Source organism: Leptodactylus fuscus, chromosome 4 (assembly GCF_031893055.1).
Source record: "Leptodactylus fuscus isolate aLepFus1 chromosome 4, aLepFus1.hap2, whole genome shotgun sequence".
Taxonomy (NCBI): Eukaryota; Metazoa; Chordata; class Amphibia; order Anura; family Leptodactylidae; genus Leptodactylus; species Leptodactylus fuscus.
In genome coordinates, this window is record NC_134268.1 from 102,043,197 (window position 1) to 102,187,375 (window position 144,179).

General features: G+C 42.2%; 1 protein-coding gene across 2 annotated transcripts; it reads left to right on the top strand.

The window, feature by feature from the left end:
- The first annotated feature begins 12,381 nt into the window (after positions 1 to 12,381).
- SLC66A2 (solute carrier family 66 member 2) lies at positions 12,382 to 113,723 on the top strand. Of its 2 annotated transcripts, XM_075270964.1 has the most exons (6): positions 12,382 to 12,482; positions 20,407 to 20,745; positions 23,765 to 23,898; positions 40,749 to 40,802; positions 76,419 to 76,635; positions 113,435 to 113,723. In XM_075270964.1, the coding sequence occupies exons 2-6, from the start codon at positions 20,543 to 20,545 to the stop codon at positions 113,640 to 113,642; spliced, it is 816 nt and encodes a 271-aa protein (XP_075127065.1). In that variant the 5' UTR covers positions 12,382 to 12,482; positions 20,407 to 20,542; the 3' UTR covers positions 113,643 to 113,723. The 2 variants fall into 2 exon arrangements, with proteins under 2 accessions (XP_075127065.1, XP_075127066.1); XM_075270965.1 differs by lacking the exon at positions 40,749 to 40,802.
- The last annotated feature ends 30,456 nt before the right edge of the window (positions 113,724 to 144,179 follow it).

Sequence of the window (144,179 nt, forward strand, 5' to 3'; positions counted from 1 at the left end):
AGCAGCAGTTTATACCCACATATATAATTCTTTTGCCCCTCGGGAAGGCCCACTTAATAGTTTTAGGAGTGCAGGTCTCTGACAACACAAAGTGGGTGCAATGCATTGGATACCAAAATGGCATATTTCTTTAAAAATTTCAATTTTTGGGAAGCATTTTTAGTCTCAAAATCATAATACCATTTGATACATTCCTTGACGGGTGTAGTTTCTAAAATGGGGTCACTTTTGAGGGGTTTCTATTGTATTGATACTTTAGGGGCTCAGCAAATGCGACATGGCACCTCAAAACTATTCCAGCAATATATGCCCTCCAAAATCCAAATAGCCCTCTTTCCATTCTGAGCCCCGCCATGTACCCATACAGCAGATTATGATCCCATATGGGGTATTGCCGTGTTCAGGGGAAATTGTGTAACAAACTCTGGGGGGCTTTTAATTCTCTCACTACTTGCAAAAATTAAAAATATGGCGCTAAATGGACGATTTATTGGAAAAAAAGTAATTTTTCATTTTCACATCTCAATGGTAAAAAAATCTGTGAAACACCTGTAGGGTCCAAGTGCTCACTAAACCCCTTGATAAATTCCTTGAGGGGTCTAGTTTTCAAAATGGGGTCGTTTGGGGGGGGGGGGGGGGTGTTCCACTGTTCTAGCACTTCAGGGGCTCTCCAAATGCAACATGGTGCCTGAAACAGATTTCAGCTAAATTTGCCCTCCAAAATCCCAATAGCGATCCTTCAGCTCTGGACTTTACAGTGTGCCCATACATCACTTTACATCCACATAAGGGGCATTTCTGTAGTTGGGGCAAAGTGCTTGACAATTTGTGGGGTGCATTTTCTTTTTTAACCCCTTGTGGAAATGCATAATTTGGGGTTAAAGCTACATTTTATAGCAAAAAATGTCACTTTTCCTTTTGTTGGGCCAATTCTGTTACACTCCTGTAGGGTCAAAGGGCTCACTAAACCCCTTGGTAAATTCCTTGAGGGGTATAGTTTCCAAAATGGGGTGACATTTTGGGGGTTTCCACTGTTTTGGCACATTGGGGGCTCTGCAAAAGGGACATGGTGCCTGAAAAGTATTCTAGTAAAATCTGGCCTACAAAATCCAATTAGCGCTCCATCCGTTCTGAGAGCGACCGTGTGCCCGTACATTAGGGTACCAGCACATACGGGGTATTGTCGTGTTCAGGAGAAATTGTGTAACAAAATGTGGGGTGCAGTTTCTCCTTTAACCCTTTGTGAAGATGAAAAATTTGGGGCTACAGTGACATTTTATTATAAAAAAAAGTAATTTTTCATTTTCACATCTCAATGGTAAAAAAATCTGTGAAACACCTGTAGGGTCCAAGTGCTCACTATACCCCTTGATAAATTCCTTGAGGGGTCTAGTTTCCAAAATGGGGTGACATTTTGGGGTTTTCTACTGTTTTGGCACCTTGGGGGCTTTGCAATCGGGGCATGGCGCCTGAAAAATATTCTAGCAAAATCTGGCCTACAAAATCCAATTAGTGCTCCATCCGCTCTGAGAGCGACCGTGTGCCCGTACATTAGGGTACCAGCACATATGGGGTATTGTCGTGTTCGGGAGAAATTGTGTAACAAAATGTGGGGTGCAGTTTCTCCTTTAAACCTTAGTAAATGTGTAAATTCTAGGGCTAAATGAATATATTAGTGACAGAAATTGAAAAATGTAAATTTGACCTCCATTTTGTTTTAATTGTTGTGAAATGCTGAAAGGGTTAAGAAACTTTCTAACTGCTGTTTTAGATTCTTTCAGGAGTGCAGTTTTTAGAATGGGGTGACTTTTGGGGGGTTTTATTAGAGAGGCCTTTCAAGTTCCCTTCAGAACTGAACTGGTCCCTTGAAAAATGTGTTTTGGAAATTTTCTTGAAAATTTGGAAAATTACTGCTTGACTTGTAAGCCTTATAATATCTGAAAAAAATGAAAGGGTGCTTAAAATTTGATTGCTACATAAATCAGAGACATGGTTAATTATATTTATGAAAAAATTCGGGTAGTATGACTTTCTATTTGAAAGGGTTGCAATTTCAAAGTTTGAAAACTGCATTTTTTTCAAAATTTTCACCAAATTTCCTATTTTTTCATAATTAAAGACAAAACATATCAACGAAAATTTACTACTGACATGAAGTACAATGTGTTACGAAAAAACAATCTCAGAATCACTTGTGTAAGTTAAAGCGTCTCAAAGTTATCGCCATTTAAAGTGACACATGTCAGATTTGAAAAAAAGAGGCCTGGTCCTTAAGTTACTTTTGGGCTGTGTCTCTAAGGGGTTAATATATTAATAGTTCAGGCATTTTGGAGCACGGGGATACCTAATATGTTTATGTTTAATGTTCTTTATTTACTTTTATATCTGATCTAGGGAAAGGGGGGTGATTTGAACTTTTTTATATTTTTTAAACTTTTTTAATACTTTTAAAAACTTTTTTTTTCCCTTCTTTTACATTTATGATCAGACCCCTTAGGTACCTTGAAACCTAGGGGGTCTGATCGCTCATACTATTCACTGCAATACAGTTAACAGTGTATTGCAGTGAATAGCAAAATCGCAGCAGTTCTATTAGACCAGGGGTAGGGAACGTACGGCTCTCCAGCTGTTGCAAAACTACAACTCCCAGCATGCATACTTGCTCTGCTATTCTTGGAACTCCCATAGAAGTGAATGGAGCATGCTGGGAGTTGTAGTTTCACAGCAGCTGGAGAGCCAAAGGTTCCCTAACCCTGTATTAGACGATGCCTCTGGCATCGTCTAATAGAACTAATGCAAGGACTAACCTGGAAGCCTTCAATAGGCTTCTGGCTGTCATAGCAACCAAACACCGCCCTCCTATGACGTTCAGGAGGGCGGCGATCGGTGGAAAGTGGCGGTGCACCTGCACGGTTTATATGCTGCGGTCGCGTTTGACCGCAGTTTGTAAAGGGTTAACAGCAGCGATCGGCTCGGGCACCGACCGCTGCTGTTAGTGGCAGGTCCTGGCTGTATTATACAGCCGGCATCTGCCGTGTATGGAGAGAGCTCAGCTCGTGAGCTCTCTCCATACATCCCCAGTCGACCCATGCAGTAATAGTACTTCATGGGTCACTAAGGGGTTTTAAGGGCTAGTTCACATGGGGACATGGACGCTGATTTTGACAGCGGATTTCGCGGCCAAATCAGCGTCCATACAATGTATCCCTATGTGAACTGCTCGCTTTTTTTTTTCTGCTAGCTCGCTAGCAGAAAAAGAAGCGACATGACCTATCTTTCGGGCGGAAGCCGCTCGCGATGAGCCGCGGCTTCCGCCCAGCCGCAGCGCCCTCCATGTCGGCTCATTCATTTGAGCCGACAGCGGAGGTGAAAGCCGTGACCGCAATGGTCGCGGCGGGAGCAGTTCACATAGTGTAGACATTGTATGGACGCTGATTTGGCAGCGAAATCCGCTGTCAAAATCGGCGTCCATGTCCCCGTGTGAACTAGCCCTAATACTTCTTTTTCAGTTGGCATGGTTAACCCCTTCCCGCCGCAGGTATTTTTCAATTTTTGTTTTTGACTCCCCGCCTTCCCAATCCCATACCATCCCATGAGATGATGTATGAAAACAGGCTTTACCACTTCAGTACTGGGTCAATTTCTTGTCCAGACACATTTTCAGGTTTTTTTTTGGATGTGCAATTTTGAAGGTTGTAACATATTTATCATTTGGGTTATTCAACTAATTTCTGCGGTTTTTTTCAGTGACACATAGGTCTTTATTGTTTTGTTGTTTTTATTTTTGAATGTATTTTAATTTATCTTTATATCCTGGAAAATATAAACTAAAGAGGAGGGAAAATTTGTCTGTTTTTCACTTTTTTTTTTTTTTTAATGTAATAGCAGAAAGTGCTACTGAAAAACTTTTTAAGGTTAAGGCCCCACGGGACGTTCCGCAGCAATAAAGCGCTGCAGGCAAAACTGTGGCAGTAACGCATTGTGGTTCTTCCCACAGCGTTTTAAACAGAATGTTAGTGGAGTTTTCCTCCGCGGACTTTCTGTTACAATTATATCTATGGGGAAACTGACAGCGTTTCCGTAGGTATAATTGATAAACTGCGATTTCTAAAAATGTGCCGGTATTGGAAATTGCGGGGTATCCACACAGTGTGATCGCATGTTTCCGTCGCAGGCAAATCGCAACGTTTCTGGCCCATGTTTGTTTGTTTTTTTTTATGGGGGAGGCTGATTTCCCCTGTAATTGGGCCTGGTATATTTAGCGTCAGTCTCAGGAGGAATACAGCCACCTGCCCGTATAGCTTATCTGAGTCCTGTAGGACCCAGCAGCTCTTAACACATGCTGATCCTGACAGATCACTTGACTGCTGGGTCAGAGGGGAGACGCATCATGGTGGGCCCATAGCACTGTATGTAGCGTTCATTGAGCACTGTATATACAGCAGTCGGGAAGGCAGGGACTGTAATAAACTTTTCCTGCCTTCTTTCTTGGAGCTCCGGCTGTAGTTACAGCCAGCTCACCATTTCAGCAGGTGCACGATTTCGTTCAGCTGCTGAAATTTGCTTGGACATACCGGTATGTCCTGTCAGAATAAGACAATCACCTTCCGAATGTAATCCAATGGGCGGTGCAGAAGAGGTTAGTGTTTGAGAGACAAATTGTTCTTTATAATGGTACCATTTAAAATTGTGTACGATGTACTGGGAACTGAATTAGGGTGGAACTTGCGAAAAAGTGAGTTTGTGCGACTTTCTTACGGGCTTTGCTTTTATGGCGTTCACTGTGCAGCCAAAATGACATGTCACCCTTAAAAAAAAATATCCAAAACTTTGTAAAAAAGTAAAAATTCTTGGAGTCACCATATTCTGACATTCCTAACTTTATAATATGCATAAAGCGCCTTCTTTTGCAGGGCCAGATGTAGTTTTTAGTTATACAATGTGGGGGGAATTTCTGATGTTTTTATTGCTTTTTATTAAAAATTTTATTGGAGTCAAAACAATGAAAAAAATGGCGGTTTGATTTTTTTTCCTGCTGCGGTGTTTGCTGCATGGGAAAAAATAATTTGATATGTTTGTAGACTGGGATGTTTTCAGACATGGGGATGTTTAATATGTTTATTTACTTTTATTTCAAAACTAGGAAAAGGGCGTGATTTTAATTTTTCGTTTTTTTATATTTTAAAAAAACTTTTCGAACTATTTTACTAGACGTTTCACTTGCAATCTTTTTATTCCATGTTCCATAGACTGCAATACAACTGGAGTTTTTACTGTAGCACTGTTACCCCAGGAATTGGCCCAGGTGTCCCCCAGTTTCCAACCTTTATATTTGGAAGATTGAGAGCTGCAGGTTATTTTTGCTCCAGGTTTTATTTGTTTCATGTGGATAAGATTTAAAGGGATTGTTCAGGAATTACAGATTTTTTTTCCACGAGGCCGAGGAAGGTGAGGCTGAAGATAGCAGTCACATGCGGTAAGGACTTTCACCAGAACAAGCCCAAGGTGCTACTGAATGTGCCAGAGGACTGGGGACTCCATAGTGCTAACAAGTATGACCAAAGTGGCTCCAGCGTAAAGCATGCCATACACATTAGATTTTCAGTTGATAAAATGGCCATATTCAGCTGACAATTGGCTATGAAAATACTGCAAGCAATTGTTGTTGAATTTTACTTTACCAAATTTAATTTGGTTGTGCTGGATATTTTCAGCTGGCTAAAAATATCATTGTTTGGCATGATAGGCCAAAACTGCCCAATCATCACCCAATTTACGTAGACTCAATGCTTTTTTTTTAACAACTGCCCCCCTGATCAGGCAATTTAGTTGTTGATGTTCTTTTGTACTATCATCGGCTGGACAGCTGTACGATATCCATCCACAGACTATTGTACTGCTCGCTTTCAAACACAAAATGAAGGAAAGACTTGCAGGTACAGACTGGTCCACTGGGGTTACTTTATGGCTTGTATGCTAGTAGCAGTAAGGTGGGCCCTACAAATCCCAATTTGACACTGGGACTTGTACATGTCTCTTTTGAATCCACTTCTGTGTTTAGCCTTTACCGAGATAGCAACAATGAGAACAAATAAACAGCACGTGTTTCCATGTCAAAAATATGTAATGTATATCATTTAAGTAAAATAAATAATAATAAAACATTTATTTAGGTGGATGTAGGATAGGGAGAAGGAGAAACATTAGACTGCACACTTATTCACTTGACTAGGCTCAACCTACAATACCCCACACCAATGCTAAGTAGACGTGCAGGTCGGTGAACTGGTGTAAGCAGCTGATTAGTAGGGGTGCCGAGAGTAGGACCCCACCAATCTCATATTGATGGTCTATCCTTTGCCATCAAAACTATGATCCTCAAAAACTCCCTTAATATTAAAAGATAAACATATTTTTTTCTCCCTAGACACTAAACTAGTATTTACATAAAGATCTGTTATGTTGACGTTGGCTCCATTTTGTAGGATTTCCATGGTATCCACAGAGGTTTGTATGTGTTCCTGAGGCGCATCCATTTTCAGGAGCGTCAAGCTTTGTTTTTGGCACTCCTAGGTAAAGCAGGAAAAACCTGCTTGGTGAGAGTATAGGAGTTATCCAAATCACATTTTATTTTAATAGAGGAAGCAATTACAGCTTCCTATAAATAATTAGCATTAGTCATGTCATAAGAGCAGCTTGTCACAAATCTTCTACTGGGATGAGCAATATGTCACCCAGGAACTTCTGCTGACTGTGAGGAAGTTCACTAACTAAAACCTCAGACAGTGAAATTTCCTACAGAGTAAATATAGGTTTATTACAGGCCATACTAAGATATAAATATATTAGAAACACTTGCTGCAAACTATAAAATGATCGGAATTACAATAAAAATCACAATGCTTTTTTTATGACATAGTAACAATTGTTAGACACAGTAGCTTTCTGGATGTCCGGTAATGAAGGCAAACAAAAATACTGGTGAATGACAGCGGAGCAGACTGAGCTATTTTTTATTTAAATTGTCATTTTTATTTTTTATTATGTAGATTGTGAGCCCCATATAGGGATCACAATGTACAATATTTTTGTAGATTTGTATACCAGGCGTTTTAGTACGCAGGGATACCTAATTAGTATGTGTTTCACAGTATTAAAGGGATTCTACCATTAAACTACCTTTTTTTCTAATGAACACGTCGGAATAGCCTTAAGAAAGGCTTTTCGTCTCCTACCTTTAGACATGGTCTCCGCCGCGCCATTCCATAGAAATACTGGTTTTAACCGGTATGCAAATGAGCTCTCCGCAGCAATGAGGGCGGGCCCCAGTGCTGAAAGGCCGATAAGCGCATCCCCATTGCTGCCCGAGAGCTCTTTCCTGCGCCGCCTCCTTCTTCTGCAGCAACTCCGCCTCTTCTGGCTTCTCTTGCTCTTGTAGTTCTATACAGGAGCATAGAGAGGCCACCCCAAAATGGCCGCTGGCTCCTGTATTGAACTGCAAGAGCGGCTACCCAAAAATAGCCGACGGCCATTTTTGGGTAGCCACTCTTGCAGTTCAATACAGGAGCTGGTCGGCGGCCATTTTGGGGTGGGCTCTCTATGCTCCTGTATAGAACTACAAGAGCAAGAGAAGCCAGAAGAGGCGGAGTTGCTGCAGAAGAAGGAGGCAGCACAGGAAAGAGCTCTGGGCAGCAATGGGGATGCGCTCATCGGTGTTTCAGCGCTGGGGCCCGCCCTCATTGCTGCGGAGAGCTCATTTGCATACCGGTTAAAACCAGTATTTCTACGGAACGGCGCGGCGGAGATCACGTCTAAAGGTAGGAGACGAATAGCCTTTCTTCAGGCTATTCCGACGTGTTCATTAGAAAAAAAGGTAGTTTAATGGTAGAATCCCTTTAAGTACTTTTATATGTGTTGTACGGAAAGGGGGTGATTTGAATTTTTAATATTTTAATTTTTTTTTAGATTTTATTTTTTTTCATATTTTTTTTCCATTTATTAGACCCTCTAGGAGTCTTATACCCCAGGGGGTCTGATCGCGAATACAATACATTACAATGCTAATATATTGCAAAATAACAACACTTCTATTGCACACTGCATAGAGCAACCTGAAATAGAAAATAATGAGAGACAGGACTGGGAGCCTTCAAAAGGCTCCCAGCTGTCATAGTAATGGGACACCAGCCCTGGATTTAGCAAAATGCGCCTCAAGTGCTGGGGCAAGGGGGTGTTAATGCCTGTGATCAGTGCAGGCACTGATTGTCAGCATTAGCACTGGTTGTCTGCTGTATAATACTCTCCCAAGCAGCCACCATATTTAAATACATGGCATCCACCGTACTATTATGGAGGATGTCGGGAAGGGCTTAATGAATTTACATTTACTGAAAATCAATTAATGAAAATCAGACATTGCTTTTGAATTGTGATTCAAGGAAATCAATTAGAAAAGCAAACTATTGAAACTGGCATGGACATAAATGATGGTACCCTTTGTGGCTGTTCTCTGCACCAGTTTACTGGCTGTTGCTGTCATCCTATGATGTAAAACAGCATTGGACATTAGCAACGATAGTGTGAACCAAGCCTTAGAATAAATTTAAAATAACCTGATCATAGAGACATTTTAAACTAAGCTGTGTCCTGTATTTAGCATCGCAGGCATCCTCACGCCTGTAATCAGATGTAAAATGTATTTACAGGTTGAAAAGTAGTCATTGGTATCCCGGTGTGTACCACGGGCAACATGGACAAAAAAAAACAATGGATATGCTAAACCAGGGGTCGGCAACCCCTGGCACGCGTGCCAAGAATGGCACGCGAGGCATATTTTGCTGGCACGGCAGCCAGCCCGCAACTTTCATACACTAATTGAGAGAGAGAGAGAGAGAGAGAGCGTCCCTTCAGTGCTCTGGTAGAGCTGCGGTGTAGGACACGCCCCCTTCTCTCACTGCCCACCAATCAGAGGTGAGCCTCTCACTGCACAGGATAAGGGCTCCCTGGACCTGCTGCTACACATTAGGAGCTCCTGCCGTCTGCAGCCCTGAGGAGGAGAGAAGCAAAGTGAAAGTAAAAACACCAGGTAGGTATGTGTTACTAACTATTCTCATTAATGTCAGGCATTTGGGGTTATTACTTTAGTTTTAGTAACTCCATGTGCCTCACATTAATAGCAATTAACCCCATCATGTCCCTCACAGTAACCCTGTGTGGCTCACATAAGGGTTACTGATATGTGAGACATATGGGGATACTAATAAAGGATCTATATAATGAAGATATTCACTTATTACCTCCATATGTCTCACATATCAGTGTCCCTTATGTAAAGCACACAGGGGGTTAATGTGAGGGACATGATTTGGTTAACTGCTATTAATATGAGGCACATTGAGTTGTAACCTGCAATGCACATGACCAGACTCTTTATCTACAACTGTGGATAAAGTACAGACCTATATATTTCAATTGACCCATATATACAGCCATTCTTTTTGTGGCTGTGTATCTGGGCCAAATTGAAGAGCTGAAAACTATTGAGCAGGTCCTATATGTGTCCTATACATCCCCTATATCTGTCCTATACATCCCCTATATCTGTCTGCATTTGCAGCCCTGTCAATTCATTTTAACATATAGGTCAGTGAAAGCCACATCTGTGCCATTTGTATGCAGGAGGCGCAAGGTTGAGGCCACACATTGCAGAAACGCAGCGTTTTTTGTTGCAGATTTTGATGCGGTTTATTTCAACCAAAGCTAAAAATGGCTACAGAAGGAATGGGAAATATATAGGAAGCTTCTTATACGTCTCCCTTCTGCTCAATCCACTCCTGGCTTAGGCTCAGAAAAACACAGCAAAATATGTAACAAAAAAAGCTATGTTCCAACAACGTGAGGGCCTTAGGCTAAAGCCCCACGTTGCAGAAACAGCTTTTTTTCGTTGCAGATTTTGCTGTTTTTTTGAGCCGAAGCCAGAAGTAGATTGAGCAGGAGGGAGACATATAAGAAGCTTCCTATATATTTCCCGTTCTTTTTCTAGCCATTCTTGACTTTGACGGAAAAAAAACGCAGCTAAATCTGCAATAAAAAAAGCTGAATTTTTGTAATGTGGGGCCTCAGCCTTAGGGTGCATTCACACTGAGTAAACGCTAGCTTATTCTGAACGTAAAACACGTTCAGAATAAGCGGCGTCTAAAGCAGCTCCATTCATTTCTATGGGAGCGGGGATACGAGCGCTCCCCATAGAAATGAATGGGCTGCTTCTTTCACTCCGTGCAGTCCCATTGAAGTGAATGGGGAGTGCCGGCGTGTACGCTCCGGCATGAGCAGAGCTTGCCGTATACGCCGGCACTCCCCATTCACTTCAATGGGACTGCACGGAGTGAAAGAAGCAGCCCATTCATTTCTATGGGGAGCGCTCGTATCCCCGCTCCCATAGAAATGAATGGAGCTGCTTTAGACGCCGCTTATTCTGAACGTGTTTTACGTTCAGAATAAGCTAGCGTTTACTCAGTGTGAATTCACCCTTAGTGTGATTCTATTGGGTGGTGACATTGTAACTAGATGCAATTAAAGCCAAATCCAGTTCCTGGGCACCAGTGCATTCACTTTGTTGAAAGTATAACACCGATTAATTTCTGGCTGGGGTTTTGCTGTTACTGCACCACCAGGAACTAAAAGTGACTGAAATTAATCTGCGTTTCACTTAGGGAGCGTTCACACTACCATCGGTGTCCGACAGCTAGTGTCCACTGCCACAGGTATGACCTTACTCTGCTCCCAGTCACATACATTACCACTAATTGTGGGTTACGCATGTACTTACATTGCTTCTAAAGGAAAAGAACATGTGTATCGAGGCAAATAGTGGTAAGTGCATGTGGCTGGGAGCACAGAATGACAGCACCTCTATGTTGTGGTTTGTGCTATATGACTTTAGTGTAGGTGTCGTCAGCTTTACAATTATTGCCCGGCACTCCGAGGACCTCATCTTTGATTTTTTAATTTAAATCGGCACGCCGAACAAAAAAGGTTGCCTACCCCTGTGCTAAACGTTAAAGCTGTTCGACAATATTCAAATAGATTGATGTTTCGGTTAGTGCAGTTGCACATATTATTTAGAAGTTTAAGATCTACGGGGACTGAACCCAACCTCTATGGACGTGGCTGCAAGAGGAAAACTGCTAACAAATTGAAGAGATAATATGAGAGAATCTTCCAAAGAGATTAGAGGTGAACTCCAAGGTCAGGTTATATCAATGTCAGATCAAACCACGTGACGAGGAAACCACTCTTGAAAGCAAATCATGAAAAAAGTGAGACTGGAATTTGTCAAAATGAATACTGTCAAGCTACAAAGCTTCTGTAAGAAACTTGAAACCTGAAACAGCTGGAGCAGTATGCTCACGAGGAGTGGGCCACAATACCTGTGGGCAGGAGTCTCATTGAGATTAACAGAAATCGCTGGATTCCAGTGTTTGCCTTTAAAAGGTTGTGCAACCAAACCTTAAGATAAGGAGGACCTCTCATGTTCTCAGGCACATACGGTTTTATATACCGCTAAAAAGCTGACTGTGCTAAAATTCAGCGCACTGTCAGCTTTCCCGTTATGTGCCCCTGGGATGGAGATATCGGTGTCGTTAGTATCATACTGAGCAGCATGCTCAGTTCTTCAGTGAACTATACGAAAATGGTGCTCGGACATGTACAGTACCGCTCTGAACGAAGCGGCGCTGTGCATGCCCGAGATTTGAATTACAAGAGCGCGATCTGGGCGGTAGAATATGCAGGGAGATGCAGGGAGGAGGGGGGGAGACTAAGCACAAGCAGTGGAGGGTGTGGGATGAAAGGTGCTCTGAGACCCTGGGGAATGCCCAGGGTGCTCTGTGGGGTTTATTTGCATAAGCTATTATAGCGATTTATAAAGAAACAGCGGGGTCAATTGAAAATGTACAGGCAGCAGTATTCAGACATGTGTTTAGGTCAAATTGAGTTTTCCTAATGATAGACTCCCTTTAATAAGGTGGAGGTTACTGTAAAGCCTGCCTTGGTCAGACAGGGAGCTTGTCTTACTCTATGGAACTGTTTACCTAAAGCTGGAGATCCCCTTTAATTTAAAGCTAAACATTCTCTTACACTACTGCAAGGTTTTAAAGGACAAGAATTTGCTTAAAATAAAAACACCGACTGCTCCCCCGGGCATTTATACCAGGTAAATGGAGCCGCCAGCTCCGGGCACTGACTCCCGGCATGTAGCCACGTGTGACTACCACACAGCGCTCCTCCTCACACCTGCACTTCCCATTTCCTCTGTCTGCTGCCGGCCATTGTGCCGTCACATGACCTAAGCCACGCCCCTCCGGCCGGGGTTCCAATCAATGTGCTGTCTGGGAGGATGAGGCAGTAACAGACAGAGTGGCAGCGCTGTGACTAGAGGCGGCCGGGGAGTGCAGCGCCCGCACTGTGACAGCTACCACCGGGTAAGACCAGGGCATGTGTCCCGGCTGCCAGCTCCGCTCTCCGGAGCCATTTCGGGGCTGCTCTGTCACCAGGAGGAGGAGCCCCCAGCTGACTGAGTGTTGTAGTCTGTCTGACATGCGCAGGACAGGGGGAGGGGATGCTAGGGTCTTGTGTCTGTGATACTGGAGCTGTGGGTTTTGTGGTAACCCCGGTCATGGCTTATGTATGGCCCGATACACTGCACCCCCCTCAGTAGTAGTCAGTATGCTTCTTAGCTGAGTGCTGTAGTACTATTAGATGTATAGGATTCTGCTCTGGAATTGGTATTAGCCATATCTGTGGTGTTACTGATACAAATCTATTCAGACAAGTCACCAGACATACTAGGTGGCCCTATAGTTTTGTATTCCTGCAATGCTGGCAGTCCTTGTGGGGATCCCGCCTAGACTGTTGCCTACGCTGTCCCAATGCTTTGGTAACTTTACCAAGCAAGTTGTTGGTCGGGCATAAAGAATGAGAAGCTAGATATAAGAATAAGATAAGATATTCCTTTAATAGTCCCACAATGGGGAAATTTCAGTGATACAGTTTCATAGATGGTACAGTAGTATATAACAAGAGAGGAAAACACATACAAGCTCATGGCAGATAGAGAAATCCTAGGAATCATAGCAACTAAAAAAGAAAGAAACACAGACACACTGCAGGATCATTTAGTGCAGATTGATGTTAATAATTATAATAATAATAATACAGCCGACTTGGTTGTAGGACACGAGGAGAGGGGTCACAGCATGTGGATATAACAAGCAGAAATTTTGCAGAGGTGGGGGACATATCATGATAACGTGGTAGTTCCTTTGGTAGGTGGTGAGATCTCCTGCTCACAGCTGATAGTTCAGTATCTTGCATCAGCACTATTGTCCTATGATACACTCATTGAAAATAAATGCACCAAGAAGGAGTTGTTGGAATCAGATACACTTTATATGTGTGAATGTGATGATGGTATCAATAATGGAGTGAAAGGACACATTTATTGGAGAAGCCGTGCAGCGAAAAGGAGTCTGTAGTACCTTGATGGGCGACCTCTAGTTTGGATACAAGATGATATGTTTGGACATGAAGACTTACAAGTTCCTTATGTTATCCCGTGGCATGTTTTGTTCACAGATGTTGCAGCTGGGCCTTTAGATCCTGTACACTTATAGGTTGCCATAGGTGGCGTCCCACTTGGACCCATAAATGGTCAATTGGCGATAAATGTAAAGCACCATGGAATTACTGGTGCTATATAAATAAACAATAATAATGAATAAATCCGGCGACTGGGCAACTCAAGGAGTTATAGTCGGATGGAGACATTCCTAGGAATTGCTTATTGTGTGTGAATGAGCATTATTCTGCTGAAAAATGTCAGTTGGAAGCCACAAGAGGCAATGCATGTGACTGTAGGATGTCCTTCACATATCGCTGAGTAGTTAGTGTCCCTTGTATCACTATTAGGGCGGGTTCACACCTGCGCCCGGTCTCCGCTTTGCATGTTTCCAACTTCTGCCTGAGAAACTGGAGCGTCTTCTGCCTCTCTGCAGCGAAACAGTTTTTTTTTTTTCTTTAATCGGACACAAAGTGGGACATGCAGGACTTTGTGTCTGGTTAAAAGAACCCGATTTCGCGGCGCAGACCAGAAGATCCTCACGGGCGGACACTGACTGCCGGGTTTCTGTCTCCTGTCCAGTTTCTCAGGCAGAAGACGTAAACCCACAAAGTGGAGATCGGGCGCAGATGTGAAACTGTCCTTAGTGGTGACAAAATCATGTGATGTCGGGGAACACGGTGGCTCAGTGGTTAGCACTGCAGCCTTGCAGCGCTGGGGTCCTGGGTTCCAATCCCGCCAGGAACAACATCTTCAAGTAGTTTGTATGTTCTCCCCGTGTTTGAATGGATTTCCTCCCTTTCTACAAAAAGACATACTGATAGGAAAAAAAAAGTACATTGTGATCCCTATATGGGGGGGCTCACAATCTACATTAAAAAAAAAAATCATGTGATGTCTCCCCCAGACCATCACACCAGTAATTGGGGCAGTATATTGCTCCACAGTAAGGGACAGTTCACACGGAGTTAACGTGCTCACATTCTGACATATGTATACGTACCAGAATGAGAGCGCGTTAACTCCGTGTGAACTGGCCCTTAGAGATTGCCATACTTTAACTCAAGTGTCAACAGATCCCAAATAGAACCTGCTAAAGACAATGTAGTTGCAGTCTATACTAGTCCAGGTTTCAATGGTGGCCAGTTGTAAATGACAGAACATGTAATGGAACCATGACACTAAATTTCACGGGACTGTGTAATTTATATGCTGCTTATAATTGGATGGTGGTCTGTCTGGGTCGTTCAATGCTTGCCATATGTGCGTGCCCTCATGCAACCACCGCTTGCTCCTAATTGCTAGGTCACAATGGCCTAGATGGCAGATTTTAGTCTAAAGGATCACTTTACTTCTTTCAATCCAATAATATGCCTTCTCTTAAAGTGGGTGAAATGGGCAAAATGTCTTTAAGTGCGTCATAAAGGAATCATCTCTCACCAAGGGGTACACTACCCAAAAGCATCTTCTGAGAATCTTTATATAGAGGAGTAGGGCAGCACTTTCGTGCCCTCTTTTGACAAGACCCCTCTTAACTTTATTTCATTTACCATTAATGTCTATGTAAATGGCTCGATCTGTTTGTTGCATCCATTAAACGGATATTTTAAAAAAACGTGATCGGAATAGAGCCTTTCAGCGCTAAATGTCATATGACCGACACTATAGCGTTGAAATGGTCCATTGTTATAGATTAGAGATGAGCGAGTACTGTTCGGATCAGTCGCTCAGTCGCCCATAGAAATGAATGGCTGCACCTGGTACTTCCGCTTTGACGCCGGCCGCTTAACCCCCCACGTGCTGGCTACGTCCATTCATTTCTATGTGATCGTGCTGTTTGGATTGGCTGATCCGAACAGTACTCGCTCATCTCTATTATAGACTTAAACGAATGCGTGTGGGCCCCTAAAAGTGAACATGTGGCCTAATCTACAGGTAGCATGTTCTAGAGCAGTAGCTCAGCTGAGTTATATATAACTGCGGGAAATACTCAGTATAACTTGTTACTTCTATCTTTGCTTTTTCTGAAATGGAGTCTAGTGGGAAGGCCTACATAGTCGTTGACCGCATGTTTGACCCTGCGTTCAGTGATGGCTGTCAGCCGATAGGACTACCTCTCTTCATCGGATGAGTTTCCAAGGGCAGAACATTCTTATTGTAGCGGGTCTTCTATTGTAGCAGGTTATCTTTGTGCGTTTAGTGTTAACAGATGGAAGTTCTGATATTATCTACGTATTTGTTACGTCAGCAGAACATCATTGTCTGGTACCTCTTTGTACATTGCATTATTTATGACCCTATATGAGCTTCAGAGTTTATGACGCACGCACACCGCGTTATTACAAAACTGTGCTTTAGCAGAATCCTATCCAGAACCAAAGTTAGATCACCATGGAGGTTCAGATCCTGTAACTATAATGTGGAGAGTAAAATGTAGTTTTCTCCTTCCATTGAAATAAAGTTGTAAAGTTTTCCAGGCTGCTTTTATATTTAACTTTGTGGCTGCATGGTGTGGGCTGTCATATGGCTGTCCCTTAGTGCTAAACTGGAACAGGCACGGGTCACAGTGGTGGGACCCTCATCCTTTGGCGAGGGGGGGGGATCTGTGGAATATTCATCTTTAACAGAAACGCCTGCGTTTGTTAAAATGCAGTATGTTAATTTTGTGCTGCTTTTTTCCCTATAGGCTCTTCTGGGGGAAGGTAAAAATACAAAAAAGGAGAGAAAAACCAAAGCGTTTTATGCCGTGATATTTCTTTTGAAGCCTTTCCACAGCGTTTTATTTTTTTTCCCTACCATATGACCTGCTTAAAGTGGCTGTGCAGGATTAAAAATAATCATGGCTGCTTTATTCCAAAAAAAAAAAAAAGCTCCATAGCTACCTCAATTGCAGCGAATGGGGTTGAACTGCAATCTGATGCACAACTTGCAGTACATGTAGCACTGTTTTTGGTGGAAAGTAGTATCTGACTTTTTCTGATACTTTTCATCGTGAGTGCCTTGCCTTTTAATTTCATGACTACAGTGACTATATTCCTGGCTTGTGTCCAGTAACTCTTTATGACACCAGCTAAAACAAGTCATACAGTCAAGAAAATGTATGCAGTCACAAGGTTGTTACAGTGACAGCCTTATATTATTATACAGGATGAGGAACGTGGCTTACAGTGGAACCGCATCATGCGAATATCACAAGGAGTTTAAGTAAGAGACACCCCAGGCAAAAATCCTGTTGTAAAACTACCATGAATCCCCTTTACCCAAAAATATTTCATTTTTATTTTCTTTGTCTGACCATTAACCATTGGGATTACCTTACTCTAGTGTTTATAATATTATTATTATTTATTTATTATGCTAACTTGTATAGCACCAACATATTCCGCAGCGCTTTACAGACATTGACAGTCACTGTCCCATATAGGGCTCACAATCTACAGTCCCTCTCAGTATGTCTTTGGTGTGTGGGAGGAAACCGGAGTACCCGGGGGAAACCCACGCAAACACGGGGAGAATATACAAACTCCTTGCAGATGTTGTCCCTGGCAGGATTTGAACCAAGGACCCCAGCGCTGCAAGGCTGCAGTGCTAACACTGCACTGTGCTGCCCACTATCAATTTATTGGCATACGTCACTTTGTTTTTATATGATATATTTTTTAGGGGTATTTATTATTAAACGTTACGTTCTATATTCATCAGTGCTAACCTTTATTTGTGATTATCTGATGTTTTTTTTTTTTTTACATCGCCCTATTTCATTGGTAGGGTTTTGTCATATTGTGGACTCTTTGGCTTGTTGTGAAGGTACACCCCAGGCAAAAATCCTGTTGTAAAACTACCATCAACCCCTTTTACCAAAACATATTTCATTTTTATTTTGTGTGCTTCTTATAGCACCAACATATTCTGCAGCATTTTACAGATATTGTTACCACCGGAGGCAGAAGCTCCAGGCCCTATTGCTAAATCTGTAAATGTCGTGTGCCATTTATAATAGTGGCATATTTTATGCAGCAGAGGGACAGGGTTCTAGAGTCCAATAGTGACTACTATATCTGCACCCTTAGGGGGCATTCACACGGAGTAACGCCGGGCGTGTATTACAGCCGTACACGCCGGCGTTACGGCAGACTGCCGAACACTTCCCATTCACTTCAATGGGAGCGCTCGTAAACGCCGCTGTTACGAGCGCTCCCATTGAAGTGAATGGGAAGTGTTCGGCAGTCTGCCGTAACGCCGGCGTGTACGGCTGTAATACACGCCCGGCGTTACTCTGTGTGAATGCCCCCTTATAGTTATGCCCCAGTTACCACTTAAAGAGGACCTTTCATCAGATTGGGCACAGGCAGTTTTATATACTGCTGGAAAGCTGACAGTGCACTGAATTCAGCGCATTGTCGGCTTTACCGATCTGTGCCCCAGGTAAAGTGCTATCGGTCCCGGTACCGTAGCGCTTTACAGTCAGAAGGGCGTTTCTGACACTTAGCCAGGAACGTCCTTCTGCCCAGCAGCGCCTATCGCGCTGTACAGTGTGAGCGGGGAGGAACGCCCCCTCCCTCTGCTCACACAGCTCGTCCATAGACGAGTATTATCAGGAGAGGGAGGGGGTGTTCCTCCCCGCTCCACAGTACAGCGCGATAGGCGCCGCGAGGCAGAAGGGCGTCCCTGGCTAAGTGTCAGAAACGCCCTTCTGACTGTAAAGCGCTACGGTACCGGGACCGATAGCACTTTACCTGGGGCACAGATCGGTAAAGCCGATAGTGCACTGAATTCAGCTCACTGTCAGCTTTCCAGCAGTGTATAAAACTGCCTGTGCCCAATATGATGAAAGGTCCTCTTTAAGTATGACTCACAATCTAAATTCCCTATCAGTATGTCTTTGGAGTGTGTGGGGAACCAGAGTACCCAGAGAAAACCCATGCCATTACAAGGAGAACATCATTCAGGCTGAGAAATACAGTCTGTGAGCCGAGCATGTCGCAGTATAGTGATTTATGATGTTGTTCCTTCAGAACTACGGTGGCTCTATTGTCTTGTGCTCACCTAATGCCGTAAATTCATTTTCACAGGAGCCACAATCCAGTCCAGAAATACATCCAATACATGGGCCGTATTTCTCGCTATAATGTATTTGTGTGAAAGGATGCTCAGTGGAATATTACTATATGCAAGTTCAACCACCAAATATTCTATGCTAAAACTCAGACATAACAGGGCAGACTGTAAATTCAGTGGTTCAATTGCAACTATTTAGCTGTTATTTTATTCTTCTATTTTTATTTTTTAACTTGCATACAGCTTTAAGTAAACAATGAATAACGTATCCATGCTCACTAAAAAAAAAAAAAAAAAAAAGCTTTACTGCCATATTTTTCCGTGCTGAATGGTAATATGAAGCTAGACAAAGATATCATGAGTAAATGCATAACAGGTTATTACATATAAAATCACATCACTACCTGCAAGCTGAGAAATCAGGATTAGTAGCGGTTAAATGGGTTGTCCGGGAGGGTCTATCACAACTGTTGTCAGCAGCTGGTACAGAGAGAAATGGGAGCTGAGATTGGTGGTAACCTGGTTTGACCACTAGAGAGTAAGCGGAGCTGTCTGCTTCCTGCTCCATTCTCTACTCTCTGTGCTGCAAAGAACAACTGATTGACATATATGCCATGAGTCAGACCCCCTATGATCTGATAATGACTTTCATAGGGTAGGTTTTCAGTATTTTAGTATGGAAAACTAAATGAAGGGTATATTCACTCAAAACAAGAAATTCATAAAAAAAATGAATAAATAAAAAAAAAATGCACAAAGAAATGCTCAGTGGCAAATTTTCACCAAATTGTATGGATATTGGTGTAGAGTTGCTTATGAGCTGCTGCTGTGTATCTGTTAGAATAAATTAAAACTCTGTACTTGCCTTCCCTATGTTTGCTACTTATGGTAGTAAACCTAGGTAATAGTAGCCTGCTCCATTGCTGATCTCTGTATTTGGGTCTCGAATTATGGTGGTGTGTGAACGTGTGACTGCTGCTACCTGTCATAGGATACATATCTATGTGACATGTCATTGCCATTGTAAATTATTAGTATACAAAGCAAGCAACTGTTTATCAAAAAAGTGGCAGGAAGATTTGGAAGTTGTCTGCTGTTGCTGTTTTTTTTTTTTTTTTTTAATGTGTGAATCACATTTGTTCAGATGCCATACACTATGTCGGGAAATCTGCAGCCATTCCGATATGTGATGTACCCTGATGTACAAAAGTAGAAAAACATGGCTCCTAAAGAATGCACAGTTGAGAACATCAGATTGGTAAAAATTAGAGTTTAAAAAAAAAAAAAAAATTCTATAAGCAACCCCAGGTATTGTACACACTTACTATAATCACCCAGCAGATTCCTTTTATAGGGTTTCTCCTGCATATAACAAAATCGATGGCCTATATTTATTTATTTTTGTTGTTAGACTTGGCTCTTTTACAGAAACATACGTTCCTCATAGTGATACTGTTACTGCAACACTAGGAGTGGCAAATGACTGTATATGAGGTCAATTAAAGTAGGTCAATGGCCCCAGCTAGCTAATCTTTGCTGTACAGTCTGTAAGAGCAGATGGTGTTATCCCTCCTTCCTCCACCCGATTCCCCCATGACTGCAATCATATGAATATAAGGTATAATTGACCTAGCTATTGATTAATCCATTAGTTAGTCTTAAAGTCTTACATGTCATCTGTAACTGCCATACAGAAAGTCTATAATACTTATATTCTTATGTTTCTCTAGGTATCATCATGGGATGTAGCAATTGGTCACCGTCTTGGAGGCAGTTCGGCCATATCCAGTAATCTTGGCTTATAACCTCTGCTGGACAGAGAGAAAAGCCAAATAGTTGAAGGAGTGAAAAGTTGATCTCGGCACAATGGAGGAAAAAGGGACAGAATGGCTTGTATTCGCTGTACATAGGCTTGTTTCTTGGGGAGCATCAGCTGCCATGATATTTGGCGGAATCGTGCCATATATACCCCAGTACAGAGACATTAGAAGAACGCAGAATGCAGATGGATTCTCAGTTTACGTTTGTCTTATGCTGTTAGTAGCTAATATCTTAAGGATATTGTTCTGGTAAGTAACCAACGCCACTAATTTACCTGTCCGTATATGAACATGCTGTTTTGCCTTTGTCCAACCAAGGAGGGATAACATGAAAGAAAACCATATCTAATGAGGTATGTAGTAGTAGCGGATAGAATTGCAGTCCTGTGGTCAAACAATTGTACATCTTAGAGGACTGCAACGTTATGTTCAAAACTTATATATTATACAACTAGCACCAGGTCTCATTTATAGGGTGCTAGCAGGAGGACCCAGATTCACATTGGTATATTTCATTTTTTGTTTGTGTAGTGTTATGGATACCTGGAATAAAGCTGTGTGAATGTGACCTAGTGTAACAGTGTCATCTACAGGGCCCTTTCCCCTTTTAAAGCTGACATACAGCAGTGAAGAAAAATTGCTGAGTTGCTATGGAAACCTGGAGTAAAGCTCTGATATGTGATACTGTGTGCTGAGCTGTGTATCTAATCCTCCGTGTGGTACTGTGCGCTGAGGCACGTATCTAATCCTCCGGCGTGTGGTACTGTGTGCTGAACTGCGTATCTAATCCTCCGGCATGTGGGACTGTGTTCTGAGCCGTGTATTTAATCCTCCGGCGTGTGGTACTGTGTGCTGAGCCGCATATCTAATCCTCTGATGGATGGATATCAGTGGTTAGATATCAGTGTTGGATACACCTGAAGTAATGCTGTGTGCATGTGGAGTGACTGTGTGTATGGCAGTTGGAATATGAGTAAAAGACTTGCCGGTTTGTATTGGCTAATGCAGGCAATTGTTTTTGGAATACTGTATTTCAGGAACGGTACATACAAGAGAGTTGAGGCCTGGTCTAAAACCTTCCTGGACACCTAATATATCTGTGTGCCAAATTTGGTGAAGATCGGTCCAGTCGGTTGGTCACTCGGACCACCTCTTTATTAAAGGGAATGCATAATAAAGAATTGACCCATTATTTTAGGGGAACCTGACACATCCTTACTAGAGATGAGCGAACTCTACTCAAAACAGCCGTTTCCAATAGCACGCTCCCATAGAAATGAATGGACATAGCCGCTTCCATTCATTTCTATGGGAGCATGCTATTCGAATAGTGTTCGCTCATCTCTAATCCTTACCTTTTGAGTGCAGCAGCATAAGGAAGTAGTGACAAGCACAGATTTCAGTGTAGTGTGAGGTAGAAGTCGGTCATGATCATGAGCTGCAGGCTCCCACACGTACTCCCTGCTGATTCACAGCTTTCTGTACCTTAAGCAACATGGCAAAGTTGTATCTCATGAATTTATGGGACTCCTGTCTAACAATGCCAGTATTGAGTTGCAAGAAACAATCTGAATGAAAATGTATTCAGAGGAGTTTTACACTGCAGAGGTCAGTGTGCCTGTCGCTGCCTTATGCTTGAGAAACATGTCTGATTGGTCCGATGGCTGGGACCACAGCAATCACAGGAATGGGGGTCCTGTGTCTTCCTTTTAAATAGGGGTTGTCCATGCACACCTCTGCTCTATTAAAATCTATGGGACTGTGGGCATCTTTTTGACAATTCATAGAGCTGAGTAGAGTGACTGCATGGATGACTGCTGCTCCAATTGCATGCAGTCAATGATACACTTTTTCCATTTTTTTTCCCCACAGCGTTTTTTACTGCATTTTTCTATGTGGGGCCCTAGCTATTGCCTTGAAAACTTAGAATAATTTGTACCATTAACTCTGTTAATGTATGCGACCTCCTATGGAGAGGTGAAGGTCTGGCTTATAAATGTACAATTTTACCTAGACTAGGAGGACATGGTCGGTTGTTCTCTGCTTTGGCAGTTCATGGGCTGTTATGTCATTGCACTGAACAGGACGGGGTCATATTGACCTATTGAAAGGACCTGTTTGTTTAAGATGTTATTGTTAAAGTGCAGCAGGCTTTGTGTTCCTCTATAAAGACTGAACATTAGTACTAGGAAGAAACGTTTCCATTGTTATCTTTCACTACAACCAGATTGGTTGCTGTTGTCTGTTTTTTCTTTTCAATAAATCTTTCCTATCCCAAGTGTTTTTTTTTTTCTTTTTCTTTTTTCAGATTTCACCTATAACATAGAAGCATAGTTAGCTTCAGTGGTTGTCTTAGCATCACAAGTCTGCCAACCCCTATGTGAACAGTGTTTGCACAGATCTTACTCCAGCTATTTACATTCTGGGCACATTGTAAGGCGTGTAGTCTTAAAATGGATTTATACAAGGTTAGAAAACAGGGTTGTTTTTAAGAAGGCTGTAACACCTGTAAGTGTAAACGTGCCCTACAATATACTTCCTATGGACAAGTATGGTGCTCTTTATGAAAGAAAACAGCCATGTTTTACATCTGAACAACCCCTATAGACCCAATAGTGTACAGCTCTCTAATGTCAGGAAACGTAACTGTAGCAGCTAGACTACACTATTTAGGAAATATTCCAAGAGACACCACATGGAAATAGAATTTTCTGAACTAATATACTTTTGTGTATTTGTGAGTTCTGGGTTTCTAATGGGTCTATGATACAATCTATATTTCCAGTTAATTCTTTGATTTATTTTTTTAATAACAAGGCAAATATGGTTTACAACCTTAAAGGGTTTGTCCAGGATAAATTGACAATTTGGATAAATTCCCCATGCACCCCCCTTCAACTTTGTAATATATCTTTTTTTACCCATATGGTATAGGTTTTCAGTAATATATGTAGGTCATGTAACCTATATACTACATTTTTTACCATTCCGCTGATGTAACAGGTCATTGGTATAATCCATATCCTTTCCCGTTACGTCAGTGTAAAGGCCTTGCTCCCCCCCCAGCCCCATTGTACTTACCATCTTCTCTGGATCTGGGCCCGATGCGTCATCCAGAGAATGTCGCCTCCTCTTCTTCGGTGTGCCAGCTCCCCACACGCGCAATAGTGCCTGGGAAGATGACGCACAATACTTGCCGATCTTCTCTTTTTTTTGTCATAAAAACCCCTGTAAATGAAACCTTTTCTGTTTTGTTTATTTTCATCAGGTTTGGACGCCATTTTGAGTCTCCTCTCCTTTGGCAGAGTATCATTATGATTGTTACTATGCTGCTAATGCTGAAACTGTGTACAGAGGTCCGAGTGGCAAATGACCTGAACACGAAGCGCCGCTTATTTACAGGTTTGTGATTGACTCCATACATTTTATCCTGAGATGAAATTTTGTCTCAAATGAAAATGCATCCTGCTTACGGTTATTACTGTGAAATTGATGAAATGTACACATTTTGTGTCTAGATTTCTATGTATAAAGGTAATGAGGTTATGCCACTAATGAGACTGACTACCTATCCACAAGCTACAGGATAAGGGTCAGATCTCTGGAAGGCCGACCAATGGGACCCCCAGCAATCAGGAGAATTGAGGCCTGGAAATTCCTCTGAATGCTCCATGTGAATAGAAAGCATGCATGGCCGGTGCTCTGCTTAACTTCTTGGGGCCGCTGGGACATAATCCATTTACTTGGAGTATTCAGATAAGCTTTTGGTCCCCTGTTCTGCTGATTGTTGAAGATCTCAGTGGTTGGACTACCAGCTATCTGAAACCTACCTCTGTGGTTGTAGGTTAAGTAGAGATGTTTGGGTCTCCTGAATCAAATGCAGGAGAGGTAAGCGGCAATGCCCTCACTGCTCCAAAGAGCTCATTTGCCTATTGAAAAAAATGTCTCAGCAAATGGAGTCATACGGGGAAAACACAGTTTTGATTCAGGTGACCTAAACCTATCTATTTGTGGGAATGGGTTGATATGGTGGATTCTGGTGACAGACTCCCTTTAGCAGCTATGCATATAGGTCCAACCAAAGCAACCTGTATTAATGGAGTGGCAGGTTGAGCAATATGAGCTGCTGTTCTCTTGATTTCTATGGAACTGAATCCTATAGAAGTGAAGAGATTGGCAGCATGCATGTTCGAGCTGTTATACCGTTTATATGGAGCACACGTCTGCTGTTTTTGTGAACAGACCCCCACGAATCACACACTTATCGCCTATCCTGTGCATAGAGGATACATCGAAAACCCCTTTAAGGCTTGTTTTTAACCTTTTTGTTACCTTACCACAATACTGTATCTGAATATGCATCTTATTTGCACTGATAAAAATGCGCCATAAAAATGACTTACTATTTTCTTTTCATTTTCTGCCAGTAGGTGTAGCTGTTGCAGTCCTTTTTCATTTGTGCAGGATATTTTGATAGTTCTGTGTTGTGCTAACTTGGCTCTACCTAGTATTCAGATTTTTTTTTTTTCTACATTTTTATGTAAATTGAGTATCTAAGTTATCTCGGCCCCTAACTAATCATCAAATTCTGTAGATAATCTTTACTCTTTTAAAATAAGTGAGGTATGTCAGTAGCCAGGGAAAGATTTTCATCTATGTGTCACATCACTGACCCTAAAAAGGTTTTAACGAGAAAAAAAAAAAAAAATGATGATGGACTTGGTGGTTCCGGGAAAGTCACAACTCACGGGTTATTTGATTCAAGACAGTGTTCGGCTCTCCAGGTCACTCTGCCCCCTCCTCACCAAATCTCACAGGTAATTAATTACCTGTGGTAGGGGGCTGGCTTTGTTATAGTCGGCCTGACCCCATAGCACAAGAAATCAATTACCTGTGAAATTGAGAAAACGGGGGTCGAATCACATCATTTGGGAGCTTGACATCACCGGAACCCCTGAGTCCACCAGCATCCCTAGGACCAGGTAAGTTAATTAATACTTTGCAGGCCATGCCTTTAGGCTGGTCTTACATGACCGTAATGGTGTTTGCGGTCCGTAATTTGCTGATCAGTAACACTTTATTACACTCCAAAAAGTCATTTCACAGACGTCCATGTCCAGCTGCAAGCGCCCATAGAGTTCTATGTGACAGTCCGTGCCGTGCCGAGAATTCACGGCCTTTGTGGACCTGGGGTATTCAGTGTGGACCTCAGTCACAGCACACCACGGATAAAATATCCGGTGGTGTAAGAGGCTGCACTGAATACAATGTGCCTTCTAATTGTCCGCAATTGAGAACCCACAATTGCGGACCAGCCTTAGGCTTAGTTCACATGGGCGCGTAATAGCGTATTTTGGTCCTGATTTTGACGCGGGAAGACCAAAATATACCTGCCGCGACCATCAGTCGCGGCTTCCCGCTCTGGATTAGGCCCAAAATGAATGAGCCTAGTCCAGAGGTTGCTGCTGCGAGGCGGACACCGCGGCTCAATGAGAATCCGCCTGAAGGAAGCGCAGCTCACTTCCTTTTTTCCATGAGCAGGAACATGCCGCTCACAGAAAAAAGATCGCTAGTGGTCTCCATAGACCACCATTGGGAGGGGGCGGATTATGACGGGGATTCCACGCCAAATCCACCCCCTCTGTGCCCGTGTGAACGAGCCCTTAGGGTGAAGTTCACGTCTTCATCCCAGAATCCATTTAATATCGAGATGGAAAAAGTCCAACTTTTTGGGCTCCATTGGCATTCCTCGTTTTAAACATTCATTAGAACAGCTGGCACTGATGTCAGCATGCACTAAGATTACCGAAGGCCTGTGAGTAAAAGTCACAGGTTACAATCTTGGACAAAACTTAATTATATGTTTTTCCTAGTACCAACATATTCTGCAGCGTTGTACCATGATTGTCATCAGTCATATCAAGCCCTGTTCCCATTGGCGCTCACAATCTCAGTTCCAGATAAAATGGTATAATTTTTTAGAGCATGGAAGGAAACCCTCGCTAGCACATCCATGCAGATGCCGCCCTCTCTTGGTTAGATTGCAGTCCAGGACTCCAGCACTATATAATATTTGCTTAGTTTATTATTGCTGTCTTATCATGTTGCAGACAAGTAGTAAAGATAGGATGAAGAAGTATTTTACTTTAAATGTATGTAGGGGCCATATAGGAGAAAGACTACATTACAATGTGTGAATGCGTTTGAGATTTGCGTAGCCACACCTAAAGTAACCATTTTTAAACCAAGATTTATCTATTGAATATGCTTTGATATGAGGTGCTATTTGTTCACAGTAATTCTTGCCTTTAGTATATCCTGTATACTTATCCTGCAGTTAAGTGATTCATTAACGTTGCAAAGTGATATTCTGTCATCTATGTAGTTTATTCTGTGCCATAATAGAAATCAAAGGTGGAAATCTATGGTGTGCGGTTTGATTCTGGGTTATGTAATACCAACAGTGCATTCAGTGCCACACAGCAGTGTCAACTGTGGCCTTCTATGTGTAAGGGCTACTGATGCTTTCAGCACACATTGGTGCCTGTACGTTTTTAAAAGGGAGTCTATTTCCAAAATCCAGCAGACCATCCAAGCCCGACAGATTGGTCAGGATCACCTGAATCGAACAATGTTTGCCCCTTGTAAGTTGGTTACTTTGCCAAGATATCACTGTTTTTGAAGGATGCACAAAAGAACTCTTTGGAGCAATGACAGAATTATCACTTAACTTTTTAGGACAAAGACAATGACCTTGTTGTCCCAAAGAGCTTATTTGAATATTGCCAAAAATGGCAGGACTTCAGCAACAGAGGCACCAATTCACAAGGGGAAAAAACACTTGATTCAGGTGAACCTATTCTATCTTTTTAGCTGGGTTGATATGCTGGGTTCTGGTGACTTTCATTAAATGAGTGCAAATGCATCAAATCACACAATTTAATGTGCTGAAAAAACAAATTTTTGGGTGAATGGATTTATATGTCATATATAACAGGAGCTTTCCTTGCATGTACAATAAACTGACTTCTATATGGTGGTGTAGAGTAGCCTAACTTTGAGTCTTCTTTCTTTACTCTTATTTGAGAGAGAGGGTTTTTTTTTTTCTTTTTCTTTTTTAACTTGTTCTCTTTTCATTTTGTGACAGTGAATGGTGTTTTTTTTGTTTTTTTTTTTTGTTTCATTTTTTCTTTTGAGGCACAATATGCAGTTCTGTCAACTTCAAGTTCATTTTGTATATAAAATGCAATTTTCTATCTAAAACTTTAAATGTGGATCCACATTTGATGGCACTGTTTTGCATTTTGAGACTATTTTGTGCTACAAAAAAACTATTTTCCACAGAATAGCATATTGTGTCACAGAATTGCATTTTGCTACAGAAAGCACCTTTATGGTGGTCACACTAATGCATCAGCTATGATAAAGAAGCATATTATCTCTATAGATGACACAGTATGTTATAGGGCAAGTAAGGGAGCCTCAGGATCAGACTACACAAAGTTTTTTATCTTTTAGCATGGCGATGCATGTGTCTGCATAATAACGTTAGACACAAAATGACGACAGTATTCAAAAAAAAAAAATGTGTAGGGTCATACTGCACTTGTGACTTGTGGTCCATATTGTCAGGGCAAGCCCCCATTCACACAAACTTTGGAGGATGCGTACGAGAGGTGCCCTTCTCACAAATCCCTCATCAACTTGAGTCTAAAGAGGGATCCCTGAAAACTGGTAAAAATAGGACATGACCTATTGTTTGACAGTATGTTAAACTGGACCATCAAAAAGTGGTCATGTGAATAGCCCCATTCACATACATTGAATTTAATGCAACCGTATGAATGTAGGCAAACTCAGGCCTCTTTTCTTTTAAAATAAAAGTACCCCACCATAGGAGGAAAGTAACTGCCAAATGTCAGGAGATAGGAGCTCAGCCTATCTGTGGCTCTAAAAGAGAATTTCCCATGGAATAAGAACAATTTGGCTTATAGATTTGTCTGAGCTCTTGTCTTTTGTGAACAGGTTTGTTATTCTGTTTGGCCATTACCCATTAAACCTGCATATATACACACACATGCCACACCACATCCACCAATATACACAGGTTATGCTAGGTTTACAGCTGCGTTGGGGTTTTCCCTTTCTTCAGGTGAGCTTGGGGACATGAAAAGTGGAAACCCAATATGCTTGAAAATCATGGGGTCCGCTGGGTTTCCGCCCGAAAAATGCATAGAGAAAGGACCTGCTTGCAGAACTTTTCTCTTTGCGTTTTTTAAGCAGAATGAGAAACAGAACAGTCTTCGAACACAGATGTGACCGCAGCCTTATTACTAGGTAAGTGAGTAATATTAGTTCCTGACATACAGTAGAATATATCAGGCAGTAAATGAACAAGCAGTTCTTGATGTTGTTGTGTTGGAAGCAGGAAGAATGGACAAGAAAGGGTGTTGGCAATTTTGACAAGGACTAGAGATGAGCGAACACTAAAATGTTCGAGGTTCGAAATTCGATTCGAACAGCCGCTCAATGTTCGTGTGTTCGAACGGGTTTCGAACCCCATTATAGTCTATGGGGAACAGATACTCGTTAAGGGGGAAACCCAAATCCGTGTCTGGAGGGTCACCAAGTCCACTATGACACCCCAGGAAATGATGCCAACACCTCTGGAATGACACTGGGACAGCAGGGGAAGCATGTCTGGGGGCATCTAACACACCAAAGACCCTCTATTACCCCAACATCACAGCCTAACAACTACACACTTTACACACTCAATACCACCTCTCTGACAGTAGGAAAACACCTTGAAACATGTGTATTTGGCACTTGCAGTGAGGAGAGCTTGTCACCAGCAGTGAATTTGGCCCTTGTAGTAAGTTGAGGTTGGCACCAACATTTGTTTTGAAAATCAGGGTGGATTGAGCCTCTAACCAGCAGAGTTTGGGCAAATTCATGGTGGAGGGAGCCTCTAAAAACCCCAGTTTGGACCAATTCATGGTGGAGGGAGCCTCTAAAAAACCCAGTTTGGACCAATTCATGGTGGAGGGAGCCTCTAACCAGCCCAGTTTGGGCAAATTCATGGTGGAGGGAGCCTCTAAAAAAACCCAGTTTGGACCAATTCATGGTGGAGGGAGCCTCTAACCAGCCCAGTTTGGGCAAATTCATGGTGGAGGGAGCCTCTAAAAAACCCAGTTTGGACCAATTCATGGTGGAGGGAGCCTCTAACCAGCCCAGTTTGGGCAAATTCATGGTGGAGGGAGCCTCTAAACAGCCCAGTTTGGGCAAATTCATGGTGGAGGGAGCCTCTAACCAGCCCAGTTTGGACCAATTCATGGTGGAGGGAGCCTCTAACCAGCCCAGTTTGGGCAAATTCATGGTGGAGGGAGCCTCTAAACAGCCCAGTTTGGACCAATTCATGGTGGAGGGAGCCTCTAAAAAACCCAGTTTGGACCAATTCATGGTGGAGGGAGCCTCTAAACAGCCCAGTTTGGGCAAATTCATGGTGGAGGGAGCCTCTAACCAGCCCAGTTTGGACCAATTCATGGTGGAGGGAGCCTCTAACCAGCCCAGTTTGGGCAAATTCATGGTGGAGGGAGCCTCTAAACAGCCCAGTTTGGACCAATTCATGGTGGAGGGAGCCTCTAAAAAACCCAGTTTGGACCAATTCATGGTGGAGGGAGCCTCTAACCAGCCCAGTTTGGACCAATTCATGGTGGAGGGAGCCTCTAAAAAACCCAGTTTGGACCGATTCATGGTGGAGGGAGCCTCTAACCAGCCCAGTTTGGACCAATTAATGGTGGAGGGAGCCTCTAAACAGCCAAGTTTGGACCAATTCATGGTGGAGGGAGCCTCTAAAAACCCCAGTTTGGACCAATTCATGGTGGAGGGAGCCTCTAACCAGCCCAGTTTGGGCAAATTCATGGTGGAGGGAGCCTCTAAACAGCCCAGTTTGGACCAATTCATGGTGGAGGGAGCCTCTAACCAGCCCAGTTTGGGCAAATTCATGGTGGAGGGAGCCTCTAAACAGCCCAGTTTGGACCAATTCATGGTGGAGGGAGCCTCTAACCAGCCCAGTTTGGGCAAATTCATGGTGGAGGGAGCCTCTAAAAAACCCAGTTTGGACCAATTCATGGTGGAGGGAGCCTCTAAACAGCCCAGTTTGGGCAAATTCATGGTGGAGGGAGCCTCTAACCAGCCCAGTTTGGACCAATTCATGGTGGAGGGAGCCTCTAACCAGCCCAGTTTGGGCAAATTCATGGTGGAGGGAGCCTCTAACCAGCCCAGTTTGGGCAAATTCATGGTGGAGGGAGCCTCTAAACAGCCCAGTTTGGGCAAATTCATGGTGGAGGGAGCCTCTAACCAGCCCAGTTTGGACCAATTAATGGTGGAGGGAGCCTCTAACCAGCCCAGTTTGGACCAATTAATGGTGGAGGGAGCCTCTAACCAGCCCAGTTTGGACCAATTAATGGTGGAGGGAGCCTCTAAACAGCCAAGTTTGGACCAATTCATGGTGAAGGGAGCCTCTAAAAACCCGTTTGGACCAATTCATGGTGGAGGGAGCCTCTAACCAGCCCAGTTTGGGCAAATTCATGGTGGAGGGAGCCTCTAAACAGCCCAGTTTGGGCAAATTCATGGTGGAGGGAGCCTCTAACCAGCCCAGTTTGGACCAATTCATGGTGGAGGGAGCCTCTAAAAAACCCAGTTTGGACCAATTCATGGTGGAGGGAGCCTCTAAACAGCCCAGTTTGGGCAAATTCATGGTGGAGGGAGCCTCTAAACAGCCCAGTTTGGGCAAATTCATGGTGGAGGGAGCCTCTAACCAGCCCAGTTTGGACCAATTAATGGTGGAGGGAGCCTCTAACCAGCCCAGTTTGGACCAATTCATGGTGGAGGGAGCCTCTAAACAGCCCAGTTTGGGCAAATTCATGGTGGAAGGAGCCTCTAACCAGCAGAGTTGTGGGAAAGCAGGGTGGAGGGAGCCTCTAACCAGCAGAGTTGGTGGAAATCAGGGTGGAGGGAGCCTCTAACCAGCAGAGTTGGGGGAAATCATGTTGGAGGGAGCCTAGTATTAGCAGAATTGTGCAACGCTTATGGTGGATGAGTATGAAGATGCGGAGGAATTGGAGAGGTTGAGTACAGACATGGAGTTTCATGTTGGGGTGCTTTATACAGGTGGGCACAAAAATGAAGGCTCTATCCAGTGGTGGTTCATTTTTATCAAAGTGAGCCGGTCGGCACTCTCAGCTGACAGACGGGTGCGCTTGTCAGTGATGATGCCACCGGCTGCACTGAACACCCTCTCAGATAGGACGCTGGCGGCAGGACAGGACAGCACCTCCAAGGCATATAGGGCAAGTTCAAGCCACAGGTCCAACTTCGACACCCAATACGTGTAGGGCGCAGAGGGGTCGGAGAGGACAGGGCTGTGGTCGGAAAGGTATTCCCGCAACATGCGCCTATACTTCTCACGCCTGGTGACACTAGGACCCTCCGTGGCGGCACTTTGGCGAGGGGGTGCCATCAAGGTGTCCCAGACCTTAGACAGTGTGCCCCTCGTTTGTGTGGACCGGTGAGAACTTGGTTGCCTACTGGAGGAACTGCCCTCCCTGCCGCCAACGTCACATGCTGGAAACATCTCCATCATATTCTGCACCAATTGCCTGTGGCAAGCATTGATGCGATTGGCCCTCCCCTCTACCGGAATAAAAGACGAGATGTTGTTTTTATACCGGGGGTCAAGGATAGCAAAGATCCAGTACTGGTTGTCCTCCATGATTTTGACAATACGCTTGTCGGTTGTAAAGCACCCCAACATGAACTCAGCCATGTCTGCCACAGTGTTAGTTGGCATGACTCCTCTGGCCCCACCGGAAAGTTCAATCTCCATTTCCTCCTCATCCTCCATGTCTACCCATCCGCGCTGCAACAATGGGACGATTCGAAGTTGCCCGGAAGCCTCCTGTATCACCATCACATCATCGGACAACTCTTCTTCCTCCTCCTCCTCCTCCTCCTCCTCCTCCTCCTCCTCCTCCATTAAACGCAGTGAAGCGGACAGATGTGTGGACCTACTCTCTAGCTGTGACGGATCGGATGCTATCCCTAACTCCTCTGTGTGATCTGAGTTATCCCTGATGTCAATCAGGGATTCTCTCAGAACACACAAGAGCGGGATTGTAAGGCTCACCATCGCATCCTCAGAGCTCACCCTCCTTGTGGACTCCTCAAAGACCCGTAGGATGTCACAAAGGTCTCTCATCCATGGCCACTCATGGATGTGAAACTGAGGCAGCTGACTTTGTGGCACCCTAGGGTTTTGTAGCTGGTATTCCATCAAAGGTGCTCAACCACTCTATTCAACATCTGAAACGTTGAGTTCCAGCGTGTGGGGACGTCGCACAAAAGCCGGTGTTGTGGCACATGCAGGCGTTGCTGGAGAGATTTTAAGCTAGCAGCGGCTACTGTCGACTTGCGAAAGTGGGCGCACATGCGCCGCACTTTCACCAGTAGCTCTGGAACATTGGGGTAGCTCTTTAGGAAACGTTGCACCACTAGGTTGAAGACGTGGGCCAGGCATGGAACATGTTGGAGTCCGGCAAGCTCCAGAGCTGCTACCAGGTTCCGGCCGTTATCACAAACGACCATGCCTGGGCCCAGGTGCAGCGGCTCATACCATATTGCCGTCTCATCGAGGAGGGCATCCCTCACCTCGGAGGCAGTGTGCTGTCTGTCCCCCAAGCTGATCAGCTTCAGCACAGCCTGCTGACGTCTACCAACGCCAGTGCTGCAACGTTTCCAACTCGTAGCTGGGGTCAATCTAACAGCGGAGGAGGAGGCGGTGGCGGAGGAGGAGGCGGTGGCGGAGGAGGAGGCGGTAGAGGAGGAGGAGGAGGGGGGTGTTCTTCTCGTGTCCCTGCCAGGAATGTTAGGCGGGGAGACGAGGTACACCGGGCCAGTTTGGGAAGCAGTCCCAGCCTCAACTACATTCACCCAGTGTGCCGTCAGTGAAATGTAGCGTCCCTGTCCGCATGCACTTGTCCACGCGTCGGTGGTCAAGTGGACCTTTGTGCAAAGCGCGGAACTAAGGGCCCGCCTGATGTTGAGTGACACGTGCTGGTGCAAGGCGGGGACGGCACACCGGGAGAAGTAGTGACGGCTAGGGACGGCATAGCGAGGTGCCGCAGTTGCCATCAGGTCCAGGAAGGCGGGAGTTTCAACAAGCCGGAACGCCAACATCTCCTGGGCCAGCAGTTTAGCGATGTTGGCGTTCAAGGCTTGCGCGTGTGGGTGGTTAGCAGTGTATTTCTGCCGCCGCTCCAATGTCTGAGAGATGGTGGGTTGTTGTAAAGAAACGCCTGATGGTGCCTTTGATGGTGCAGGAGAAGGAGATAAGACAGGACCAGGGGAGGATGAGGTAGAAGTCAACAAAGTGGCGGAGGCAGATGAAGTGGTGTCCTGGCTCGTCCTCTGGAGTGCATCGCCAGCACAGTCAGCAGTGGCAGAGGCAGAGGCAGTGGCAGTGGCGTGAACGGCAGGCGGCCTTTGTCCTGCCGTTGCTGCCTGCCACTGATTCCAGTGCTTGGATTCCAAATGACGGCGCATTGAAGTGGTGGACAGGTTGCTCTTCTCAGAGCCCCTAATCAATTTCGAGAGGCAAATTGTGCAGACAACACTATATCTGTCCTCGGCGCATTCCTTGAAAAAACTCCACACCTTCGAGAAACGTGCCCTCGAGGTGGGAGTTTTTCGGGGCTGGGTACGAACTGGAACATCTTGGGAGATTCCGGGTGTGGCCTGGCTTCGCCTAAGCTGCTGACCTCTGCCTCTGCCTCTAGCTACCCTTTTTGGTGCTGCACCTGCCTCAACATCCACACTACTTTCCCCGCTTGACATCCCCCCTGTCCAGGTCGGGTCAGTGTCCTCATCATCCACCACTTCCTCTTCCAACTCCTGTCTCATCTCCTCCTCCCGCACAATGCGCCGGTCAACTGGATGCCCTGACGGCAACTGCGTCACATCATCGTCGATGAGGGTGGGTTGCTGGTCATCCACCACCAAATCGAACGGAGATGGAGGAGACTCTAGTGTTTGAGCATCTGGACACAGATGCTCCTCTGTTAGGTTCGTGGAATCGTGACGTGGAGAGGCAGGTTGAGGGACAATGAAAGGAGCGGAGAACAGCTCTGGGGAGCAGGGACAGTTTGGGTTATTGTTCTGTAAAGCTTCGGAATTTTGGGAGGAAGGAAGACAAGACTGTTGGGTAATAGGAGGAGAGGAGGCAGAGTCTGACTGGCTGCTGGACAATGTGCTGTAAGCGTTCTCTGACAGCCATTGCAAGACCTGTTCCTGGTTCTCGGGCCTACTAAGGTTTGTACCCTGCAGTTTAGTTAATGTGGCAAGCAACCCTGGCACTGTGGAGTGGCGCAATGCTTGCTGCCCCACAGGAGTAGGCACGGGACGCCCTGTGGCTTCACTGCTACCTTGCTCCCCAGAACCATTCCCCCGACCTCGCCCACGGCCTCGTCCACGTCCCTTTCCGGGAGCCTTGCGCATTTTGAATTCCTAGTTAGAAATTGGCACTGTATACCAGTAGTAAAAATTGTGGGTGCACGTAACCCCAATATATTCTTTGAATTCCCAGTCAGAAACTGGCACTATATGGCAGTAGCAAGAAATGAGGGTATTTGTATTCCCAATATATTCTTTGAATTCCCAGTCAGACAATGGCACTGTATACCAGTAGTAAAAATTGTGGGTGCACGTAACCCCAATATATTCTTTGAATTACCAGTCAGAAACTGGCACTATATGGCAGTAGCAAGAAATGAGGGTATTTGTATTCCCAATATATTCTTTGAATTCCCAGTCAGACAATGGCACTGTATACCAGTAGTAAAAATTGTGGGTGCACGTAACCACAATATATTCTTTGAATTACCAGTCAGAAACTGGCACTATATGGCAGTAGCAAGAAATGAGGGTATTTGTATTCCCAATATATTCTTTGAATTCCCAGTCAGACAATGGCACTGTATACCAGTAGTAAAAATTGTGGGTGCACGTAACCACAATATATTCTTTGAATTACCAGTCAGAAACTGGCACTATATGGCAGTAGCAAGAAATGAGGGTATTTGTATTCCCAATATATTCTTTGAATTCCCAGTCAGACAATGGCACTGTATACCAGTAGTAAAAATTGTGGGTGCACGTAACCCCAATATATTCTTTGAATTACCAGTCAGACACTGGCACTATATGGCAGTAGCAAGAAATGAGGGTATTTGTATTCCCAATATATTCTTTGAATTCCCAGTCAGACAATGGCACTGTATACCAGTAGTAAAAATTGTGGGTGCACGTAATCCCAATATATTCTTTGAATTCCCAGTCAGACACTGGCACTATATGGCAGTAGCAAGAAATGAGGGTATTTGTATTCCCAATATATTCTTTGAATTCCCAGTCAGACAATGGCACTGTATACCAGTAGTAAAAATTGTGGGTGCACGTAACCCCAATATATTCTTTGAATTACCAGTCAGAAACTGGCACTATATGGCAGTAGCAAGAAATGAGGGTATTTATAACCCCAATATATTCTTTGAATTCCCAGTCAGACAATGGCACTGTATACCAGTAGTAAAAATTGTGGGTGCACGTAACCCCAATATATTCTTTGAATTACCAGTCAGAAACTGGCACTATATGGCAGTAGCAAGAAATGAGGGTATTTGTATTCCCAATATATTCTTTGAATTCCCAGTCAGACAATGGCACTGTATACCAGTAGTAAAAATTGTGGGTGCACGTAACCACAATATATTCTTTGAATTACCAGTCAGAAACTGGCACTATATGGCAGTAGCAAGAAATGAGGGTATTTGTATTCCCAATATATTCTTTGAATTCCCAGTCAGACAATGGCACTGTATACCAGTAGTAAAAATTGTGGGTGCACGTAACCACAATATATTCTTTGAATTACCAGTCAGAAACTGGCACTATATGGCAGTAGCAAGAAATGAGGGTATTTGTATTCCCAATATATTCTTTGAATTCCCAGTCAGACAATGGCACTGTATACCAGTAGTAAAAATTGTGGGTGCACGTAATCCCAATATATTCTTTGAATTCCCAGTCAGACACTGGCACTATATGGCAGTAGCAAGAAATGAGGGTATTTGTATTCCCAATATATTCTTTGAATTCCCAGTCAGACAATGGCACTGTATACCAGTAGTAAAAATTGTGGGTGCACGTAACCCCAATATATTCTTTGAATTACCAGTCAGAAACTGGCACTATATGGCAGTAGCAAGAAATGAGGGTATTTGTATTCCCAATATATTCTTTGAATTCCCAGTCAGACAATGGCACTGTATACCAGTAGTAAAAATTGTGGGTGCACGTAACCCCAATATATTCTTTGAATTACCAGTCAGAAACTGGCACTATATGGCAGTCGCAAGAAATGAGGGTATTTATAACCCCAATATATTCTTTGAATTCCCAGTCAGACAATGGCACTGTATACCAGTAGTAAAAATTGTGGGTGTATATAGCCCCAATTCTATTGCTAGGGGACTTGCAGGGTATTTCTGGGGTGAAGGTGGGGGGGCACACCGTTGGAACGGGTATCGGGGTATATATCGGGTATACGGGAATACACTGACAGTGTATTCCATTCAGGATCCTGGGAAAGCTGGGTTGCGGCGATTGAGCCCGTCAGTGCCACGTTACACTGACAAGCTTCTCCCTGGAATTTAGCTCTTATAAGAGCTGTTGGTTGTCTTCTCCTTCCTATCCTAGCCTGTCCCTGCCTACCCAGAATCTAAGCCCTAGCTAGCTGGACGGAAACCTCCGTCCTCGGTGAATTGCAAGCTCAGAATGACGCGAACCTGGGCGTCGCTGTTCTTTTAAATTAGAGGTCACATGTTTTCGGCAGCCAATGGGTTTTGCCTACTTTTCTCAACGTCACCGGTGTCGTAGTTCCTGTCCCACCTACCCTGCGCTGTTATTGGAGCAAAAAAGGCGCCAGGGAAGGTGGGAGGGGAATCGAGTAATGGCGCACTTTACCACGCGGTGTTCGATTCGAACATGACGAACAGCCTAATATCCGATCGAACATGAGTTCGATAGAACACTGTTCGCTCATCTCTAACAAGGACCAAAATGTGAGGGGTAGATTACTTAAAGAAACACTCCAAAATGGCAGATCTTATGGTGTCTTCTCAGTATGCAGTGGTTTGTACCTCCCCAAAGTGGTTCCTGAAAACAAGATTGACAGGGTCATGAGCACCCGATGAATCACCGATAGGCTAGCCTTTGCTGTCCGCTCGTATATGTCCAGTTCCAAAGCAGAGTTAGGGAGCGTTCACACCAGCATCTGCTGTCCGTCCAGGGGTTTCCGTCCTAATCCCTGGAGAAACCGGATAGGGGACGGCTTGCCGGTGGTGAGTTTTAAAACCCACTCATAGGAATGGGGTTTTATGGCAAACCGCCAGTGTCTGTATGCAGACGGACACAAAGTTTCTCTGGGGATTAGGGCGAAAACCCCATGGGCAGACATGGGTGCAAGCGTGAACGCTGCTTTACTGTAGCACAAATTGCAGTAAAAGTTAATGCTAGCTGTTTGGAGAAGGTGTCAGAACATACAGCTTATTGCAGCCTGCTTAACGTGATGTGCTGATGCACCATATCAATAAGATTAGTTTAGTTGACCACACTTGCTTTGCTTGATAAGCTATAGTAAAACCCTTTGGTTCTTATTGCACTTATTTATGAAAAAGAAGCGATCAGTGTAGTATTTGTACAAATTGAGGGCATATTATTAACCCTTCAGGGCCAGTTTTCTGGTGTCAAATGTCGTAACTATTGTATTTCAAATTCTGCTGCGCGGCTTGGCTGAGATGTGCCATAGTTTAGAGATCTTCATCTCTTAGTAACTGTGCTGCAGATGCTTCCAAGATGGTTTAGATTAAGAAGGGTGTATTAAATGCCATTTGTAATAAATTCCTCTGGTTGTTTTTATCTTGCTCTAAATTAGGATTATCATATGTTGGTTATTACTCTAGCATTTTTTTTCTTTTTCTAAACACAATTTTTTTTAAACCAAATCCAGGTTTCATAATGAAGACCTGTCCACAAGATAGATCATCAGTATATAGTCTGTGGTGGTTCAACACTGGGACCTTTCACATATTAATTGTTTCAGCAGCCTCCAACTGCTACCGTAGTAGACCGCCAGTGTGTGCAGCAGTGCTGTAGTTCCCAGGAACCGCCATTATTCATTGGATGGGGTTGCCACGCTGCTCCTCTTACTTGAATAGGACAGGTATGCACACACTGCCTGCTCTGGCACCCAGAGACTAAGTAACAGAAATGCTGAAAAAATGCTGTACCTGAAACTTTAGGTTATAACTAAGCATTTCCCAGTCCATTTTTATCCCTATAGAACAAAGACCCAAACTGCACCCTATAGTCATAGTGAAGATTTGTAGAGGGCATGTATTATAATTGAATGATCTTTCTTATTATTAACTCTAAAACATTTGCTTTTGCAGCTGCTGCTTGGCATTGAGTACTGCTATTTAACTTACTGAGGGCTAGTTTAACCAAGCTCTGACCTTTTTCTGTTATCCCCAGCTGTATTTCATTTTAATATACACGTAAACATACTACTGCTACTTTTATCAAAGTAAAATTTTGCTTTAAGAATTGTTTGAATGAAGATGTTTTGTTATAACGTATAATTCTCGAAATATGGCTTAAGAGTTGACCAGTTAGGAAAAAGAATCTTGATTTAAGGTTTGGAATGGGTTACAAAGTATATTAAAAAAAAATCCTCATAGATTTTCTGCTGATCCTGTTCCGATGCTACCAAGGTGGCCTCTGTTTCTGGTCTGTTCACTCACTGACTGGTTGAGGCTGGTCAATGATTGGCTGAGCTGTCATGTCTGTCAGTGATGTAAGTATTGGTTCCTTATGTTTTACTCATTCTGTGCCTTTTGAATCCAATTTTTCCTCACTGCACATCCCCTTTAGAATTTGATATTCTTTACAAGTATTTATTTCCATTTTGTCCTTCTCTATGCTTCATCTAATGTTGTATGATTCTCGTTTTTAGCATGTGATGTGTCCTACAGTATACGTCAAACAACTTTTGATATTCTGGCAGCATTTATGGAGTTAATGCATACTATAATATACTGTATTAACATGTTTTGTAATGCAAATTATTAATGCCAAATTCTGACAAATTCCCAACTTGATTTTTCATGCTGATGACCTATTGTAAGGATAGGTCATCAGTATGTGATGTATCAGAAACCCGAACCCCACACAGTGCTGCTCTTGCCGCAGCCCCGATACTGGATGATAATAGTGGTGGTGTCAGTGGGCGGGGCTTCTGAGCCTATCCTATTACTTGAATAAAAGCAGGACTGAACGTCCTTTTGGCGGCTGCTGCAACATCTGATGTTGCGAGATCCAGGTGTTGGGCCTCCACAGATCACATACTGATAAACAAAAGGATGGGTCATCAGCACGAAAAAATCAATTTTGGGTCATAAAACCAGTTTACCAAAGATGTGCTGTATCTTCTTGCATTTTGATTTTTCATGAAGTTATTTAAATACATAGGAAGCAGGACTTGCATGATTTGTGAACTGGCTTCTTATCATGCTGACACATCGAAAAGTTTGAGAAGGAAAAACCAGCTGGAGCAAACAAATTAGATTATATCTTCAGTCAGATCCATGGGTGATCAGTCATGCGACCATGACAAGATGACCACAAGGAATTGCTGTAAGCTGCCACTTATGCTGCCTGCTGAGAGTCACAGCTTGGTAGTGACCCCCACAGTGTCAGTGTGCAGTCTGTGAAGGACACCATGTAAAGGTGATTACATTTCCCCTTGGCATGTGTGATTTATCCAATAGCTGTGCCCTTTGTCTTATAAACCATTAATGCACATTGGTGTATTTGCATATTTTAATTACCCAATTAACTGTGTTATTGGAGTAATAAATGTATTTGCGGATGGGGTGCCATAATGGGCACTACAGTTTTTTTGTTTTGTTTTTTTCTTTGCTCTACTCAGATAAATCTTTGCTTTTAGTCCTCTGCTTTTTCTATATAGATGTGCTGAATCATGAACAATGAAGACACCGCTAGTTGTTTCTGAACATTGTATCAATGCTCTGTTTTTCTTCTTCTTTCTTTTTCTCTTTCTTTTGATGTTTTAGCTTCAGATAGTAAGGATGAAGAACTCAAAACTCATCCCAAGAGATGCTTTCTGGGTATGTACTGTCAGCACCCACCTTGCATGAGGATGTACCTCCTTCTGTATTGCTGTTAACCTCCACATTTTTCTCTTTTCATCTATTGTTTTTTAGATCTCATTGCTCGCTAACAATTTCCACTCGTTTTTGCCTAATTCAGTATCTTAATATATGCAATTGTTTGTAACTTATAGTAACTATACTTGTATAGAGTATCGGTGAATAGGGTGTGTGGTTGCGGCATCACTTGTTATGACATTTGGACCTTCGCAGGTAGGGGCAAAATTTTGTAGGTGGATATTTTATAGTTCTATGGAGCGCCCACAAAAGGGCAGGCAGAAGGCCTTTTAGAGCTAGAACTTTGCAGCAGGTGTCATGGGAATCAATGGTTTGATAAGGGGGCCGGGTGGGATATTGGTCACCCAAGTGAGCCAACAACTATTGGAAATGTATGTCCAGCTTTATCCTCCGCTCCCTATTGTTTGGAGGCCGGATGGGGTTTGAAGAAATATGTATTGATAGAATTAATGTTTGGCTGACAATTATCAACATACTTTAACGCACACTTTATCCAAAAAATGGACAGAAACACAACGCATCAATACTTCGACAGTCCGTTGTATTTTTGCCCATATTCCTGGATCCATTCATGCACTCAATTATATGAGAAATACGTGAAAATGGCTACCCATTTGGTGCAAAATTGCTGTGAAAATCTTCTTTCATGGCTTTTTTGAACAGTTGTGTGCATGTAGCCCAAGGTTATGTGCAGAGAAGATCCTCAGCTTACATAATACAATGGCATTTTATCTTTATGTACACAACGATTTGTTGTAGCTTTTGATTCAACATATCACAGCAAACTCTTCTACATGTGCATGTAGCCTTAAGGTTGATATATTAAAACGCCTGGATTTCTCTGTATACAGTGGTGGTTCTCTTTTATTGGTAGTGTGATTCCACATATATCATTTATAATAGGCATATTAGAAAGCTGTTATACACAAACCCATTCCATGCATTACCTCCTATGTAGCTTTGTTACTTTTTAGTTTAGTTGTTGCTTTAGACCTTGATGTGGCTGCGTCTTTATTACCATACAACTGCTCCTCGTAGCCTCTTGATAGTTAGGGAGTGAGGGAGCGTGATATTCCTGGATATGGCATTTTATTTCATATCTATGTCACGGGTCATAATTAAAAATGTGACTCTGTTACGAGCTTTGTACGCTTCATAGAACTTTGCAATGCTGAGCGTTGTGTTAATGACTCGACATACTGCAGTTAGCAGATGGTTGGAGTCAGAGGGCTATATATTAACATGAGCTCTCCTGCCAGGATATGTACCAAGGGCACATGCTCAAGATTGACTTCTTACAGTTGTGATTTTTCTACTATGTTGTTCTTTCCTAACCATTGTGCCTAAAGGTTTCAGTAAACTCAAAGATGTTTTATTTGTGGAATCCGGTATAGTTCATCACTGCAGTAATCTTTGTATCCGCACTGCTTCTGCTGTTGCAGGGCTGTGATATTTTAAATATGTACAAGAAAAACATAATACATAATGCACGTTAACTCTGTATTATTATATATCACACTGTTAATTACGTAATGATCGGTGACATAATCATTGTCATGGGTACATTATTCTCTGCCTAATATATACTTTACTGGGCATTTAAGGTGCCTATATAGGCACCCGATTAGAAAATATTCTCATTGAAAAAAATTGAAAATATACCATTACCTCTTTATCATGCAATGTATGCTTCTTTAGCTGTCATTGAAGAGAGGGAGTTCATAGCAATAATCCTCACGATGCACTATGACTTAGTATCCCTTCCCAATTTTGTCCTGGAAAGTTGTACGGGACCAATGCAATATCTACAGGGACCATGTATGTTGGCATCTCTGCAGAAGGCAGTGTTTGCCTGCAGTGAGTACATAACATGCCACCTACTGCTGGGATGGTGTGGGATTTATCAGGTTAAATAGATTTTCTGTTTATCCCAGAAATCCCCTACGATAATAAGTATTGTAGCTAATATCTAGCATCATCTTATCTAAGCAAAAAAGAAGGGCTTTATACACTGTCTCATTAAATAATTTTAGTTTCTCCACTAGAGGGCAGCATTGTCCATCTCTAATATTGCAAGATTTTCTTTCTGGGTAAAGACTGTCCCAGCTCCATAGACTGTGCTTTTAATACAGGGTTTTAATGATGTCGTTTTTGATGTCACAATAAATAAGAAAATCCTTAGTATTTTGATGCCTGTTCAGTGTTTCAATGCCATAAAAATACATAATTGCTTCCCTTTTTCTTATACTAGTTGCATTGTATCTCAGTTTCGGCTGAAACATGCCCTTGTAGCTTTAATCTGGCTTTCTGCCTCCAGTGCAGCATTTCCGTAAAAAGTGGTGTATTAGCAGATTTACTTTGAGATATAATACAAGCCTCCAGGCAATTATGTACTGTAAGAAAGCGACTCTTGTAGAATATCCTAGGACTTGTCTCTTTCAGGGACTGTGTATGAGCACAGCAGAGCTCTCCATGTCTTTACACTCGCTGCTCTCAGAAGAAAATTGCCCAGTCTGCTTTTTCTGCATCACATAGCAGGACTTGTGATCTGACATCTATATTCAGCATGTGCACAGCTAGATATCTGCAGATCTCAAAGTCAGGAAAAGACTGGCTTTCTGGGAAGTAGCTTTAGTTAAATAATTGAACAGAGAAGAATCACAACTTTAGTTATTCGCACAACAAACCTCACCACGTAGTCCTACTTGGCACATTCGGTGTGTAGGGATTGTATTAAGTCTACTAAGCACTGTCAGTTTTGACCTTTTTAACATGTAGTTATAGGAATCTGAAGCCAAATCGCACCACGACAGGGAGAACATAAGCTGGTGGTGGTCTGTGAATGGAGATCGGCGAGACCTCCCTGAATGGATGTGAGTGTACACAGACATGACTGTACATATATATGGTAGATTGTCCATAGTCACTGGGGAAATTTATTAACCCATCAACACCAGTTTTCTGTCATAGATGGGTGTACATCTTTAATGCAAGGCCCCTTTTCTATGCCAGATATGCACCACATTGTTGGTTCTTTTCCTTGCTTACAGTTTTGGGGGTTTTTTTTCCTACAAAAAAAGTGGCCGAAACATTTCGACCCAACAAAATTTGTCATCCCTCACTAAATAAGTTATACCTGAAATCTACGCCCGTTCCTGACAGAAGTAGATTTCAGCTCTGGCGCACAGGAGTGCCCCTGCATTAGTTAGAGGCCCGAGCCTCTGAATAATTTAAGGCTCATCTCACGCTAGTAGGGGAATAGATTAAGACTGGTGTATGCGTTTGTGGAGTCCCACAAATACTATTATGAAGGTCACTGCTGAATCTTTGTTTTGATGTCTCATAGTATTGTGCTTCAGTGACTGCCATTGTACGCTGTATGGGAGCTTGTGGTGTCAGTTCTTGGTGATTCACAATTCAGTGTAATTGCTGCTTTTTTGCCACAGATTTTGCCCTATTAAAGGAGTAAAAAGCTGCCGCATCAATTAAGTACCATACCATTTGTCAATTTATGGTGCAGATTTTTCTGCAGAGTTTGGAAATGATTTTAGCATCGATCCACTGATTCTAGCACAGTTGGAATTTTTTTCTCTAGCCTCCATTGTTCCCAAGCAACAAGTGCTTTTAGTTTCGGTACCTGATGTCATATTTCAGCTCTTATGATGTCAGAAGAGCAGTTTCAGGCAGGGGGTGTGACTCAGAGCATGATTCAGAGGCAGCCATTGTCAGAGCTCAGAATCACAACTAGAGATGAGCGAACACTGTTCGGATCAGCCGATCCGAACAGCATGCACCCATAGAAATGAATGGAAGCACCTGTGACGCCGGCAAAGTCAGCTCATCTCTAATCACAACCCTTGTCTGCTCCTGCCTGACACCACCCTCCTGACAGTACAGAGCCTAAATAGCATATCAGATACAAAACCAACAGCATTGATTGCTCAGGAACATTGGGGGCTAGAGAAAAAAAAATCCAACTGTATGGAATCAGTGGAGCAGCAGCTAATAAATGATATAAAGAACTGAACTTGTTGGAAGTGGTGAGAGGTTATCTTTAAATCTCATCTACTTTGCTGAATTCCTTAGTGTATCTGCTATAACAGATTTTGCTGCATGACTTGTTTTATGTAAAAACATTTGTTTAAAATGGGAGAGACTTATCATGATGGATATTTGTCGGTTTTGAGGAGGTCTGCATTTGTATAAATTTGGTGAAAGTTACACCATGTTTGATTAATTTGGTGCACACATAAATTTATCGCACAACTTTCTGGGATTGGGACGACTTTTAAGACTTTCTAATAAGTTGCATTTGATAAATCTAGACTTGGAGTAGCTAGACAGCCTAACCACACCAATTTTTTCACCAACTTTTCAGAGAAGGCACTGTAAAAATCTAAGATGCCACAAATTTTGGCGCAAATAGCTAAAAAAAAATTGCAAATTCTGTGTTTTGCTTTTTTTTTAATGCCAAATTTCTGGTTTAATAAGGGCTCAATAAGTCTGATGATCCATTAAAAAGAGTAATGTCAGGCATGACTAGATTCAATGAAATCTGCTTAAATATACAGTAGTATTACTCATTTTAGCTCTAATAGTTTTAGCATTTCTTGTCTGCACCTAGAGGATAAGGCCTCATTCACACAACTGTATTTTGTCTGTATGCAATTTGGTATTTTTTTTTAAGACACATGTGGGCTGTGAGCCCAGGCTACAAAACTCACAGCAAGTCCTAATACTGTCCGTATTGCGTTCTGGCTCATTCACTCTAATGTATGGGTCTGTGGGAGACAAAGACATCACACAGAGAGCATTCATATGTGGACCATTCTGTTTTTCATGGACTCCTACATGATACACAGCCATAAAGTATAATTAACAGTAAAAACTTATAATGTGGGGAACTGAACATCACTAAAGCATTTCCTGTGATTATCTGTTAGAGCCACTAGATGGTGCTCTAAATATCCGTATAGTACTTTGGGCAGAAAGGCATAGTGAAATTGGTGCAAACCATAAAAATATTCCAGAACTGACTTATCAACCAAATGAAAGACTTTCCTATAGAATCATTTACTTTTTTAATTTAAACTATCGTTATTTGAACGAATGTAGTGAAAACATTTGGAGCATGTTCTCACAGTCTATTTATTTATTTATTTTTAAAATCACTTGCCACTTTTGAGAAAGTGAGTGCAGCAGGGATTAACATTAATGGGGACACCTCGACCCAACAGATCTACAGTAACTGTGTACCTGAAGTTTAGACTAGCTCCTGACTAGTCTAAATCTCAGTTTTCTCTTTCCCTTGTATCTGTATTGAGAACTGTTCCTTCCTCTCACTGAATGTTACCGTGTACGTGAGTACTGATAGAGAAAATGTGACACTAAGGCTGCAGTGCTATCTAAATTATTTCCAGAAACATCACTGATTGAAAACAGAATTGAGATTTGCATTTTTATATCATATATATTATATTATACATATAAATATCCTAATCCTGACTGTTTTCTACTAGGGATATCTCTGGATATAATAGCATTAGATAGATAGCACTGCAGCCTCAGTGTCACATGGGAGAAGAGAATCTCCTCTTTCATATGACGCAAAAGGCAAGTTTCTGCGTCTTTTAGTGTCTGAGCTAGAACTGACATCACCCTCCCCCCTCATGCTCTCTACTACACAGCCCATACTCCTGTACATTAGAGATGAGCGAACACTAAAATGTTCGAGGTTCGAAATTCGATTCGAACAGCCGCTCAATGTTCGTGTGTTCGAACGGGTTTCGAACCCCATTATAGTCTATGGGGAACAGATACTCGTTAAGGGGGAAACCCAAATCCGTGTCTGGAGGGTCACCAAGTCCACTATGACACCCCAGGAAATGATGCCAACACCTCTGGAATGACACTGGGACAGCAGGGGAAGCATGTCTGGGGGCATCTAACACACCAAAGACCCTCTATTACCCCAACATCACAGCCTAACAACTACACACTTTACACACTCAATACCACCTCTCTGACAGTAGGAAAACACCTTGAAACATGTGTATTTGGCACTTGCAGTGAGGAGAGCTTGTCACCAGCAGTGAATTTGGCCCTTGTAGTAAGTTGAGGTTGGCACCAACATTTGTTTTGAAAATCAGGGTGGATTGAGCCTCTAACCAGCAGAGTTTGGGCAAATTCATGGTGGAGGGAGCCTCTAAACACCCCAGTTTGGGCAAATTCATGGTGGAGGGAGCCTCTAAAAACCCCAGTTTGGACCAATTCATGGTGGAGGGAGCCTCTAACCAGCCCAGTTTGGACCAATTAATGGTGGAGGGAGCCTCTAACCAGCCCAGTTTGGACCAATTAATGGTGGAGGGAGCCTCTAACCACCCCAGTTTGGACCAATTCATGGTGGAGGGAGCCTCTAAACAGCCCAGTTTGGGCAAATTCATGGTGGAGGGAGCCTCTAAAAAACCCAGTTTGGACCAATTCATGGTGGAGGGAGCCTCTAACCAGCCCAGTTTGGACCAATTAATGGTGGAGGGAGCCTCTAAACAGCCAAGTTTGGACCAATTCATGGTGGAGGGAGCCTCTAACCAGCCCAGTTTGGGCAAATTCATGGTGGAGGGAGCCTCTAAACAGCCCAGTTTGGGCAAATTCATGGTGGAGGGAGCCTCTAACCAGCCCAGTTTGGACCAATTAATGGTGGAGGGAGCCTCTAACCAGCCCAGTTTGGACCAATTCATGGTGGAGGGAGCCTCTAACCAGCCCAGTTTGGGCAAATTCATGGTGGAGGGAGCCTCTAAAAAACCCAGTTTGGACCAATTCATGGTGGAGGGAGCCTCTAACCAGCCCAGTTTGGACCAATTAATGGTGGAGGGAGCCTCTAACCAGCCCAGTTTGGACCAATTCATGGTGGAGGGAGCCTCTAAAAAACCCAGTTTGGACCAATTCATGGTGGAGGGAGCCTCTAACCAGCCCAGTTTGGACCAATTAATGGTGGAGGGAGCCTCTAAACAGCCAAGTTTGGACCAATTCATGGTGGAGGGAGCCTCTAAAAACCCCAGTTTGGACCAATTCATGGTGGAGGGAGCCTCTAACCAGCCCAGTTTGGACCAATTAATGGTGGAGGGAGCCTCTAACCAGCCCAGTTTGGACCAATTAATGGTGGAGGGAGCCTCTAACCACCCCAGTTTGGACCAATTCATGGTGGAGGGAGCCTCTAAACAGCCAAGTTTGGACCAATTCATGGTGAAGGGAGCCTCTAAAAACCCGTTTGGACCAATTCATGGTGGAGGGAGCCTCTAACCAGCCCAGTTTGGGCAAATTCATGGTGGAGGGAGCCTCAAAACAGCCCAGTTTGGGCAAATTCATGGTGGAGGGAGCCTCTAACCAGCCCAGTTTGGACCAATTAATGGTGGAGGGAGCCTCTAACCAGCCCAGTTTGGACCAATTAATGGTGGAGGGAGCCTCTAACCACCCCAGTTTGGACCAATTCATGGTGGAGGGAGCCTCTAAACAGCCAAGTTTGGACCAATTCATGGTGGAGGGAGCCTCTAAAAACCCCAGTTTGGACCAATTCATGGTGGAGGGAGCCTCTAACCAGCCCAGTTTGGACCAATTAATGGTGGAGGGAGCCTCTAAACAGCCAAGTTTTGGGAAATTCATGGTGGAGGGAGCCTCTAACCAGCCCAGTTTGGACCAATTCATGGTGGAGGGAGCCTCTAAACAGCCCAGTTTGGGCAAATTCATGGTGGAGGGAGCCTCTAAAAAACCCAGTTTGGACCAATTCATGGTGGAGGGAGCCTCTAACCAGCCCAGTTTGGACCAATTAATGGTGGAGGGAGCCTCTAACCAGCCCAGTTTGGACCAATTAATGGTGGAGGGAGCCTCTAACCACCCCAGTTTGGACCAATTCATGGTGGAGGGAGCCTCTAAACAGCCAAGTTTGGACCAATTCATGGTGGAGGGAGCCTCTAAAAACCCCAGTTTGGACCAATTCATGGTGGAGGGAGCCTCTAACCAGCCCAGTTTGGGCAAATTCATGGTGGAGGGAGCCTCTAAACAGCCCAGTTTGGGCAAATTCATGGTGGAGGGAGCCTCTAAAAAACCCAGTTTGGACCAATTCATGGTGGAGGGAGCCTCTAAACAGCCAAGTTTGGACCAATTCATGGTGAAGGGAGCCTCTAAAAACCCGTTTGGACCAATTCATGGTGGAGGGAGCCTCTAACCAGCCCAGTTTGGGCAAATTCATGGTGGAGGGAGCCTCTAAACAGCCCAGTTTGGGCAAATTCATGGTGGAGGGAGCCTCTAACCAGCCCAGTTTGGACCAATTAATGGTGGAGGGAGCCTCTAACCAGCCCAGTTTGGACCAATTAATGGTGGAGGGAGCCTCTAACCACCCCAGTTTGGACCAATTCATGGTGGAGGGAGCCTCTAAACAGCCAAGTTTGGACCAATTAATGGTGGAGGGAGCCTCTAACCAGCCCAGTTTGGACCAATTAATGGTGGAGGGAGCCTCTAACCACCCCAGTTTGGACCAATTCATGGTGGAGGGAGCCTCTAAACAGCCAAGTTTGGACCAATTCATGGTGGAGGGAGCCTCTAAAAACCCCAGTTTGGACCAATTCATGGTGGAGGGAGCCTCTAACCAGCCCAGTTTGGACCAATTAATGGTGGAGGGAGCCTCTAAACAGCCAAGTTTTGGGAAATTCATGGTGGAGGGAGCCTCTAACCAGCCCAGTTTGGACCAATTCATGGTGGAGGGAGCCTCTAAACAGCCCAGTTTGGGCAAATTCATGGTGGAGGGAGCCTCTAAAAAACCCAGTTTGGACCAATTCATGGTGGAGGGAGCCTCTAACCAGCCCAGTTTGGACCAATTAATGGTGGAGGGAGCCTCTAACCAGCCCAGTTTGGACCAATTAATGGTGGAGGGAGCCTCTAACCACCCCAGTTTGGACCAATTCATGGTGGAGGGAGCCTCTAAACAGCCAAGTTTGGACCAATTCATGGTGGAGGGAGCCTCTAAAAACCCCAGTTTGGACCAATTCATGGTGGAGGGAGCCTCTAACCAGCCCAGTTTGGGCAAATTCATGGTGGAGGGAGCCTCTAAACAGCCCAGTTTGGGCAAATTCATGGTGGAGGGAGCCTCTAAAAAACCCAGTTTGGACCAATTCATGGTGGAGGGAGCCTCTAAACAGCCAAGTTTGGACCAATTCATGGTGAAGGGAGCCTCTAAAAACCCGTTTGGACCAATTCATGGTGGAGGGAGCCTCTAACCAGCCCAGTTTGGGCAAATTCATGGTGGAGGGAGCCTCTAAACAGCCCAGTTTGGGCAAATTCATGGTGGAGGGAGCCTCTAACCAGCCCAGTTTGGACCAATTAATGGTGGAGGGAGCCTCTAACCAGCCCAGTTTGGACCAATTAATGGTGGAGGGAGCCTCTAACCACCCCAGTTTGGACCAATTCATGGTGGAGGGAGCCTCTAAACAGCCAAGTTTGGACCAATTCATGGTGGAGGGAGCCTCTAAAAACCCCAGTTTGGACCAATTCATGGTGGAGGGAGCCTCTAACCAGCCCAGTTTGGACCAATTAATGGTGGAGGGAGCCTCTAAACAGCCAAGTTTTGGGAAATTCATGGTGGAGGGAGCCTCTAACCAGCCCAGTTTGGACCAATTCATGGTGGAGGGAGCCTCTAAACAGCCCAGTTTGGGCAAATTCATGGTGGAGGGAGCCTCTAAAAAACCCAGTTTGGACCAATTCATGGTGGAGGGAGCCTCTAACCAGCCCAGTTTGGACCAATTAATGGTGGAGGGAGCCTCTAACCAGCCCAGTTTGGACCAATTAATGGTGGAGGGAGCCTCTAACCACCCCAGTTTGGACCAATTCATGGTGGAGGGAGCCTCTAAACAGCCAAGTTTGGACCAATTCATGGTGGAGGGAGCCTCTAAAAACCCCAGTTTGGACCAATTCATGGTGGAGGGAGCCTCTAACCAGCCCAGTTTGGGCAAATTCATGGTGGAGGGAGCCTCTAAAAAACCCAGTTTGGACCAATTCATGGTGGAGGGAGCCTCTAACCAGCCCAGTTTGGACCAATTAATGGTGGAGGGAGCCTCTAACCAGCCCAGTTTGGACCAATTAATGGTGGAGGGAGCCTCTAACCACCCCAGTTTGGACCAATTCATGGTGGAGGGAGCCTCTAAAAACCCCAGTTTGGACCAATTCATGGTGGAGGGAGCCTCTAACCAGCCCAGTTTGGGCAAATTCATGGTGGAGGGAGCCTCTAAACAGCCCAGTTTGGGCAAATTCATGGTGGAGGGAGCCTCTAACCAGCCCAGTTTGGACCAATTAATGGTGGAGGGAGCCTCTAACCAGCCCAGTTTGGACCAATTAATGGTGGAGGGAGCCTCTAACCAGCCCAGTTTGGACCAATTAATGGTGGAGGGAGCCTCTAAACAGCCAAGTTTGGACCAATTCATGGTGAAGGGAGCCTCTAAAAACCCGTTTGGACCAATTCATGGTGGAGGGAGCCTCTAACCAGCCCAGTTTGGGCAAATTCATGGTGGAGGGAGCCTCTAAACAGCCCAGTTTGGGCAAATTCATGGTGGAGGGAGCCTCTAACCAGCCCAGTTTGGACCAATTCATGGTGGAGGGAGCCTCTAAAAAACCCAGTTTGGACCAATTCATGGTGGAGGGAGCCTCTAAACAGCCCAGTTTGGGCAAATTCATGGTGGAGGGAGCCTCTAAACAGCCCAGTTTGGGCAAATTCATGGTGGAGGGAGCCTCTAACCAGCCCAGTTTGGACCAATTAATGGTGGAGGGAGCCTCTAACCAGCCCAGTTTGGACCAATTCATGGTGGAGGGAGCCTCTAAACAGCCCAGTTTGGGCAAATTCATGGTGGAAGGAGCCTCTAACCAGCAGAGTTGTGGGAAAGCAGGGTGGAGGGAGCCTCTAACCAGCAGAGTTGGTGGAAATCAGGGTGGAGGGAGCCTCTAACCAGCAGAGTTGGGGGAAATCATGTTGGAGGGAGCCTAGTATTAGCAGAATTGTGCAACGCTTATGGTGGATGAGTATGAGGATGCGGAGGAATTGGAGAGGTTGAGTACAGACATGGAGTTTCATGTTGGGGTGCTTTACACAGGTGGGCACAAAAATGAAGGCTCTATCCAGTGGTGGTTCATTTTTATCAAAGTGAGCCGGTCGGCACTCTCAGCTGACAGACGGGTGCGCTTGTCAGTGATGATGCCACCGGCTGCACTGAACACCCTCTCAGATAGGACGCTGGCGGCAGGACAGGACAGCACCTCCAAGGCATATAGGGCAAGTTCAAGCCACAGGTCCAACTTCGACACCCAATACGTGTAGGGCGCAGAGGGGTCGGAGAGGACAGGGCTGTGGTCGGAAAGGTATTCCCGCAACATGCGCCTATACTTCTCACGCCTGGTGACACTAGGACCCTCCGTGGCGGCACTTTGGCGAGGGGGTGCCATCAAGGTGTCCCAGACCTTAGACAGTGTGCCCCTCGTTTGTGTGGACCGGTGAGAACTTGGTTGCCTACTGGAGGAACTGCCCTCCCTGCCGCCAACGTCACATGCTGGAAACATCTCCATCATATTCTGCACCAATTGCCTGTGGCAAGCATTGATGCGATTGGCCCTCCCCTCTACCGGAATAAAAGACGAGATGTTGTTTTTATACCGGGGGTCAAGGATAGCAAAGATCCAGTACTGGTTGTCCTCCATGATTTTGACAATACGCTTGTCGGTTGTAAAGCACCCCAACATGAACTCAGCCATGTCTGCCACAGTGTTAGTTGGCATGACTCCTCTGGCCCCACCGGAAAGTTCAATCTCCATTTCCTCCTCATCCTCCATGTCTACCCATCCGCGCTGCAACAATGGGACGATTCGAAGTTGCCCGGAAGCCTCCTGTATCACCATCACATCATCGGACAACTCTTCTTCCTCCTCCTCCTCCTCCTCCTCCATTAAACGCAGTGAAGCGGACAGATGTGTGGACCTACTCTCCAGCTGTGACGGATCGGATGCTATCCCTAACTCCTCTGTGTGATCTGAGTTATCCCTGATGTCAATCAGGGATTCTCTCAGAACACACAAGAGCGGGATTGTAAGGCTCACCATCGCATCCTCAGAGCTCACCCTCCTTGTGGACTCCTCAAAGACCCGTAGGATGTCACAAAGGTCTCTCATCCATGGCCACTCATGGATGTGAAACTGAGGCAGCTGACTTTGTGGCACCCTAGGGTTTTGTAGCTGGTATTCCATCAAAGGTCTCTGCTGCTCAACCACTCTATTCAACATCTGAAACGTTGAGTTCCAGCGTGTGGGGACGTCGCACAAAAGCCGGTGTTGTGGCACATGCAGGCGTTGCTGGAGAGATTTTAAGCTAGCAGCGGCTACTGTCGACTTGCGAAAGTGGGCGCACATGCGCCGCACTTTCACCAGTAGCTCTGGAACATTGGGGTAGCTCTTTAGGAAACGTTGCACCACTAGGTTGAAGACGTGGGCCAGGCATGGAACATGTTGGAGTCCGGCAAGCTCCAGAGCTGCTACCAGGTTCCGGCCGTTATCACAAACGACCATGCCTGGGCCCAGGTGCAGCGGCTCAAACCATATTGCCGTCTCATCGAGGAGGGCATCCCTCACCTCGGAGGCAGTGTGCTGTCTGTCCCCCAAGCTGATCAGCTTCAGCACAGCCTGCTGACGTCTACCAACGCCAGTGCTGCAACGTTTCCAACTCGTAGCTGGGGTCAATCTAACAGCGGAGGAGGAGGCGGTGGCGGAGGAGGAGGCGGTGGCGGAGGAGGAGGCGGTAGAGGAGGAGGAGGAGGGGGGTGTTCTTCTCGTGTCCCTGCCAGGAATGTTAGGCGGGGAGACGAGGTACACCGGGCCAGTTTGGGAAGCAGTCCCAGCCTCAACTACATTCACCCAGTGTGCCGTCAGTGAAATGTAGCGTCCCTGTCCGCATGCACTTGTCCACGCGTCGGTGGTCAAGTGGACCTTTGTGCAAAGCGCGGAACTAAGGGCCCGCCTGATGTTGAGTGACATGTGCTGGTGCAAGGCGGGGACGGCACACCGGGAGAAGTAGTGACGGCTAGGGACGGCATAGCGAGGTGCCGCAGTTGCCATCAGGTCCAGGAAGGCGGGAGTTTCAACAAGCCGGAACGCCAACATCTCCTGGGCCAGCAGTTTAGCGATGTTGGCGTTCAAGGCTTGCGCGTGTGGGTGGTTAGCAGTGTATTTCTGCCGCCGCTCCAATGTCTGAGAGATGGTGGGTTGTTGTAAAGAAACGCCTGATGGTGCCTTTGATGGTGCAGGAGAAGGAGATAACACAGGACCAGGGGAGGATGAGGTAGAAGTCAACAAAGTGGCGGAGGCAGATGAAGTGGTGTCCTGGCTCGTCCTCTGGAGTGCATCGCCAGCACAGTCAGCAGTGGCAGTGGCAGAGGCAGAGGCAGTGGCAGAGGCAGTGGCAGTGGCGTGAACGGCAGGCGGCCTTTGTCCTGCCGTTGCTGCCTGCCACTGATTCCAGTGCTTGGATTCCAAATGACGGCGCATTGAAGTGGTGGACAGGTTGCTCTTCTCAGAGCCCCTAATCAATTTCGAGAGGCAAATTGTGCAGACAACACTATATCTGTCCTCGGCGCATTCCTTGAAAAAACTCCACACCTTCGAGAAACGTGCCCTCGAGGTGGGAGTTTTTCGGGGCTGGGTACGAACTGGAACATCTTGGGAGATTCCGGGTGTGGCCTGGCTTCGCCTAAGCTGCTGACCTCTGCCTCTGCCTCTAGCTACCCTTTTTGGTGCTGCACCTGCCTCAACATCCACACTACTTTCCCCGCTTGACATCCCCCCTGTCCAGGTCGGGTCAGTGTCCTCATCATCCACCACTTCCTCTTCCAACTCCTGTCTCATCTCCTCCTCCCGCACAATGCGCCGGTCAACTGGATGCCCTGACGGCAACTGCGTCACATCATCGTCGATGAGGGTGGGTTGCTGGTCATCCACCACCAAATCGAACGGAGATGGAGGAGACTCTAGTGTTTGAGCATCTGGACACAGATGCTCCTCTGTTAGGTTCGTGGAATCGTGACGTGGAGAGGCAGGTTGAGGGACAATGAAAGGAGCGGAGAACAGCTCTGGGGAGCAGGGACAGTTTGGGTTATTGTTCTGTAAAGCTTCGGAATTTTGGGAGGAAGGAAGACAAGACTGTTGGGTAATAGGAGGAGAGGAGGCAGAGTCTGACTGGCTGCTGGACAATGTGCTGTAAGCGTTCTCTGACAGCCATTGCAAGACCTGTTCCTGGTTCTCGGGCCTACTAAGGTTTGTACCCTGCAGTTTAGTTAATGTGGCAAGCAACCCTGGCACTGTGGAGTGGCGCAATGCTTGCTGCCCCACAGGAGTAGGCACGGGACGCCCTGTGGCTTCACTGCTACCTTGCTCCCCAGAACCATTCCCCCGACCTCGCCCACGGCCTCGTCCACGTCCCTTTCCGGGAGCCTTGCGCATTTTGAATTCCTAGTTAGAAATTGGCACTGTATACCAGTAGTAAAAATTGTGGGTGCACGTAACCCCAATATATTCTTTGAATTCCCAGTCAGAAACTGGCACTATATGGCAGTAGCAAGAAATGAGGGTATTTGTATTCCCAATATACTCTTTGAATTCCCAGTCAGACAATGGCACTGTATACCAGTAGTAAAAATTGTGGGTGCACGTAACCCCAATATATTCTTTGAATTACCAGTCAGAAACTGGCACTATATGGCAGTAGCAAGAAATGAGGGTATTTATAACCCCAATATATTCTTTGAATTCCCAGTCAGACAATGGCACTGTATACCAGTAGTAAAAATTGTGGGTGCACGTAACCCCAATATATTCTTTGAATTACCAGTCAGAAACTGGCACTATATGGCAGTAGCAAGAAATGAGGGTATTTGTATTCCCAATATACTCTTTGAATTCCCAGTCAGACAATGGCACTGTATACCAGTAGTAAAAATTGTGGGTGCACGTAACCCCAATATATTCTTTGAATTACCAGTCAGAAACTGGCACTATATGGCAGTAGCAAGAAATGAGGGTATTTATAACCCCAATATATTCTTTGAATTCCCAGTCAGACAATGGCACTGTATACCAGTAGTAAAAATTGTGGGTGCACGTAACCCCAATATATTCTTTGAATTCCCAGTCAGAAACTGGCACTATATGGCAGTAGCAAGAAATGAGGGTATTTGTATTCCCAATATACTCTTTGAATTCCCAGTCAGACAATGGCACTGTATACCAGTAGTAAAAATTGTGGGTGCACGTAACCCCAATATATTCTTTGAATTACCAGTCAGAAACTGGCACTATATGGCAGTAGCAAGAAATGAGGGTATTTATAACCCCAATATATTCTTTGAATTCCCAGTCAGACAATGGCACTGTATACCAGTAGTAAAAATTGTGGGTGCACGTAACCCCAATATATTCTTTGAATTCCCAGTCAGAAACTGGCACTATATGGCAGTAGCAAGAAATGAGGGTATTTGTATTCCCAATATACTCTTTGAATTCCCAGTCAAACAATGGCACTGTATACCAGTAGTAAAAATTGTGGGTGCACGTAACCCCAATATATTCTTTGAATTACCAGTCAGAAACTGGCACTATATGGCAGTAGCAAGAAATGAGGGTATTTATAACCCCAATATATTCTTTGAATTCCCAGTCAGACAATGGCACTGTATACCAGTAGTAAAAATTGTGGGTGCACGTAACCCCAATATATTCTTTGAATTACCAGTCAGAAACTGGCACTATATGGCAGTAGCAAGAAATGAGGGTATTTGTATTCCCAATATACTCTTTGAATTCCCAGTCAGACAATGGCACTGTATACCAGTAGTAAAAATTGTGGGTGCACGTAACCCCAATATATTCTTTGAATTACCAGTCAGAAACTGGCACTATATGGCAGTAGCAAGAAATGAGGGTATTTATAACCCCAATATATTCTTTGAATTCCCAGTCAGACAATGGCACTGTATACCAGTAGTAAAAATTGTGGGTGCACGTAACCCCAATATATTCTTTGAATTCCCAGTCAGACACTGGCACTATATGGCAGTAGCAAGAAATGAGGGTATTTGTATTCCCAATATATTCTTTGAATTCCCAGTCAGACAATGGCACTGTATACCAGTAGTAAAAATTGTGGGTGCACGTAACCCCAATATATTCTTTGAATTCCCAGTCAGACACTGGCACTATATGGCAGTAGCAAGAAATGAGGGTATTTGTATTCCCAATATATTCTTTGAATTCCCAGTCAGACAATGGCACTGTATACCAGTAGTAAAAATTGTGGGTGCACGTAACCCCAATATATTCTTTGAATTCCCAGTCAGACACTGGCACTATATGGCAGTAGCAAGAAATGAGGGTATTTGTATTCCCAATATATTCTTTGAATTCCCAGTCAGACAATGGCACTGTATACCAGTAGTAAAAATTGTGGGTGCACGTAACCCCAATATATTCTTTGAATTCCCAGTCAGACACTGGCACTATATGGCAGTAGCAAGAAATGAGGGTATTTGTATTCCCAATATATTCTTTGAATTCCCAGTCAGACAATGGCACTGTATACCAGTAGTAAAAATTGTGGGTGTATATAGCCCCAATTCTATTGCTAGGGGACTTGCAGGGTATTTCTGGGGTGAAGGTGGGGGGGCACACCGTTGGAACGGGTATCGGGGTATATATCGGGTATACGGGAATACACTGACAGTGTATTCCATTCAGGATCCTGGGAAAGCTGGGTTGCGGCGATTGAGCCCGTCAGTGCCACGTTACACTGACAAGCTTCTCCCTGGAATTTAGCTCTTACAAGAGCTGTTGGTTGTCTTCTCCTTCCTATCCTAGCCTGTCCCTGCCTACCCAGAATCTAAGCCCTAGCTAGCTGGACGGAAACCTCCGTCCTCGGTGAATTGCAAGCTCAGAATGACGCGAAGCTGGGCGTCGCTGTTCTTTTAAATTAGAGGTCACATGTTTTCGGCAGCCAATGGGTTTTGCCTACTTTTTTCAACGTCACCGGTGTCGTAGTTCCTGTCCCACCTACCCTGCGCTGTTATTGGAGCAAAAAAGGCGCCAGGGAAGGTGGGAGGGGAATCGAGTAATGGCGCACTTTACCACGCGGTGTTCGATTCGATTCGAACATGCCGAACAGCCTAATATCCGATCGAACATGAGTTCGATAGAACACTGTTCGCTCATCTCTACTGTACATAGTAACATTCAGTGAGAGGCAAGGACAGCTCTCAGTACAGAAGCGAGGGAAAGTGGGAAAAAAATGCAGGATTTCACAGAAACGATCCAAAGTTTAATTAAGTTTATTACAAAAATGTATCAATGACACAAATACTACCATAAAATCAAAAGTTGTCCCAAAGTTTAGCTATACTTTAAATTAATTGCTCTACTTGTGTGAGAGATACATTGGAATAGGAGTAGGAAAAGGCAATCTTAATAAATTCTTTTTTTTTTTTTCTATTTAAAGAGGACCTTTCACCATCTCTGGGCACAGGCAGTGTTATATACTGCCAGAAAGCTGACAGTGCGCTGAATTCAGCGCACTGTCGGCTTTCCCGATCCGTGCCCGGTGTAAAGCGCTATCGGTCCCGGTACCGTAGCGCTTTACAGTCAGAAGGGCGTTTCTGACCATTAGCCAGAGACGTCCTTCTGCCTCGCGGCGCCAATCGCGCTGTGCTGTGGAGCCGGGAGGAACGCCCCCTCCCTCTCCTGATAATACTCGTCTATGGACGAGCTGTGTGAGCAGAGGGAGGGGGCGTTCCTCCCCGCTCCACAGCACAGCGCGATTGGCGCCGCGAGGCAGAAGGACGTCTCTGGCTAATGGTTAGAAACGCCCTTCTGACCATAGAAGAGCTACGGTACCGGGCCGTAAGCTCTTCACACCGGGCACAGATCGGGAAAGCCGACAGTGCGCTGAATTCAGCGCACTGTCAGCTTTCTGGCAGTATATAGAACTGCCTGTGCCCGGATATGGTGAAAGGTCCTCTTTAAATTTCAGGGCAACATTTTTGACTTTAGTGGGGAAAAACTAGGTCCACAGGGATAGGCTATTAGTGTTAGCTCTACAGACACCCAGGACCCCCACAAATCACTGGTACCAAGACAGCGGCAGCGTAGGATCCCTGTAGAACTAATAATGGTGGCCTAGTCAAAGGTTAGGCCATAAATGTTAAAAACTGGATAACCTCTTTAAAGCATAACCTGTGGACATGCCAGAAATGTCCCATATGAAAATATTCTGTTTAAGGCTGGTGACACACAAAGTAATTACAGTAGGTTAGCCTCCGTGAACATGCCGGTGGGCAACTCACCGCAGTGTACAGTGGTAACATTATATATGGGGTTTCTACAAATTTACAAACCAGCAGGGCAGTGATCTGTGCTGGGGGTGTCAGACTTATAGCATGCCAGTGATTGCTGTGGGTTTCACATGTGGCTTTGGATCTTTACAATATATAGGTTGAAAGTTGTGGGAAACTTGCAGATCGTAGCTTTTAGGGAAACCCACTGCTGAATTTCCCTGATGCAAATTCAGCAGTGTGTCCATCCCATGTAGCACCAGCCTAGGGGTAGTTTCATACATAGGATTTGTCATTTAAAAAAGTTGCAGTATATGTGGCAGTTTTTGATTGGTTTTGGTTCAAAAACTTAAACATGGATTTACATTTAGCTTAGTAGATAAGGTTAAATGAAGACACAGCACCATCATTCCACCAAGTCTACCATATACCCTACAGTGTTGATCCAGAGGAAGACAAAAATTCCTTCCCGACTATATACACTCACCGGCCACTTTATTAGGTACACTATGCTAGTAACGGTTTGGACCCCCTTTTGCCTTCAGAACTGCCTCAATTCTTCGTGGCATAGATTCAATAAGGTGCTGGAAGCATTCCTCAGAGATTTTGGTCCATATTGACATGATGGCATCACACAGTTGCCGCAGATTTGTCGGCTGCACATCCATGATGCGAATCTCCCGTTCCACCACATCCCAAAGATGCTCTATTGGATTGAGATCTGGTGACTGTGGAGGCCATTGGAGTACAGTGAACTCATTGTCATGTTCAAGAAACCAGTCTGAGATGATTCCAGCTTTATGACATGGCGCATTATCCTGCTGAAAGTAGCCATCAGATGTTGGGTACATTGTGGTCATAAAGGGATGGACATGGTCAGCAACAATACTCAGGTAGGCTTTGGCGTTGCAATGATGCTCAATTGGTACCAAGGGGCCCAAAGAGTGCCAAGAAAATATTCCCCACACCATGACACCACCACCACCAGCCTGAACCGTTGATACAAGGCAGGATGGATCCATGCTTTCATGTTGTTGACGCCAAATTCTGACCCTACCATCCGAATGTCGCAGCAGAAATCGAGACTCATCAGACCAGGCAACGTTTTTCCAATCTTCAATTGTCCAAATTGTAGCCTCAGTTTCCTGTTCTTAGCTGAAAGGAGTGGCACCCGGTGTGGTCTTCTGCTGCTGTAGCCCATCTGCCTCAAAGTTCGACGTACTGTGCGTTCAGAGATGCTCTTCTGGCTACCTTGGTTGTAACGGGTGGCTATTTGAGTCACTGTTGCCTTTCTATCAGCTCAAACCAGTCTGGCCATTCTGCTCTGACCTCTGGCATCAACAACGCATTTCCGCCCACAGAACTGCCGCTCACTGGATGTTTTTTTTTTTCGGTCCATTATCTGTAAACCCTAGAGATGGTTGTGCGTGAAAATCCCAGTAGATCAGCAGTTTCTGAAATACTCAGACCAGCCCTTCTGGCACCAACAACCATGCCACGTTCAAAGGCACTCAAATCACCTTTCTTCCCCATACTGATGCTCGGTTTGAACTGCAGGAGATTGTCTTGACCATGTCTACATGCCTAAATGCACTGAGTTGCCGTCATGTGATTGGCTGATTAGAAATTAAGTGTTAACGAGCAGTTGGACAGGTGTACCTAATAAAGTGGCCGGTGAGTGTAGATTATAGAGCCCTTGATCAACTTGTCTTCACCAAAAGCCCCAAACCCATAACTTGTAATATTTTTCCTTTCAAGAAAGGCATCCAGGCTGTTCTTGAATGTGTACAATGAATTCACCTTCAGGACATCTTGTGGCAGTGAGAGCCATAGCTTCACTACTCTTACAGTAAAGAATCCCTGTGTAGGATTCTGGTGAAAGGACTTTTTCCTCTAGGTGTAGAGGATGTCCCCTTGTCAATGTCACAGACCTAGAATTAAAAAGATCATTAGAAAGTTTTTTGTTTTTTTTTGTACTGTCCCTTCATAAAGGAATGGAAAATGTATAGAAATGACTTCTATAGTTTTTCTTGTTTGATCAACTGTTCGATCAACTTCTTGGAGTGGGTTAAAAAGGACCTTTCACCATCTCTAACAATTCAAGTTTTTAGCATGTGTTAATTTGTGCCGCTCCACAGTTGGAATTTTCTATCTAGTCTCACTGTAGCGCAGGCAATTTTGGCACCTGATCTGCTATTTAAAGAGACCCTTTCATGTCCTCAGAGATGCATACCAATACAAAGCTAAGAGTGCCTGCAACTCCCAACCCCCCCTCCACCTACAACAGAACAATGCTATGGAAGAATACTGTGTGTGTGTGTGTGTGTGTGTGTGTGTGTGTGTGTGTGTGTGTGTGTGTGTGTGTGTGGTGGGGGGGGGAGGGGGTGCGTTCCTTTCTGACAGTGGGGAGATATTGGTGCTGAAACTAACTGCACCGATAACTCGAGCACCAGGGCACATACCAAGAAAGCTCACAGTGCACTGAATTCAGCTTTGGATTCACTCTCTGCTGTCTAGCGGTATATAATACTGCACATCTATGAGGCTGTGAAAGGTCTGTAATGTGAAAAGGGTGGTGTCAGGCAGGGGGCGATATTCAGAACTCCAATCAGACAGCCAGTGTCTGTGCTCAGAATCGTAGCCCTTGCCTGTTCCTGCTTCACACCGCCAAACTGACAGTACAGAGAATAAGTAGCATATCAGTCACCAAATGTAACTGCATGGATTGCTCAGAAATGGTTGGGGGTAAAAAAAAAAAAAAAAAAAAAATCCAACTAACCTAGAATCAATCATTGGAGCACCAGTTATTAAAGAGGACCTTTCATCAGATCAGGCACATGCAGTTCTATATACTGCTGGAAAGCTGACAGTGCGCTGAATTCATCGGCTTTCCCGATCTGTGCCCGGTGTAAAGTGCTATCGGTCCCGGTACCGTAGCGCTTTAGTTTCAGAAGGGCGTTTCTGACAGTTAGCAAGGGACGCCCTTCTGCCCAGCAGCGCCTATCGCGCTGTACTGTGGAGCGGGGAGGAACGCCCCCTCCCTCTGCTCACATAGCTCGCCCATAGATGAGTGTTATCAGGAGTGGGAGGGGGGAGTTCCTCCCCGCTCACTCTGTACAGTGCGATAGGCGCTGCTGGGCAGAAGTGCGTCCCTGGCTAAGTGTCAGAAACGCCCTTCTGACTGTAAAGCCCTACGGTTCCCGGGACTGATAGCGCTTTACACCGGGCACAGATCGGGAAAGCCGATAGTGCGCTGAATTCAGCGCACGGTCAGCTTTCCAGCAGTATATAGAACTTCATGTGCCCGATCCGATGAAAGGTCCTCTTTAAATGAAGCAAAGAACTAGACTTTGGTGGAGGTGGTGAAAGTCCCTCTTTAAACACTGCCGCAAATACTTGTTTTCCCCCTTCCCCAAAAAAGCTGTACACCTGTACCCTATGGGTAAATGTTGGGTTTTCTCAGCTGTTAAACTGTGTATGTGTCTGAGAGGTTCTGTAAATTCTAGCAAGGTTTTTATAAAGCATACAAACAATGATATAAGGAGATAATAATAATTGGAATTCAATGTTACAACAAATATGGGGAAACCTTTCTTGTGTAAAGGTCACCAATTCCCAATATGTTGTCCTTCACAGCTGGATGTTTCCCATCTTATTGTTTGTTTTTCCATAATTAGGCCTTACACTTGAATGGCTAGGTTTTTCCAAGTGAATGGAAACAATATTATTTTTGTGACATATTATAACATACATGCATGCGCATATATATATATATATTTATATATATATATATATATATATATATATATATATATATATATATATATATTTATATATATATATGTAATATATTATGTGTGTGTCTGTATGTGTGTTTATTTGTTTTTCCCCTTCAGTAAAATGTATGCTGATATACACTATGTGATCAAAAGTATCACATAGTGGCTGAGAATGACTTACAAGTTCGTGGCACCCTCCATCGGTAATGCTGGAATTCAATATGGTGTTGGCCCACCCTTAGCCTTGATGACAGCTTCCACTCTCGCAGGCATACGTTCAGTCAGGTGCTGGAAGGTTTCTTGGGGAATGGCAGCCCATTCTTCATGGAGTGCTGCACTGAGGAGAGGTATCGATGTAGGTCTATGAGGCGTGGCACGAAGTCGGCGTTCCAAAACATCCCAAAGGTGTTCTAAGTCAGGACTCTGTGCAGGCCAGTCCATTACAGAGATGTTATTGTCGTGTAACCACTCCGCCATAGGCCGTGCAGTATGAACAGGTACTCGATCGTGTTGAAAGATAAATCGCAATCCCCGAATTGCTCTTCAACAGTGGGAAGCAGGAAGGTGTTTAAAACATCAATGTAGACCTGTGCTGTGATAGTGCCACGCTTAAAAACAAGGGGTGCAATCCCCCTCTATTACCAATGGAGGGCACCACGAACTTGTAAGTCATTTTCAGCCAGGTGTCTGGATACTTTTGATCATATAGTGTATCTACCCAATACTTAAAGTAGTAAATATCCGGGTATATCCTTTTAAAGGCATTCTGCAGGATTAGGCCATTTTCTTCTTCTCAGGAAATTACATCATGTCCGTTGATCACTTGACAATGCTATAACCCAGTCCCATTAAAACGAATGGGACTGAGCTGCAGCTTTGCCATGTGACTAATGGACGTGATGTCACTTCCTGAGAAAAGAAAATGTTTTCTAATCCTGCACAACCTCTTTAATTTTGTCATCAATATCAGATTGGTAAGGGTCTAACACCCATCACCTCAATCCATAAGATGTTTGATGGGGCTGTGGCTTCTTAATAATTTACTGGGCACAGCTCCATCCATTTTGTTGTGGTTGTACTTGGTACTGCTGCATTCATTGTGTAATATAATTATAATATTGCCAAAATACAATAATGCCCAGTAACTCACAATGATGTGATTTCTTCACCACAGCAGTAATACCAGGTATTTACTTTACAGCATTTTAATATCCCTGCCTGTTTTATGCTCCATAGTATTCCCTCAGGTTATCGGAATATATCTCAATTACCTTTTAGCTATTAAATGGGTGAAAATCTAGATTCTAGAACAAATCTATAAGACATTGACCTCATTATTGTGTTGACTACCTTTGGGATTCTTCTGCTGAACGGTAGTGCAAGCTGCTTTTTTATACACAAATTTGTTTCACTTGACTGATACTCTGAAATACGACGACTCTTGTATATTGGGTTTTGTATATGTGTTGTCAGCACTGTTCTACCTAACAGCTATTCATATGGGTATACTATTACTATTCCTGATGTTGGCCTTCACTAAATTAAGAATTGTTTTCATATATTCTTTTTAACCTTTAACCCAAGTTTTTATGTGAAAAATATTTAAGTATTGTTTGATTTTAAGTTTTCATGTCATGATCTGAATTTTCTTTTTTTAGTCCTTTATTGTGCAATTTTCACTATGGCTGCTAAGCCCAATAATAGACTGACATTTTCTATTTTTATTTAGATTTTTGTTGCAGCAGTTACATTGTTTTTGTCCAAAAACATAACACCACTGCAGGTGATGCCCACAGTGACCCATCATTGCATCCACTACTGATAATAGATAATGTCACAGGGTATCTACTCCCATCTCTGCACAGAGCATGCCTAAAAAACCCTGCCATAGGCCTCAGCTAGTCCGCTATAGACTATTACTGCCCATCACTGTGACTGTGCTGTAAAGCAGATCACTAAATGTTGTTAACAGAGCTGAGAAGAAGCTCAGAAAAGATGGCAGCCCCCCTAATCATGTACAGAAAATAGAATAAAATCTACATTCTGAGAATAAAAAACAGATTACCAAAAAAAAAGATGGTTATATAGTTATCTGGTTTTAATAAATTTTAAAAAATGTAGAAAGCTTCCTCTTAAAGCTTCACTATGGGGATTTATTTTATTTGTTAGTTTGGGGTATACTAATGTATGGTTCCTTCACTATCTATGATGGCCTGATCTCTCTTGCATAGAAACCAGATGCTTAGATGTGATTCAGCAGCTCAGGCCAGGAAACCCATTCAGCAGTGGAATAAAATGAAGGATGGCAATTGTGCCTTCCATGTACCCCATATACTTCAGGGCTAAAGAATAAAAGTAATCTCTGGGATGGGGCTTTAAATGTAGCTAAATGAATGCTACTACACACTAAATACACTCACCGGCCACTTTATTAGGTACACCTGTCCAACTGCTCGTTAACACTTAATTTCTAATCGGCCAATCACATGGTGGCAACTCAGTACATTTAGGCATGGTCAAGACAATCTCCTGCAGTTCAAACCGAGCATCAGTATGGGGAAGAAAGGTGATTTGAGTGCCTTTGAACGTGACATGGTTGTTGGTGCCAGAAGGGCTGGTCTGAGTATTTCAGAAACTGCTGATCTACTGGGATTTTCACGCACAACCATCTCTAGGGTTTACAGAGAATGGTCCGAAAAAGAAAAAACATCCAGTGAGCGGCAGTTCTGTGGGCAGAAATGCGTTGTTGATGCCAGAGGTCAGAGGAGAATGGCCAGACTGGTTCGAGCTGATAGAAAGGCAACAGTGACTCAAATAGCCACCCGTTACAACCAAGGTAGCCAGAAGAGCATCTCTGAACGCACAGTACGTCGAACTTTGAGGCAGATGGGCTACAGCAGCAGAAGACCACACCGGGTGCCACTCCTTTCAGCTAAGAACAGGAAACTGAGGCTACAATTTGGACAATTGAAGATTGGAAAAACGTTGCCTGGTCTGATGAGTCTCGATTTCTGCTGCGACATTCGGATGGTAGGGTCAGAATTTGGCGTCAACAACATGAAAGCATGGATCCATCCTGCCTTGTATCAACGGTTCAGGCTGGTGGTGGTGGTGTCATGGTGTGGGGAATATTTTCTTGGCACTCTTTGGGCCCCTTGGTACCAATTGAGCATCGTTGCAACGCCAAAGCCTACCTGAGTATTGTTGCTGACCATGTCCATCCCTTTATTACCACAATGTACCCAACATCTGATGGCTACTTTCAGCAGGATAATGCGCCATGTCATAAAGCTGGAATCATCTCAGACTGGTTTCTTGAACATGACAATGAGTTCACTGTACTCCAATGGCCTCCACAGTCACCAGATCTCAATCCAATAGAGCATCTTTGGGATGTGGTGGAACGGGAGATTCGCATCATGGATGTGCAGCCGACAAATCTGCGGCAACTGTGTGATGCCATCATGTCAATATGGACCAAAATCTCTGAGGAATGCTTCCAGCACCTTGTTGAATCTATGCCACGAAGAATTGAGGCAGTTCTGAAGGCAAAAGGTGGTCCAAACCGTTACTAGCATGGTGTACCTAATAAAGTGGCCGGTGAGTGTATGTACCTTTGGAATTGCACATACAGTTTTTGTGTCATTTTTTTGAGCCAGGAGAGGATTTGCTTACGTTTGGCCCTTGCTTCTCTAGAGTAATGGCAACGCCTTCATTGCTCCAGAGCTTATTTGTATATTACCAAAATCAGCAATATTTTGGCAACTCAGGCGCCGATTCACAAGGGGAAAGCACTGGGTTTTTTTTTTTTTTTTTTTTTTTTTTTTTCTGGTAACCCTAACCCTTGGGCTGGGCTGACTCTCTAAGAAGAAATGTCTAATTGGCACCATGCAAAATTTGTATATAAATGTATATAAGTATATAAATGACCTGACCGAAAGCATGAAAATCTGTTTCCTGTAAAATTCCCTCGGAATACAAGAAGGCACTTACTGTCTTTAGATGTTTAGAAATGGTTTAGTTTCCATTGTTTCTCAACAAATTGTGTGAATCCTCCTTAGGAGCTGGTCACAGCACTTTGTGGTATTTAGAAGTATGGAATAGCTGTTTGGATGTTCAGCGCCACTTGGTGGCAGAAAATAATTTTTACAGGTAGTTGTCTTACGTTTTAAAAGCTTTTTAGGCTGCTCTGAATCTGCAGATCCAATTAAAGGGAGAGTATCATGAAAACAAGCCCTTTAAAAATGTTTCCAGCCTTCTCTCCCCCTTGTTGGAAGCCACAGTCTGCTACACACTTCTGTTGAAGAGACTGCTGTAAGAATATGCCATGTATTCTAGAGTGGGAGACACTTTTAGGTATTTACGCAGCCATGTTTAATGGCTGCAGCCCCCGGATATTAAAGGGGTTGGCCACTTTCAGACCAATATTGAAAGACAAATGTTATGGTTTATATAATAAAAAGTTGTACAATTTTCCAATATACTTTCTGTATCTATTCCTCGCAGTTTTCTAGATCTCTGCTTTCTGTCATTCAGTCTGCTTACCTTTAATCTAGAGGATAAAACTCTGACCATGGTCATGTGATTTACGGTCCATGGTCATGTGATGAGTACACAGGTGTGCCGCTCGTTATAGTCACAGCACAATAACCAGACATCTGCCTGGTAATCAGCTGTGCACCTGTGTACATCACATGACCATGGACCGTAAATCACATGACCACGGTCAGAGTTTTATCCACTAGAAGTAACAGAATGAATGACAACAGGCAGAGATCTAGAAAACCATGAGGAATTAATACAGAAAGTATATTGGAAATTTGTACAACTTTTTATTATACGAATAATGACATCTGTCTCTCAATATTGGTCTGAAGGTAGCCAAGTCCTTTAATATTATACCTGATGCATTGCAATATATACAAGTATTTTGATCTGACAAAACCCCTTTACAAATTGAAGGCTGCTCTATGGTTAGCTATTCCTGGGGTTTCGGACTTCAGAAACCCCTAGAGATCATCTGTTCTTGCTAGAGAAACTGTACATGACAGGAAGTGGTTTTACATGTAACAATTCATGAGCCCCCTCTAGACAAGAAGTTCATATACCCTAATGTTAGGGCTACATGATCATTTTAGTTGGACAACAGTTTGCAACCTATAATAAGTGTGATTTGGCTGCGTCTTGCTGGACTAGTGTGATCTTCTGGTAAAAGGAAAATGTATAAAAAGTTGACAAATATTATTAGGGTTGCATTCTGTATTATAGTTGCATGAATAATTTTGCTGTCTAAAACCACTTACCGCCAGACATGTCTCTAGCAGCTTAGCTCAGCTCCTATAATGAAGTGGGTGCGTAATGTTTCCTGTATCAGATTTAATGTAGTGTCTGACAAAAATTCAGCACTTCGTAGAATGCACATCTCTAGTAAAAGAACTGTATAGACATTAAGCCAGCAAAGAAGTCTGGGAGATTTCTGGTCTGAGCTCTGCAAAATAGAAAATGCCTTTTTGGACAATAATATAGGCGTTTTGTATGCCAGTCTTAATAAAGGCCCCAACAGGTTCATGGTGTAACCGATTTATCAAAGCTCCGGCCTCTCAATTAGTCTGGTGCCTGAACAGAGATCTATGCCGGTTACAGATTTCGACTTGCAGGAGTCATAATAAATATTGGGCCGAAGTGTCCATGTCCCAGCCTAAGCACTCTACCAACATTCGCAGAAAGTGTCAAGCAAGGTGCAGAGGGGGGTTTGTGAAAAAGTGCACTGCAATATTGCCCATCTACGTGTACTAAATCCCTCCCCTATAGAGTCAGAGCTAAGGCAAGCATTGCAATGTATTTACAAAGTTTTTCCTTTTTGTCCACTATGTATATATTTGTCTGGCTACAATTAGCTTGGGGCATTGTCTATGCATAGTACAGTCTGCAGCAGACTGGTATCTTTAGTCTATGATGGGGCTTGCAGCTTGGACCACAATATTTTAAAGGGATTTTCCCACTAAATACTTGTAACCCCAAACTTTAGGACTTGGAATAAGCATCTGTTTGTTGGGTGTCTATATGTTGGAACTGTAAATGATGGCAAGAATGGTGGTCCTAGTGCACCCATGTCAGTGGAGTGGAGTGGCCATCGTGCTGTTTGCCTCTATTTCAATAATATGCCAGTTGCATAGATGTGGATGGAGAAACCTTCACTGGGCACTAGGGGATCCGGCTTCGTATGATCACTGGAAGTCTGCCAGCTGGGATCAGGCACTTATTAGCTATCCCATGGGAAGGGGAGAAGTGTTAGTAGGAAAACCCCCTTAAAGTATCAGGTGACTTAACAATTTTTATAGTATCTTCTTTTTTTTTGGATACTGCCTGACATTGCTGTACACTGTAATGCTGGATTCATTTTCGTTTTTTGTTTTTCAATATCTTACAGAATTTTGTGTCAAGGTTATGTCATTTTTAGATGACATGTTCCTGTCTCGCAAAACTGAACACCCACACATCAGATGTATACACCAAACAAAGCGATCCCAGCTGAAATTGGATTCAAATATTGTGTATCCCACGGGAACAGAAATGTCAGATTGGACAGAGTATATTACTAACTTGACTGAGAACCTTAATTACAGGTGGTAATACAGTGACCCCTCCCCTCCTAATATTAGAGCTGAATCCCATCCCCACTTTGCAGAAAAGATCGCAGTGCGAACTCGCTGCGATTTGCAAACCCGTTGCAGCTTTGTAAAACGTAGAATGTCAATTATATCTTTGGAAACGCCGACGGCTTTCCCGTAGATATAATGTTAAGAGAAAGTCCGCAGAGGAAAACGCTGAACTTTCTCTTAAAAGCGCTGCGGAAAGAACCGCAATGCGTTCACGTAGTGGTTCTTCCCGCAATGCTTTAGTGCTACGAATACTCTCCGTGGGGCCTTAGCCTTATATCGGAGCTGGTGTACATATCCGATTCATGCGAATCCCTCCTAGTATTGGAGCTGGAGTACATATCAGATTAATGTGAGCCCCTCTAGTATGTGAGCTGGTGTATATGGCAGATTAATGTAGACTATACCTCATGATTTTGGAACTCCTCAACAATCTTACTTGTATGACTAGTTTAAGACCAAACCAATACCCCATGTCACCAGCAAATATATATCTGTTAGTTAGATACAATAGAAGGGCATGTTGAAATTCAATATATGCCAATATTTTTTTCACAGGGTAGAAAAAGCTTGTGTGTCACATATACTACATATACTTCTATCTTGAACAACATATTTTGCACATGACTTGACTCATTTTATATTCTTGACCTGCTGAGTCATAATAAGACTTTATTCACACTTGCTTATAGTTTGAAGCCAATCAGAGCATACAGATCTGCAGTGTAACACATGGTCAGGTCATAGTCAAGCCTATTGTAAAGCTTGGCTTTTACATGTGGTATAGAATTAAAAGGCATCCACACAGTTAAAACAAAAATTTAAGTTTTATTGAACAACAAAACTTTGCGAAACTAATGACATATTTGTACTTTTGTTAAGATATTATGTGATAGAATGTGCTAAACTACCGCATATTGTTTATAATCGGGGTAGAAGATCTGAAAGCTCCGTCTGTGGGAGGTAAGTTGATGGTTGAATGGGTGTAATTTCACATTCAATTACAGTCATTATAACATTTCCATTATGTAGAATACCAAATTTTCCTCTAGAAAATGACGATAATTCAGACGTTTACATGAGGGTCAGAAGCTATTGCATTTGTGCAGATATATAGACTTTCTCTCATTCTCTAAATAAAAGCGTTCTGTATTTTTGCATCGGTTGCATTTTCCATTAGCTTTTGTGAGTTAAATATCACAATGATGGTTATACATTTTCTCTAGTCTTTGACCGACTTTGTAAGCAGTCTGGAAAAGAAAAGAACCTCAAGTCCTGGTATTTTGGGTCATTCTATTTCAGGGCAGTTAAATTGCTTTGATATCAGTTATATGTTTTACCTTGATCCATGGCTATAGACCACGGGACAAGTTTATTGACTGGCGTTTTTTACGTAGCCTGACAGGAGCAGGTACTGATTATACATCCAAGGGTTAAAACGGCCTGAGAGATGACATGTACTATTTAATGGATTGAAAAAAAGAAAAAAAATACAAAAGACAAAACTGAAAACCTAGTACGCGGGCGTGAAAGCCTGTCATGTGAATAAGCTCTAAGTTCTAGGATAAATTTCAGAATTGTTATCATCAATTCTTTCTGTGAAACTGATAAGAACGTTGTCAGTGGAGTCTCTATACAAACCTCTCTTCCATAACCTGCATGACTTACCAGGAGACAAATAATTGACATGACATTATTTGCGGAAATGTCACAAGTTATATACTAAATTGGGATCATATTCTCTTTTTTAGTTTTAATTAAAAATGGTGTCATTTAGCAAATGGATTTTCATTGGTTTTCTGGATCGGAATAAATACCACTCCTCACGTCTTGTGTGTTTTGGTCAATTATGAGAGCTGACCTCGTCCTTTGTCATTTTCCAGGATATTGCCTTCTGAGACACAATCTCTGGTTATCAAATAACAGCTTATACAACTTATAATGCCAAGCGATGAAGATAAATAGAGAATAGTGACATGAAGTGCAGGCTTTGATATTTGTTCTGAGGGTTGACTATTAGCAATCGCAGTCATGAAGCAGACAAAACATGTATGTCTAGTCACAACTGGCAGCAGACTTGATATGTTACATGCTCTTTCCTGAGTTCTTTTGCTTATCAAAAGCAAGTGACTTTGCTACTGTTTGTCCATTACCAATAATTTATACAGCATTGCATGTATTGCAATATAGAATGACTGTTGCTATTTTTTCTGTTTTTGATGAATAGTCCTCTAGGTGTAGATGGAATAAAACACTTCAGAGTCTCAAACATTTGATAAATGGTATAAAATACTTCAGTCTCAAACTCATGAGCTAATATTTAATACACTATGGAAGCTATACTTTCTACCACCACTTCACATGCTTTCTACATATCATTTTTGGCATGTATTACCATCTCTTCCTATTCACATTGAGCAGCAAGTTCTCAGCTAATGAAAAGAAATTTGGATTGGCAAATCATCACTGACAGGTGTCCATGCTAATCATTGCTTTCTGGTTAGGAAAACGTGAGCTGTTTTCCTCTGGTCTGGGCTGTATTGACACTTTTTTTTTTTTCTAGCACTACTGATAGATTTTTACTATGAAGTATCAACTGCAGTCCACAAGATTGTAGTTAAAATCTATTTGTTGCGCTACAAAAAAATCTCCATGTAACCCAGGGTTATTAATCAGCGTCTCATCTGGTTATTACTAATATATACATTTACACACACCGACACACACACACCCCCTATACCCTTACCCTGCTAATATTATAAATGTGAAAGTTTGGATGTTTGTTAGTCAATCACACAAAAACGGCTTAACGGATTTGAATGAAATTTGGCACATAGTTTGTAACCTCGATTAAAATATAGGCTACTTTTTATCCCCGTAAATCACATGGCTTCACGACTGTTATGAATTCATGTTCACATACTATATTACACTGCTCCTGCAGCAGCTTATCTCAGGTTCTAAAAAAGCCAGGTCTGTTATCTCTCTGTGTAAAACACAGGCTAACCCTCAGTCCATTATGTACATGCATTTGCATATTATCTGATCTGCTCCAGGCAATGCACTGGATCAGAAAACACCTTTAATCCAGTTTGCAGTTTGCCAATATTAACCACTTCAGTACCGGGCCTATTTGAGGTCCAGGACCAGGCACTTTTTTTTTTTTTTTTTGTATGTGTGGTTTTGAGGGCTGTAACATTTTTTCCCGTATGTCTCATTTAATTTTTTTGCGTCTTTTTTCGGGGACACATAGGGCTTTATTTTCATGTTGTTGTTTTTATTTTTGAATGTGTTTTTTAATTTTTTTTTATATCCGGGAAAATATAAACATAATAGGAGGGAAATTGGGTTTGGTTTTCATTTTATTTTATTTTTTTTATTTAATAACACAAAGCACTACTGAAAAACTTTATGAAATAGTTTTTCCTCTCTGTAACGGTAATTTTTATTTTGTATAGTGTTGTTGGGGGTGGAGCTATAACCTTTAAGAACGGCGTTTTATTAGCCTATTTTATTTTTATTTTTTTAAACTTTTATTATATTTTATTTTATTTTTTTTTTTTTCAGATTGTGTCCCCATAAGGTCATAAGAGACCTTTGGGGACATCTGATCACTTTTTTTTTTGTTAGGGAGGCTGATTCCCTCTTTAACTGGGGCTGGTACATTTAGCCTCAGCTATACGGCCTGTTCTTTACACTTCTTTACACACTGTTCTTTACACTTACAGAGCTGATCTGGGTCCTGTAGGACCCAGCAGCTTTTGTAAGACACTGAGCCCGGCGGATCACGTGACTGCTGGGTCAGAGGGTGGCCGCATCATGGCGGCGCCCATAGCCGTGTATACAGCGCTCATTGAGCGCTGTATATACAGCGATCAAGAAGGCAGGGAAGGGAATAAACCTTCTCTGTCTTCTCTCTGGGAGCTCCAGCTGAAGTTACAGCCATCTCCCAGCTTCAGCAGCTGCACGATCTCCTTGCAGCTGCTGTGTTCTGATTGGACGTACTGGTACGTCCTGTCAGAACTAGGCAACCACTTCCCGGACGTTTATAGTCTATGGGCGGTCCGGAAGTGGTTAAACAAGTAAATTTGTCGCTAAATTCTAAAACAACACGAGCTATGAAGGTAGCCAGAAGTCACAGAGTTCTCCTTAAGCGGATCTGAGGGGGGGATCATCGACACCAACAACACACTTATTGTATGGTGTCCCAGTGAGATGCTGGAACAAGTTCGGTGGCAGGCCAGCTTGACAGCTGCCGGAATGCTAGAGCAGGCAAACCATTGACTGTAGCAATTTGCTGAATATAGGCGGGTCATCGCCAACAACACGTAGATGAAGTTGCTAGTGTGTGTGTGTGTATATGTGTATATATATATATATATATATATATATATATATATATATATATATTTTGTCAGGGTCTGGGGTTGCTAGTCGGGGTGGCATAGACGCACAAGTCCAGTTTCTTTAGTACAAAACAAAGGTAGAGTTTTATTTTCACTCAAAAATCTAGTGCAGCAACAAAAGGAAAACAATACAAAAATAAATACCTGCCCAGCTAGGCTCTAAACATAGAATAGGTTACCTCACCTAAAATAACAAAATCCAAAAGCCAGTAGAATCATTCAGGACACAGCTCCAAAAATATGACCTCTCTGTTGCCTCTTCAGCCCAGCTCTGCCACAGTCTGCTGCTGGAGCTGACTTCTTAAGCATCCTTGATGAGCAGACTTTCTGCTGCTGGAACATCCCCAAAGTGTGGACTGGAGGGGGGTGGAATGACAGGTCCCACTACCAACCTACCTGTCATTCCTAAAAATCCAGCCCAATACTGAGCATTTACCAAAATGTGGGGTCATCAAAACCAGGCCAGACAGCAGCAGTCAGGTGTAAGCTGACACTTGGTCAGGTTATATTAATAAAGTTGCAAGCCTGCAAAAAAATACAACTAAAACAAAAGAAAACCTTTAGCCAGCACTTACTAGATAGGAAACAACCTTAACTAGGTCACAAACAAAAAGTTCAGTAACCCTTTGCTCACATGTGTGTCTCACACAGACTGGCGTTCTGTGTCCCAAGGTAGACAGAGAGCGCCGCCCTGCTGAACTCTCACTATATCTAATATGCACTGAATTTATTGTAGACCCACAAACTGTTGTGAACACACACTTTACCATTCACATGTAGCAGATGACCCAATGTATCCCAAGAAAACCTTCTAGCAAACACCATTGGTTCCCCTGCAGTGGCCTTACCTCAGGTAACTTGATTTTCAAAGATGCTGTTGGCAAAAGAGCACAAAAATGTGATCACTGGGTAGTGGAAATCATTGCTTGCTCAGATGAATCCATGCTGATAGAAATTCAGACAAACCACATAAATTGATTTGATCCTTATCAGATGATGTGGGGACTGTTACCCTCCACACCCTGGGTCCTCTTAAACTTGTGGATGGAAATTTTGGAATGTAGGGCTTTCTGAAGCATTGTGGCTTACCAAGTTCATCCCTTCATGGCAGCTGTTTGACCTAAGGCAGAAAGACACATTCAACAGGGCAGTGCACCATCCACAAGGGTTATTTAGTCATGGATCAGATCCAAGAACATGTAAAACTTGTGTACTGACCCACTCATTTCTTAGATATTAATCCTATAGGGGAGAGTGTCTCTTCAAATTGCTGTATCTGTGGTATTATACCACTTAGGTTGTTCTTATGTGCCCTGGAAGCTGAGTGTGTAAGCTTTTATATCATATGCTACCAATACTATAGCTCTAGCTGTAATTGAGAAATGGGGAAATCACTAGTAAAAACAAGTCAGGAATATGAATTTTCTATGCTGTATAGACTTGTTTTTAATGAGTGATTTCTCCATTTCTCTTATAGCTAAAGCTATAATAATGGTAGTATATAATGAGACACTCCGCTTTCAAATGACACTGGAGCAACCTTCCCAAGTGGTATAAAACCGGAGATAGTGATTTATCTCCCCCTTCCCCATTTTGGTATTTGCTGTATGTGTATACTGGCAATACAGGTTGAATACAGGGCGGACTTGTAGCAATACTTAGTTATTGCTTTGCTAAAAAGAACTTGTTTTCTGCTATAACAAAGTACAATAGGTTAGTAAAGTATCCTGCATAAAAATGTTTAGCAAACAATCTCTGATTTGAAGCAGAAGCAGTACCCCAGCTTTCAGCCCTAAATTCAGCTGTGTGAACATGCTCTGATGGGTATGACCCATGCATACTGTCCTGTAGGCAGCAGCTGACCCTCAGGTAGAAGAACTGAACAAATGTTCACCCGGTCACTGGTCAATAACTTATTTCACTGGTTCCGTAGACTATTGTGGGCAGTGGCCATGTGTGTCCAAAGGGGGAAGACCTCAGAAAGGAATCAATGAATGTGGTGCCCTTAGATGGAGCCAGCGATGTATCTGAGGTGGCCCCATAATGTATTGGGTGATATATATGCATGGGTCTGCAATGTCATTGTACTCACTGTGCACAAGTTTCTGGCAGCCTATTAAATAGCTACACTTTTTTCTAATATCACTGATTTTTATTTTAATGGATTGGTTTTATCCACAAGTCTTTAGTAATATAACATAAAATGTCATCTCTTCCTTTTGAATGTTTAGTTTTCAGCATGCCATTAAGTTCTGATACCCGCCATATTATAGATTATTGCATATTTTGAAGACTATAATGTTTTGTGTTTTTGTAGACTTCGATATGAACTTCTTCTGGTACTGGAGCAGATTCATAGACTATGTGCAGTGCGTGCTGGCATTCACTGCCGTGACCGGGTACATCACCTATCTATCTCTGGACTCTGTGCTCTATGTAGAAACCCTGGGCTTTCTTGCAGTGTTTACTGAGGCTATGCTTGGAGTACCCCAGCTTTATAGAAATCACCAGAATAACTCAACAGAGGGGATGAGGTAAGTGTTATGTCTGCTTAATAATATACTGTAGCTGTATACATCCATATTTCTAGAGGCTCCACAGTGATCTGCTGGTTCTCATAATCTAGCTAATTTTTCCAGAGTAGAAACCCTGCCGCCAGGTGTTTGCCTTGTCTCATATTATTACATGGTAGCCCTTGTCATAAATGACCATACATCTAAAGGGGATTTCCAGGCCAGAACTAAAATTTCAAAATGTAAATATTTTCCATTAAATATGTTTGTTTGTAAAATACTTGTGTTTTATTTGGGGACTGCTGAGCCTCCCCCTGGTCATGATGCCTTCAGGATGCGATTTTGGCGCTTCCACTTATATCATGTCTGTTCACATTGTTATGGCACTTCTGGTCCTGTGAAGGAACAAAAATGTTACCAATGACATCTGCACCAAGGGCTGGGTGGGCAGAGGAGGATACTCCTCGCTGTCCATGTCCTCTACTTTGGTTCTGGGAAATGGAGTGGGCAGAGTAAGGCATCTGAATAAACTGACTTTGGGGCAGTGTGAGTGCTGAGTGACAGCACAGCGCAATGAACAATGGGACTTGTAGTAGGGGAGTCCTGGATGAAGTGAGCCATCTAAACAAACCAGCCACAGTGATGACTAACAAGATGTAAACTGTTGGGAGGTATCACATCCTTTCATAGGCTTTAGAAAGGCTATTTCACACTTACCTTTAGTATGTAGATTGCCTCAGTGGTTTCTGAATAAGTCCGTTTTTATTCATATGCTAATTAGACTGTTGCACGATAGATCGTGCACACCTCTCCTATTGTTTTCTATGGGAGGCGGCGGCTGCTGCTGATGATGACTCAGCTTCCTGTTTGCCTCGTCACACATAGGAGATAATAGGAGAGAGGAGGCTGCTGGGAACTTCCTGAGCTGGCTGGAAGCTCATTAGCATATTAATAAAAACGGACTTATTCAGAGACCACTGAGGCAATTTACATACTAAAGGTAGGTGTGAAGTAGCATTTCTAAAGGCTGTGCAAGGATGTGATTAGATAAAAATGACTTTTCCCAGTGATAGAGCCCCTTTAAGGTTTATTTCACACGGAGGAAAATGGTGAGGAATTTAGTGTGGAATTTCAGCGCTGAAAAAATGCCTCCCATTGACTTCAATGGGTTCCTTTTTCTGCTAGCATTGAACCCATTGAAGTCAATGGGAGGCTTTTTTTCAGCACTGAAATTCCACACCATTTTCCTCTGTGTGAATGCACCCTAATACTCAGACGTCCACCAGATCTCTGGAGTTTCTCTCCATCTCTGTTTCTCTCCAGTTTGTGGAGTAACTGTCCATTCCAATTCGGACAAAGGGGTCCCTATCATGAGACCCCCAATGATGTCCATATACCCTTATAGAGCATTAGGACTGGAGATGGCTTTATAAGATATCATGAATTTTTAGGCTATTACCTGGAATTTTATACATTTCTGTCTATGCATGGTCTCATACAATAAGTCCCTGTACTAGAGTCTCCCTAGTGATACTTTACCCTTTAGTGCTGTCCATGATCCCACGCCTAGTGACACATACTATGAATATAGTAAATATTACTGCAGCTTATATGAGTACCTCATCCTCTGTATGTGGGCACTGGTTATTGGCTGCATTTAGCCATCAAAAATGTAGGACTGTAAGCCAAGTGCAAAATGGTCCCTGTACCTTTACTTGTATGTGTAGGCTATAGCTGCTTTTAAAATTCTCCCTTGGTCAGCAAGAATGTACTAGCATGGTATATACTAAAATGTGACGAATGGTATGTGTGTATATAGCTGGCAAACAGTAGTCCCTTGAAGTTATACAATCGACTTTCTACATGCTCTGTCAAGAAGATTTTCTTAAAAAGTTAAGAATCTGTGTGTGAATCACATTGTTTGGATGTCTTAGGGATGGTTAATTCTCAGGAGCCAGGTAGTCAGGTCAGTCCACCTAGAAACTTCCTGCAGGCACCTAGTCTATTGGGTTGTCTTCTATTGATTTTTCTGAAAGGTTGTATAGCTTACCTACTAAAAATATCTGTCTGATCCAGAACGTTACAGCTGGCATCTAAAGTCTATAATGATTTGTGCACACCTGGTGGAACGCTTTTTTATTTTATCTTTTTTTTTTTTTTTTATATGTATGCTTTCTCTGCTTGCTTTTTTTCTTTCTAAGTTTTCTTTTTGTGTCACATTTCACTTTCTTTCTTTAACAATTTTATGCAAGTACTACAAATATATTCAATTATTAATCCTCAGTTTTTCATTTAAAATAAAAATGACAAAGTGAACATGTCATATTGAAAATGCTGTGTAATCTGCAGGCAGCCTGTTATAGACCTGGCGGAGTGGAGCAGACTGATTTATAGTTAGTGGGAAAAGTTCAAACCTGTGATGTATTAAGGGGTCTCCCATCTCAAGGATCCTATCTATACTGGTAGCTCATGTAAATTGAAGCCTTTTTATAAATATATTGTTTTTAGCAATTTTGCTTTGTTTGCCTGATATGTGAATTTATTCCTCCCATTGTTTACACAGCGTTGCTATAATCATAGACCTATAGGACAAGTGACGTTACGCACCACTCTTGCCGGTTTCTGCTATTTGCAGTTTGCTGATAAAGACTGGTCTGTTATCTCTTTATGTAAACACACAGATAACACTGAGTTCATTCTGTACAAGGATTTTCATATTATCTGACCTGCAGAAGTGTTTTTTTTTGTTTGTTTTTTGTAGATTGTGAGCCCCATATAGGGCTCACAATGTACATTTCCTTTTTTTTTTTTTTTTTTTTTTTTCTCCCTATCAGAATGTCTTTATAGTATGGGAGGGAATCCACGCAAACACAGGGAGAACATACAAACTACTTGCAGATGTTGTTTCTGGCAGGCTTTGAACCCAGGACGCCAGCGCTGCAAGGCTGCAGTGCTAACCACTGAACCACCATGTTGCCCCACCTGCAGAAGTGTTGATTGTCCCGTTCAGCAGGAGGGAAGGATAGGGAGAGAAATACAGGAAGTGAGTCAGCAGACACTGCATGCAGCCTGGCTGAAAGACTGAGATGGAAGAAGCCCTTTAAGATCCCTCCCCATCCTGGGAATAAGAGTCCAGTGGGAGGTTCTACCTAGTAACTGATAGTCTTCCAAGTACAGAGATGGCTGTCGGTCACTGAGTAGGGCTCTCCACTGAACTCCTAAACCCAGAATGAGGAAGGATTTTAATTCAACAAATGTCCTATTATACTAAAACTTTTCTAATAAAACTATATCTCAATCTGCTTAAAGGGGTTGGCCACTTTCAGACCAATATTGACAAACAAATGTACAACAAAAAGATATACAATTTTCTGTGACTTCTAGAGGATAAAACTCTGACCATGGTCATGTGATTTACGGTCCATGGTCATGTGATGAGGATACAGGTGCTGCTCGTTAGAGTCACAGCACAATTAATACATCTGCCTGGTAATCAGTTGTGCACCTGTGTGCTCATCACATGACCATGGACCGTAAATCACATGACCATAGTCAGAGTTTTATCCTCTAGAAGTAAAAGAATGAGTGACAGCAAGCCGAGATCTAGAAAACTGTGATACAGAAAGTATATTGGAAAATTGTATATCTTTTTATTGCACATTTGTTTGTCAATATTGGTCTGAAAGTGGCCAACCCCTTTAAGCCCAGGTCTATAACTGGCTGCCTGCCAATTGCACTGCTTTTAAAATGTGGCAGATTCTCTTTTAGGCCCTAGCCCAATGTGGAATGCAGCATTTTACATTCACAGCAAAGTGGATGGGATTCTAGCGAATCCCGTGCTCACTTTTCGGAAAATACGCACAGCGGACATACTGTGACTATCAAAACCGTTGCAGTTTTGGAAATCGCAGCATGCCATTTTTACCTATAGGGAAACCGTTGGCATTTCCTTGTAGGTGTAATTGAAGTAGGAACTCCACAGAGGAAACCTCTGCAGATTTTCTGTGAAAAGCTTTGATGGAAAAAAACGTGCTGCGTTCCGCTGCGGTTTTTCTCACAACACTTTTTTGCTTTGGGAGGCTACATACAGGAGAAATCGTCAAAAAGATGTCAACTGTCAGTGCCCTGCAATAATCTGTGTTTACAAAAACATATGTTGTTTATGTAGACTATACTTAAAGGGGTATTCCCACCTCACATACTCATCAGTCTTTACTGCTGTAAAATCTTCACTTGATAATTCACTAACATTAGGGGCTGGAAAAAAAAAAATCAGCAGTCGGTTAAGATGCTGCAAAGATATGCTGCCGGTTGCCATTTGTAACCAGTGCGAGCAGAGTACACATTTAATTTTCCCTTTGATAAAAGCTTTATTGGATTGTCTAATATTGTCCTCAGTTAAATCTGAGCTTCATTCAAAGTGAATTTATAACATTTGCATGTGAGCAAATCATAACCGGGCAAATTTGAAGGCTGAATTTATAACCCCACCTGGGAGCATTAATCCTTAATCTGACCTTCCATCTTTCAATTCACTTGTGCTTTGTTGGGAACATTAATTAGTCGGCGTCAGGGAGACAAAGACTATGATTAATAGAGAGAGATTTCCATTATTCCAATATACAGTAGATCTTGAGTTTCACCTTGGACAGGTTTATCAGACTCAGTGGCCTCTTAGTGATAGTCCCCTCTACAATTCCGTTTTCTTCCATCTGATGATGATGATGATACTTTAGGTGATCACTAACTTTGGGTAAATTTAGTAGTAGAAGCGAATATAAGAAACTTTATAATATGTATCCTAGAAGAATGCCTCTTTCTCCATATATCTAGCTCTTTTCCTACTCCATGTCCCATGTTAGTGACTGTAACACAGAAATCTTTGCTGTATCCATCTTGGTCCCTCAGTATAGATTGCTGGCTCACTAGAGCATCTGATGACATGTACTCAGAAATCTGTGGAGTGGGGTAGAGCGAATAGAAGCCAAGTAAGTTAGAAGCAGGGATAGAGGCACAGACAGGATTCTGCTGCTGAAAGTAAGTTTTCTGTCACACCCTAAGTGCTTTAATCACATCACTACTGTTCAGAGCTTCTTTATGATGTTTTCCATGCTGCTTCTGCATAAGTGTGAATTAGGGAGCTGACTGTGAATTAGAGCTATTGTCTGCAGCGGATAAATTATTAAATATGTAGAAACCAAGTAGTAGTATTTTCCACCACACATGTTGCATGACCAAAGGTCCCAGTACAGTGCTGTTTGGTAATGAAAGTAAATGCAGTCATGTTGCTGCATCCTTGACATGATCACAAGAAAGTCATCAGGTCTATATATTAGAGATGAGTGAGTAGTATTGGATCGAGTAGGTATTTGATCGAATACTACGGTTTTCGAAATATTCGTACTCTATCGAATACTACTAGCTATTTGCAGTAAATATTCGATTCAGAGCCACCGTTGCTTGGCCAAGTGCTATACAGTATATAGCATTCGGCAAATCAACGCTGGTTCTGCAGCAGGTTCGTCCTTACTAGTCAGGAGAGCTGGCAGCTTGCTGTTACGAGCAAGCTTACTTTTTCTCATAGGAATGAATTGACCAGCATTGATTGGCCAGTGTACAGCATTTGGCCAATCAACGCTGGTTCTGCCGGAGGCTCGTCTGTGATGAGGCGGAGTCTAAGATCGGACCACAGCAGTCTCCACTGTGGTCCGATTTTAGACTCTGCCTCCTCACAGACGAGGTTTCGGCAGAACCAGCGTTGATTGGCCGAATGCTGTACACTGGCCAATCAACGCTGGTCAATTCATTCCTATGAGAAAAAGTAAGCTCGCTCGTAACCGCAAGCTGCCAGCTCTCCTGACTAGCAAGGACGAGCTTGCGGCAAATCAACGCTGGTTCTGCAGCAGGCTCGTCCTTGCTAGTCAGGAGAGCTGGCAGCTTGATGTTACGCGGGAGCTTACTTTTTATCAGTGCAACTGCAAGCGGTGTGCAGTTAAAGCGCACAGACTCCATAAACTATAATGGGGTCCGTGCGCTTTAACTGCACAGCGCTCCTCCTAAACACTATTTGTGGACCTGGTGACTCTCCTTCAGTCGAATAGTGGTTTGCCCTGAAACGAGTATTTTTTCCCTTAGACTATAATGGGATTCGATATTCGATCGAGTAGTCGAATTTTGAGGCTCTACACGAAACAAATATCGAATCTTTCACTGTTCGCTCATCTCTACTGTATATCTTATAAGTTACACTGGGACCATATTCATCCATTACTTGCAATAAAGTCATCACCGCACTGCAATCTTTGGCCTTGTGAATCGTGTCACAGGCAAAGCGTAATGTGTGTATGCGTGTGCATATACAGTACACACATATATATGAAATGTATACTTTAATATAGTATAGCTGTTCGTAGGGTGTAAGAGTCAAGCTCTGCATAGTTCTTGTTTCTTTAGATTACATTTGGATGTTGTAATTAAAAACATAAATAGCTTTAACCTGTCAAATAATGGAAACGAATGCTAAGAGCAAATTTTGTTCAGGTCATGAGGGACAGATTTTTGTAATGTATTTCTTTTATTTTCATAAAAATCTACAAACTTTCTGCTTTTTGTTTTGTTTTTGGTATTGCCGTCTTGTTAAACTTAATTAAATGTTAACTTGGCCTATTTTCATCAAGGGATCAGAACAACGGACATTAATACTGCCAGATTGACGAATAAAAACACTTTTTGTTTGTGGTTATCATTGAATTAAATGTTGGCTTTTGCGTTCCTTTTTCTCTTTTGCAGCATGTTATTCATTTTTATTTCTTTTTTTATTGCAAAAAAAAAAAAAAAAGTCTCTGTGCTTTCTGTTAATAGCTGAAGTTGACCCCATAAAATTTTGGCTTCCCTTTGTTACTAGACTGATTTCATAAGCATGCAGCTTGTACTGAACTTAGCATTCTGTCCTTACCCTTAGAAAGGTGAGGTTCCGGTTCTTTCATATGATTTAAGTCAAAACTCTAAGTTTATTGAAACCATTTGTCCTGTTTTAGGTTGATCCATTGGTTTTTGGCTGCAAAACTTGAACTTGTGTCCTAAGCCCTAGGGTGCAGCAGTTTTTCATTAGATAGATATAGTTTTTTGTTTTGTTTTTAATTATGTGACCAAGGTACTTAATATCTGATAATGAACTCTTATTAGGGTAAGTTCACACGGAGTATTTTGGTCAGGATTTTGAGGCTGTATCCGATATTGAATGCAGTAGATATTGAATGCGGACATCTAAGGTGCTATCATTTATGTATAGAATCGTACAGCTCCTGGATGTTCCATAAGAACTATTCATCATAAGTCTTATCAGCAATTTCACAGCCTTGTACACATATTACCAAAAAAAAAAAAAAAAAAAGCTACTGTTGTGAGATCTCATTTCTCTGTTCATGATTTCCCTTATGTATAGGAAATTATTATTGTACATGAATTACAGGAAGCGAAGCTGTGGGGGAGCTTTCATTTACAAATCACTGTTAAAATTATTATTAACCTGGGAATGCGTGCATCTCCGCAGTGTGGTTATTTCTCTCTTATGGATTCCATTTCATGCGTGGCCTACAGTATGTAATGACTGTGCTTAATCTAATGTATGACATCCTGAATTGTACAGAAAAATTATGTCCAAAGTGGAGTTTTTGCAAGGCCGTAAACACAGTCATACCCTTGAGCTTTAAAATATTATCCTCATTGAAAGCGATTTTTTTCCCCTCCTATTTTTCATACAAGTTGTCCTATCAGAGTTTAGAAAAGATATCCTTCGTAACAGGTATTTCGCTAGGACATTAAACAAGGTAGGCGGCAATTCTGCCCACATTTCAGGGGTGCTGTGATCCAGGATGTTACTGTAAGTGGGGGGGACTTTTAAAGATTTTCTGTATTTACCTTAGTGGTGGTAGTCTTTTGTCTTGATCAGTTACAAGTGTATAAGACAGGAATGTAGGAACATATAGGAGATCCAGGAACACTGAACTGCATATACACATGCCCAAAACATTTGTAGTGTAAAATGTTTAACTTTGTATTATCTGCAAATTGAAATTTGGTTATGTTTGTGAGAAAACCCCCATCAATTCAGGAGAGCTGGTACATTATTTGTCCATAAATATATTATTGTATTAGGTGTTCTCACATGCACTTGCAAATGTGGTATTGAATGAGTCACTGTACTGGCCGAACTTTTATCATGTTGTTTACGTGCAGCCGGTTACAGGCTACGTATTCTTGGAATCGTTTTTAAGACAAATTAGAGCAGGAATGTATTTCTGTATAGAAAGGGTTTCTTTACAGTTAGAGAAGTAAAACTATGGAATGCTCTACCCCAAGAGGAAGTAAAGGGGCTAGGTGATTATCTAATAATACCGTATATACTCGAGTATAAGCCGACCCGAATATAAGCCGACCCCCCTAATTTTACCACAAAAAACTGGTAAAACTTATTGACTCGAGTATAAGCCGAGGGGGGGAAATGCAGCAGCTACTGGAAAATTTTAAAAATTAAAATGGCCGGAGTTTTTGGGTGCAGTAGTTGCTGGGTGCTGGGGAAGGGGAGGGGGTGTTTGGTTGTCTGTCTGCCCCTTCCCTGAGCTTGAGGATTGTTTTTATTTCCCCCACTTGGAATTCAGCCTGGCTGAATATAGGGTATCTGCAGTGCTCCTATTAACTCCTACCCGACGGAACAGGAGCACTACAGATCCCCTATATTCAGTAGACCGGGCACTTTCAGACACAGGGATATGGATATGTGCTTCACAGTCATTTTCTACTTTTGTATGTATTCTAGGGAAAGGAGTGATTTACAACTGTTATTTTTTTAAAAACTTTTTTTTTTTGCACTATTTTATGTGAGATTCTATACATTGATATTGTGGCTGGTCATAGATCCCCCTCACCCTCCTAAAAAAAAAAAAAAATTTTTTTTTTTTTTTTGCTGACTCGAGTATAAGCCGAGGGAGGCTTTTTCAGCACAAAAACTGGGCTGAAAAATTCGGCTTATACTCGAGTATATACGGTAAGTAAAATTTAGGGTTGTAATTAATAGAACTATAAGTTATCGCAATTGGATTTTTGGAAATAAGGTTGAGCCAGGGATTTTTTCTAATTTGGTGTCGTGAAGGAATTTTTCCCTTTTAAAGGGGTTATCCATTTTTGAAAAATTATCTGCAAATACACTTAAAGCAGTGCTAAATACGCACGGTTGCCTTGTTTGGCATTTTACTTGTTCCTCCTTGTATCACCTTTTTATTTTCATGCAGTGAATATGTGAATAGACTACATTTTCCATGATTCATTTGCTTGCTCTCACTCTGTGTTTGCTGCTCACAGGGGAGAGGGGTTGTAAGCCTGCAAATGAACCATCACAGCAGCATGTGACCTCAGATGTGGCACTGGTTTATAACCTGTGATTTCATTGCAGGGGAGAATGGAGATGGGAGGGGTACACAGAGAGTGAGATCAGCAAGATGAATAATGGGAAATGTAGTTACGGTAATAAAGGTGATACAAGGCGTAAAATAAAGCGAAGTACAGGCTAGGGAACAGTAAGTACTTAGCACTGCTGTGGATATATTTCCAGATAATTTTTTGAAGCTGGATAATCCCTTTTAATAAGTGATGTCTGCTTTGTAGGGGCTTTTGTCCTACTTTGGATCTACTCTGTAAGGTTTTAGAATGAACTCTATGGATCTGTGTCTTTCAACCATATTATCTACAGTATGTAACTTGCAACTGTCACTTCTGGCTATTGAAGCAAATGATTTAAGGGGTTTTCTGGACAAAAAAATCATTTTACAAAAAATGGTCTGTTAGTTCTATTAATGGGTTAATAAATGCCACCAAATACCTTTTAGCAGTGTTTTGTGTGATTTCTGGGGTTCTCAGTGAGTGCCTCTTTTGTGTTTCCTACAAGTTCCAGGATGCCTCACTTCTCCCCCCCCCCCCCCTCTCACTAACTGATCCCCTCCCTTTCTCACACACTCCCCTCCCTGTTTTCTTAACTAGCCCGCCCACTACACCCTCAGCAGCCGTAAATATAATACTAACCATCCATCACCACACCTCTCTCTCACACTTACTGTCCTCCTCCATTTTTCCCCTAACTAGCCAGTACACACGTGCGCAATAGCTCCCTGCGTGTGCGTCGCTGACATGTCCAGAGAGGATACGGCAGGAAGGAATGGCAAGTATGCCAGATCTGGTGTAGTGAGGGGAGGAGACAGGAAAGCAGGGCCGGAGACAGGAGCATGGCAGTGAGGGGATGGGAAGTGTAGAGATGGGAGGGCAGAGCTGGAGGCAGCTGTTTAGAGTAAAAATTTCTTTTTATCCCAGACAACCCCTTTAAACAAGATGTCTAAGATAAGTGGTTGTGAACCCAATTAGTGGTATAATAAAATAATAAATGGATAATTACTTGCCCACAATCATACTTGTGCTGCCCACCAGTCTTTGGTTTCTAGGTGCTGAATAACTGTGGACGTTTTAAGACTTAGCAACAGCCCCTTTAAAAATCACCCATTTCTCATAGTATTTGTTTTTTCCCAGCTCAGAATCTACTATATTATTCTAGAATTTTTTTTTTTTTTTTTTTTTTTTTTTTACAGCTTATATTCTACACATTGTTCTCTTACATAAAATCATGACCAAAAATGTGACATTCATTACTGTACGGTATATTCAAAGTGTATTCTGTAATGTTATTGCCACATATTGAGGAATTCTTATACTATATATATAAAAGTGCATTTTAGCATGCGGGAAATATAGTGTGTGCAGAAGAACAATGTTAGTTGGGAAAATGTCCATATCAGTAGAGATCTGCCTCTGCCAAGACTGATGCTGATTTAGCAAAAGCACAAGAGAATTTTTTTTTTTTTTTTGATCCTGTCATTTCACATTCCGGTGTCTTAATATAGCCACCGAGATATAGATTGCACTTTTGTTCTCTACACAGAGATATTTACAAATCACCAATGGTAAAAAGACAAATGACAAAGTTAATAATGGAAATGATTTATGATATGGGGGTAGCACAATATCATTTGTCTGTATAAAATTGAATTACAGAACCTAAGTTAATTGCTGAAATATAAATAGCAAAAAAAGGAAAAGATCTGAGTCTCTGCTGCCTTACAGCTGCGCTACTTCATAGTACATATTCTTTTTGCAGACATATACAGTGTTGGCCAAAAGTATTGGCACCCCTGCAATTCTGTCAGATAATACTCAGTTTCTTCCAGAAAATGATTGCAAGCACAAACGCTTTGGTATTAATATCTTAATTTATTTTGTTTGCAATGAAAAAACACAAGAGAATGAAGAAAAAGTGAAATCATTGATCATTTTACACAAAATTCCAAAAATGGGCCAGACAAAAGTATTGGCCCCCTCAGCTTAATACTTTGTAGCACAACCTTTAGACAAAATAACTGTGAACAACCGCTTCCGGTAACCATCAATGAGTTTCTTACAATGCTCTGCTGGAATTTTAGACCATTCTTCTTTGGCAAACTGCTCCAGGTCCCTGAGATTTGAAGGGTGCCTTCTCCAAACTGCCATTTTGAGATCTCTCCACAGGTGTTCTATGGGATTCAGGTCTGGACTCATTGCTGGCCACTTTAGAAGTCTCCAGGGCTTTCTCTCAAACCATTTTCTATTGCTTTTTGAAGTGTGTTTTGGGTCATTGTCCTGCTGGAAGACCCATGACCTCTGAGGGAGACCCACCTTTCTCAAACTGGGCCCTACATTATGCTGCAAAATTTGTTGGTAGTCTTCAGACTTCATAATGCCATGCACACGGTCAAGCAGTCCAGTGCCAGGTGCAGCAAAGCAACCCCAAAACATCAGGCAACCTCCGCCATGTTTGACTGTAGGGACCGTGTTCTTTTTTTTGAAGGCCTTTTTTTTTTTTTTTTTTTTTTTTTCCTGTAAACCCTATGTTGATGCCTTTTTCCCAAAAAACTCTAGTTTTGTCTCATGTGACCAGAGAACATTCTTCCAAAACGTTTTTGGTTTTCTCAGGTAAGTTTTGGCAAACTCCAGCCTGGCTTTTTTATGTCTCTGGGTAAGAAGTAGGGTCTTCCTGGGTATCCTACCATACAATCCCTTTTCATTCAGACACCGACGGATAGTACGGGTTGACACTGTTGTACCCTCGGACTGCAGGGCAGCTTGAACTTGTTTGGATGTTAGTCGAAGTTCTTTATCCACCATACGCACAATCTTGCGTTGAAATTTCTCGTCAATTTTTCTTTTCCGTCCACATCTAGGGAGGTTAGCCACAGTGCCATGGGCTTTAAACTTCTTGATGACACTGCGCACGGTATGCACAGGAACATTCAGGTCTTTGGAGATGGACTTGTAGCCTTGATATTGCTCATGCTTCCTCACAATTTTGCTTCTCGAGTCCTCAGACAGTTCTTTGGTCTTCTTTCTTTTCTCCATTCTCAATGTGGTACACACAAGGACACAGGACAGAGGTCGAGTCAACTTTAATCCATTTCAACTGGCTGCAAGTGTGATTTAGTTATTGCCACCACCTGTTAGGTGCCTCAGGTAAGTAACAGGTGCTGTTAATTACAAAAATTAGAGAAGTATCACATGATTTTTCAAACAATGCCAATACTTTTGTCCACCCCCTTATTTATGTTTGGAGTGGAATTATATCCAATTTGGCTTTTTGCCAATTCTTTTTGTGGTTTTCCATTGAAGACAAATTAAATGAAGATAATAATACCAAAGAATTTGTGATTGCAATCATTTTCTGGAAGAACATGAGTATTAGGTGCCAATACTTTTGGCCAACACTGTACATGACACTATCTCTATCAGATTAGCTTGTTAAGATGTTAATACTTGAGATAGGTATTTTATTTTCCTAAAGTGTAGACTATTTTTCAAAGAAATTAATTTAAGGAATTTAGAAATATTGGAAATCCACAGATCAACGCCAGAAACAGAGCTGAAAATGCCTATACAGTATAAATAGAAAAAGCAATATTGCTGACTGACCATAGCCCATAATCCATAAAAACTGTTATTTAAAAATTAAAATGAAGGCACACCATTGACAGACCAAATTGCTACAATTAAAGGGCATGTCCCAAATAAATTTAGAAGGTCTGGTCTAGACTCGCACACTTTTCTTTTCTATTGTCTTGACAGTGCCGTGAAAACAAAAGTGTCAGAGACACGATAACCTAATCCATAATTATGGTGGCCCAGATGGTATTAGTGTCTCACATAGGACATCCTGGTGCCAGAATAGAAATCTACATCAGGTAGGAACTGGCATAGATTTCCATTCTAACTCACGCTAGAAAACTGGAGTGAGTTATAATAAATCAATCAGGCTGAGGGCAGAATAGGATAGGACACTGTAGTACAGGACCGCGCTATATAACATAGGATAGGGCATTATGGGATAGGATAGACAAATGTCCCACCGTGTGGAAAAGCTGCTCTTTTTATTTATTTTTTTGCAGATTTGGCTTGCCAAGAAATGGGAAATATATAGGAATGCACACCTGGCTTTGGCTCAAAAACCGCAGCAAAATCTGCAACTAAGAAGCTTTTCCATAACGTGGGGCTTAGCCTTAGACAGCAATTTGTAGCAAAGCCAGAACAGCATAGCATAGGACAGAGCAGCGCAGGACAACATATAATGGCACATTACATGCCTATACGTGAAGCTTCCTCTGGAACCATAATCCTCTGATCATTTTTGAGGCTTTGAGCCCCCATTCCCGCTACCCACTGAAAGAGAGCCTGTAATGAGGCTAGTCCACCTGCAAGCTGTAAAAGAGGGATGTGATGCCTGAGGGGAACATATTATGCTACTAGGGACAGAATTTACAAAATCGGCAATGTATAGTGGCCATGGTAAACAGTCACTGCTCAACCTGCTCTAATGCACAGGACAGAAAGTGTTCACCCTCATGGTCCTTCTTGGCAGAAGAAAGTTGCAGTTTTTATAGGTGAATGGTGCCTTTACTGACAAGAGGGGAAGCTACAAGGAGATGTGAGAGACTACCTGCCTTGTGACTTCATCTGCATATGTCATGTCATGCTTGTCAGCTATGCATCCATATACTGTAGTTTATTATATGGATGCATAAGTGGTGGTAATAGCTCTGGAGGGCAGTGCTTAATATATGTATGTAACAAGGCAGGCTGTGACTAAGACAGACTCACATGGATGGGGGAATGAGAGCAGTCCTAGGCTACAGAGAAAAGTAGAAAGGGGGGGGGGGGGTGAGGACAGTCCTAGGCTATAGAGAACAGTAGAAAGGGGGGGATGAGGACAGTCCTAGGCTACAGAGAACAGTAGAAAGGGGGGGGGGATGAGGACAGTCCTAGGCTACAGAGAAAAGTAGAAAGGGGGGGGATGAGGACAGTCCTAGGCTATAGAGAACAGTAGAAAGGGGGGGATGAGGACAGTCCTAGGCTACAGAGAACAGTAGAAAGGGAGGGATGAGGACAGTCCTAGGCTACAGAGAACTGTAGAAAGGGGGGATGAGGACAGTCCTAGGCTACAGAGAACAGTAGAAAGGGGGGGGGGGGGATGAGGACAGTCCCAGGCTACAGAGAACAGTAGAAAGTGGGGGATGAGGACAGTCCTAGTCTACAGAGAATAGTAGAAAGGGGGGATGAGGACAGTCCTAGTCTACAGAGAACCGTAGAAAGGGGGGGGGGATGAGGACAGTCCTAGTCTACAGAGAGCAGTAGAAAGGGGGGGAATGAGGACAGTCCTAGTCTACAGAGAACAGTAGAAAGGGGGGGGGGGATGAGGACAGTCCTAGGCTACAGAGAACAGTAGAAAGGGGGGATGAGGACTGTCCTAGGCTACAGAGAACAGTAGAAGGGGGGGGGATGAGGACAGTCCTAGGCTATAGAGAACAGTAGAAAGGGGGGATGAGGACAGTCCTAGTCTACAGAGAACAGTAGAAATGGGGGTGAGGACAGTCCTAGGCTACAGAGAACAGTAGAAAGGGGGGGATGAGGACAGTTCTAGGCTACAGAGAACAGTAGAAAGGGGGGGATGAGGACAGTCCTAGGCTATAGAGAACAGTAGAAAGGGGGGATGAGGACAGTCCTAGTCTACAGAGAACAGTAGAAAGGGGGGTGAGGACAGTCCTAGTCTACAGAGAACAGTAGAAAGGGGGGTGAGGACAGTCCTAGGCTACAGAGAACAGTAGAGGAAGTTCTCAGGTGTTGCAAAAAGTGTGCAATAGTGGAGCTGCAGCTGGAGATGGAGATAGAGTGTGGCCAAGCTAACAGGGGGCCCAGTACACTTGTACCTTCTGTCCTATGGTTAAAGCAGCTGTAATCTAAGGCTAGATCATTTTAGCCACAAACTAATGTTAATGCTTTTTTCACAATGTGTAATGGTTTGGTGCGAAATTGCATAGAGTCTGAAATTGTAAAGTACTGATTGAGATTTTTAGAATATGCCAGTCGTCTAATATAAGAAAATATGTAGGTATGGTTTGTTTGTTTGTTATTTTAGAATTCATTTTTGTTTTTCCATTTGTCAAAAGTATGAAAATTCTGCTTTCAAAAGAGTTAATTCAGATGTCGCAACCTGAAGATTAGCAGTGTAGCAGTAAGGATCTGGCAGGGGACAGGTGTCATGTCTGTATTTGTGGTGAGACCATCTACATGACAGTGTACTATGGCACTTTAAGCAACTACTGCAGTGAATTTACTGTTTAAATTCTGCTAAATCTTGAGATCTAGGTGTAAAATTTTTCAGTATTTCTAAGGAGGTAACTGAATTGTAGGATAAGTGTATGATAAAGATGGACTAAGGTGCACACAATCTGATAAATCACATTGCAACTTGCAATGGTAGAGACTGCAGCAGCAAGTGGCTGTGATACTATGGCCTCTAATGTCTTATCTGTATTCATAAATGTGTGAAAATTCACAGAAATACAGATTTTAATATGCCTTTTCCATGAGAGAAATGGAGCAATGTAGAGATAAAATATAGCTAAGATTAAATGGAAAACTGCTGATGGACACTGAGAACAAGGCTAGACCTGAAGGTGTGGCTCTAAATGACTTCTCAGAAAAGATAATGATGGGAAAAAGATGTTGAAGGATTCAGGAAAGCTTCCCCCTAATGTATTTCCTGTAACCCTTTTATTAATGATGACCACAGCGATCGGTTTACATTCATTTTTAAATATGGGAATTAGAAGCCGTCATGACATCATCTGGCACCGGGTTACACTTTTCATTGCAATTCTCTGTAGTTTCCAGTCACTATTTGATTTAAGAGCTTTGTGACTTGGTACCACAGAAGTTGGGTACACTTTGCAAGTAAGGACCCACGCATGGATTACAAATCTGTATTGTGCTAAATAAGGAATATGGGTCACATAGACTGCTATGGTCCCATACCTTTTATTTTTTGTCCTTTATTATTTACTCCTTATTTACTCCCTCCCAGAATCCCAACCATGTAGGAGATAAGTAATGTGCAATGTGCATTATTTCTTTTCAACGTGATCATTCTATTCTCTGCTCCCACAGTCCTCAGACCTGATAGTTGATTGAGAAAAACCTTTATGCATGACCTAGAAATAATGGAATCTGTTATTTTAATGCCCAATTACATGGATGAATCAATGGACCCATGTTAATGTGGCAGCAATCACCCCCAAAAAAGTGTGTGCTGCTTACACAGTACCCCGCAGATTGAGCTGCTTTTCTTGCTTCTGGACTGTTTTGTTTTAAGATTAGAAAGGACCTTCTGCGACATTTCCTCTCTGCTGGTCATTTCTTGCCATTGGAAGACTACAGTTTGCTCATTGATGGTTGGAGGAACTCCTCATTATGTGGCTAGAAGATCGTAGCAGAGGGACATGAGCACATTGAGGTGAGGCTTTTTTTGCAGTCATGGTACCCCTAGCAGGAGTTCATGAAGAAATCTTTTTTTTTTCCTAATGTAGAGGGTTATTGGGATAATGTTACATGGGAGGAAGAGCGCAAAATAAGGAACATGCTAGAAAGAGTGTGGAGAAAGAAAAACACGGTGGTGGTAATATTAAGGATGTCTGGGCCAAGATGGTTTGCCATCATTGATGGAACAATTACTTCTGAATTACATTAAAAAATTTAAAAAAAGATTCTCAAAATATCTGTCAGTGAACTGAATCTCATCAAAACATTGGACCCCTGTTCCCATTCTATGGTGTACTAGAGTAGGTGCCTGTTCTAGTATGTCATGAAAGTGGTGCAGGTTGGAGCTTTCAGGAGAGGATGTCCGATATAACGCACAGCTGACCTCCTGCTTTAATGGCTCAGTGTTGAAATCTCCATTACATGCCACTATAAATGATGCCCCCACCACCCTCACACGTTATCCTGTTGCTATGACAGCCAAAAGCCTTATGAAGGCTCCCAAACCTGTCATAGGATAGACCTCTTGAGGCTGATCTATGATTGGCCTCAGTAGCTGTATATGGAATCTCCCATAGACTCTATTAACGCTGTAGCGAGGCAGCAGTGGATCAAAACAGCTGCCACTGTTTTGTTTTGTTTTGTTTTTTTTCCCTCCTATAAAAATTGAATAAAAAGCAATCGAAACATCAATCATTCCCTAAAATGGTATTAATAAAAAGTACATCTTGCTCCACAAAAAAAGACATGTTATGCATCCCCATATATGAAAATATTAAAAAGTTAAGGGTGTCTGAATAAGGAGAGTCTAAGAAATTTATTTTATTTTTTTCCAGGGTTCTAAACGTAACAAGAACTAAATAAATTTGATATTGCCATAATGGTATTGACACACAGACTACTGGTAACGTAATTTTGGCTGCATAATGTAAGCTGTTAAAAACTAGAGATGAGCGAACAGTGTTCTATCGAACACATGTTCGATCGGATATCAGGGTGTTCGCCATGTTCGAATCGAATCGAACACCACGTGGTAAAGTGCGCCAAAATTCGATTCCCCTCCCACCTTCCCTGGCGCCTTTTTTGCACCAATAACAGCGCAGGGGAGGTGGGACAGGAACTACGACACTGGGGGCATTGAAAAAAATTGGAAAAAGTCATTGGCTGCCGAAATCAGGTGACCTCCATTTTAGACGAATAGTGGATTTCAAATCCGGGTCATATGAGAATGTGAACTTTGTGACTATGAGACAGGGATAGCTGTACAGGCAGGGATAGCTAGGGATAACCTTTATTTAGGGGGGAATGTTATTAAAAATAACTTTTTGGGGCTCTATCGGGTGTGTAATTGTGATTTTTGTGAGATAAACTTTTTCCCATAGGGATGCATTGGCCAGCGCTGATTGGCCGAATTCCGTACTCTGGCCAATCAGCGCTGGCCAATGCATTCTATTAGCTTGATGAAGCAGAGTGTGCACAAGGGTTCAAGCGCACCCTCGGCTCTGATGTAGCAGAGCCGAGGCTGCACAAGGGTTCAAGCGCACCCTCGGCTCTGATGTAGGAGAGCCGAGGGTGCACTTGAACCCTTGTGCACCCTCAGCTCTGCTACATCAGAGCCGAGGGTGCGCTTGAACCCTTGTGCACACTCTGCTTCATCAAGCTAATAGAATGCATTGGCCAGCGCTGATTGGCCAATGTATTCTATTAGCCTGATGAAGTAGAGCTGAATGTGTGTGCTAAGCACACACATTCAGCTCTACTTCATCGGGCTAATAGAATGCATTGGCCAGCGCTGATTGGCCAGAGTACGGAACTCGACCAATCAGCGCTGGCTCTGCTGGAGGAGGCGGAGTCTAAGATCGCTCCACACCAGTCTCCATTCAGGTCCGACCTTAGACTCCGCCTCCTCCGGCAGAGCCAGCGCTGATTGGCCGAAGGCTGGCCAATGCATTCCTATGCGAATGCAGAGACTTAGCAGTGCTGAGTCAGTTTTGCTCAACTACACATCTGATGCACACTCGGCACTGCTACATCAGATGTAGCAATCTGATGTAGCAGAGCCGAGGGTGCACTAGAACCCCTGTGCAAACTCAGTTCACACTAATAGAATGCATTGGCCAGCGCTGATTGGCCAATGCATTCTATTAGCCCGATGAAGTAGAGCTGAATGTGTGTGCTAAGCACACACATTCAGCACTGCTTCATCAAGCCAATACAATGCATTAGCCAGTGCTGATTGGCCAGAGTACGGAATTCGGCCAATCAGCGCTGGCTCTGCTGGAGGAGGCGGAGTCTAAGGTCGGACCTGAATGGAGACTGGTGTGGAGCGATCTTAGACTCCGCCTCCTCCAGCAGAGCCAGCGCTGATTGGTCGAGTTCCGTACTCTGGCCAATCAGCGCTGGCCAATGCATTCTATTAGCCCGATGAAGTAGAGCTGAATGTGTGTGCTTAGCACACACATTCAGCTCTACTTCATCAGGCTAATAGAATACATTGGCCAATCAGCGCTGGCCAATGCATTCTATTAGCTTGATGAAGCAGAGTGTGCACAAGGGTTCAAGCGCACCCTCGGCTCTGATGTAGCAGAGCCGAGGCTGCACAAGGGTTCAAGTGCACCCTCGGCTCTCCTACATCAGAGCCGAGGGTGCGCTTGAACCCTTGTGCAGCCTCGGCTCTGCTACATCAGAGCCGAGGGTGCGCTTGAACCCTTGTGCACACTCTGCTTCATCAAGCTAATAGAATGCATTGGCCAGCACTGATTGGCCAGAGTACGGAATTCGGCCAATCAGCGCTGGCCAATGCATTCTATTAGCCCGATGAAGTAGAGCTGAATGTGTGTGCTAAGCACACACATTCAGCACTGCTTCATCACGCCAATACAATGCATTAGCCAGTGCTGATTGGCCAGAGTACGGAATTCGGCCAATCAGCGCTGGCTCTGCTGGAGGAGGCGGAGTCTAAGATCGCTCCACACCAGTCTCCATTCAGGTCCGACCTTAGACTCCGCCTCCTCCAGCAGAGCCAGCGCTGATTGGCCGAATTCCGTACTCTGGCCAATCAGCACTGGCTAATGCATTGTATTGGCTTGATGAAGCAGTGCTGAATGTGTGTGCTTAGCACACACATTCAGCTCTACTTCATCGGGCTAATAGAATGCATTGGCCAATCAGCGCTGGCCAATGCATTCTATTAGCGTGAACTGAGTTTGCACAGGGGTTCTAGTGCACCCTCGGCTCTGCTACATCAGATTGCTACATCTGATGTAGCAGTGCCGAGTGTGCATCAGATGTGTAGTTGAGCAAAACTGACTCAGCACTGCTAAGTCTGCATTCGCATAGGAATGCATTGGCCAGCCTTCGGCCAATCAGCGCTGGCTCTGCCGGAGGAGGCGGAGTCTAAGGTCGGACCTGAATGGAGACTGGTGTGGAGCTATCTTAGACTCCGCCTCCTCCAGCAGAGCCAGCGCTGATTGGCCGAATTCCGTACTCTGGCCAATCAGCACTGGCTAATGCATTGTATTGGCTTGATGAAGCAGTGCTGAATGTGTGTGCTTAGCACACACATTCAGCTCTACTTCATCGGGCTAATAGAATGCATTGGCCAGCGCTGATTGGCCGAATTCCGTACTCTGGCCAATCAGCACTGGCTAATGCATTGTATTGGCTTGATGAAGCAGTGCTGAATGTGTGTGCTTAGCACACACATTCAGCTCTACTTCATCGGGCTAATAGAATGCATTGGCCAATCAGCGCTGGCCAATGCATTCTATTAGCGTGAACTGAGTTTGCACAGGGGTTCTAGTGCACCCTCGGCTCTGCTACATCAGATTGCTACATCTGATGTAGCAGTGCCGAGTGTGCATCAGATGTGTAGTTGAGCAAAACTGACTCAGCACTGCTAAGTCTGCATTCGCATAGGAATGCATTGGCCAGCCTTCGGCCAATCAGCGCTGGCTCTGCCGGAGGAGGCGGAGTCTAAGGTCGGACCTGAATGGAGACTGGTGTGGAGCTATCTTAGACTCCGCCTCCTCCAGCAGAGCCAGCGCTGATTGGTCGAGTTCCGTACTCTGGCCAATCAGCACTGGCCAATGCATTTCTATGGGGAAAAGTTAGCTTGCGAAAATCGCAAACTGACAGGGATTTCCATGAAATAAAGTGACTTTTATGCCCCCAGACATGCTTCCCCTGCTGTCCCAGTGTCATTCCAGGGTGTTGGTATCATTTCCTGGGGTGTCATAGTGGACTTGGTGACCCTCCAGACACGAATTTGGGTTTCCCCCTTAACGAGTTTATGTTCCCCATAGACTATAATGGGGTTCGAAACCCATTCGAACACTCGAACAGTGAGCGGCTGTTCGAATCGAATTTCGAACCTCGAACATTTTAGTGTTCGCTCATCTCTATTAAAAACGAAGGTCATAGTCACACAGATGTAGCTTTTTCTCCTGGTTCTGATTTATTTATTTTTTTCCTAGCTTCCCAGTACTTAGTACAGAATATTAAATGGTACTTGATTTATTTGATTTGTCCTGTAAAAATTAAGCCTTTTATACGACTCTGTGAATGGAGAAATAAAAAAAAGTTATTGCTTTTGTAATGCAGAGAAAAAAAAAATAATTAAAAAATGGCTGCGGTGGGATGGGAATCCCCCACTATAAAGACAGAACGTTATATATTCCGCATGATAGATGCTGCAAAAAAAATGAAAAAAACAAAATTGCTGTGGGTTTTTTTTTTGTAACTTTGCCTAAAATTATGAAATACTCACCTATAAACTACAATGGAACCAATAACTAAGACAGCTGATCTGCTAAACGTGATCCAGTGGAACACTGCTCGGTACTATTCCGTTATCGGGCCAGCAGCAGCGCATTTCAGCACCAGCTTTCGGGACAGCAGTTCAGTTCAGCAGCGGGAATTACAATGACATCCGAGGACTGCTGGCCCGATGCTTGTGCCCAGTAGCCAGTACATCAATGACCCCCCCTCCATCTCCTCCTCCTTCCAGTGCTGCCCCCCAGCTCTCCTTACATCTACCCCGTACCCTCTCCCCGCCACATGACTAAGCCGATGCTGGCCCGATGATAGAGGCCGTGCTTGTGTGTAGTAGGCAGTACATCGATCGATGCCCTCATCCTCCTCTTCCTTCCAGTGCTGCCCCCCAGCTCTTCTTACATCTGCCCCGTACCCTCTCCCTGTAATAGGCCTCACCGTAAATCTTGAGCAATGAATGCTACTAGATAGCCGCCGGACGCTGCAGAAAGTTTGTCCCTCCGGCTCGCTGTAGCTCACCGTTCCTATAGTCGGCGTGTTTCTTGTCAGGGCCTGGATTGAGCCCCGGTGTCTTTCCTTTCGGTCTCGGTACTAGCGCTGAGGTGAGGCCTAGTCGTGTGGCGGGGAGAGGGTACGGGGAAGATGTAAGGAGAGCTGGGGGGCAGCACTGGCAGGAGGAGAAGGATGGGGGAGGGGGGTCATCGATGTACTGGTTACTGGGCACAAGCATCGGGCCAGCAGTCCTCGGATGTCATTGTAATTCCCGCTGCTGAACTGCTGTCCCGAAAGCTGCTGCTGAACTGCGCTGCTGCTGGCCCGATAACGGAATAGTACCCACTGCTCTAATGATGGAGAAATATAAGGGTCGCATAATATGGTGACACTGTAAGAAATTATTTTTGGTAGCAAACAAATTTTATTGTACAAAAGTAGTAGAACATAAAATATTACCTTTAGTCTTCTGTACAGTGCAATTTTTTTTTTTTTTTTTTTTTTTTTTTTATAACTATGATGCTCTTTGAACCACGTTAATCATTTAACACACCATGGTGTGTTAGTGAAGTTGTGCAAAAAAAGAAGCCCAATATGGATATGTCATCTTTAAAATAAAAAAAATGAAGACTTTTAGAATGTGACATTGAAAAAAAGAGAACCACATCCCTTTAGGTGTGTCCTTTAGGTGTTAAGAGGAGCACTCCATTTCTTATCTGATCCTGTCAAAATCAGACCTATTGAATTTCATGTATTAATGTCTTATGTACAGCAGAGTTTTGTCATTCGGTGTCATCATGACATTAAATGCTGGTAAATTTCTCCTCTCTCATAACCAGCAATATTCCTTGTGTAATAGTCGATGATTACTTTCTGGCTGATGAATTAATTGCTTTGTTTGTACTATATGTATGTAACTTTATAAAGCAAGAGAATAGCAGAAGTAGAATAGAGATGGAAGTGCTGTATCCTTGATTATAATTATCAGGATTGGAAAACTTCCAGGATGTTCTTAAGGGAGCGTTCACAGTACCGTCATTGTCCGACAGGTAGTGTCTGTTCAAAATCTCGCACGGACATTAGTGTCTATTTGTGTGAACGCCCCCTAAGTGTGCAGTATTCACGCCTGTCTTATTACAATTATCTTATCAATCATGATCTTGCAACAATGAGAGGAATTTATCAAGCCCTGCACTCCAGAAATGTAGAATAAGTAAAGTTGCAGATTAGAGTTTTGAGACTTTTTTTTTTTAAATTTATTTATTTTTAGCTTGTGAGCAAAAAAATTTACCCCATTTTGGATTTATTTTTTTACACTTATCCTTCCATTTTTAATATTTAGGTGAGAAGATTGGTGTGGTTATCCCATCTAGCCATAAACCAGATTTATTACATGAACGTTTTTAAATAACTCTTGCTATATCATCTCACACACATAAAAAGTAGAATAACAAGTGATTAAAAAGTATCCCACAAAGGTCCCAATAAAAAATTTACACAATCTCTGTTGCAATCATTTCCTTACTGATCCTGATGATACGTTCCTTGTACACGTGACTTCAGTTGTTAGCCACACCCGCCATGAATACGATGTAATTTCTAATGAAAGCGGACTTGTCTGAACTTTGACTGCCAGAGCAGCCAGGAGGAGGTGAGGGCTGGTCCTGGTCACCAGACAAGCCAGTACCTGCTTCACACAACTAGATGATCACAGTAGTGATTATATGCAGTATCAGCAAAGACAAGTAGACAAACAAACTTTTGATTATTCTTTCCCAACTCCAAATTTGGACTAAGTCCCTGGGATCAAATTTCTAGCTCCCTTAATCTATGATATTCTAACTTTCAATAAATTTATCCAGGCCGCTCTTGAACTTTGTATAAGTTACTAGCATTCACGACATCCTGCATCATTGAGGTGCATAGTCTCACCACTCTTACTGTAAAGAAGCTCCTCCTGTGACTATCATAAATCCTTTCTTTCTCTCTAGGATGTGCCCTTGTCAAGGTTACAAGTGTAGCTGTACTGTAATCTACTGTTTCTCAAACTATTTGGGGGTTGTGTTAAGACTTCGGGGGCTAACTACAAGTTGGATATTCATTTTTTCAGAAAATGTAAATGAACAGGCTGGAGCACTGAGGGCGGCTCCATTGCTACACGCTACAATGCCCCACACTGCCCAAGAATGCCCTACTTCCCCCTCCCTTCTTTATGCTATACTAAAGTCTCGCTTGGCCCTGTGCACGCAAGCATATTAGAGCAGTTTGGAAAGTAGCAGTTTGGAGCAACAGAGCTGCCCCTAGTGCTCCAGATTACATATTTGCATATTCTGAGATTATGTATCTCTGTAATGAAGGCAAGTATTTTTATGGGGAAGAAAGACTTTACATTCAAGTGAACCTGTCCTATCTAAGGCCAGATTCACATCTTCATTGAAGTCTTTTGAGCCCACCTAAAATTGCTGGAGACAAATGTCCTGAAAGGAAGTCTTTGCTCTCCACCAGTTTCAGTAAAACTGGCTGAAACCAGGCAGAAACCCAACAGACTCCATTATAGTCAATGGGGTCCGCAGCTAACTGCTTTTTAAGTAAACTGGGTTTTCAGGTCTCGGTCGTTTGGATCCCCACGTAGACTCTAACGATGGAGACCCAAAGGCTAGTGTGAACCTGGTGTAACTTTGTTGCTGGTTATAGATGCTTCACCCTGGTGGCAGATCTTCCTGGGTCTCATTCATTATCATGCACAATAAAGCCAAATGTAAACTACTATTCAGATGAAGCTCAAATATAGGTAAGTAGTCTAATTTCTTATTAAAATAATTCAATACAATATTGTGACATGCTAGCAAAACCCAAAAGTTTGCAATTCACAATGCATAGCCACACATAGGATATCAATTAATGGTAATACTATTACAAAGCAGTGTTGTCTAAACACGCACATCTGGACATATCCATCCGAGAGGAAAGGTAAGGAAAGAGGATGCATCCGTATTTAGTAGAAGGATTAGCCATTGTAAGACAACTTTTTAGACTTAACAGATTGCATGTGGTAAAATCACCCGATGATTTCTAACACTAAAGAATTTTTTGACATGCCTAAGAATAAGTAAACCTCATTTCAAAACATTAGAAAAATCTTTCAACAGAAATGTATCTAAGACCAGATATACTTCCGAAGAAGAATATTTCTTTTTACAGCATCTGCCAAGAAATAAAATTGATAGCTTAACCAGCATGACAGGTGTGCATGAAAATTGAGAGTAGTCACTTATCCAATGCAAAAGTAATGTAGATCTTGTGTATCTTTAAAGCATACCTCCAATTATAAAGCTGCTTTTCATAATTGAAAAGTTCATATGAAGAAACTTAGTAATGTATATTGTTAAGGAAAATCTGTTTCTTTTTTTCTTCTCTTCAGACGGTTTACATAGAGTTGGTCTATGTATCCAGCCTCACACACAGAACTCTATGGAGAGGGGATTGGTTTATTGCCTCTGTGCAGTGATTGACTCTTATCTTGAACCATAGTAGTGTTAAGAGTTCCTTTACTCACACAGCAGTGGAGTGTAGGAGCTGCACTTATTTGTATGTCTTGTCCAGCAGGCTCCTCCTTCCTTTTCCCTCTTCATAAGACTAAGAAAGAAACTTATTTCTTAAATAAGATGGGTTACTAAGTTTTATATATTGAGCTGCACTATCCATTTATGATAAGTTGTTTTATAATTGTAGATCTGCTTTCAAGTTTTTCTTTTTACAAATGCTCAGAATATTTAGTTCATGCAGTAATAGGGATCAGAGGTTTTATGTCTTCTGATAGGAATTAGTTTAGCAACATCATACAGAAATTCCATTTTATTTTATTTTTTTTTAGATTTTTTTTCATGGTTAGTGAATTGTCCTACAGATGACCTACATCTCGCATTCTTGTGTGCTGGCCTTTGAGCACTTGCAATATTGCCATAAAATCCATTAACGTCTCTGTCAGTTGTCCAGGGCACCACTCCATCACAGGGTGACACATCTACAAGCCCTTTTTAGCTATGTGCTGTATGTGCTTGGATAAGTTTTGGCTTGTAGGTGCCTTAAGGCATAGCTAAACCATTAACAATACTTGCTTATGTACCATAAAAATCTTTGTTTTAGGTTTATAAATCAGCACCCGTGTAATATATCTAGATTTCTATATTTACTGTAACAATTCAAGGGAGTTTGTTTCTCACAGCAATGGTTCTATGGCTTTAATAATAGAAGCATAAGAAGACATTTGTGGCCACAAACTGAGGAAGCAATGCAGAGATGATCTTTTTTTATGGATCTGCAAATCAGGCTGTAAATACATCAGGTGCAGGGCCTGGTTTACCAGCTTTGCCTACAGAGAGCTGTTTTACAGACTGTGGTTGAAAGTGTCAATCATGGCTAAAGGGGAGACATTGGGCACAGACTCCAGAGGAGAGCTGGAGCAGCCGTCTGTCTGTTTCTGCCCCTACATTATTATCCATTTGGGGAACAGATCATATTATAGCCATAATTCTCATCCTAATCTCTGGTCTAATGACTTAATCTTTCAGTATCATAGATTCAAAATCAGTGGGTTGTTTATGTAATACAGAACAGGCTTGGTCCCCAAAACAAAATAACATTTTTTTGTAGCCACTCTGGCCATAATGAAAGGATCCACCTGTATTAAAAGGGTTGTCATATAAAGGACATTTATCACCTACAGAGGTCTCGGGGCCCCCCTCCATTGCTCCTTACTTTACAACTGGAGAGTGGAAAAATATGGATAGAATGGTACTTACATGTGGCCTGCCTCTGCCTTCTTTGTCATTGAGGCTGGAGAAAAATGGCTGAGCACAGTGCTGGTTTGTTTCCTTCACCTCCATAGATAAATAGTGGGGATTCAAGCTTTTTGTCTTTTTTCCCCTTATTCTGTGCCTAGTTTTAATACTATACGCTGTGTTATAATACGGTAATTCTTTTTATAATATTAATAATGGTGTATAGATCCAGCATATATCGCAGCACAGTACAAATCAGAGGATACATAGACAGTATTTGACGTTACAATGTGACATATCAAACTACTGGAGTGAGCGCCTTCTCACAAGAGCTTACAATCTTTGAGGAAATATTGGGAAACAAGATAAACAGGATTTCTCTTTTTTATGACTTTTACACAAAGCTTGCCACTATGTTATGTCTCAGACTGATATGTGAATTATTACACGTGCGGTCTTATTTGACACTGGGGCTTCCCACTAGAGGGCATAAAAATGCTTCTTCCGCTGCGTTGTAAAAAGATGCTTTGGGTAGGGTATCTCTAGGCGAGAGAGTGCATTCCTCTACAATTTTCTAATGCATTATACTAAAATGCAGGAGTTTCAAATTTTTATTTTTTTATTAAATTTAGATGAATCCCAGCTACCTTTACTGATATTTTATAATTATCTAGTAATGGAGAAAATATGAATGGGGTCATTAATCATTTAAATTGTTATATATTTTACTTGTAGAATATTTAATTCTAAATATATTATGAAATAAAATATCTATTTTCAACTGTAGGAAAGATGGTTATTATAACAAATCCTTTTTGAATACTCGAGAATACCATATTTTATTGCTAGACTTTTCCTGCACATTTTTACATGACCTGTTCTTATTATGTGAGGGTCTAAATGAAAAATAAGAACATTTTTTTTTTATAATTCGTTTATGTTCTCCTGCTGAAAGTAATTTTTATTTTTTTATTTTTACCTATGCCTCTACTTCAGCATATGGTCATATGCACCAAGGATCATCTATCATTGAAAGAAAGGAACACAATTAAAATACAACGTTGCAAAAAATTTACTTATGGCTTAGCAGGGAATGTTAAATTACTTCTGGGGGCATTACATTCTTCTTATTCCTTCACTTTAATGTTCAAACTAAAACCTAGAATAAAATCTTAAGACATTCCCTTTGTAGAAACTGACCACTGAGACCACTAACCATATACAGTGCAGTAGTTGGAAAAGCACACAGTAAGGAATTTCACATTGTTCGGTAACTTTCAGTGCCTTAAAAGTCAGATAACAAGTCCTGATAACAAATGTGCTTTTTAGTGTAGCCCATGTCAAGCCTTCGTTATTTCTTGTGTGTTTTGTTTTTCAGCCTGATGTATCTGTATGATATAGAAGTATTCATGGCGTGAAAACTGGGCCAGGGATTTAGTTCTACTTTGACAAATCAGGACACACAACACAATGGTTTTCAGAACAGGATTGTTCTTTCTCTGAATAAGACCACAATGGCTTAAAAGAAAACATGGATTTGACCCAAAATTCATCAGGTTATAAGTCCCTACTGTGCTGTGAACACATGCGCTGGCAGACTCGTACAGTGGGACTTGCAACCATCTTCTGTACATCTTTAAAGTGTACCTCTAGGGAAACAATGAGCTTTATTGTAAAAGTAAATTTGCCCATTTTTGTTCCTGTTCTTGGTCATGAGGTGTCATGCAAGACCAAGAATCTGCAACAAGCTTGATCTCTGATTTCACTGAATATTGCCTGTGCTCTCCCCTCAGGTCTATGGCAGGTAATGTGAATATCCAGCTGTCTGTCTGAGGTATAGCTTGTGTACAACAATTCACATATTCACTGTGGGAGAAGCAGAACTTGTAATGTTCAATGAATAGTCATGCCTCATGCTAAGATCAGTTGGGGAGGACTAATCTGGAAAGGCTGTATCTACACGTTAACTATTATAGTGCCTATAGAATTTGTTCGTGTTCATTGCATAAATAGTTAAAATTACCATTTAGACTAGGTGTATTTTCACTAGGCAAACACAGATCTCTACAGCTGGGCAATGGCGCACAATTATTGAAGGGGATCTTCAAGACCAGCATATTGTATCCTGGTCTTTAAGTCTCCTCAATTGGTGGATGATGCACTTAATGACTGGGCACACATACTTCTACTTCAGCATATGGTCTTTAAGTCTCCTCAGTTGGTGGATAACTAATGACTGGGTACATACACCTCATCATGAATTAGGCTTATCCTAAAAAAAAAACTACCTCTTTGGCCTACCAGGTGGCCTTCCCCACCAACGTACAATTCCATTCATCATAGCAGTTTCTTGCTTATACAATTATAAACAACTTTTCATAAATGGATAATACAGGTGAAAATAAGAAACTTTGTAATATATATTATTAACCCCTTCCCGACCCATGTGGTACTATTACCACATGGATGTCTAGTGCTTCACGACCGATGTGGTAATAGTACCACATGGATGTAAACAATCCCCGCAGCGCAGTGCGGGCGTTCTAGGAGCGGGTGTTAGTTGTATCTGACACCTAACACCCTGCTCCATCCCCCTCCATCGGACATGAGTGCCGATTTTGGGTTTTAACCCGTTGATTGCCGTGATCAAACATGATCACGGCAAACAACGGGTTGCCCAATCGTGTAGGGGTCCCCAGCACCCCCCGCTGCGAGATCGGGGGGTGCTGGTATCCCTACTAAATGGCCAGGGGTCTGTTTAGTGACCCCAGCCAGCCCTGAGTCCCACTTACCTTTGTATCCTGGCCGGCGTCTTCTGGAAGTGAGTCTGTCCCGTCCGTACGACTCACTTCCTGTTTGCAGAGTGACACGTGCAGGCTGTTACTGCAGCCTGTGTCTCACTCTATGATAGTGGATCAGTGATGCAATCATCACTCCTCCAAGTGTCCTAAAGGGATACATGAAAAAGTTAAAAAAAAAAAGTGGAAAAAAAATAAATAAAAGTGTTTTGAAACAATTAATAAAGTTATAAAGCTCCAAAAACCCTTTTTCTCTATAGAAAATGAATTATATAGAAAAAAAACCCTAAAAATTAATAAAAACAATACATATTTGGTATCACCGCGTCCGTAACAATCTGTACAATAAAACTGAAACAATATTTAATGTACACGGTGAACCACAGAAAAAAAAAAAACGGAAAAAACCCGCTGGAAGTAGTGATTTTTCGCCATCTCACCTTACAGAATGTGCTATAAAAAGTGATCAAAAAGTCAAATGCACCTCACAACAGTGCCAATAAAATGCACACATTGTCCTGCAAAAAATAAGCCCTCAACCAACACTGTCAACCAAAAAATAAAAATGTTACGCCTCTCAGAATATGGCGATGCAAAAAACATTGATTTATGTCTCCAAATGTGTTTTTATTCTGCAGAATTAGTATTGCATAAAAAAATAATATAAATGAGGTATCGCCGTAACCGTACCGACCCGCAGAATAAAGATAATATGTTACTTATACTGTACGCTGCATGGCGAAAAATTTAAAAGGTAAAACGCAATACCGGAATTGATTTTTTTTTTTTTAATCCAGCAAAAAAAGTTAATAAAATGTATTCGGTAAGTTGTAGGCACTCAAAAATGGTGTCATTACAAAATGCATCGCATCCCGCAAACAACAAGCCCTTATATGGCCATGTCACCAGAAAAATAAAGAAAATACAGCATCTAGTAATGCAAGAACAAAAGCCCGCAAAAACCGCCAAATTATTAGAACACGACTGGCTGCATCAGGTAGAGAATATATAAGCTGTGCGAGCGTATATCAGGGGACACCCCAGATTTACAGCTTATGAACGAAAAGACACCAGAAGTGACCCCCAGAGTGACTCCCCCAATCATAGGAGCTACTGGGACATAGTAGGCAATTTGGTGTTCCCAATGTACTCCGCACTGCTTATATATTCCCTCTTTGCCATCCGCTGTGCAGTCACGTCTGGGATACTAATACTCACTACACCCCCTGATAAATTCTTTGAGGGGTGCAGTTTTCAAACTGGGGTCACTCCTTTGTGGAATCCACTTTTCCGGTACCTTACAGACTCTACAAACATGACATTGCGTCCAGATAGCAAACATCTGAATCTGTACTCCAAAAGCCTCATCGCGCTCCTTCCCTTCTGCGCCCTGCTGTGTGCCCAAACTGCATTTTATGCCACATGTATGACACATGTATGATACTGGTGTACCCAGGATAACGGACGTAATGTCATATGTGAGTATTAACTGATATTAGGGCACAGCCAGACACAGAAGGGAAGTAGGGTTATTTGGTTTTTGTAGCACAGACTTAGACGGTTTGGGTTGTTTTTTTTGGATGCCATGACACTTTTGCAGAGACCCTAAAATTGCCCTTACAAAATGGGGTCACTTCTTGGGGAATTCCAGTTCATTGGCATCTCCAGGGCTCTGCAAAAACAACATGGCACCCAGAAAGTCCCTCTAAATCTGTACCCCAAAAGCTAAAAAGCTCAGTGCTCCTTCCCTTCTGAGCCCTGCTGTGTGCCCAAGCAGCAGTTTACACCCACATATATAATTTTTTGCCCCTCGGGATCGCCCACTTAATAGTTTTAGGAGTGCAGGTCTCTGACAATACAAAGTGGGTGCAACGTATTGGGCACCGAAATGACATATTTCTTTAAAAATTAAAATTTTCATTTTGTACATTAATTTTTGGGAAGCATTTTTTAGGCTCAAAATGATAATACCCCTTGATTCATTCCTTGACGGGTGTAGTTTCTAAAATGGGGTAACTTTTGAGGGGTTTCCATTGTATTGGTACTTTAGGGGCTCAGCAAATGCGACATGGCACCTGAAAACTGCCCTCAAAAGCCAAATAGCCATCTTTCCATTCTGAGCCCCACCATTTACCCATACAGCAGATTATGGCCACATATGGGGTATTGCCATGTTCAGGAGAAATTGTGTAATAAACTGTGGGGGGCTTTTAATTCTCTAACTACTTGCAAAAATTAAAAATATGGCGCTAAATGGACGATTTATTGGAAAAAAAGTAATTTTTCATTTTCACATCTCAATGGTAAAAAAAAATCTGTGAAACACCTGTAGGGTCCAAGTGCTCACTAAACCCCTTTATAAATTCCTTGAGGGGTCTCGTTTTCAAAATGGGGTCATTTTGGGGGGTTTCCACTGTTCTAGCACTTCAGGGGCTCTCCAAATGCAACATGGTGCCTGAAACAGATTTCAGCTAAATTTGCCCTCCAAAATCCCAATAGAGATCCTTCAGCTCTGGACCCTACAGTGTGCCCATACATCACTTTACATCCACATATGAGGCATTTCTGTAGTTGGGAGAAAATGCTTGACAATTTTTGGGGTGCATTTTCTCTTTTAACCCCTTGTGGAAATGCAAAATGTGAGGTTAAAGCAACATTTTATAGCAAAAAATGTCACTTTTCCTTTTGTTGGGCCAATTCTGTTACACTCCTGTAAGGTCCAAGTGCTCACTATACCCCTTGATAAATTCCTTGAGGGGTCTAGTTTCCAAAATGGGGTGACATTTTGGGGGTTTCCACTGTTTTGGCACCTTGGGGGCTCTGCAAACGGGACATGGCGCCTGAAAAGTATTCTAGCAAAATCTGGCCTACAAAATCCAATTAGCGCTCTATCCGCTCTGAGAGCGACTGTGTGCCCGTACATTAGGGTAACAGAACATATGGGGTATTGTCGTGTTCGGGAGAAACTGTGTAACAAAATTTGGGGAGCAATTTTTCCTTTAACCCCTTGTGAAGATGAAAAATTTGGGGCTACAGTGACATTTTATTATAAAAAGAGTAATTTTTCATTTTCACATCTCAACGGTAAAAAAATCTGTGAAACCCCTGTAGGGTCAAAGGGCTCACTATACCCCTTGATAAATTGCTTGAGGGGTCTAGTTTCCAAAATGGGGTGACATTTTGGGGGTTTCCACTGTTTTGGCACCTTGGGGGCTCTGCAAACGGGACATGGCGCCTGAAAAGTATTCTAGCAAAATCTGGCCTACAAAATCCAATTAGCGCTCCATCCGCTCTGAGAGCGACCGTGTGCCCGTACATTAGGGTACCAGCACATATGGGGTATTGTCGTGTTCAGGAGAAATTGTGTAACAAAATGTGGGGTGCAGTTTCTCCTTTAACCCTTAGTAAATGTGTAAATTCTAGGGCTAAATGAATATATTAGTGACAGAAATTGAAAAATGTAAATTTGACCTCCATTTTGTTTTAATTGCTGTGAAATGCTGAAAGGGTTAAGAAACTTTCTAACTGCTGTTTTAGATTCTTTCAGGAGTGTAGTTTTTAGAATGGGGTGACTTTTGGGGGTTTTATTAGAGAGGCCTTTCAAGTTCCCTTCAGAACTGAACTGGTCCCTTGAAAAATGTGTTTTGGAAATTTTCTTGAAAATTTGGAAAATTACTGTTTGACTTGTAAGCCTTATAATATCTGAAAAAAATGAAAGGGTGATTAAAATTTGATTGCTACATAAATCAGAGACATGGTTAATTATATTTATGAAAAAATTTGGGTAGTATGGATTTCTATTTGAAAGGCTTGCAATTTCAAAGTTTGAAAACTGCATTTTTTTCAAAATTTTCACCAAATTTCCTATTTTTTCATAATTAAAGACAAAACATATCGACTAAAATTTACTACTGACATGAAGTACAATGTGTTACGAAAAAACAATCTCAGAATCACTTGTGTAAGTTAAAGCGTCTCAAAGTTATTGCCATTTAAAGTGACACATGTCAGTTTTGAAAAAAGAGGCCTGGTCCTCAAGTCACTTTTGAGCTGTGTCTCTATAGGGTTAAAGAAATGTTTTCTTTGCCACTTTTAGGCAGTTTCTTTCTCTGCATTAGTCATTGAAGAGAGGTTGGGATGAGAAAAGACAAACAATTGTTGCTGTTACCTCTGCTATTTCCTTGCTTTTTCAACACTAAGTTTTAGATAAGAAGCTGATAATACATAGAACAAGGTAATAATTCTGCTCAGCCCTCCCTATTCCATAGAGTTGTATGTGTGAGGCTGAATACGAATAGAAAGTAAACTAAGCAGTCAGACTGAAGATAAGAAACAGGAGATCAGTTTAATAAGTGATGAAGAAATAGATCTATTAATAAGATATGATGTTTCTTGTATTTAAATGTATTATTCTTTTATGAAAAGATGTTTATAACTGGAGGTGCACTTTAAATAGGATCTATAGCTCTGATCACAATGAGCCTTTGTCTTGCAGAACTTATGAGAAACCTACAGTTTAGAAAATATTGTCACTGTGTATACAACTCATGGTCTTTCCGAGCTGGTTGACAACTTCTTTGAGCACTGTAGTTGCTGGTCGTCTCCTTTCTAAACCCACGATCCTGACAAATCAAACTCCATATTATAATGTGAATAGACCTTTCAGAACACAATGATTTCTGTCTCTCTTCTTAAATATCAGTCTACGAATGGATAATTTACAATCCACGGTTCTCTTGTTTCCCAATAGTGAGTGTGTTCAGGTTATGGTCTACATAAATACTGTATTCTAAGTGATAGACAGGACATATTTTATGGACCAGTAATATATGACTGAATATTTTATCATTTACACTTTAACAAGTTTTGTTAGCATGCTTATCTTGTGTTGTTCCCTCTATAACACTATATTTCTCCTGCTTTAATACTCATATGTAACATTAGGCCTAGAGGCCCTGCGCTGTTCACACTCTGTTGTATTACTATTGTATGTCTACTTTATAGATTCCATAAAGCTCTTACTAATATCCCAAATGATTGATGGTGTAAAAGATATCACCAGGCTGTATTAAAGTGTACAAGTGGGACAGAGCAGCACCATTACTCTTGTCAGCATACAAAAAGCTCATATTCTGTAGGTTAAGAAATAGGAAAAGGAACATGACACAAACAGCTTTTTATTGAGGAATGACTGAAGTGCCCGGTTGCCATTGAATTCTCAAGGTAAATATGGTGATGTATGGGAGGTTTAAAATGAGAACATAAGTGGATCTCAATCATACATAACAAAAAAACCTCAATTCACATTTTTATACAGCATGTTCATGAGGGTTTTATATAGTTACATCTTTTTATCTGATTTATTTCCCTTTGTTGAGACTTCAGTATTATTCTATGTTTATTTGGCGGTTTAAGGAATCTCACACATTTCCGTGGCCACTTCTCTGCTAGTAACAATGGCCGTCACCCTGTCTTCAGGATTGGGGGTGTCTGACTAAATGGATTAATGTAGACCTGTTTTTATGGCATACACTGGGCTACCCCATTTCAGTCTCCCCAAGTGCAGTCTGTACAATGGAAGATTTAACTTTGTATAAGTTGGGTTTTGTAGTGAAGTTTTTGGTGTGATATTTTATAGCCTTCCTCTGTTCACAGACATATATTTCCCATTCTGCTACTTTTCTGTGTCTTAGGTTTACCCAAAGGTGTAGCAATAAGAGGTGTAGAGGTAGCACTCACTAACAGGCCTTTCAACTTATGGTGGCCGTAAAGTTTAAAATCCTTCTACCACACAGAATGTACCTTTATTCTTCATGGTACTGGGTAGATAGGGACCCCATTACTGATTTTACATTGGATCACCGGAGTTGCACTTTACGCCTCTGGGTTTACTCCCTTTTCAGATTATTGTGACTGAAATGTTGTGTGTTCCTGGCCATATGATTTATCTTGCACTACATGGATTTGAGAGTTTTTGATGATGGGCATTGTTTGTTTTCAGGGTTTTATGGTGTGCCTTTTTGATTTCCTAGAATAGTGCCCTATAATGCAATGTACAGAAGTACAGACAGAAATGGAGGGTGTACTTTCAAAATTTCAGTTTATTTCCCGGTGAAAACTTTCTTTTCGGCATTTTTCCTAATAAGTCTGATCTGGCCAGATCACAGTAAAGGATTTTTGGCATGTCATGGCACTGAAGATAGAAAAGAAGACGGTGCATACCATTGTACTTTCTTCTATCTTCTCTTCTCTTCTTGATTTCTCTAGTCATCTGTTTGCATCATTTCTTTATCTTTACAGTTATGAAATCTGAAGTCAATTTTATCTATCCCTAAACCTAATGGGAATTTGCCAGCATCCTCATGCTGCTCTAACAACGGACAACATTTAATGCTACATTTAATATTACAAAGAACTTGCTCTTCATATAGTGAGAGCTGTCCATTAGGATGAGGTGGGCAGCCATAGGGAAGCCACCAAACACACACTTTTCACTGTGTTTATGAGTCAGGACTATTGTTTACTTTTTTTTTTTCTTATTCTGCATTGCAGCTCCATTTTTATGAAAATCAGCATGAAAATTAGATACATTTCTTCTCCTGCTATGTCATCACTATCTGTGCTAGATAATTGCCCCTAACTGCCACCCAACTCCTTCCCCAATTGCTTGTGTGACATCATGTACTTTGTCTGCAGTTCGGAGTGTTTATCTGGAGCAGAAATCAAAGCGCCCCCCCCCCCCCTTTCGTCCGCAGGAGAAGAAACACCCCTAAAGCCTTTTTCAGCTAATTTGCATAAGAGTAAAATACTCATTTTCATGAAAATGGAGCTGCAATACAGAATAGCAAAGGTATCTTTGGAAAGTGTAGATAAAGACCTAGAAGGAACTTTCATTAGTTTGATACAGATTTTTCTGTTGACAATTTCTTTGAAACTTAATTTTATTTCTAAAGCAGCTTTTTTATTTTGAAAATAATTTTTTGCAATTTGTAGTTTATTTACTGATTTTCTTATTGTGTTTTCTTTTCTTTTTTTCAGCATCAAAATGGTACTGATGTGGACGAGTGGAGATACCTTTAAGACTGCTTACTTTATTCTCAACCAGGCTCCTTTTCAGTTTACGATCTGTGGCCTCCTGCAAGTTCTTGTAGATATTACCATTTTGCTGCAAGTGTACATATACAGTGTATACCCTAAGAAGCCAGTGTCTCATACTACACATGTTACCAGTGCCAAAGCTCTGTAATGGAGGATGCATGTACTGTCTGATCATGTGCTTCCCAGTCCTAGAACTGCTTCTGCACCAGTAATGCACATGCCATGTATTTGTCTCAGAAGCTCTTCACTCACAGTTTGAAACCTTCAGTGTTTTTTTTTTTTTTGTTTCCAAAGATTTTTCACAATTCTGTTACTCTCATCCTCTGTTGGCACCCCTACTTTGTAAAAGTGTTCCAGCCTTGCACAAATTATTTTATTTCCAGCAAGATCTGACTTGAAATCTGAAGTATATGCTTGCTTGTATGCATGTGTGTTCATCTGAATGCATTTTTTTTTTGTGTGAGTGCATAGACATTAATCGAGCCAGTATATATACATATATATATATGTCAGACCTGACTTGATATTATCGGTGTCAGGCTAGGGCAACATGAAGGCCTTGTACTTTACTCTTACTACAACAACATTGTTGTTTTGCTAGGGCATCTGAACCATGGAGGCAGTCCATTTTGCTGCTCATGGGATGGTCTAGCAAATAGCTACAAATGACACTTTGCTCCTCCTGTCCGGGTAGCCTGGAACACTGTACTATGCAATGTATTTTACAGGGATGAAGCTCATAACTCCTTATAGATCTCCGATCACTATTTCACCACTAGTATTGGTACTATATTGGGTAATATTCCTTCCACTGCATGCTTTAATGGTTAAATGTGGCTACACGCTTAAAGTACATGGATGTCTCTGCACCGTTATGATGCCTGTATTTAAGTGTGTTCCTAATAGATATATATTTCTGAATTCACACTACACATTCATCTATCCATAGGTGGTCACTTTAAGAGGGTCACCACACTTTAGTGATAGCATTCCAGTTTTGGGTGGCAAATCTACCTTTGTCTATGGTCAAGGCCTTCACATGAATGTTACCATGTCCACATGATGGCTCTTACTTTTAAAATGTTACTTATATTTTCCATAAGTTGCATTCTCTTATTATTCAGTCAAACCTTTGTTACAATGCCTTGCCAGACCACAAAGATTGTCTTATTCATATTTTTACTTAAATGGTACATGATTTTTATTTAAGTTTGTTTTTTTTAGGGTTTTTTTTAATGAGTTTTATGTTTATTTTGTTCTTTTATCAATTTGTAACATTTTTGATGGGATATTGATAAAATGTATAGTGTAATATTGTAAGCAGAGGGGTATGGCTACAGGCCTGCGTTCACACTAGTATCATGGTTTTTGCTATTACCAGAGCCATTATGGTAAGTCTGCTGTGTAACGCATCCTCACAGATGCTGTTGACTTATAATGGCTATTCTATTCTTGCTGTCAAAAAGAAACAGATCTGAAGTAACAAAGCTGTTGGTAGGGGGTGTGAACATAACCCAAGATTTATACTTTTATATGATCTGCCACATGCATTGAATATTTTATGCTTTACAATGGTGTAAAAATTGTGTCAAAATTGTACATTGGATGAACCAGATGATCGTTTAATTATATTATCAGAGTTTTATGGGAATAAAATGGCAATAAAAACAAGATTCTGTTATATTTAAATTACTTTATGCCTGGTTAGTATTTTAAAGTGAGTACCTGTATGTTTTCGCTTTAAAGGTCCTTTTGGTAAATCTACCAATGTTGTTCTAGGTGGGTTCTATGGAGACAAGGCCAAAAGCTTAAATACTCCTATAGAATTAAGGATCTCCCTCAGACAGAATCCAAACGCTAATGTGAACCAATCCTTTCTGCATATTTCCATTCATCTGTTATTCCTCCTTAAAAAATTAAAATAAAAATTAAACAATAAAAAAGAAAAAGAAAAATGTGTATTAGTAATTTGGGTAGGGGGTTACCTACACCCTGTCCAGTCACTGTGAATAGTATACAGACACACGCCTTTAAAACAGTAAAACCTGGTTATCGTTTTAGTTATAAATTTCCAGGAGGAATGTCAGAGGAACTGTTATGAGGAATGGAATTATTTCATGAGGAATTTTAAATAATTACTAGAACAGACATATCTGGAGTGAGAGGTCCTTTTTATTCACTTACTAGTAAATGGAACTTTTTTTTTTTTTTAAGGGTTTTTCCGGGCCAAAAAATTATTTTTCAAAAAAGGTCTGTTGTTGCAATTAATAGTTATTAAGTGCACCTAAATACCTTTAGCAGTGTTATGAGTGATTTCTGTGTTTCTCTGTCAGTTCCTGGCATCTTCTGCATTTGTTTACATGGACATCTTCCTGTTCTGTTTTCCTACAACTACCATGATGCCTTGGGCCACTCAGAGCAGACTCCCTCCCCCTCCCTTTCTCACTGACATAGATTTGTGGTACAGTAAGTAATTTAGAAGGTAGGTGGGATGGAGGTGGAGGGGTGATTGGGGGGGGGGGGGTTACCAATAGATTACAGAGATCACTTTATCCCAGATAACCCTTTTGAATCAGTCCACTGTTAGAAGTGATAGATCTTTACTGATCCACAGAATAAAGGGCAGTTTTTTTCTGCACACTGTACTGTTCCGTCAGTTTGTGGAAAATTGCAACACTGTCCCATTTACGTCATTGAAGTGGGGTTGCGACCAAGAGACCTTGCTACCTTTGTTTCCTATAGTCCGGCTTCTATTTTTGGCATGTTTGGTGTGATTTACCAATTACAAATGTGAGCTCAATTTGTCCATGGTTTGTGTAGCATTCTCTGTCTGCTAGCCTTCACCAGGTTACACCAGTGTAAATTTCTACTTTTTATAATCCTGCTCAAAAATGCTTGTCCCATTCTCACATATTCATGTGGCAAATGTTTTCATAGGCTCTGTATACATCTGTATTGTGGGTTCTTTTGTAAAGGAAAACATCAAAAACAGTGCCAGTTTGGTTGCATGGGGGGTCAAAAATGATGCAATCTCCTAGTAAGGTCTGACACAGATGTGTACAGAGTCTGATGTGAATTTCATATGTTTTTGTAATTTTATTTTTTTGTTTTTAAACATGATTACTTATCCAAAGTGCAAAAAGTTCTAAATTAACTGCTGCCTTGTTATATGGCATGGTCCAAACCGTATGTAGGAATGTCAATTTGATTCACATTGTAGACTTGTATCTAAGGGACATTTCTGAAAACCCTACCGTGCTAAATTTGTGTCTTTTTATTAGAGTGCATTACTAGCTGCAGCGTCAAGACTCAGCATTGTAAAACTGCTTGTCTATGCTTTATTCCCATAATCAGAAATGTAAACAGTATTTGGAAGTAAATATTAGAGAACCTGGTACACTCAGTCCCATCCATGTCCCGTGTAAGAAACAAAACAAGATGTACCGTCCTCGGCATCAAAGGCACAATGCACATGCTGGAGATGAGTTCATGACTTTGAATTATTAAACTCAAAAGCCAGTGGACTGAATAGAACAAGATTGCCAGTTTTTGGACCCTAAACCTCGTGAAAGTATCCCTTCAACAACATTGTATGGTAATGTGCATGAAGTTATTTATATTGATTTAGATTTTTTGTATACATAGAGAGTAAGGGTATGCTTATACTGTGTAATTTGGTGCAGATTATGAGGCAGAAGACCTCTCATAATTCTGCCCAGGACCTGCCTCCTGTTGTGGGAGGGGAGTGGGAGGCAAAGATCAAAGCAGGGCAATGAAATAATTAGCATTTTGCGCAGTCTTGCTACGGATTCTGCGGTTGATTCACCCAAAGAACCCACAGCGCAAATCTCTCCACTGATGGGCCATTCATCTGAGCCTAATCACTGAGAATCTTTGGGACAGAAAGTGAGGCAGTACACCTCCAACTCCTCTTTCACTTCCACTGTGTGAACGGCCCTATTAAGAAATACTACATTAGTAATAGTACAGTAAAGTAACAGGGGTTACGCTAGGTTCCCACTATTGTTCCGGTTTCCGTTCTACGGGCCCACTTGGGGACACGAAAAATGGAAACCCAATCTGCTTAAAAAGCAGTTACATGCAGAACACAGAAACTATAATGGGCTTTGCCGGGATTCCGTCCGAAAAATGTAGAGAGAAAAGTCCTGCTTGCAGGAATTCCTGAACAGAGACTGAGCATTTGTGTGAACCTTGCCTTAGGGTGATCCCAAAACAAGTCCTCCCGATGGGTTGGTCCAAACCACTCAGAAGGCAAAGGATGTGGGGAGGAGGGATTAGCCCTGCTATTAGGTTTATGGAACAGTCAAGGAGTAGGCCAACTACGGTTGTCACACTTTAATAGGTCTTTTTGTTATCTAGTGTATGGTAATGTGGTAGGGATTATTTGTCTACAATTTAAAATGGAAATCCAGTCAAAAAAATCTTCTACGAGGTCATAGGTACTTGTGAGTAGATCACATTGGGGATGTCTGTGATCTTAGACCACCACTGATTTCCATGATTTCCAGAATGGAATGGATTTCTAGAGTGCTCAGACGACTTCTACACTACTTAGAGATTTGTGTTAATGTAAATTTGACGCAGTATTCTAATCCAAGAGCTTATTCAATGTCACATGCTTATGACACGGGCTCGAAAATCTGTGTTATTTACCTCATTGTATAGTTTTATTTTCATCTGTATTTCCATGTTTCATCTGTTCATTTATAGATCAATTACACACGGTTCTCAATGTGGCTACAGCATTATTGGCATTGAGGTCAAAGATGATTATGTGAATGGATAGAACATTTTCAGATTGATGGTTATACTTCATCATGTTAGGATGAAGTATCGTGATCATTTATAGTTTCTGCAATCCCCCTTCAAATGCTGTATACAGCAGGCGATACAATGGGCAGATTAAACAGAAGTGTGTAGTGAATGCTAGTTTGAGCATAACTGATAATTTTATTCTGTCATGCGCTATATGCTTATTAGATCCTAAGAGTCTAAGGGGTGTTGAAGTGTCCTACGCTCACAACCCCTCCCCTTTACTCTTCTCTCATGACTTTAATGGTTCCCTCTGTCATAGGATGCACAAACGTGGAGAGTATTCTCCTTTTACTATGCCACCAAGTTTTAACATTTCCTATATTGTATAGATTTTATGTTCCTTAATGAGTATGTCTGATACTGTGTCAGAGCAGTCACAATGTGCCAACTGCCAGAGAAGATAACACTTTCATTGTTCGAGTCAATCAGAACGATGGCGATCTGCTGAGCAGAATCCAATCTTGCTGCAGCCTTTGTAGATTTTTTGCCTTTTTAGGTTTTTACACAGCCTCAGGACCTAATGGGAGAAAACTTGGAGACAAGTCAGAACCTTGGAAGATAGAGGGTTTGAAGATAAGTTGTTCAGATGGCGATATAATACAGTAAAAGAAAAAGTAAATGAAAGCAGCAGAAACTGCTGAAAAATAAGATTAAATGGATAAGTAAGTGAGAGAGTAACTGAACGGGTCATGAAATGTGATTAATAGTATAAAGAAACTGACTAAGGAGGCCATAAATGATACAAGTCCTGGCTCAGGCAATGCCCATTCATAGGTAGGCTGTAAATGTGACCTAGATACCACTATATACTACACAAGAGGTTTTATCTTTAGCAAGATCATTTTTTTTTAAGTATATGTATAGGATTAAAGACTAGGGACATCTGTATTATTGCAGTTCAAAAGGCAAAATCCCAAGGTTCCGATTTTCTGATGTGTATTTTTGCTGTGTGAACATTTTTATTTTTTTTTCCGCTAACCTATATAGCTTCATCATATTCCACAGTGCTTTACAGATATTGTCAACACTGACCCAAGTAGGTCTCACACTCTAAATTCCCTATGAGTATGTGAGTATGTCTTTGGAGTATGGGAGGAAACCTATGCAAACACAGGGTGAACATGCAGTCCCGATGCAGATGATGTCCCATAGGACTCCAGCGCTGCAAGGCAAAGGGGCTAAGCATTGGCCACATGTGAGCGTACACTCTGAAGCCTGTTCGGTACCCTGTTCTTAATGATGAATAATGACATTTTCTGGAATGCCTTTATGAACAGTGTTACTCTTTATATACAGTGTATATTTTTCACAGCAAAAAAAGCTAAATGAACGGCTATTTTCCAAAATACAGTTCTTGATATAACTAAACTGTTTTACCCGCACATAATCTTATTTTAATTTGGATATACAGGTAGAGAGCAAAAATGAAGCATTTCTTGTATCGGATACTGGGAGACCTGTCATGTTTCCATTCTGTATGAAGGTGCTTGGCTAACGCTAGGTTCACACCTGCGTTCGGGTCTCCGTTCTGTGGTTTCCGTCTTCTGCATGCCAGAAGACGGAAAGCACAGACTGGGTCCGGCCGTGAGTACTGCATGTCTGACTCTCTGTCCAGATTATAAAAACCGGTTTCGCGGCGGAGAGCATAAAACGCTCACCGCCGCTTACGGCCGGACAACTTTCTCACTCATTCATTTGAAACTCCTGCAGGTTTTCGTCTCCTGCTCTGTTTTATGTAGGAAACGGAAACCTGCATAACGGACATCGGGTGCAGATGTGAACGAGCCCTTAGCAGTCAACACATCTGGGCCAGAATATAGAACTGGCAGATGTTCTAAAGTGCTTTACACCCCCCTTCCCCACTTAAACCAAACTATTTTGTGGTAGGATTGAAAATAGGTATTCTCCGGAAGTGGCCAACATTTTAAGGGCATGCAATGTAGTAATAAGGTTAGGAACACTCTTGGTAGACCTAGACTATAGTAAGAGTGCAGGACAAAATGAATAGTAATTTCTGTAGGGTATTTGAAGAGTTTGCAGCAGAAGTATTGCTTTCTATAGCTTCAATGTAATCTTGCTAAACTATGGTGAAAGCAAATGTTTTAGCCTATTGTTTGTAAGTTTAATGTTAAGCAGATTATTATGTTTACAGATGACTATAGATCCGTTTCTAGAAATGTCCGTTTTCTGAATGTTAATTTGATTGTATTCCCTTCTGTGAGGTTTGTGCTTTTTTTTTTTACGTGTTTTTGCATATCTGCTGAATATTCTGTTAACATAACCAATACATACTTCTTACCAAATATACTTATCTGTATCCATGTGTTTCATATCTTTATGTAATGTCATATCTAGATGTTTCTTTGTCAATCCTTTAGCCAAAGTGACCTTAAAATTATAAATAATTGATTTATTTCTTGTCTTGTGAATTTTTTTGTATATGATATAAATATTTGTGTATGATATGACCCACTTATCTGTGACACTACTAAAAGACAGCATTAGTTAAATGTGTGAGACCTGCAATCCTGATGTTTTTTTTTTTCTTTTTTTTTTAAATAATATAATAGGCTGTTACCTACTAAAGTAACCCAGGCGCCACTATGGGACATTACACTGTTTGGAGGAGCCACTATGGGACATTATACTGTGTGGAGGGGCCACTATGGGACATTATACTGTATGGAGGGGCCACTATGGGACATTATACTGTTTGGAGGAGCCACTACGGGACATTATACTGTGTGGAGGGGCCACTATGGAACATTATACTGTGTGGAGGAGACACTATGGGACATTATACTCTATGGAGGGACCACTATGGAACATTATACTGTTTGGAGGAGCCACTATGGGACATTATACTGTGTGGAGGGGCCGCTATGGAACATTATACTATGTGGAGGGGCCACTATGGAACATTATACTATGTGGAGGGCAATTTCAACTACAGCATTTCTTAAAAGAAACTAGTAGCTTATGACGTACATTCCAAGACTTATATACAGTAAGCCTCACATCATGATTGGTGGTAAGGTTATGTATAAGATGCTAAATTGTCTGTTTGCATAAAACCCCACAAATTTAACACTCATTTGGAAAAATAACCATAACAACCTGTATTGCAAAAGCTTTGCAATAATAAAAAGAAAGTAGGTATCAATAGCAAATAAAGATGCCTCAGGCAATGGTTTGTTCTAGTGAGCAGTTTCCATTGTGGAGCAACTTCTTTAAGAAAACCTCAAATTCATTCTACTTTGTATCCTCTTACCAGTAAATGTAGAATCTCGTTGATTCACTCATAGCTTAACACTTTCTGTGGCATTTTAATGTATGTTTGCCATTATTTATCGATTCTAGTGAGTTTGTGTGAAATTTGGTTTCAGCTTTGACATTTTCTAACTTAATATGGTGTAAGAAAAAAAAAAAAAAGAAGCATATTATAAAATGTGTACTCCTTATCTTTGTGTGAAAAATGTGTTGTGGCAACGTGCCTGCTATGAAAAGTGCTAAATTAGAAGGTAAAAAATGACCTTGTAGCAAGTTGCGCTAATTAAACAAGTTTCTTTTGCTGATCCCTTGTATTTAGCAAATAGGATTGATAAAGTCTTTATTAAAAGGGTGCGCTCGCCTGCCAACTGATTAAGAATCCGCCCAATTATTTTTCCCATTTGTTTAATAGCGATCTGTACTGTCCTAACCTGCAAGGACTTTATTTGGAGTCTCAATACCAACACTGTGCTAATTAGGTGCTAATTAGGAACTTGCCACGCTTCCAGACTTAATGGAGCTTAATTGTCTGTGACTGGAACTGCAGCCATCGGGTCTGAGGATACTTGTTTGTGACTACAAGGGTTCTAAAGCTGGAAATCGGCTCTCACAGTTTAGTTTAAAGACTCTTTATAGTATATTCAGAGCTTTTAAGACTCTAATATCATATTTGGCAACTGTCCATCTGTTTTTAAAATACAGCCTACTGCCAGAACACCTTGCAAAATAAAAACTGATGTTATTAAAGTCATTTGTTGAACGGGTTCCTGACTGGTTAGGCTGAGGTCCACATTGGTGATAAACACCGTTTATTTCTATATAAATTATAAATGATTTCTCTGGAATGCTCTTTTCAACATTGTACAAAATGCATGTTTTATAAATATCAACGTCATGGAAAATGCGGCTTCCAAGTGCTACACTTTGAAAGAAATCAGGGCTATTCTTGGCCCTTGCAATTCGCTCTGCACATTGGAGATTAAAAGAAATGTGCAATTCCAATTAACATATCCTTTTTTCCAGGTTTAGTACTTTAATCTTGAATGGTTGTAAAAATGAATAATATATTTGTCCATCACAAAGTGCTTGTGAAGAATACAAATGCTAATGGAAAACATTGAATGAACTGTGCTTTTAGTCTTATTTTGTTTTCTTCTTTAGGTCATGTAGTTCTCTATAATAATAATAATAATAATAATAATAATAATAATAATAATAATAATAATAATAAAAAAATAGGATGTCCATTTGCAGATGTATTGACCCTTTTATTGTTTGTTCAGAGGCACAAACGTGTGATCTACAGTAGATCTTGCTGTTCATGGTTATATCCAGATATGACACACATTCTTCATCTAGATTTGGTACTGGGCACCATTATCGGGAAACCATGAAAGCAGCAGCTAAATAGATCTGTCGTACTGAAAGTACCGGCTTGTAGTGAATGGTAAACCTCATTTCTAGGTGAGCTGGATTGACACACGCCTCAACTGTGTAGGCATAGATTATTATTATAATTCTTGTATAGTAATATCGTTTCTACATCGTCAAGCTAAACACAATACTTCATATTACATATTTTAAAAAATTACCAGCAAAAGGCCTGAAATGATTGTACCCCATTTGTTTGCTGATTTGGGTGTATTACTGTGGTTCTGTTACACTGAGGCAAACATGCCACTGAATATGTGTTAGGGCTATAATTAATACCGTATATGAGTATATACGGTAATATCGTAGAGGTCACTTTTGTACTTCAGGTTTTAGTTCCAACTTGCGGTTGAGACTTGTCTAGATTTCATCTACAATTCTGCCACTGTACATCTCAGGCAGTTTGCTGCACCAAGTTTGCAGTAGATTTCCTGCATTTCCCTGTGATAGTGCATCCTTGTGCTTTCCTCACCTAAGGGTAGGTTCATACAGAACTTTTTTTTTTTTTTTTTGTAAAAACACCACTGCCTTTTCATATGCATTTTTTTTTTTTTTTTGCCAACATCGAAAGTGGAAAAAGTTGTGTGGGAGAACTCCCTAAGTGTCAGTGCCTTGTAAGTGGTAACTTACGTTCTTATCCCCAGCCACACACAATGAAATATACCCGTCTGCCAGGCCTTACCCTTCTGTCAGTCACACTTGGTGTCCTATGAGGGGTGTTCAATAAGTTATGTACGGTACATAATCTACCTCAGATTGTTGTGTTAGAAAGCTGAGCTTGTCTGTGTAGGTTCTGACAGGTCTAGACATTCAACTCGCACGGTAGCACTCCAGTCTAATGAAAGCACTGGAAGTAACAGGATGGCAAGTACAGTACAGTGCAGGTCCACAAAGAAATTGGGGGATTTGGAGTGTCTTTCCATGATTAAATTCCTTACAAAGAAAAGCCTAAAGAAATCTATGAAAGGATGATTGCTGTATATGGTAATGGTGCACCCTCCTACCAAGTAAAGTATTGGGCCAAGCAGTTTTAATTGATTGAAGATGACTACTGTTAAAGGGGTTTTCTGGGCAAAAAATAATTTTTCAAAAAAGGTCAGTTAGTGCTATTAGTAGATTAATAAGTGCACCAATATAACTGTAGCAGTGTTTTGAGTGGTTTCTGGGTTTCTCTGGGAGCTCCTAGCATCTTCTGCATTTGTTAACATGGTTCTAATGCCCTACAACATCCATGATGCATTGTGCTTCATTCAGAGCCGACTCGCACTACCACTTTCTCCCCCTCCCTCTCTCACTCCCTTGCATCCCCTCTCTGTTTCTCTAGTTAGCCCTTCCCAACTAACTAACTCAGCCCCAACCCCTGCTCCCCCGGTCCGCTATCATGATCATGAGACTAAATAAGAGTCCATCATGCAAAAGGGTCACCAACTCCAGCTGCAAAGGTCATGGCAATAGTTTATTTGGGATACAGAAGGTGTTTTATTGCTAAATTTCATACCACACAAGACAATTACTGCAGAAACCTATGCTTCAACAATTAAAGTATTATGTGAGGCAACCCTATAGAAATGCTTTGGGAAGTTGTTGGTAGCTATGTTGCTGCGTTTTTTTTTTGTTTGTTTTTGTAAACTTTGAAAAATTTCTGAGAAGCAATAAGTCGTTGTCTTCTATCATGAGTGCATCCAATCACTGGAAGTGGAATAAGTGTATTGAAGTCAAGGAGGATTAAATTGAAAAATAGTTTTTTTAAAAAATTTTTTTGAATATTTTGAATTCATATTCAGGTAGATAACTTATTGATCACCCCTTCTATATGTATAGCGAAAACTCACAAAACTCATGATAAAAATCCATTTTATTAAATATTAAAAATAGAAAAAGGAATAACAAAGGGTAGAATTACAGAGTCCAGATCACAAGAACAATGAAAAGGACTGGAAAGTATACAACAAACACACAGAATTGGTGATCTGATGTAAAGACAATAAATATCCAGCTAATAGAATAGATATATAAATGCTATATAATATGTGATGGATGCAATCATATTTAATAATGTACTATATATAGTGATTATACCACATATTGTAAGTGGTCTGACAGACCCATATATACAACAATAAATAGTGAAGGAAAATTAATATACTACAAGAGGGAAAGAAGCCGAACTAAAAATCTGATATACAGACAACCAATAGTGGATACAGTATAAAGCAATACAGACCAGCTCCTCCTAGATGCACCCCAACAAGTGTTTTGCCAGACGAAGGCTTCATCACCTCCCCTGACAAAGCCATTTCTGGCAAAAGGTGTGTTGGGGTGCAACTAGAGGAAATGGTCTGTATTTCTTTATACTTTGTCCACTATTAGTTACTATATTTTTGACCCCTCGTAAATGGTAACCTTAGGCTTGGTTCACACCGGCTTTTTGGATCGGATTTTGACGTGGGAAGTTGCCTCAGAATTCGGTTCAAAAAATGCCTCCTGTGGCTGGCTGCAACTGTCATGGCATTCCGACAGTTGCGGCATTCCGCTCTGCATTAGGCCCAAATGAATGGGCCTAGTCAGGAGGGAGTGTCACACCGTAGATGCCCGCAGCTTATTCAGCCGCGGAATCTGCAGCAAGAAAGGGCTCCCATTGAAGTCAATGGGAGGCGTTTTTTTGGGGTTTCAAGTCAAAATACGTCCAAAAAACCCCATGTGAACCCATCTGTTAAGGGGCTTTCCCATCTCAGTGTTTCTGCAGTCTGGCTGCAGTCTTTTCTCTCACTTCCTATATTTCTCTTCCCTCCCCCACCCTCTTGCTAAATTGGCTGGAGAATTCTCACAACACTTATATAGATCAGATAATATACAGATGCTTGTACAGAATGGACTCGGTGTTATCTGTGTGTTTACATAGTGAGATAACAGACTAGGCTTTATCAGCAAACTGCAATTAGTGAACAATTGTCCTGCCGGCAGAGCATGGACCATGGTTATAGCAACACTGTGTAAACAAACAATGGGAATAATAAGGTCACATAGCAGGAGAACAACGAAGAATTTTGTAAAGCAAAATATTCAGGAAAAGTCTTCAATTTACTTAAGCTGCCAGTATAGATAGGATCCTTGAGGTGGGACAACCCCTTTAAGAGATCTGGACCCTTTTTGCATCCAGCTAACCCATGGAGCCATCACCAGCTGTCCAGACCAACTTCCCAGATCATACAACCCTGTGATCCATCCAGTGTGGCCCCCTGAAATTAACTCCATGTAGGTAAGGTGTTGCGATCCATTCTTTACACATCTTGTTCTTAAATAATAGGGAGGGTTACACTGTATCTTCAGGTAGATGAACTATTTCACTTTTCCTTTTTAACTCTGACTCTTCATATTTTGCCCCTAACCCACTCCAAGAGCCACAAATGTTATGCATGACCTTGTTTTGACTCCCTTTATACTCAGGGTTACCCTCAAACCTCTTCATTGCTTACTACTACTGAACAAACTGAGCACCTTGGAGGCAGTGAGCTCGCATTGTGCTCGCAATTTCAGTTGTTTGTAGGTCTTTGCTGGGTATGTGGTCTAAAGAGAGGATTGCTCCTTTTCTCCCCTTCTCCTCCATATCCTGTAGTTCAGTAAAGAGTAAGAATGGTTGTCATATTGTGCTTTACTCCCCCTTCGCAATTCACAAGATCTTTTAGAAATCTTAATTACAAATCTAGAGGAGTGACTGAGTGTTTAGTTTCATGGGCATATCTAAAGGGCTTTGCTAAGATGTGTAATGTAGTTCTCAATTGACAAAAAGCCTGTAGTTTATGATATAAGATAATGTATCCAAATTGTTAATTACAAGACTATCAGAAGACACGGAGGAGTTTCATGACTATATTAAAGCGCAGTGTCACAGTCATTTTATACAGGTCATGAAACTTCATGCTTCTAAAAGATCAAAGCAATTAATAAGGGAAAAAAATCTTATTCCTCCATCCAAAGCTCCCAATATAGTCATTACAAGCACTGCAGCAGTCAGTAAGTGTCTACGCACAGGGACACATCTGCCAAGAGGTAAGACTCACCTCATCCCTGAGGGGGCAGCACTGAGAGTATATATTGGGCAAACTTCCTGAGATTCATTTCGTGAGATTCACCCAGCGGTGCCAGAGAGACCAAACACATCCAAAATGGAACTGCTATTATTATACTCTGGGCTCTCTTTAAACCTCAGAGTATAATGAGCAGAGGCCCAGGGGAAGTGACCAAACATAGTGTTGTTATTCCCCTGACCTTCAGTGCTGGTCTTTAGACCTCTTCCTGTTTCAAATGAATTATGTCAGAGACCACTGAGGCCAGTGATTGAACATCATTGGGGATGAGGGACTCTCCAACGTATCATATGTGACTGCTGAGGCCCAATCGCAAGCCTCAGTAGTTTCTGATGTCATTCATCATATCTTTTTAAACCAGTAGAGGCCTGAAGATGGGGGCCGGAGCCCAGGGGAGGTGAGTAATTCTGTTTGTTTGCTTTTGAGCCTGTGCCCTTTATACCCTGGTTTGTGAATGGTGAACCCCCTACTATGGGACGTTACTCTTAATGGAGTTGCCCATGAAATGGATAAACTCCAAAGGTAGGGGTAGGGTGGGAGTTTGGGGAACGAGGTACGGCAAGCAATGAAAAAGATTGCAGCAGTGGACACTGGAGTGCTGACTACAGATGAGAACGGAAATGAGAAATGTCTGCAAATTTAATGTAAACTTTTTATCTGTTTATGTTAATGCATGCACATAAAAATAGTTACTGATTCCATGAGGTTCATTAAAATGGAATAGCATCTGGAATGGAGTGTCATGGTGAATGTAAGCTCACGCTGAAAACATAGGTTCCAATGAAACTGGTTATAGCATGCATGTAGTTACCGCATCAGGGTCAGAATCTTATGGAGCAGCACCGTACATTGTCACCATTCATATATGTCGCCCTAAGATTTATATGCTCTTGTTAGTAATTGCTATGGTTTCTATTGTTGCACCAATCAAGATAATATATGTAGGAAATTGTAGAATAAATCTGCCTTAGTATCCAAGGAAATTGAAAGCTAGCCTTACGAGCTACATGGACATTCTTTGTGCCTCAGCAAAAGCATTGGAAACACATTAATATCAAATGAACACACAAGTAATTGAACAGTAAACATATCAAGAATATTTACTGATCTGCCTTTACTAAGTCACTGTGCCTCTGGAAAGAATTATATTACATTCCCAAAAATAAACCTAATAGGTTTCACTGACCAGGCTGATAATGAGAGCAGAATATTGGAAATTACCTAACCTGGTTAGAAAAATAGAAATAGCTTGAATTCCAATAACCAGACATGAAATTGGATTGGAGATGAATTGGAAATACAAGCTCAGTAGACTTCATTCCAATATAAGAACCCAGATAAACTAATCACCAGAGCTCTAAATATTGTTTTATTTCATAGCATTTTCCATTCAGCAGTTTGATGCGACTTCTTGTTGCTCCAGATTTCATTTCCCCAAAGACTCTAAGTGCAATTTTGTGAAATGAAATGATTTTTAATAGGAATAGTCCTATAGGCCTGCTCCAATGCTAATGGGACATTTGTATGTCATCAGAAAGGTGAAGGCTGGTACTGACCTTTGTCTTTATGTCAGTAAATTATAGTTTATGTTGTACATCTTGTGATAGATCTTTAACTTGGCAGAGAATGCCAAGGTGATGAGGATAGCAACTTTTTTTTGCCAAAGTCTATATGGGATGTCATGGCAGCTTGTAGGGAAAGGAGTAGGATCTGATCAATATCCTCTATTTTAATATATTTACGTATGAAAATTGTGAGTTTAAAAGGTGCTAAATAACTCTGCCAACTAGTGGGCTAGCAGTGGACATGAACGGGATGAGCGCTCAGACTCGTTTCCTTTTTGGTGTGAAGAAACCCAAATCCAACACTGTACAGAGAAGTGTGAGATAAATAAGTGAAAATAACTTCCTAACCTTAAAGGGGTATTCTAATCTCAAGGATCCTATCTATACTGGTAGCTTATGTAAAATGAAGACTTTTCCTAAATATATTGCTTTAGAAATGCTGCTTTGTTTTCCTGTTATGTGAACTTATTCCTCCCATTGTTTACACAGCGTTTCCAAAACCATGAACCTGTGTGATAGGACAAGTGACACCACTCACTGTTATCTACAGCTCTGCTGCAGGACAATCAGGTCAGCTAGTTGCAGTCTGCTGATAAAGCCCTGTCATCTCTCTATGTAAACATACTCCCTTCTCTACAAGTACCTGCATAAGTATTGTGATACTTCATAGTGTCCTGTTCAGCAAGCTGAAAGGGGGTGGAGGAAAACAGGAAGTAAGAAGAAGAGACAGCAAGCAAACTGCTGAAACACTGAGATGGGTAACCCCTGTAATCCTACTTCATAACAGATTGCTTTCACTGAACATATTGTAAATGGTGACACCTCTCATAAACCAATGCACACTGGACACATAAGGAACTAAACTAACTTCCCATAGTAGACACAATTTTTTTTTTTTAATGTAGATTGTGAGCCCCACATAGAGCTCACAATGTACATTTTTTCTCTATCAGTATGTCTTTGGAATGGAAATCCATGCAAACACGGGGAGAACATACAAACTCCTTGCAGATGGTTTTTTGCCCTTGGTGAGATTTGAACACCAGGACTCCATCGCTGCAAGGCTGCAGTGCTAACCACTGAGCCACCGCGTAGCCCCTAATTCCCTAATAGACACAAATTTATTAGGTTATAACATTCAGTTGTCCTGGATTGGAAAAACTGCCACATTGTTGTCCATGGGCTGTACCTGGTATTGTGGGTCCAGCTCAGTCCTTTCCAATACCAGACACACGCATGGCTCAGAGTGGTGCTGTGAACATCTGTCTTTTTTATTAATCCTGGACAACCTCCAATGTGGTTTACAGTTTCATAGAGCCTAAGTGCATATTCATAGATTTTTTTACAATTCAATTCTCAAGACATTCCGGATTGCTCTAGCAGTATTTTAGGGAGTAATATCGCTGGGATTTATGTCATTATCTGACATGATGTTTTTCTCCATAGCGGCTCACTAGATTTATTGGTTTACTGAAGGTGAACTGTGGAAAACAGTTCACACCATTCACATAGACCTCATTCATTTGAGTATAAAGAGATCTATAAATCAAATTCCTGATGAAAACTTTAAAGGAGAATGACTGTGGAGATGTGGTTTCTACAGAGATTTATTTGTCTCCTAGCACCATGGGTTTTCCTAGTTTGCCTTGTTTATTTGTGCACAAGGCTTCTGAGCACTTGTCATTCCTGCCTATATCTGTAATAAGGAGGCTTGAAGTCTTTTAACAGCATATGTACAGACTTGACTGCTCAAGAATAAAAAGCAGCCACACTGTTGTTTTTTCATTCTTGCTGAACATACTTGATTTATTGTATAAAAAGGCATAAAAAGAGCCCCATTGACATGAACCATGCATCTAAAAGTAAGGCAGTTTCTTCTCTGTATTCCATATTAACCAGTGTGATTTTCCAAAATGTCCAACATAGACCAATAAATCAATATTAGGGGATTTAAGTTACAAATTACTGCCATGTGTTACAAATAAGAAAATAAGAAAAATAATTATCATCATTGGATGTAATAGGCTTTTTCCCCATTTGAATGCAATACAAAGCCAGTAGTGTTACTTAGTGATAAGGTTATGAGTCTGTTCACACCATCCTTTTCTATTTATGTAGATTTTTACAGAGGACTTGATACAACATAAAGAATATAGATTAAACATTTTGTACTAATATATTAATAAACTATTTGTAACATGGTGAATAGGAGATGTGCAACAATTGCTTTCCAAATAATTTTGGCATTGGGCTAAACCTTAATCCATTCATGTGGGGATGTAATTTCGCACAGGGAATTCCCAAGTAACAAAGCCAGAATGACTGGCTGAAATCGCCAAGTTACAGAACCAAGGCAGCCATATGGTGACTCAGTCTGAGCTATGTGATGAGTGGTAAGCAGGTGGATGTCAGGATGCCAAGGACATGGTCAAGAATACAGGCAGGTCAATAGTAAGTACAACACAAAAACACTCCTTCCCAAAATTGGGGACCAAAAGGAGCCTTACCACTTAGACAAGGGAAGTAGGGGAAAGTGCCTTAAAGACCTGGGGTGCAATGGCATTGGCTGAATTCTTTAATAGTTTTATATAGTTTTTATTGTAAACATGTCTTTAAAAAAATGTTGGTCATATGTATTTTAATTTGGCATGTACATTACCTGGTATATATAACTTTTTTTTTTTTTTTTAAATCTTGCAGTTATCAAACTGACCACTAACTTGACTTCATTAACATGACACTTTATTATAGGATCCACTATAAATAATAAGTGGTGGGCATATCGTATCTTCTCCTCACTGCTCAATGACCACAAATGTAAAGATGTAAAAGAAAATGTCTAGAAAAGTCTCCCATAAAAGTTTGTCTTTTCCAGACTATTGCTGGCCATGGTCCATGCGGCTGCAGTAAAGCATATCTCTTAATGCCGATAACAGCAGCTCAGACAAGAAGGCCACCAAAAAGCTGTGTCTGCTTTTAATTAAAGAAAAAATAAGTAATACATTCATATTAAAAAAAATCTATAAGGTAACACTAAAACCGCTAGTAGATTCCTATGTACTTGTGGTTTAACGACCCAAATATTTTTATAAAACATTTCTCTGCCTGGGGTAGAATGAAATAAAAGCCTATATTTGCCTATTAACCAATTCTCCCAGTGCATAAACCATGGCAGTCCACCTCAGCTTCAGTGTACTTGCATCCACTACATTGGGAGCCTCAACTTTATGCTGCGTAAAGATTATTTTTTTTCAGGGATGGACATGGCTTCTTTAGAGGTTTTAGGGACACTGAATCACCATTCCATATGGACCTGTTGGGATTTAGTGTCTCAACCCTATATGATAGGTTCTTTTGATGACATGCATCATAATAGTATATCGCAGCCGATTCGCCGTACTATTGCAGCAGAATGTGTGCCTTGTGGAGCAGGTGACTGGTGTTTGGGCACATAGGAGGATGCAGAAGAGATGGCTTTTGGAACACGGATTTAAATGGTTTGGGTTTTAGACCTCATGCCATCTTTGCAGAGCCCCTGAAATTCCAGCAAAATGTAACCTCCTGACATGTGACCCTATTGTGGTAACCGCCCCTCAAGGAATTTATCCAGGCATATCTTTAGCTAAAAACATGAAAATCTAGTGATAGAGCCCCTTTAATCCAGTCCAGCCGAAAGCTTATTCATCTTTCTTTTTCTTTTCTTAGTCTTTATCTCAGTTAAACATATGGCTGACTATGCATACATAAGCACATTCTGTTCACCAATACATATATCTCTATTCTGTGCTCAAGATTAATTTGAGCAGATTTCTGCTTTACCAATACTTATGTCTGGCTATAAGTCAAGATCTCTCCTTCCAGTTAGTAAACCTCAGAACACAGGCGCTCAAGGCGGAGTACAGGTTTATCTTCCTTTGGCTTCACACCGAGCATGGCATTAAATTATCACTAGTTCCTATTAATATATTAGATACATCAATGATGAATATTAATGTAAGGTATGTTTTGTTATCTCCAGGTATTTATTACAATATAACCATGTATTTCTTATATAGAAATAAGAAGCACTCAGAAAAAAAAGACAAGAAAATAAAAGTGAGAGAGAAGGGAAAAAATACAACTTTGTGTTTTCGGATGATTAACTTTGTACTTTTTGTAATCTGAAAGGTATTCTATTACATTAGTAGTCAGTGGCGTAACTACCGCAGAGGCAGCGGAGGCGGCTGCCACAGGGCCCGGGCCATTAGGGGGCCCGGTGACAGCCGCTACCGCTGCGTTTTTTTTTTCCAATAGGCTGTTACGGGCCCTATTCACTTGCCGATCCTGGCTGGGCCGGGATCGGCAAGTGACACCGCGGGCCCCACAAAGGCTATCTATACTCGGGGGTCTTTGCAGACCCCCGAGTATAATGATTGGCGGACCGGAGAGGTAAGGGAACATAAAAAACACTGTTACTTACCTCTCCGCGATCCTGCCAGGCCTCCGTCCTACTTTTTCTGACGTCACATGAACCCAGCATGCTTCCCGGGTTATGTGACGTCCGACGTCATTAAAGAAGGACTTGAGCGCGGGCGACATCATAGGAGCCGGGGACAGGTAAGCAACTGTGTTTTGTTTTAATGTTCTTATTCCCCGGGTCTCCGATTATTATATTCTGGGGTCTGAAAAGACCCCAGAGTATAATAATTGTTTATGGGTGTCCACAGAGGGACATAATACTGTGTGCAGGGGCCACTATTGGGGTTAATACTGTGTGCAGGGGCCAGTAAGGGACATAATACTGTGTGCTGGGCTTACTAAGGGACATAATAGAGTGCGGAGGAGGGGGTCGTTCGAGGTCTTCGGCGTCAGTTGGGATGGGGTGGGGCCCCATGTCAAAAGTTCGCCACGGGGCCCCACCATTCCTAGTTACGCCACTGTTAGTAGTTCTACTTCTATTTCTTAGTTCCTCCGATGAATGTACTTTATTCAGATTAAAGAAAAAATCTCATTCAACTGACAGAATTCTTTTTATATATCAATATACAATTGTCTCTTTGTGTCACGCAGAATTGCTAGTGGTATTGCACTTAACACCTGGATTTCACCTTTTGTAGAGTTTAACCCCTTAAGGACGCAGGGTTTGTTTGTACGTTAATGGTCGGCGACCTTGTCTTTCAAATTTATTTTTCTTTCGACAACGTAAGGGCTTATTTTTTGCGCGATTAGTTGTACTTTCATTTGCCACCATTTTGAGATACATATAATTTTTGATTATATTTTATATACATTTTTGGGGGTCCATGTGAAATAGCATAATTCTACCATTTTTTGAATTTTGTTTTTATGGCGTTCATTCTGCATTAACAATGGCATGGCAGCTTTGTCTGGCGGGTCAATACAATTACTGCGATACCATATCTATATTGGTTTTTATTACGTTTTACCGCTTTTAGAAATTAAACATCACTTTTTGAAAAGAAATGATTTTCCTGATGCTTATAACTTCTTACTGTACTGTTGACTGAGATGTGTCAATCTTTAGTTGTGGGACAAGTTGTACTTTCTATCGGCACCAATGTTTGGTATGTATGACTTTCTGACCACTTTTTATTGTTTTAGTAAAGCAATGTGACCAAAATATGTTAATTTTCGCATTGTGGTATATACATATATTTTTTTTTAAAGTGTTCATTATATGGGATAAATTTTTGCACATGTCCATCAGCCATTTTCCTGTGGCTTCTCCCGTTCAGCCCGCAGGAAAAGATAGAGGCCATTGCTGGAGAGTTTTCAAGCAGCACTGGGAACGCCCCCAACGCTGCAAGAAAACTCATTTACATAAGGAAGAAAGAAGATATTTCTCAGGAACGGCGGTGCGGATCAGAATAATAAAGGTAATAGAAGAATAGCCTTTCTTAAAGCTATTCCAACATGTATTTATTGTAAAAAGGGAATTCTAATAATAGAATCCCTTTAAATGTGGTGGTGGCCATTTTTCTTTACCTGAGACTAATCATAAAACCTGAAACTTTTGGAATTATTTTTGTTGAAACTGATTAGTTACAAATGGTTTGCTCATTTCTGGTCAGTTCATAACTAGGACATAAAAGAATGGGGACTTGAGGATTCAGAACTGTGTTACACAGTAAATAGTACGGAAATCAAATGGCATTAAGTGGGGCCTGCAATTGCCAAATCTGTACACGGAGGGAATACCAGATCAAGGTATTTAGACTAGATCTAGTATCATTTCTGCTTCAATGCAGTTAAAAATATCAGATATCAAATTGAAAATATAGAATGTGTTGTGCTAGATTGGAACGAGTTTTTGACCATTATTTGAACTATGTTTAGTTTTACAGCTAGTTAAACCTTGGTAGTGTGTCCTATAACCTAGTCCAATTGTCCCTGATTTCTTTTCTGATCTTTCTAAAAGTTGGAGCTTTGAGGTTCAGTTCTGGGCTCGTGAATGTAATTATACAGCTCATTTACCATTCTGTAATTATTATAATTCTGTTGCACTTTGTGTCAATATTTAAGTGCTCACACTGTGCCCATTACATTTACATTTCTATTACTTGCAGCAGCTTAAACTGAGATAGTGAGTAACACAGTTTAGCTTCAGGGTGCTTCATGCTTATTATACTGTAAAAAAAACTTTGTTTTTTACTTATTTAACAGGTGGTGGACAAGTGAACCTGAACTTGTTGTTGATACTTCGTTAAAAAATAAATAAATAAAAATGCAGTTTATGCCCCCATGTATGACACTGTTGTACCCAGGTTAACATACTTAAAGTATGGGTATAAGCTGCTGTTTGGGCACAGAAGGGAAGAAAGCAATGTAGTGCACATCATGACACTTTTTCAGAGCTCCTGAAACACCAGTAAAGTGGAATCCCCTGACATGTGACACTATTTTGCAAACTATACCCCTGAAGGATTTTATCCATAGGTACAGTGAGCATTTTTAACCCCCAAGTGTTGCATTCATTTATTATCCATAAATGAATATGAAGCAGATGGTGAAATGTGAAAATGGCAATTTTTCCAGGAATATGTAATTTCAGTTCATAATTTATTGTTCCCAGCTTGTAGCCGAGATGACCACTCCAAAACCTGTTGTATATACCCACTTAACAGTTTTTGGAGTGTGTTTCTTTGCTGACACAAGCCGGGCACAACATATCAGGCACTGAAATGACATATCTCTAGGAAAAATTGCAATTTAAAATTTTCAGTATCAGCTGCACATTCATTTCTGGAAATTAAATTAATGCAACACTGAAGGGTTAAAAATGCTCCGTGCACTATTTATAAATCCCTTGAGGGGTGTAGTTTCCAAAGTGGGGTCACATGTCTACTGATTCAACTTTACCGGCAATTCAGGGGCTCTGAAAGTGGCATAATGTCCAAAAACTAAAATAGCGCTCCTTCTTTTCTGTGCCCAAACAGCAGTTTATATCCACATATAACATTAAGTCTTATCCTGGGTACACCTGTGTCATATATGTGGGCATAAACTACTGTTTGGGAACATGGCAGGGCGCAGATTTGAAGGAGTACTATGTGCTTTTTGAGGGAAGATTTAAATTGTTGTTTTTTAGACACCATGTCACATTTGCAGAGACCCTAATGTTGACTCTACAAAAATAGGGTCACTTCTTGGGGAATTCCATTTTACTGGCATCTCCAGGGCACTGTAAAAACATGGCATCCAGAAAGTCACTCTAAATCTATACTCTAAAAGCTAAAGAGTGCAGTGCTCCTTCTCTTCCGAGCCATGCTGTGTTCCCAAGCAGCAGTGTACACTCGCATATATGACTTTTCTGTCCCCGGGATAGTCCACTTAATAGTTTTAGGAGTGCATGTCTCTGATGACGCGTATTGGGCACTGAAATTGCATATGTTTTTAAAAATGTCAATTTTCACTTTGTACATAATTTTTTTAGTAAGCATTGTACGACTTCACATGTTAATACCCCTTGAGAAATTCTTGAGGACTGTCTTTTCTAAAATGGTATCACTTTTGGGAGTTCCATTGTATTGGTACTTTAGGAGCTCTGCAAATGCAAAATGGCAGCTGAAAATAATTCCAGTAAAATCTGCCCTCCAAAAGCTCTAATAGAATCTGTGAAACAGCTGTGAAGTCAAATTGCTCAGCATACCCCTTGAAAAAATTTATAAGGGGTATAGTTTCCAAAATGGGGTCACTTTTTGGGGGTTTCCATTGTACTCATACTTTAAGGGCTCTGTAAATGCAACATGGAACCTGAAAACTAATATAGCAAAATCTGCTTTTCAGTGTCGCTCCTTCCCTTCCATGCACTGTCGTGTGCCCAAACATAAGTTTACACCGACATGTGGGGTATTTCTGTGCTCTAGGGAAATTGCATAACAAACTGTGAGATTCATTTTCTCCTTTAACCCTTTGTAAATGTGTTAATCTTAGGGCTAAATGAATGTATTAGTGAAAAATGAAATGTCTAAATTTCACCTCCATGTTATTTTAATTCCTGTGAAATTCTTAAACGGTTAACAAACTTTCAAAATATTGTTTTGAATTATTTGATGGCTGCAGTTTTGAAAATGGGGTGATTTATGGGGGGTTTCTAATATATAGGCCTTTATAATTCCTTTCAGAACTAAAGTGGTCCCTAACAAATTAGTTTGGGAAATTTTATTGTAAATCTGGAAAATCGCTGTTACACTTGTAAGTCTTCTAACATCCAATATAAATTAAAGGACAATTAAAAGATGATGCCAATATAAAGCAGAGATATGGGAGATAATATTTATTAATGTATTTGGGTGGTATTACTATCTGTTTGAAGACCAGAGCAATTCACATTTTGAAAATTGCATTTTTTTCCAAATTTCCATCAAACTTCCTATTTTTTTTTACAAATAAATACTAAAATATTGATTAATGTTTACCACTAACATCAAGTACAATGTGTCATGAGAAAACAGTCTCAGAATCACTTGTGTAAATTAAAGTATCTCAAAGTTATTGCCACATGTCCATTTTAAAAAATGAGATTTTGTCCTTAACGCACTTTTAGGCCCATTCCTTAATGGGTGAGTGTGGAGTCTCCTCTCTTTATGTATTGGTGTAACGGTTCTGTGTATAGATTTTAAAATAATATTTTTAAACGACAGACCCGCTAGTGTGCAAGGCACTGCAGTGAGGTCCACAGGCCCAGATGGGTGGCTGTAAGTCAGAACAGTGCACTACCAGTTAAACTGCACTGGCAGTGATGAGGCGCAGTGCTTAATGTGAACAGGCTGCAATAAAAGCCTGCCAGTTAACCTCACTGGAAAGGTGCACCTGTACAGCTGAAACAGCAAGGCTGCCTAGGGTTAACCGTCACCCCAGGTCAGCAACATAACATGCTCCTGCAACAGCTAGGAGAAATAGAGGAAGTATTGACAGTTTAAGAGGCTACCTCAGGGACCACACCTGCTGACAGCACCTCAGGCTGGAACAGAGTCCATGGCTCCTAGCCTTAGTGTAGAGCTGCCAGTTCAGGATTTACAGGTTCTAAACTATAGTACATATAGAGGCTAAAAAACCCCACACAGAGGCCTATTCTACAACCTGCCTGAATGCTGGAGTCTAGCCCTGAACTACTGTCATTAACGAACTTTAGTCAAAGTGTGAGCATCCGGCGGGCGTCGGCTCACACTATTTAAAGGGAAGTCCCCGCCCAGCAGGGGTGGTGGCCATGACATCACCGGTCATGCCCAGTATGGCCAAAATGGGACAGTCTGTGAGCGGCTCCCAAATGTCCGAGCACGCTCAGTAGGGGAGAAATGGCACTTAGTCTGTAAGCGGCTCCAAAATGTCTGAGCATGCTCAGTAGGGAAAAAACTGGACTTATACTCCAGTCACCTCACTGCATGAGGCCGAGGGCGAGAGTCAGATTGACCCGCAGGTGGCGCTGTGCGCCGTGATGGAAACCTGCGAGACCCGATCCTAACAGTTTGTTGTTGGTGTTTCCTATGGCAACAGTGATCTAAGAATTACAATGTGTCCTTAAAGGGATGCGGTCACCATGAGAATACAGTGCAATATATAGGTATCAGGGTATAGAGCAGGAATAGCTGTATAGCTCGATATATAGTTTTGTGGGAAAAGATTCAGTATAGCTTGTCATTGATCCATTTATATCTTTTTCTTTTCTATGCTTTGAAGCCGTTATCAAGTAATAGGGCAGGTCCTATCAGTGCATGACAGCTAGCGCTTGATGCATAGTCATACATGCAGGGTTGTCAAATACTGTAGGGCAACCCCAATTATTAGATGTCTGTATGTAAGCATAGAACGTGTAGAGATATAAATAGACACAAGTTATACAGAATCTTTTACCCAAACCATATATCAACCTTCTCCGCTCCTCATCCTCATACTATGCTGCCTGCAGATTTAGACTGCATTTTCATGATGACAGGTTAGCTTTAAAACTGACGCACAATTTTTTCAATGATAGTAGACTATAATCTCTGTTCTAAGACTGTATTTTTGAAGTGAATGTGAGCTGACAAGCCTATACTTACTGTATATATGTCAACTTGTGACAAATAGCAAGAATGGACGAGCGCTTCCACAACAGATCATGCCTTAGACTTTCTGGATCTTGTTTTTTAAGTAATCCACAATCTAAGTTTTAACTGACTCAAGGATTTATCAGTGCTTAGGACCTACATCCAGAACCCTGTTGGACAGTGCAATCTTTTGTTCTATCATTGCTCGATCCTTGAAAAATCACTGCGTAGAAAGGATCTTTTTATTCTTTTAGAGTTCCATTTAGACTGCCAGTACTTGAACTTCGTGGCCACCTACTGTGCAGATGTAGGAAAGTTTAACTTGGCACTAACCAGTTAATTAAACAGTAGCTGCAAGCAAGTTTAACTTAAATGGAACCTTTTATCACCTCGACCCACTTTTGTCCTTTCCAACCTCTAACACCCAACACTCCAGGGCTTCCAATGCAGTTGAAATTTTTTTCTGCAGCCTCCACCATTCCTGGGCAATCAGCATGGTTAATGTCAGTGTTTGATATCATAATCTCGCTACTGCAAGTGGTTGGTCTTAGATAGTAGCAGGCCAAGGGTCGTGATTCAGCACTCTGAGATGCTGTTTAATTAGGGACAGATAGTGCCTGATCTCAGAATTATACCCTCTTGTTTACTGCAGCCCAAGATTCCCCCTGACGGTAGGGAGATTATCATATCCGGCACCAAAACTAACTGCACTGATTGTTCAGGAATGTTGGGAACTGGAAAAAAATCCAACTGAACTGGAATTAGTATAGAAGTCTATTAACCCCTTCCCACCGATGGCATTTTTTGATTTTCGTTTTTCGTTTTTGACTCCCCTCCTTCTAAACCCCATAACTTTTTTATTTCTCCGCTCCCAGAGCCATATGAGGTCTTAATTTTTGCGGGACAAATTTTTCTTCATGATGCTACCATTAATTATTTTATATAATGTACTGGGAAGCAGGAAAAAAATTCAGAATAGGGTGGATTTGAAGAAAAAATGCATTTCTGCGACTTTCTTACAGGCTTTGGTTTTACGGCGTTCACTGTGCAGCCAAATTGACATGTCCCCTATATTCTGTGTTTCGGTACGGTTCCAGGGATACCAAATTTATATGGTTTTATTTACATTTTGACCCCTAAAAAAAATTCCAAAACGGTGTTAAAGATTTTTTTTTCTAAAAGTCGCCATATTCCGACAGCCGTAACTTTTTTATACGTAAGTGTACAGGGATGCATAGGGCGTCTTTTTTTGCGGGGTCGGGTGTACTTTTTAGTTCTACCATTTTCGGGAAATATTATTGCTTTGATCACTTTTTATTCAAATTTTTATCAGAATCAAAACAGTGAAAAAACGGCGGTTTGGCACTTTCGACTATTTTTCCCGCTACGGCGTTTACCGAACAGGAAAAATATTTTTATAGATTTGTAGAGCGGGCGATTTCGGACGCGGGGATACCTAACATGTATATGTTTCACAGTTTTTAACTACTTTTATATGTGTTCTAGGGAAAGGGGGGTGATTTGAACTTTTAATACTTTTTATATTTTTTTATATTTTTTTTTTTTTGCATTTATTAGACCCCCTAGGGGTGTTGAACCCCAGGGGGTCTGATCACTAATGCAATGCATTACAATGCTAATGCATTGCAATGCATTGCAAAAAAGCATCCTTTCTTTTGCAGGCTGCATAGACCAGCCTGCAAAAGAGAGGCTTTGCAGACAAGCCTGGGAGCCTGTACAAGGCTCCCGGCTGTCATGGCAACGGGACGTCAGCCCTGGAGCATGCTCCAGGAGCCGGCGATCCCGGCCAAAATGGCGGCGCCCATGCGCCGCCGGGAAAATGGCGCCTCCGGCGCCTTTGCCTGCGGCGCCGGAGGGGTTAATGCCTCCGATCGGTCCGGGGACCGATCAGAGGCATTAGAGCCGGTTGTCTACTGCTTAAAGCAGTAGACACCCGGCGGCTATGGCGGCCGCCCGGCTCCCGGGCGGTCGCCATAGTTACAGACCCGACATGCTATTACGGCGCATGTCGGGAAGGGGTTAAAGGATGCAAAGAACTTTAGCTGGTGGAGGTGGTAAAATCTTTTACATGGCCTTCATCTGACTCAGACTCAGAGGATAATCTTGTGTCAAGTATAACACCAGAGAAATAGAATGGTAGGCATTAGTCTTACATAAACAGGGCGCTCCTGAAGATAACTGATATTTTTCTATGCACTGACCATATGGACAGTTATCTTCAGCAGGGGTGAACCTGCCCCTCTCGCTGCCCGAAGCGAACGAGAGAAAGCCGCCCCCCCCCCGCCGGGGAGGGGCGGGGCTTGACGGAGGGGCGGGGCTTAGCACCGTTCACAGGCATGAGAGCAGGCCTGCTCTCTGCCTGAGTGTGAGGGGGCGGGGCTTAGCGCCATTCGCAGGCAGAGACTAGGAGTGCCCTGTTTACATAAGGCTAATGCCTGCCGTTCTATTTCTATTTCTTTGGTGTTATACTTGACACAAGATTATCCTCTGAGTCAGATGAAGGCAATGTAAAAGGAAGAAACATCACTCTGCAAGGAAACATTGTCACTTTGTAACTTAATAAAACACCAACACTTTGAAGATATTAGATGTATAATTTTTTTTTATTTATCTGAAAATAAAATCAGATATCACTGAAAAAGAGCATACATATTTATGAAGATCCCAGCAAGATACAGTAACAAACCAAAATGTTCTAGAACCCACGAGTTGCAGGACATTGATGAACAGCCTTTTAGGGCTCGTACACACGTGAACAAAGGGGAGGATTTTGACAGCGGATTTCGCTTCAAAATCCGCCCCTTTACAATGGTGGTCTATGCAGACTGCTGGGCTTCTTTTTTCCACTAGCGGCGGGCTGCTGCTAGCGGAGAAAAGAAGCGACGTGTCCTTTCTTCAGGCGGAAGCCGCGGCTCGCTGGACCGCGGCTTCCGCCTAGCGGCAGCACCCTCCTGTGTCGGCTCATTCATTTGAGCCGACATAGGAAGGGAAAGCCACGACCGCGATGGTTGTGGCAGGCGGGTTTTGACCGCCCCACAGGCGGGCGCCCCACGTCTGAACTAGCCCTTGCACATCCCCAGTACCATCCAGAAGGCTGCTTGGTATTCTAAGTGCTCACAAGACTTCTATGAAGTGCGAGTCCCACGCTTACACGCACTGCACTAGACTAGCTAGCAGTAAGTTGGTCATACTCGTAGATCAGGCTGACTTCTAAGTACCTTCCATGAATACCACACAAACCACTGACAAAGGTGGTCCAATCTCCCTCAATGTGGACATCAAGCTTTATGCTAAGATGCTGGCCAATCGCCTCTCCCCTCTGATGCCCCGCCTCATTCATACTGACCAAGTAGGGTTCATTCCTGGCTGGGAAGCACTAGATAACTTGGGTAAAACCTTCCTGATTGTAAATGCGGCCCGTTCACATAACTTTCCTCTCTGTCTTCTGTCTGTCGACGCTGAAAAGGCATTCAACCAGGTCCACTGGGGCTTCTTGAGGGCGTCTTTGGAACAGGTCGGGGTCGGTCCAGTGTTCCTCCATAAGGTGCTTTCGCTACAGTGGCATAACTAGGAATGGCGGGGCCCCATGGCAAACTTTTGACATGGGCCCCCTCTCCCCGATGCTGAAGACCTTGACCAACTGACCCTTACCGACGCCGCTCCCCCCCCGTGCACATTTCTGTGCACACTAGAATACCCCATATTGGCCCCTGCACACAGTATTATGTCCCCATAGTGGCCCCAGTACACAGTATTATGTCCCCATAGTTGCCGCAGTACAGTATTATGTCCCCATACTGGCCCCAGTACACAGTGTTATGTCCCCATACTGGCCCCAGTACACAGTGTTATGTCCCCATACTGGCCCCAGTACACAGTATTATGTCCCCATACTGGCCCCAGTACACAGTATTATGTCCCATTGTGGACACACATGAACAATTATTATACTCTGGGTCTGAAAAGACCCCAGAGTATAATAATCAGAGACCCAGAGGGATACAAACATAAACTACTGTTACCTATCTCCCGACTCCCCTGCATTCTCTGTCACTGTCGGCCATCTTCCGGGACGTCATGTGACCGGGGCCCTGCATCGCGGGTCATATGACGTCACGCAAGTAGGCCAAAGCCTGTCCAGAGCCTGGAGAGGTAAGTAACACAGTTTTTTATGTTATCTTACCTTTCCCGGGCCTCCGATCGTTATATTCGAGGGTCCGAAAAGACCCCTGAGTAGAATAGTGCTTGTGGGGCCCTCGCCATTACTTACCAATCCCGGCCCCTGCCAGGATCGGTAAGTATATAGGGCCCGTTATCGGCTGGAGTTACTATTAAAAAAAAAAAAACCGCAACGGTAGCTGCTGTCGCCAGGCACCTAATGTCCCGGGCCCTGTGGCAGCTGCTACCACAGTAGTTAGGCCACTGTTTCGCTATATGGGGACTCCTCTGCCAGAGTGCGCACAAATGGCATTATCTCAGAGCCTTTTTTGGTCCGCAATGGCACTCTCCCCTCCTTTATGCCCTTGTGATGGTACACCTGGCCGTGGCCATATGCGCTCGTCCACACATTGTGGGATTCTCAGTGCAAGATTCCCAGGTCAAGGCCGCCCTATACGCGGATGACCTCTTGCTTTACGTCGCTCAGCCGCACCGCTCTTTCCCTGCTATCCTGGATGAATTTCGTTGCTTTGGGGAAGTTTCTAACTTTAAGGTCAACCTGTCCAAGAGCGAGGCTCTTAACGTCTCCCTGCCATCGTCGGAAGTCGCCTGCCTAGCCGCCCAGTTCCCTTTCCGTTGGCAGCCCCGCTCCATTAAATACCTGGGGATCCAGGACGCCTCTGACACTAAGGACCTAGTGGATCTTAACTACTTCCCCTTCTTAGAGAGAACTGCCTCCGACTTGAACTCCTACGTCCTCTTGGTTAATTGTGTTTCGGTCGCATAA

What these genes read in the sequence shown, in the direction of transcription:
- SLC66A2 (XM_075270964.1), top strand. Translation starts at nt 20,543, where the DNA reads ATGGAGGAAAAAGGGACAGAATGGCTTGTATTCGCTGTACATAGGCTT. An exon ending in ATCTTAAGGATATTGTTCTG is followed by an intron (nt 20,746 to 23,764) that starts GTAAGTAACCAA and finishes TATTTTCATCAG; the next exon opens with GTTTGGACGCCATTTTGAGT. An exon ending in AACTCAACAGAGGGGATGAG is followed by an intron (nt 76,636 to 113,434) that starts GTAAGTGTTATG and finishes TCTTTTTTTCAG; the next exon opens with CATCAAAATGGTACTGATGT.